A 144,179-nucleotide genomic window follows, 5' to 3' on the forward strand; every position below is an offset into this window, starting at 1 on the left:
ATATTGAGTCGTGGTTGATAACTGTCTCTATTTGTTCAGTTAACCCTGGCAATGATAATATAAGAAATGATAGGTAACCATGTCCAGATAGTAGAACAAATATCAGTCATGGTTGATGACTGTCTCTATTTGTTCAGTTAACCATGGCAATGATAATATGAGAAATGATAGGTAACCATGTTCAGATAGTAGAACAAATATCTGTCATGGCTGTTAGCTGTCTCAGAATGTTCAGTTAACCTGAGCATGAGATTATGTAAGAAATCACCTGAATACACACAAGAAATCAGTCTCATCCATGTTCAGTTAACCAGAGCATGAGATGATGTAAGAGATTAATTAGCTACACAGACATCTGAAATCAGTCCCTACATGGTCAGTTAACCTGAGCATGAGATGATGTAAGAAATCATAGCTACACACACAATAAAAATCAGTCACTGCATGTTCAATCTCACCATGGCTCTGTTAGAATAACAAATGAGAGCTACACACACAACTGAAATTAGTCTCAGCATGTTCAGTTAACCATGGCATTGTAGGAATGACAAATGATAGCTACACATAGCTGAAATCAGTCTCAACATGTTCAGTTAACCATGGCAGAAATGATATAACTTCTGATATCTACACGCACAGCCGAGGGAGTATCCCATGGGCCTATTGGACTAGGAATGTATCAAGGAAAGAGGCATGCAATGAGCACCTTCATTGTGAAAGTAGAAGAAGGAGAACATAAGGCTTGTTCGGTTGTCAACACCTATACGATGGCCTACCATTTTTTGTTTTACAGGATCAATGTCAAACATGTGGGCCACAAGTATCCAAAACAAGCCAGAACAGGACATCAGCTTCTATTTTATAAATGAACTACTAGCTAACTCACGGTCTCCAGTCATTCAACAGAGCCACATGACTTACCTGTTCTGGCGTTGCCGTAGCTGATGGCGGGGGTAAGATGTCAGTCGCAGACGGTAGAGGATATTTCTGCATGACAGAGTAAGAGATTAATTACCGTAAATGTTAAAGAAAAAATATAGTGGAATAAAGGGGTTTTCAACCGAATCGTAATACATATAATACCTGAGTGGGGTATTGGAGAAGATGTCAGTAGAAGAAGGCAGACGGATCAGGCCCCAAAGATTGCAATGAACATCATAATCGAGTAACGAAGACGACAAATGGAAAAGATGACATTCCAACAACACGCAACACAAGTGGGATTATGGAAATGGTAAAATGTTAGATGCGAGTATAAATGCAGTAACATGCAAGCTACCGAACAGACAGACATCAAGCTCAGCGTGCGATCTGGATGAAGATGAACAGGAGCAATACATTTGGATTAAAATGCATTTTTTCCTATTTCAATACCTGAGATAGTATGAAAACAGAGGATGCGTAAGCCGCCGATGACCGCCAAGATGAGAGCCTTACCACCAAATAGTCATCAAGCAATGAACAATCATTCAGAGGTTTGGACAGTAAACACAGGGAAGAAAGAACAAATGATAGACGAAAGATATCTGGTAGAAGGGTGCGTCGTTTACCTGGCCTGAGGTCGAATGCTCTGTTACTGGATGAGTGCGTTGGTGAGTTCGGAAGAAAATGGCTTGCTTTTGATTTTTTAAAACCTGAAAGCAGGGTGTGTCACACGATCGGTGTTCATGTGGACCACCGAATTGACGATGTCAGTACCATCAAACGGGAACTACAGTCTGCAGGGAGTAGTAAAATCCCGTCTCTGCAAAAGGCATCTTTACCGCCAATTCGGACGCTGTCAGAACTGCATCCGAATCCAGAATTTTCAAACGCGCGGCCTGGTGTAATGATGAATTTTTACCTCCAAATACCCGTAATTGGAAAAACCTAACAGGCCCTTAGAGTATTCAGGGGACCTCTATGAGATAGGATCACCCTGCATGTATGCACGGATCAAATGACTTAATGCATGACTTGGATGATGTGACTCATGAATTCCCACATTATGCATAGCATACTTGTATAAACACCTTAATGACATCAGGGTTATGACCACCAATGATTCATCCTATTTGGTAGATATGAACATCGAAAATTGATTGTGGTTACAGGGCATATAGGATGTCTGTGAGAGGAAGTCTTTAAACTCATTGGTATCATTTAATGCTCCAATGTCTGCACTGAGTGAATGCATGAGTGCCCGAGTATCGAATATTAATAGGTCATGTCTCCCATTGTGTCAAGGTCTGTTAAAAGAGAGTTTAGCCTCACCTGTGTAGCATGGTGTAGGCAAATTAGTACGCATTGGCATATTATTGTCAAGGCAGGTAGTGAGGTATTTTCCCTCACATGGTCTTGCACAGCGAACCTTTCTTACTAGACCTCGGTAATGTTCCAAATGAGAACATTTTGAAATGTGGATTACAGATGAGAATTAACATGTTTGCATCGCATTGCTACATATGACATTCAACTTTATAGGCTTTGCATAGCATATTTATATAGCTTTAATATAGCTGATTACATGCATGGACTAGGCATCATGGTCGTCCTTTCCTTTTCCGCTTACTCTAATATTGAACTAGTCGTATGCATTGGCATTGCACGTGGACAAACTTATGCATTTCACGGTAATTCCCGATTATGATTCCATGTTGAGAATTGTGAATCAACACGGAATCGCCGGGAATGACTGTGAAATGCATGGAAATGACCGTGAAGTGAAGCGAATTGACCATGAAATGTGTGGAAATGACCGTGAAGTGAAGGGAATTGACCGTGAAATGCATGGAAATGACCGTGAATCAACACGGAATCACCGGGAATGACCGTGAAATGCATGGAAATGACCATGAAGTGAAGGGAATTGACCGTGAAGTGAAGGGAATTGACCGTGAATCAACACGGAATCGCCGGGAATGACCGTGAAATGCATGGAAATGACCGTGAAGTGAAGCGAATTGACCGTGAAATGCATGGAAATGACCGTGAAGTGAAGGGAATTGACCGTGAAATGCGTGGAAATGATCGTGAATCAACACAGAATCGCCGGGAATGACCGTGAAATGCATGGAAATGACCGTGAAGTGAAGCGAATTGACCGTGAAATGAATGGAATTGATCGTGAAGTGAAGCGAATTGACCGTGAAAGTGAAGGGAGTGAAATGCATGGAATTGATAGTGAAATGAAATGAATGAAATTGATCGCGAACTGATTGAAATTGACCGCGAAGTGAATGAAATGAATTTTCGACCATCAACCTGATGGAATCTTGGAAAATAAGTAGGTTGGTTAGCTAAAGTAGCATCTCCTACCCCAAAATCCTATATGGTACGTCAAGTAACTCATTCTGGTTTAAGAGATATGTTTATTAAATGAATAAAGAAAGAAATGAATAAAAAGAGAGAATTTTTTTTTTTATATGCTTATATATACATATTTATATAAATATGTATTAGAGAAAAATGTAGGAGAGAAAAAGTTCTACTTGTAAAAAAGAGAAAAAAAGAAGTACACAGGTGGAACAACGAGTTGGGGTCGACCGGGTCAGTGGGACAGTGACTCGGGGTCGACCGGGTCCAAACCCAGTCGACCCCATCTCATTGTCCACCCTTTTGCAATTGGCGTATTATGGCTATGGTTATAGCTACGGCTATGGTACGGTTATAATCCGTAGCTAAAGGAAGCTTAAAGCAGGGGCAATTTGGACCTGAGAAATGGGCCGTATAGCTAGGGCTTATTCTTGGGAGCTCAAAGTAAGTGGGCTTATTTTTTGGGAATGGGCCATAAATGGGTCGTACGGTAGGAAATTTCTCCTAACTTAAAAGGGAAGCAAATTGCGTAGTGAGTAACTCACCACCTTTAACATACTGGCTAAACGCTGTGAGGTCCACCTTGATTTATTTATTTTATCCTCTCTGTCTATCCATTTTCCTAGATAATTTTAGTGCTTTAGCTCAAAAACGAATCATATAAAATGTTTAAATGGACCACACCACAGGAAACAATTGATTTGAATGTCTACCGTTGAAAATTTCTCAGGGGCCGTAGAAGTTTTGGATCAAGCTTATATTTGTGTTTATTGTTCATCCGTGTCTTTATGATCTCATGAACAGGTTGGATGACAAATAAACATCACTGGGGGGCCTAAAAAGGTTTCAACGGTGGAAATCATTATACCCACTGGTAAGACCGAGGTCGAATCCACAGGATCTAATCTCGTGTGTATGTTATCTGAAAATAACCAGATCTAGAACTAGGCTAAGATGAAATCTAAACCAATTGTGATTTGAGGAATAATGGTGAAATATTTATCTAAACTTAAAGAATTCAGAAAAAGGAAACTAGGGATTCAGAGGATCCACTTGTAGAGATCAGGGAGATCTTATGCCTGCTTCATGGATATTATACCGAACTTACTTAATATAGTTTTCAAGAGATGAAAGGTATAAGAATTAGGTATGATTCCATCACAAATCCATGCCTAAGAGACAAGGTAAACAACAGAACTTAGACCAATCCATAACCAACTAAAAGATGTATGAGTGTTAGGAAGGATTCCATCATCCAACCATGTCAATGAGACGATGGCGAACAACAGGGTTTCCGAACATCAAAATAAAAGGAAAGGAATTATTCAAGCCATCACAGATCTACTGTAATTTAAATCACAACAAACCATTAATGACTAAAAGAATTTCTTAAATCAAAACAGAGTCAATCAGTTTAGTCAAATCAAACCTGTAGAAGCTCCCATCACACCACAAGTTTCACCTCTTAGTCCTAGCTAAGAGATTTAGCCTAACATAATTAGACTAAATCTCAACATAATTCATAGGAAAAAGAAGAAAAATAAAGAAAAAATATATAAAAATTTCAAACACTTCTCTCTCCGCCTCTCTTTCTCTATCTGACGTCCCCTGTTCAAGCACACCCTCTTCTCCACGTTTGGAACTCTTTTTATAGCTTTTGGAGTGGTGGAAATCGGATTTGGGAAGCTATCGCACGCGCAGCGAAAGCCTTTTCGCAGCCAAGTTCGGGGCTTCATAACTCTCGCGTTCCTTACATTATTTCTGTAAAATCAACGTCTCTTGGAAGTATTTTGGCTGGCCTACACGATGGACGGTTCAGATCTGCCATATGATCAAAGATGGTGGGCCACAACTGCCTGGAAAATCAGATTTCGCGGACGTGCGTAGCCTTTCGCACGTCCGGCACTGACGTGATCGGTGGGCCCCACAGAGGTGTTTTCGAGGAAATCCACCCCGTCCATTAGATTGCCCTCGAAATTTCGGTAAGAAACGGATGGTTTTTCATGTCCATTGACTCAGAATCAGAGAAGAAATCATTCAAACATCAATTTGAACGTTGCAGGGCAGTCCACTTATGGCCTCTGTATCGCGCACGTGTGCTTGCATGGGTCCAAAAGTTCAGCATAGGTTTGAAGAATTCATGGCCCTCTACAAGATGGACGGTTCAGATTGGTCGAACAGGCCATGGGTGAGGCCCACTAGCGTTCGCAAAACGGGTCAGCAGCGCTGACCCGCTTTAGTTAATTCGGTGCGGCTCGCGTACGTGTACACGTGTAGTGTACACACCTCACATACAAGCCCCATTGTGATGTGTTTTAAAAATCTGATCCATCTATTCATTTTCTCATCTTATTTAAACCGTTGAGACCAAAGTTGAGACAGTTCCAGATATCAGGTGGGCCCAGAATCAACAGTTTATGGGCTGATCTGTCAGTTGGGGTACTTCCATAGTGATCCGAGGGCTGAAATTTGATATGTACGGTTAATTTATGGCCCTCAGGCCATGTATGAAGTTTTGAGCCAATCAGATGGCGAGAAGTATGTGATCTTGCATTTTTCACCAATTTCGGGCCTCTTTAACGTGAATGGCTTGATTTCCTCGGATCCACGGTGTGTAATTCCATCGATCTTGGTCCCCTGAGTCCGTCCCTTGCCTTGGGTGTCATCGAGCGTTAAATCCATGGTTTAAGCACCCTTTTTCGATTCATGCTTGTAGAAGTTTTGGATCAAGCTTATATTTGTGTTTATTGTTCATCCGTGTCTTTATGATCTCATGAACAGGTTGGATGACAAATAAACATCACTGGGGGGCCTAAAAAGGTTTCAACGGTGGAAATCATTATACCCACTGTTTCCTGTGGTATGATCCACTTTGGATATGCTTCAATTTTTGGATCAACCATTTAAATTAGATGGAAAAATGGATGGACGGTGTGGATAGTCCGTATACATTCAAGGTGGGCCCAACTGAGTTTACTTAGTACGATACGAGCGTACGGAGTATCTCAGTACGCAATCCGATTTCAACTTTTAAAGACCGAGAGAGAGGGAGAGTTCGAAAGATTCTCTTCTCCGTCAAAGACACCGCGAGTCCGCTACCATAACCATCGAAAATTCCAACCAAAATTCCCAAAAATCTCTTCGAAAATATTTTTATTTGGCAAATCCCAACCCAAATCCCATAATCCACGGCAGAAATCCAATTTCCTTCCAGAATAATTATCTTCGAACAAAAAAAAGAGTCTTAGGGTTATTCTTACAAGATCCGGGGATGTCGATTGCGGCCCACCTAATCCAGTCGAAAGCCACCTCAAGCAGATCACAAAGGTAAGATAAATTGTTTCTATATATTTTTCTCTCTCTTTATATTTCTATTTTGCGATTTCTGGATGAGAAGAGATGTTTTTTCTTTTCTTTTCTTTTGTTTATTTTGCGATATCGATATGGTTAAATTTTTTTTTTTTTAAACGTCGAGCATGCAATATGACATGCTCTAATCAAGGCATTCGAAAATGGTAACGGTGGCTGTAACAACTACCCGTGTTCTATTTACTCGACTGACTCTTTAACTCCTGTATTTTTATTCTAAATGAGTGGAATTTATCCCTCTTATGCATATCCCTAATCATTACATACCATCCCCCTCAAGAAATTTGGGAAAATAAAAATAAAAATAAGAATTCGGATAAATAGTGTTGGCCCATTGGGTACACTTGAACACGGCACGAAAACGTCCTAAACTTCATGCAATCCATGAGACTCATTCCACCTATTCATTATACACCATTACACTACAGATATTTGAAGAGAAATTTTTTAAAAATTGGATGAAGAGCGTCAGCCTGATTTGAGTACACTGAACAAATCGAAGTTCATGCATTTCATGGGATTCATCTCACTAACGCATATATCTAATCATTTATACCATTTCCCTAAAGAACTTTGAGGAAAAAAATCTGTTACTATTTATTCAAAAATGGCCCGTTACAAGCGTAAAGGTCCGTTACAGCCATTATGGGCTTTTTTTAAACGTTCATGATGGCCCCGTATTGTGTAATGGTGCCCGCCATTACTGTTATGTAACGCCTTTTATGTAACTGTTATTGAATCCCATGGATACAGTATATTAGAGTAATTCATCTCCTAAACAGGGAAAATATGCAACTTGATAACTTGAATTCTGTGCATTATCGGATAGAATATCATTGTTTGAAGGAAACAATGGGAAAATGTGGAATTTTCAAGTGAAACTTCAGGATATGTTAAAAGACATTTTGACATGCTTAGGACTCAAAATATTACCAAGAAAAAAACTATACATAATAGGTTTCTATTTTACAGGGACCTAAATCAAGTGTTTTTGGACAAAAGCACTGCAGTTATATACAAAATGAGTTCCATCCATCCATCCATCCATCCATACATACATCCTTACGTCCATACATATGTACCTAGATATATCGATCCGTCCATCCATAAATTCATAAATGCATTGATACATCCATCCATCAATACATGCATGCATGCATGTATACATGCATCCATCTATATACATACATACATAAATGTGAGAAACAATTTACGAAACAACTTAATCATCCTTTTCAAAATAGATAGATTTTTCTTTATATATATTTAGTTGTTTTTTAAATAATTTAAAATTTTTTATGAAAGAAAGTTTGTTGCCAATCTATAAATTGACCAACACTCATGAATGTATAAACTTGCACATCAATCAACACTCGTCAACATCTATTTTCCAAATTGACAGATTATATATATATATATATATATATATATATATATTCAATTTTTAAATAATTAAAAGTATTTTTTCGGAAAAAAAGGAAGACTCGTGGCCAAATGATATATCGACCACTAATGAATATGTCAAATTTTACTTTGAGCAAAATTGGAGAAAACTAGGATTTCCCAATTTCCTCAATTTTCCACCACTAAAGTTATGATCTTTTCGCTTCAATCCTTTTTAATGTGCGGGAATCATGGATAGACATGGATTCTAGTGCAACCCATGCTAAAATGTCTAAAAAGTTGACATTTTCTCATCTTTTTCTCACCTTAGACTCGCGGTTTATGTTCGCTTTCCAATTGTGATTTCTTCCTCAAATTTGAGATTCTAATTCAAAAACCTCAAGAGGAGTGGTCTAAGTTACCCTAGGAAGAGATCTCCCAAAAAATTTAAGGAAAAAAAATCACGAAAAGGCTTCTTTTTTTTTTTTTGGATTTTTGAAAGTAATTTTCCCAGCTTTTTTATACCCCTCAAAATAAAAAAAAGTTTTGATGTTAACGATATTATTGATATTATCATCGATACTACACATTTATACTAACTTGGTTGGTGCAATATCCCAAATATTACGAAATATTAGCGATATTGTTGATAATATCTTCGATGTGCTGTAAATCTTATTTTACACTTCTTATCTATATCGTTGACCCAACGATTTCGATAATATCACTGACATTACAATAATAGATTTCCATCCCTCAAGTCTTCTCTCATCTCTTTTCTCCCATGGTCTCTGGTGGGCTGAAAGTGTTTCCACTTCGAAGAGATGCGGCTTGTAACGTTACAACAATAATAGCTTTTGTAATAGAGATGTGTGTGGGGTGTGAGTGATCCAGGGTTTGGTCCCTGGTTGTTTTACGTTTGTAAACCTTACCACCTTGGAAATATCCAAGGTTTTCAAAAAAGGAAAAAAGAAAAAAAACAAAGAAAAAGGAAAAAAAAGAAAAAGAAAAAGAAAGAGAAAAAAAGCTTTTGTGGAGAAAGAAGAAAAAAATGTCCGTCCGGTATGCATTGGAACGAACTGCATGGTGTGTCATGGGTTATGTCATTATTTCCGTCACACAATTCATGTTTCTTAGGCATTACACCTGTGAATACTTTGTGTTTATGTCGACTCTCTTGACATTTTTGGTGACTTTTCTTCTACTATTTTTTTTTTTTGGCAGCATCTGGACTTTTGCTTATCGTAGAGTTTAAGTTGCTCTAGAATACCTGCTTGCTTGACGATGTCCCTGCAACTGGAGAAATCCTTGAAGCTTCCCACTCTTGTTGTTCATCTGCTAAATGATGCCCATACTTTTCATCTGTAGCGGACGGAGATGAATATCTCTGCTCTTCTAACTTCTGCGGGCATCAATATAGGCATGTGCGCATTGCTCTTGTGTTTTTATTCCATCTTAAGAAAACAGCCTGGCCTTGTCAATGTGTACTTTGGGGGGAGGCTTCTTGCTCAAGAGAACATTATGCTTCCAGATGCATTTCGCTTCGAGATGTTACTGCCTTCTCCCAGCTGGATATTGAAGGCCTGGAAATCAACAGAGGATGACATCTTGGCTGCTGCTGGGTTAGATGCTGTGGTCTTCCTCAGACTGCTTGTTTTCAGGTGATCAAATGCTTACTTCCAGTAGCCTCTAGCCAAAAAATTGTGACATCAAAGCGCCATCTTAAATTTTTTACTTGAACTAGCAACATACTGCATCCTAATGAAAAAAATAATATTTCTAATTCAATATTTTGTTTGCAAGTTTGCTGAAGATATTTTGTTATGACATGTATGACTGATGAGTCTTTTTGCTTTTGTTTCTGTATGAAATCTCAACACAAGCTACCATCTTGTGAATAATCCAGTTTCACAATGAATCTTGTCCTATTAATTTGGCTCAAATGGTAGAGCTTCTTATCAGTGATAAAACACACTGTATAGGGTACCACTGCAACCCCATCCATGGACTAGTTTGATTGCTGAATCTAGTATGACTAAAATTACCCCGGATATATTTTTTTTCCTGAGTGAGAACTTTGGGAAGAAACATAAAGAAAAGACCATGAAATGAGAAAGAATTTGTAAATAATCATCATCTTAACATTGGGGTTGGATGTTTCTCATATTTTCTTAGCAAAAGTTTGACGATTGCCTACCTCCTCACATTGACCTCTCTCCATCACCCAGTTTTGGGATTGGCATGTAATGTCCAGATGGAGTTTATGCTGGGTATACTTTATTTCGTTATAAATTAAACTGCCTCACGCAAAAGTTTCAATTTTCCAACTGAAAAACGAAAATCATTTGCATGTATCATTCCTTGTTGAATAAATGAACTTGAATAAAGTAGGATCCTAGGAGCTTCACTAATGCAGATTTCGAAATACATGCTCATGCAAATCTTTCCAAAGAGAGCACACACCATAATAGAAGAGGATTGGAAGTCTGTTTGAACTTTGTTAAGACACCTCACATGAAGAAAGACAAACCAAAGGTTCCATGGACAAACCAATATGATAATGTACAAGTTGAACACAAACAGAAGGGAAAGGGCCAAATTCTATCATTCGCAGCTAGGATTCAATAATCATAGTCAGAAAAATCCAATGGTGATTGGTGATGGACGAAAGAATAACATACGAGAAATTGTATTATGTACCTTGGAACCTTATTAACATCAGCATGGAATTTCTCTGATACATCCTAGAAATCATTCCTGACAATGAGTGGTTGGCAGCCCTCAACATGGACTCAATTCAAAATATGGTAGAAAAATCCAGGCATAGCACTTGGACAAGAAAATAGTCTCACAGTGGGCTAGTTGACTAACGTATTAGATGCTCTTAATTAAGGTATTCGGTATTGGTAGCAGCTGGTGTAAGGTGTGGCTGTATGACCGTTACAATACAGGCCATAATGGCTGTTATGGCCCTGCAATGATCGAATACTTTCTAGAGTTAAAAAATGTATAGGCCCGTATTGGCCTGTTACGGACCATTTTTTTTTTCCTTCAGATTGGGCATTGTAGCCCTGTATTGTGCAACCGGTCTCACCGTTAGTTTTAACATAACCATTTTTGAATACCTTGCTCTCAATTGGTTCCTAGATTTGGAAATCCACGGGTTTAGTGAGTTGGAAAGTTGGGTCACACTTGGATAACTAGTCTAGTTAGAGAGGGAAACTTGCTTCACAAGTAAGAAAAATAGCTATGAAGTATTTGTGCCTACGTGTGAATGAGTGTTGTGTAACTTTTTACTAATAACATGTGAAAAGAAGGGGTTTCTTGAAGAGAAAATAAAATCAATTCTTCCATAGGAGATGTACATTATTTATATTTTTGGTGTATGATAATACCACTCACGTACGGAGTGTAAGAGATGGCAGGAAGGTTTATCTAACAAAACCTCAAGGTGTGGCATATCTGTGAATCATGTCCAGCTTAACTATAGGCTTTTGTAGATGATTTCTTTCTTAGAACTTTGGGGAACATGAATGTTATCTTTGAATTCCGCATATGGAATATGCTTCTCTTTTCAATAAATTTCCCTATTTCAGTGACATTTTACCTAACATGGTGTCCATCTGTGCTTCTTTCTTCTATTTCCTTTCAAGCTACAAGGTATGTGCTTTAGCTGTAGGGCATCTTGAACAAATTTTCTTGAAATCATCATGTATAATCAGCAACATTTTTCCTTTTAATTCTACAAGTTATTTAAGTGACCATGGGATAGTAAAAACCATCTGCAGTATTCGGATCTTCTCCATTGCGGCAGTCATCTGCATGTTTCTCGTGCTCCCATTGAATTATTATGGACAGGAGATGGTTCACAGGCATATTCCATCAGAATCGTTGGACGTATTTACCATTGGAAACGTCAAGGAAGGATCAAAATGGTACGACTGTTTTTTATTGATTCATTTCTAAAAGTAGACTGTCTGTCCTTATCGTACGATGATATTTTTCAAGAAAAAGTTAATGATGACATTTCCATATTGATGATCATACAATACCATATTTTATTAACATGGAACTTGGATTTATGCTTCAGAAATGGAGTTTGGATTTTTAGAATGCTTTTAATTGTCAGGACGGACAATTCATTTCTTGGCATCTATATGGTTGCTTCTCACAAGATGTCCTCGTGTAGTTTTGGAATGGTGTTAGGAATGAATTATTGTCATGGTTGAGGTGTGCATGGATTCTACATTCATTAGCTCATGCTTTTATACTTAAATGATGCCCGACCATAGTTTGGACCCATGGTTTAGAAAGTTTGGATTGACATGCTTGCAAGTGGGCACGGGGCATGGTCTCAAAGTCACATTGAACGAACAATCATAACCATCATCAGTTTCCATCAAATGGATGGCTGACTCCCGCCCAATTCTGGTTTCATTTTTGGGCAACACCCCAACAACAATTGGCATGTTGTTTTTTTATTTTTTTATTTTTTTATTTTTCTACAATTTTACATTTACTACTTTGAAGTATCTACTTCTCTCCTCTCCTTTTTCTTTGGTAGTCTTTGTTAAAAGGCCAGTTGAATGGTAAAGCAGGCTTGGTAGCACCAAATCGATGACACTATTGGCTGTGGGTGAGAATTCCAGATCGGGTGAGCGACTAAAGCTCGGGAGAGCTAAATCCTCTCGACGGAGCCAAAACCCCTAATAGAAGGATTCGTAAAGAGTTACAAAAGGCATCATTTCTCAATATATTGCAGTGAGGTAAGAAATTCCTCTCGAGGTAGCCATAGAACATGGGATAGTTGACGTTCTTGAGATTTGTGAGGTGACACCCGTCAGTTGAAGAATAACTGTTGTTCTTGGGACAATCACATGAGAAGATCTCGAGGAGGTTCCTCTAAACAAAGCTGATTAGTTTCGTGGGATATTTCGAAAGCAAGTCCCAAGTTAGGGTTTTTGAGAGAGGTTCTTCTTGTCATCATTGACACTCTCGTAGTCCATATAGGGTTCGAACAACGTCGGAAAAGGCGAGGTATTTAAGTAAAGGCAAGGGTACTGCAGCGTATGATTTTCATCATGGAGCAGACAATTGCAGAGAGGAGGGGTTATGGATTCTGACAGGTAGAGGTTGGAGAAAGGAGCATAAGATTTTTTTTGCTCAATCTGGTGAATCCCTTAGGGAGGTATTGATTATCTTCATTTCCAACTTCCCTGAGGAATGGATGGAATTGAATTTCTCCAATGTTTTTGCCAAGTTCGGGTTGGTAAAAGAGGTCGTCATTCCTAGAGTGGAAGGCTCGGGGACTATTAAAGGCTTTGCTATCGTTAGATGGCCTCTGAGAATGAAATGAACAAAGCTATAAAAGGGCTGAATGGTAAGCATTAGTGGAAAGCCGCTCATAGTTTAGGTTGCCCACTATGGCTCGGCTTGGGTTAATCAAGAAACTAGCATACTTGATGGGGACATCACACGCGCACGCGCAAACGTATCCACGGAAAAGGAGGGCCCCACTGTCGATCTGGCTCGATGACGACGTCCAGGGAGGGCCTCCTAGTTAGAAGACGGAGTTTTGATTCAAAGAGTGGGCTCGATAGTCAAGAAAAGCCCATCATGGGATCTCATGATTATGGCCCACTAGTCGGATTAAATTCATACTTTAGGTTTTGCTTATTTGCATTATTTAGAACATCATGAACGCTTTAGATTTCTTTGATTGGTTTTTATTTTAGTTTACTTCGTCGCCAAGTAATAGGTTGCGCACATGGCCCGAGTTTTGGGGTATAGGATTTTCCTATAAATAGGCACCCCATGTAGTTCTTTTGGATTCATTGAAGTTAAATAAAAATTCTTGCGTTTTCTTGCTCCTTTCCGAGTTATGAAAACCTTATTGGGTGCGAAGCCCTCTCTTCTTCGAAGGGCTAACTACTGTGGTGCGAAGCCACATCTATCCCGATTCGCCCCCACTTTCTTCCATCCATATTTCTCCTCCTACAATCATCTACACTTCAAATCCATCTATTGTAGCCGTTTTTCTCTCTACAACAGATTTCCAGAATCTAGCCCTGCAGGAGGGCTGAAACTTTGGCGGAGCACCACGCACAAACCGTGCATCGGATCGAGCTGATATTTAGGGATTTTGAAGTCCACCCCTGGCCGACTAGGGCCAAGCTGGCCCTTTTCTTAATAGTGGGCCTCACACACGTGCGGCCAGGATCACACGAACGCGCGTTTGGGCCATTGTTGCTGTCCACACGTGCGGTACTTCTCTAGTTCGTATCTCCTTTCTTTCACTCAAAGTCCCTAAACTTAACCCTAAATTATTCAAATCCCCAATTTTATGCCATTTCTTCATCCTTAGGGTTTCCCGAATTGAAATTTCTGAATCCCTTGGATTGGGGGAATTATTTCTGTGCATGTGTGGATGAATTTACCCTCCTTTGATTCTTGTTTGGTCCATAATTTTACTGATCTAGTCCTAGCCTGTGTAGGCCTGGACTTGTGTAAATTCCCCTTTACTTGAATGTTTGAACTTTTGTGTGGGACGTGGAATTATTATGTGATCGTTCTGCATTAGTTTGATCTAAGCCTGAATTCTTGCATATTATATGCAAATTTCATGTCCTGCATCAAATTTGGTATCAGAGCCTAGGGTTCTTATATGGGAATTCATCACATATTTAGGGTTTAGTTTGTTTAAGTCCATCATACATCCAGTTCATCATATATAGCTGCTTAAGAGTTCGTATTTACTGATGTTAGTTGCTGAAATTTCTGTTAGCAGGAAGTTAGCAATTCACATTGCTGTAACTTTCTGTTATTCCCTTATTTTGACAACTATGTTGCTGGATTTTAGTAGCACTACGTAGTTTCCCTTATATAGTCTCATAGTATCATTTAGTCCTATTTAGTTGCATATAGTCATCATAGAAAGTCCTTAGGTGGAGTTAGCAAGTGTATGCCAATATGTATGGGTCATGGTTTTGGCTTGCACCTTACACTAAACATGGAGCAACTGCTAGAGTCATTAAACAAACTGTCCCAGCAGATCGAGTCTTTGGGTAAGCGCTGGGAACAACATATAGACCAACGCTTTGATCAATTTGATATGCGCATTATTCAACTAAAGGCCTCCGCCAGGACAAACCCCACCATTGGGGTGGATTTCCAATCTCAGGCAGGTGGCTAGGAAGATAGACCAATGAATGGAGTTGGCCAAGGAATCAGTTATGGGCGTGCACCTGTGCTCCCACCCCATGAAGGACATCAAGACCACTATTTTGAGGGGTATAACAAAATAGTATAGAATTACCCACTGAGGCTATTCCGGTAGTGGATGAGTTTCGTGATGTCTTTCCTAATGATCTACTGTATGAGTCTTCCCCTAGGACGGATATAGGGCACGCTATTGATTTATTCCTTAGGATGACTCTACCAAACCTGTCTGAGGTGGTCAATAGGAGTCTGGAAAATTTGCTCAGGTGTTTAGTGCAGGAGCACACCAAGATGTGGGACACTGCACTACCTATCGCCGAGTCTGCAAAGTTGTTTGCGCATCACATTCATTCATGGTATCAAGAAATCAGGCAGAAGATCACTACTAGTAATGAACATTACAAATTTTCTGTAGACCAGCATAAACGTTTCAAAGAATTTAATATTGAGGACTCTGTGATGGTCCACATTAGGCCCCCTAGCAGTATCCTCCGGGGGTAGTTCGTAAGTTACACGCGCATAGCGCTGAACCCTTCGAAATTATAAAACGAAACGGTCTCAATGTGTATGAGGTAGATCTTCCACCTTCCATGGGAATTAGTTCCACATTCGATGTGGAGGATCTAGTTACTTTTCAGAGGATCACTGATACTGTCTGGCCCTTCGCCCACCCATCATGATTCCCCAAATTTATCTCTTGATCCATGGCCCCCTCCCGACCCATCTTCCCAGCCTCTACCTCCCATACCTACTCTCCACGACCCATTTTCCTAGCCTCTACATCCCATACCTACTCATCTTGACCCATTTTTCCAGCCTCTACCTCCCATACTTACTCGTCCCGACTCATTTTCCCAGCTTCTACCTCCCATACCTACCCTTCACAATCCATATTTACGTCGGACGACGGATTTCAGAAGTACCTGGTTAAACGGAAGTCACGCCCAGCTTCAGATAGCACGTGACTCACTGAGGAGGAGCTTCAGAGACTTGATCTTGACATTCTGGAGCGGTTCAGGAGTTTTATTTCACCAGTGGCGAAATCTTCGCAGCCGAGGAGAATTGATGGGGAAATTACATGCGCACACACATGCATGCCCCCCCTACGTACATATGCGCGGAGGAGGGCCCCACCGTCAATCTGGCTCGATGACGATGTCCAGGGAGGGCCTCTTAGTTAGAAAATGGAGTTTTGATTCAAAGAGTGGGCTCGATAATCAAGAAAAGCCCATCATGGGATCTCATGATCATGGCCCATTAGTCGGATTAAATTCATACTTTAGGTTTTGCTTATTTACATTATTTAGAATATCATGAACACTTTAAATTTTGTTGATTGGTTTTTATTTTAGTTTACTTCATCGCCAAGTAATAGGTTGCGCACATGGCATGAGTTTTGGGGTATAGGATTTTCCTATAAATAGGCACCCCATGTAGTTCTTTTGGATTAATTAAAGTTAAATAAAAATTCCCGTGTGTTTTTCTAATCTCTGAGTTTCTGAGTTGTGGAAAAATTCAAGTGCGAAGCCCTCGCTATTCGAAGGGCTAACTACCGTGGTGCGAAGCCACGTTTATCCCAATCTGCCTCCTCCATCTTATTTCATTCATTCTACGATCATTTTCGCTTCAAATCCGCTTGTTTTGCAGCTGTTTATGTTGAAACTTCGACGGAGCACCGCTTCCCGATCGCACATCGAATTGTGACGAGATTTGGAGGGTTTGAAGTCCCCCCTGGCCGACCAAGGTCAAGGAATTAGTTTGAGGATTCAGGCCCCCACCACACGTGCGGCCAGCCTCAAGTGCACATGCGCCAGACCCTGGCCCACTCTCAGCACGCGAGAGCTGTCTCAGGTTCAGGTTTTCTTCCTATTCTCCTCTTTTTATACCTAATTTCATAAACCCTAACCCTAAATTGCATTATCCCTAATTGATTTGCCCCTTTTCTTACCTTAGGGTTCCTTGAATCAAAATTGGGGAATTCCTTAGATTAGAGATTGATTGTTATGCATGTGTGGTTGATTTCTATTTCCCTTTGAGCATTGTTTGGTCCATAATTTTACTGATCCAGTCCTAGCCTGTGTAGGCCTGTTTGGGTTAGGGTTATGAACAATAAGTATGAGAGGGACGAAAGAAGGAAGATTTAGAACCCGGAGATAGCCCGCACGCGCAAACAGCGGGCCAGGCCTAACACACGTGCGAGGGGTGCCGATTCCGGAAACCGACTTCTAGAGGTTGGTCGGCCAGGGGAGGACTCTAAAACCTCCGATTTTCAGATCGATCCGATGAACTGTTCGTGCGTGGTGCTCCGTCGAAGTTTCAGCCTTCTTGCAGGGCCAGATTCCGAAATTCTGCTGTAGAAGGAAAATCTGTTGCAATAGAATACGAATTTGAAGCGTAGATGGTCGTAGGAGAAGAGAAGTGGTGGTAATGGAAGATGGAGGCGAGTTGGGATAGATGTGGCTTCGCCCCACGGTAGTTAGCCCTTCAAGAAGGGAGGGCATGCATCAATACTAGCTTCAAATGGGCAGAGAAAAGCATAGACGGGTAAAGGGATCTTGGTTCGCCAGGCTACAACAATTCGTCAGGTAGGGGTTAAGGCTTAACCCCAATCGTTTCAAGGAGGCAGTTTCAGGGGTGGTGGATCCTATTATCTTTGCTTCGTCTGGTCTTGAAAATTGTCCAGGCCTTGTGCTGGAGACCCCATTTGGTTTTCTAAGTCAGAGTCTCTTGTAGGACCAATGCTTGTGGTTCATCCTCAAGTCATTAATAAGGCTTGGTCTACTTTGCATTGGTGTTTGGTGGGTACTCTTAAACTTGAGGCTTTTGTGAAAGATCTTTCTTTGTGGTTGCTTGAGAATTGCAGCCTTCGACCAGAGGATTATGCTATCAGCCAGATGTCAGAGCTGGATTTCTAGCTCTTTGTTCGAGAGAATGAGGATACGGATTGTCTCGTCTTTGCAGGTTGGCTCAATCATTCTGGTCTAGTGGCCTCACTTCCAAGTGGGCAAACTGATCTATTTTAGGCCGTTTAGATTCATGGGTTCATCTTCGTAACTTGCCGCTGGAGTTATGGTTTAAAGAAGCCCTAATCAACATCAGTTCATGCTTAGGGTGAGGTGGTTAACATTGATCCATCCATGCTCAGTTGGGAAGATTTTCGTTTGGTTGCATTCGTATGAAGAATCACAACGTGCTCCTGGAATCAGTGTTGATTAAGGCCGAGGATGCCCAAAATCCAGTGAGAATAGAGTGCGTATGTCAGTTTGAGGTTGTTGTGTTAGGGGAGAGGCAATGTAACCTTGATCAGGGTGGGGTGGAGGTTGACGGAGAAGGAGCTCCTGTTCGATACTCCCACGAATTAATGTTCTCTCTGCAGGGTGTGTGTACGGCTGGGATTGGAGGACAAGGCCAGGTGGCATCATCTTAGACCTTTCATATGTCTCAATCTTATCTGTCCATCGAGGCATCTCTTGCTTTTGTTCCATTGCTCCAGACGGGGAGAGGTTTCGCCTTATTTCTAGTTGGGATCGAGGGGCATGGCTAGTTGGCTTCATCTCATCCCTTCCCTATGCCTCAATCTCATCTGTCTGTCGCGACAAAACTCTCTTTTTTCCTTTGCTTATGTCGGGGAGGGATCGCTTGGAGTCGACACCTGTACCACTCTTTCAATGGTTAGATCGTATCCACCATGTTGCAGGACAAAAAGGTTTCTCTTCCCTCTTTTAATGGAGGGCTACGTGGCTTGCTTTTGATCGCTGTCTGGTGACGTGGGACACCTGGTGTTTGCTTCACACAGGGTGATGCCACTCACCTGTTTTCGCCCTTCTTTTGACTGCCCATTAAGCCCCATTCTCACCACATGGCAGGAGGAGATTGTTTCTCCACTAATCGAGTCCGCTCGCATTTGCATTGCCTTGTCCCTTGCTCTATCCGCGTGGCTAGTAAAGACGATTTTTCCGATGCCCAATGCTGACGGTATTAATGCGGCCTCGGTAGCTGCACCTTTGTCAATCGTACTGGGGTATAAATGTAGAGTTGACATTTGTCTCATTGTCTCCTCTCCCTTTTGTAGTTTGCGCGACACCGATCTCTCCTTTGCCAGAGGGGTCGGACCTCTGAAGAATCATACCGATATGGTTATTATGGTAATAATGGATGCATGCCGAACATCTATGGTTTCGGGATATGAGAGCGATGGCGATTCAGTAATCTTGAAAATTTTAAAGTATGGTTCAGGGCCCTATGGCCAGGATTTGGGATATGATGTGTTTAATGGCGAGTCTGCCTCTTCTGCTTCTTTGATCCTCTACTCCGCCCCCCCCGTTGGGACACTATAGAGCTACCTCTCTCTCCGACCCCCCTCCCAGCAAAAAAAAAAAAAAAAAAAATCATTCCCCAGCCTCCCTGGTCTGCTCCCCCTTTCCTGACCAACAGTCGGATCTTGGCATTTCAAATCACGTTGAATCACTTCCTATGATCCCTTACGATCCCACCTCCACGATGTTGAAGCCTGGATTCTCGAGGAATGCAATGGTTGCTCCCCTTCTGTAGTGTGATGTTAGCTTTTGCAATAATTAGGTAGTTACGGACTAGATTCGACCTTCGTCTACCCCCCCACCCCCCGCATTGATGGAGAAGTCGCTAGGAGCAAGAGGTGGATTCTTGATGCTGTCTGTTAAGACTTTTGGGTATGGTCTTCGGGGATCGTAAAGAACTCAGTGGCCTTATTTGATCTTGTGGAGGCAAGGGGTCTCTATCTTTCTTCGATGGCGTATCCTCCCCTGTTCAAGCAAATTCAACAACTTATGCAAGGTACAGAAGGCCGGACTAAAGAAAGCGCCACGAGCTTGGTTTGAAAAATGGAGTCAGCCTCCTTGTTGACGAAAAGGTGATAGGGAGTTGATGAAGCTTGGTGCTTCTCATGACACGATTGCTAAAGCCGTTCGAAGGAGTGATTGTAAAGGTTGTGCCTAAGTGAAGCATTTGTGTGTTAAATCCAAGGCAAATATTTTGATTATTCAACAATCTAAGCTCCAGAAGGTGGATCAACAACATCAATCTGTTGTTGAATCCATCTCGGGCTATTAAAGGGTGGATTGGGAAACCCTCGGTGCGATTGGGTTTGCACTCTGATGGGGGTATTTTCATTCTTTCGGATCCTCGTTTATGGGCTAAAGAGGATTGCTCGAGGGTCGATTCTCTGTCTCTGTGTCCTTCAGAGGTGTTTCTTCTGTCTTCAAATGGGTTCTCTTTAGAGTTTTCGTTTTGAATAGATTGTCACTTTGACCTCTTATGCGTGAAGAGCTTTTTGAGGATGCTTTCAGAGATGGTTGCTCCCTTCCTTTTTTTTTTTTTGGGGGGGGGGGGGGGGGAATAGTTGAACGGTGATCTGTGTCTGACCATTGCTTTATTATGCTTGAGGTGGATGAGGTTGATTAGGGCCTGAAGCCCTTTCGGTTCGAGTTGGCTTGGCTCGAAGTGGATGGATTTTGGGATCTAATTTTGGAATGATGGTCTTCCTTCTCGGTTTTAGGTCATGTGGGCTTCAGGCTTTTTCAGAAATTCAAGATGCTCAAAGAAAAGCTCACGATCTAAAAGATGGTTTTCGGTTAGTGGGAGCTCAAGATGGATTCCATCTTGCAAACCATTCAACTACTGGAAATCAAAGAGGCGAGGGGTCTGTTGTCTGCAGAGGAGAAGCTCGAGAAAGATTAGTTCTCTGCCAATTATTGCTCCTAGCTCAGGGAGGAGGAGATCAAGTGGCATCAACATTCTAGAGTCACTTGGCTAAAAGAAGGCAATAAGAATGCTAAGTTCTTTCATGGCATTGCGAGTGCTAGAGCGAGTCAATTGTATCTCCTCCCTCCTGGTCGACGGAAAGCGACTCACACAAGAATGCCATCTGCGGCGTCCATATTGTTAGCTTCTATTCAACTCTTCTTTCTAAATAGCAAGGTATTTAAAATCGGTTACGTAACGGCCGTTACGCGTTACGGGGTCGAAACGGCCGTGACGGCTGTTACAGAAAAAACATGCCGTAAAGGCCCTGTAACAATTTTTTCAAAAAATAAAAAAAGGGGTCGTAATGGCTGATACGGGGGCCCGTATCATAATTGTAACGGTGGTAGCCGTTACAACCATTGTGACCGTTTTGGAACACCTTGCTTAGGAGTAAGGAGCCTTGAGAGAGTTTGAGCCTAGATAATATGGATTTTGCATGTTTTTCCTCTGATGAGGCTGCCTTTCTCGAGGCTCCTTTCTCTAAAGAGGAGGTTAAGGCAACGGTGTGCAACCTTCAACATGACAAAGCTCCGTTAGCCTTTTTTTAGTTTTGTCGGGACCTTATTACGTTGGACTTTTTAGCTTTCATCCACGAATTTTTTGAGTTTGGGTGACTAAGCCCAGAGTTAGGGTGTTCTTTTATCGTGTTGATTCCTAACTTGTCCTGTTAAATGAGCTAGGTTTGTTTGTTCTAGAGGCGAAGATGTGTCCTAGCTGATCCAATCAGTTGTCCAGTTCCATGTAGCCACAAGTGAGAGCCTCTACCCCCCCAACAAAAATAAAATAAAAATCATATACAAATAACTTCATGCATTGTTTTGAATATCTATTATGTTAAGGTTGTATTGGCCTATATGTTGGCATTGATGTTGGGCCGTTACGGTCAACACGGTGGAATAGACCATTTTGGGGCTAGTATTGGAAGAAAGGGTAAATTGTCATTTTGTCCCCACGTTATTTCATCCTCTCTTTGTTGTATGCATAGGTAATGGGCCCTAATCCACCAGATTGTGCTTGATTTGTGTTTGATTAGGACCATTTTGGTTGACTTTCAACTAGTGTTTATAGTATTGGTATTGTTACATGTATCGTTGGCTGGGGATATGGAATTTTGTATTGATATCACTGATATTATCGCTGATACCCGGAAATCTATCACCGACTGAGGGAAACATTAGGGAAGCACGAGGAAATGATGGAATTTCTCAATGAAACTCCAGAAGATGCTAAAATACCGATATTCATATTTAATAATCAAATAATTGAAAAAAATGCATACATAATAAGTTTCTCTTTAATGGGGTCTAAAAGCATTTATGTCGACTCAAGGAAGCATTAGAGAAACATGGGGAAAATGATGGAAATTTTCAATGATACTTCATGAGATGCTAAGCTATACATATTTGCATATTTAAGAATCAATTAATAGCAATAGATGAATATTTGCATATTTAGGAATCAAATAGTAAGTTTCTTTTTAATGGTGCCTAAAAGCATGTATCATTGACTCAAGGAAACATTGGGGAGACATGGGGAAAATGGTGGATCCATCCATTCATGCACATACATACATACAAACACACATGCATGATCCATCCATCCATCCATCCATCCATGCGTCCACACACACACACACATCTCCATTTGTCTGTCCGTCCATCCATCCAACCATCCATCCATCCATATATACATATACACACATACAAACATGCATTTCAGCATACAGCAATGTGCTCATAAAAAAATCGAAATGGAAATTTTTTTAATAAACAGATTTTTGGTGATACCGAAACATTAGCGACACATTGGTGATATTATCAAAATATCACTAATACACTGGCGATACAAGTGACCCTTGGAATTTACACAAACAAAAAATGTTGGCTATACATTGGCAATACAAGTGACACATGGAATTTACACAATTGAAAATATTGGTGATACTTAGCAATATATGGTCGATGTGGAATTTCCAATACTACAATGTTATCGATATCACTACCAGTGTTATGGTACCGCCGAGCTGGAGATACGGATAATATCGAGGATACTCCAAACAATGCTTTCAATAGGCCAAAGCTGACAGACAATGTTGTTGTGAAATAATGTTTTGACACACCTTGAATGCATGCTAAACACACACACACACACACACACACACAAGAAGATTATGACGTTTTACATTTTTTATTTTCCATTACTTTCATGACCATTTGTGCTAAAAAATTCAGCTGACATGGGCTTGCATCGTTTGACACGGGTCTGATATGCCCTGTATTTTATCGTTTTTGGGCCTGGCCAGTTTTCCCACCGATGTCGTCATTCAAAACCTTGCCTTCTTGCATAACTTTCGAAATCTAGTCCTTCATAGGCTACGATTGTGGTCCACTCCTTGATGAATGGTTAGCCAAAGGTTGACTTAGAATTGTGCTGCATCAATCGCTGAAAATTTCCACCTTTTTTTCCAATGTCACAACCAGTCTTCAGAGTATTGGTATTGTTATGTATCAATGATCGGGGATATGGTATCATGTATCAATATTGCTAATATTATTGCTAATACTCTAAAAAATATCTCTGTTTAAGGGAAACATTCGGAAAAAAGTGGAAATTTTCGGCGAAACTTCATGAGATGTTAAAATACACATTTATAATGTAGTAATCAAAATATTGTAAAAAACAATTATACATAAATACGTTTACATTTTAGAGGGGCCTAACCATACGTTGTTAAAAAATGTATAAAATAAATATATAAATTTGTAGCCAATTAATAGATCATTAATAAATAAATTTCCACATTAATTAACACTTAAGCACACATTTTCCAATATAAAAATGGAAAAAATTAGGATTTCACCAATTTGCCTCATTTTTTCTCTTAATATTATTTTTTTCACTACAAAGTTGTGTCGAATCATACATACATAGATTTCTATTGCAATCTATGTCAACATATGAAAAAATGAACTGCCCATGGATTTTTCAGCTTCCAACCTATCTTTATTTCGAGTCGAACTTTCTCCCCAAATTCAAACTTTGAATCAATAAAAAACCAAGAGTGATCTAAATCACCTAAGGCCCCACGGCCGCCCCCCCCCCCCCCCTAAAAAAAAAAAAAGCACCGGAGATTTTTTTGGGCTTTTGGAAAATTTTCTATCAATTTTCACCTATTTAAGGATGTTTCACTAGTATTGGGGATATTATTGATGGTATTGCTAATAGTAGGGAACTTTTATGAGGGTGTTTTTTTTTTTTTTTTTATAATCTCAAAATATCGCCGTTATGGATAATATCACTAAATATCGATGATATTCGCAAAATTTTAAATTGCCGGCAGTTTCGGTATCACTGACCTAGCCATTCCGATATCGCTGATATATGGAACACTTGTTGCAACTCATGAGTATTAAGGGAGGTAACTAAGATAGCTTAAGTTCTTCTCACAACTCATCTTCAAATGGCTTCAAGGGAGTTTACAGTGTGGCAGTAAACTTGCCAACCTTGACATTAACCATCACAACATTTTCATCCAAATTTGTCAGTGTTGGCTGGAATAGCTACATCTAACTGAAAATCATCATAGAAGGTCACTCATGCCAACTTCCTTTGGCTCTGTCGTAGGTTCAATCTCAATGACGTCTCGGTACTTGATAGGTTCCTCATTAAAGATTGGATGTCCAACGAAGTCTTGATACTTTATAGGTTCCTTATTGAAGATCAGAGCCTTGTCGAATCCAAGTCTCTTGCATGTGCATTAGGCACAATCATGAATGAGGAAATTGATAGGGACATCACGCGCACATGCGCACTCACGCCGCCCCCCCTATGCACGTACGCCAGAAGGAGGGCCCCACCATCGATTTGGATCGATGACGATGTCCAGGGAGGGCCTCCTACCTAGAAGGCGAAGTTTTGATCCAAAAGAGTGGGCCCGTTAGTCAAGAAAAGCCTATCAGGGGATCTCATGATCGTGGCCCACTAGTCAGATTGATTTCATATTTTAGGTTTTGCTTATTAATGTTATTTAGAACATCATGGACGCTTTAGATTTCTTTGATTAGTTTTTATTTTGGTTGACTTCATCGCCAAGTAATAGGTTGCGCACGTGGCGCGAGTTTTGGGGTATAAGGTTTTCTTATAAATAGGCACCCCTTGTAACTTTTTTTTTTAATTGATTGAAGATTAATAAAAATTCTGCGTTTTCCTACTCTCTGAGTTATGAAGCTTAATTGGGTGCGAAGCCCTTCCTTCTTCGAAGGGTTAACTACCGTGGTGCGAAGCGACATCTATCTCGATTCACCCCCATCTATCGCCATCTCTACTACCCATCCTCTACCATCCCTTCTTCTCATCTCATCCCATCATCTACACTTCGAATCAATCATCTATTGTAGCAATTCTCCTCCCCACAACACAATTTCAGAATCTGGCCCTACAGGAGGGTTGAAACTTCGGCGGAGCACCACGCACAAACCGTACATCGGATCGAGCTGAGATTTGGGGGTTTTGGAGTCCATCCCTAGCCGACCAGGGCCAAGGTGACCTTTTTATGAATAGTGGGCCCCATACACGTGCGGCCGAGATCACAAGCATGTGCGTCTGGGCCATTGTTGTTGTCCACGCGTGCGGTACTTCTCTGGTTTGTTTCTCTCATCTCTTTCACTCCGCTTTCACCCAAAATCCCTAAACATAACCCTAAATTACTCAAATCTCCAATTTTATGCCCCTTTTCTTACTCTAGGGTTCCTTGATTTGAAATTGGTGAATCCCTTGAATTAGGGACTGATTACTATGCATGTGTGGATGGTTATTTCTTATCTTTGATTATCGTTTGGTTCATAATTTTTATTGATCCAGCCTATCATGTGTAGGCCTGGACCCGCATAGATTCCCCTTAATTGAATGTTTGGACTTTCATTTGGGATATGGAATTTGTGTAATTGTTTCTAAACTAACGTGATCTTAAGCCTGAAATCTTGCATATCATATTTAATTTTCATGTCCTGCATCAGAAATGTTCAAAATTGGTATGGTATTCGATGACGGTTGAGGGGTTGGAATTTTCCTCAGTTTTGTGCATCAACCAAACGGACTGCCGGTGGTTGTGGACTATTGTAGTTGTGACCAATGAGACCAATTTTGCGAGTGTTGAGTTGCGTGATGCACAATTTGATGTCCTAGCATTTTGAACTCTACGCATTGGGTCAATCATTTGACTTGCCGTTGGAGGTGTTCAATCTCTTTGTTTTTCACTTCATCGCAACGTCGTCCATGGCTTCGATCTCGCGAAGCCATGAGGGAAATATGAACTGATTTTGGGGAATTGGTGGGATAGATTGGATGTTTGGTATCTATAAAAAAAGAAGAAAGAAAAGAAAAGAAGATTGGATGTGTGGAGGGGGGGATGCGGCTGATGTGATTTGTGGTTGATGGGCGGTAATGGCAGTCATGTGGGCGTAGCTTGGGTTTGGATGGTATAGTGGGTTTGAGGAGGAAAGAAAATGGAAATGGAGATGGAGATGATTTGGGTGCAGTAACCTGGATCATTCAATTTGTTGAACCTACAGCATTTGAAGCTGCAATTGACCCTCCCAAAGAGCTTTGGTGACAATCAAGCGGTCCATTGAGCACTTGCATTTCTTGGTTGCAATCGATCCTTTGTAGAGCCTAGATGTTGATCTAGCAAATTTCATTGAGCAGTTGCCATGCATAGCTTAAGTTACTCTACCTCGGCAGAAACTGTGCTGATCTTGCAACTCGTGAATGGAACAATCAGAAATGCAATAGACTCCCTCTGATGGACCTCATATTTTATGAGGCATCATGTCGAACAATGATGATCAAAATTTCTTTAACATTATGTAATGCAAGCCTGGTAGCATCATGAATTGGGCGAAGGGTTGCTTCAAGTATATAGGTACAGTGCTGTGGAGTATGCATCCTCATGCCCTCATGTGAGGCATTTGGAATCCATGATATTGGTTGTGGTCAGGGAGCATCAAGCACTCTTATCTTATGTTGGCTATCCCATGCTAAAGAAGTTGAGGGTGTTATCAATTCAGAATTGATTAGGAAGTGGATGTTAGTAAGTAGTGACTGCGATAAACCCCAGGTGAAGATTTGAGGATTGGTGATGCCACTTTCTGGTTGGATGAAACTGAACATAAGTGGGAGTTCTATTGGGTTATTTGATACATGGAATTGGAGTTCCAACGAATGCCTAGTTCTATGGAGGAGCTTCCTTTCATGGAAGAAGAGTTTCCAAAACCCTAGTAATGCTCTTTGATTGGCAATTCTGGAGTTACATGGAACTCAAGCTGTAGTTTTGGATGACAAGTTCTTGTAACTCATCTTAAGTATAGAGAAATGCAAGTGCAAATTTGACGCAGGGGAGGATGTGAGGTCGAGCACCGTCTTCCTCTAGGGGATAACTGTTCCGAATCCATGGAACTTCTCTGGACTCCTCACAGAGACTCCTCGAATCCATGAGGAAAGAACAAGAAAAATAGAAAATAAATTCTATAAAATTCGAAATTGATTGATGAATGAAATAAACGAGTCCACAACCCTTTAAATAGGGATACCAAGCAATGAGAGAGAAATCAGAATCAAACTATAACTAAAACTCCTAGAATTTGCAACTTATTATAAATAGTAAAATTACTATTTATAGATGATCGTGATGTCTACTAGTGCGCAAGGTTTTCGGCCAAAAATAATAAGTGTCCTATTTGGCTTCACCAAGCTGTTCTCCTAATTATTCCGAGCACTTTTCACGTTGGGCGCAACTCCTAAAGCCAAACGGATGAAGAGTTATAATCAAAGTAAAACTTACTATTTATAGTAAAAACGGAATTAAAATAGGGAAACAACCATCGATCTGGTGGTATTTCGCAAATCCGGCTTGTGTGTTCTACCCCAAAATCATATATTTTACGTCCGATAACTCATTCCGGACTGCGAGATACGCCCGATTTAAGGTCTGACGGTCCGGATCACTTCTGTCGTCAACCGGGCCTTTTCTGATCCATCTTGGCCATGAAACTGTCCGCGACCCTCTCTACATCAAAATCAGGGGAAGAGAGATTGAAGAGGTGATCATGGCGCACATGTGCGAGATTCGGGCCATGTGCTGATGGGACCATTAGCCCTGCCTAAGTTCCATGCAACTCCTTAGGCCACTTATTTCGATAAACAATAAAAATGATCAAAATACCGCTGAATGTGGTCACAAGTCACAACCATATAGGCTTTTTGTAAATTGGCTATGACTTAAAAAGTATTGAATTTGCTTGAGCTTGGGCTTGTCTGAAAGCCAACTCCAATTTTCAAACGGGACCAATTCTGTGCCATTCTAACAACGTTAATGAGCAAAAAGTGTGTCCACCAAAAAAAGTGACAAAAATATCATTAATTGTTGAAGGCGACTCTTGAAAGACAAGACTGTTGGAGGTGACTCATGTCCTTGTCTTGGATGCCTGTGATGAGCTAGTGTTGTGGAAGTGTGTGTGTGTGTTGTAATGGAAATTAAGGCCGTTGTTGCTTGTATTCGGGTCTCCTTTTGTCGTGTACCTAGGGAGGCCAACTCAGCAAATTCTCTAGCAAAGGGGAATCCAAACTGTTGTTTTGTTTTAAGACCTCTTATCTACTGGCCTTAAGACGATGAGGTAGTTTTGGATAGCCATGAAACTGGTACTGTCTGATAATACATCATGATCAAGTGGTCTTTATCTGTTTTATTTGTCCGTTTATTTTTGGTAGTTGCTCGTTGATAGCATATGGTTATTATTTTCTTTGGGCGCCTCCATTAACATATGAAAGGAACTTGTTTCTGACCCATGTTTCTACCCTCATTCCTAAATTTCTTTAGCATCATGTCTTAGATTTCAGCCCACTTAACCACGTGGGTCTTTGCACTAATTGTTTTGTAACTCTTGCGAAAAAGGTAAGCCTGTTAATTTGGAAAGTAGTGGGTCCAAATTTTATGGGTTCTGGATGACCACCTACCTCTTGATGGTATCCTCTGATATTTATGGTTGTGCTATTTTGAAGACTAGCTTATGGAATGCATGATAAGGTTCAGAAGACTGCATGATGCATTTTATGCTTGAGCCTAAGCAACAAGAACAATTATGCTATAAAGTAAAAAGGCCCTTTGGTTTGATATGAAATGTAACATAGATGAGCTATTTGGGATGTTATTATTGGATTTTGAACATTGTTAAAGCAGTACGTGGATATGAAACAGACTCACCTATGAATTGATAGGGTTGAAGGTTGCTTTCATGTCCTCACGTCAAACCTGGGCCACAAACATTTTAGAGAAGTATCTTAATCATGTAATAGATTTCTAATAGCATCAAACTAGAACGCTTTGTTGACAAATGAAACCATATTTTGTTTGATGGGGTGTTGAATCGTATTCTGTAAGAAATGTCTCTATTTCTCTATGTACAATTTTATTCTTAAAATGTGTTTAATTCAGGTTTGTATGTTTAACATTTTCTTTGCAGGCTTTGGGCCCACTGCTTAGCATTATACATCATAACATTTTCGGCTTGCATTCTTCTTTACTTTGTAAGAATGCCCATCCTTAATGAAGATTATTGGAAATGACACATGGTGCACATTGTCTTTGGTGCTGCTGCGGAGCATCATAATGCTTTATTCTATCTTTTAAAACCAACTTCACTTTTCTCTTTGTTGTTGAGTTTTATTAAAATAAAGAAGCTAAGGGAGAGGAGCTCTTCAACTCTCACTTTTTTCTGCAGTTTCTTCAACTCCCCCCCACCCCTGGCAAGGGCCCACCCACGGGCAGCAGCAGGCTTCACAGTGGCCGTGGCTTGGGCCCCACAGAACCCTACTGCCAGCCCACCAGCCCGATCAGCAAGATCCATAGGAGCAGAAAAGACAATGTACCCAATGTTTATTTCCAACAATAGAAATATATGTCCTTGTTTGGTTTCATTATTCACTTGATGATCTTCATAAAACTTGTCTGTGAGAGGTTCTCTTGTTATCCTTGCTTTTTATGGTTTTAGGAATACCAAAAAATTGCTGAGCTGAGGCTAGCACATTTTACCGGATCTCCTGCCAATCCAAGTCATTTTACAGTTCTTGTTCGTTCCATCCCAAGATCTACAGAAGAGTCATTCAGTGATGCTGTGAAGAATTTCTTCATGAATTATCATGCATCAAGTTACTTAGCACACCAAATGATTTATCGGACTGGAAAAGTTCAGAGGCTGATGGTGCGCATTTATCATGGTTTCTTTTCTCATGTAATATCATAGAAAGACATTTTATGATCATCATAGGAACTATCCCTCTGCATTTGTAGTTCTTTATGTGCACTATTATTTCCAACTCCAGGAGCTTAGGAGGCTTAAACTGTTAGAAGACTGAGGTACTATCAGATCTATAAAATAAGAATGGAACAAGTTGCGTGCTTGCTCTTAATCACATTGCATGTAGATTTTATAGCATGTCATGCCCACCCGTAAATTTCTTGTTTTCTTTACCTTGTTTTTTGTACGACATACGGTCTTTATGATCCATTTGACTATTCATTGTATGTATGTAGGATTTAACGTGGTGCAAGTAATGGTTCATCTTTTATAAGAAAACTGTTGAGCTACCAATGATGCTTTGATACTTGGCTTTTACCAATTTAGGGCACTGTTTTACAAATAGACTGGTTTCATAGTAATATCAAAATGGTACATCTATACAAGTACAAATTGAATTTCCTTCAAATCAAGATCAAGGGACTGACGGAATAACAATTAGATTTACTTTCTATAATACTTATAAAGGGATTTTATGAAATGATATCCCCCTTTTTTGTCAATATTATCTTTGCATGCACTAATTTTTATAAACCTAATCGAGTAGGCCATAAACTAAGTGAGTGGGATTGAGTTGCACGTAAACCAAAGATTGAAAAGAAGGAACTGAGGAAGCATAAAACTCAACGTTAAGCATAAAGTCCGCTTCAGAGGAAGCACTTATGACGCAGGGATGAACGTGATGGGGTCGATCACTGTCTTCCTCAGGGGGATAACTACTCCAAATCCACGGAGCTTCCCTGGACTCCTCATAGGGATGCCTTGAATCCACGAGGAAAGATAGAAACTAGAAGTAATTCTAGAAATCAAATTTTCATTAATGGATAATTGTTTGCTATGTATGTCCCCTATTACATCATTAATATAGAAAAAAAAACTCAAAATTCGTAATTACCAAAAATAGCAAAATTCTAACTCTAATAAAAATCCTAATTCTACTAAAACTCTTCTAAATCCTAATTTCTAAAATTAAAAATTCTAAATAAACTTTTACTAGAAGAGTCCTAGCATAATTACAAGTTATTTCTAAGAAGGAAGAAAATCCAAAACTCTAAAAATATTAAAAAATTCGGAATTACTAAAAATAGTAATTTTTTTTTCTTCTAAAAATTCGTTTTTGAGCTGAAAGCGCGCGTTTTCTAACGAAACGGACAGATGTGACCCACTTTGTGGGTAGGTTCACCTCAAATGGCCCGTTTTAGTAAAGATCGATAGGTTGTGCGTCCCATGACGATACCCGGATAAAAAGTTACGGTCAATTTACGGTCCACCTTCTTTTGGCCCAACCATGCTAGGAACGTATTTGTGACACGTTCTACATCAACTTATCTTCTTTAATGATGCACATTACAAAGTAAGCATTATGAAAAATAAAATTAAAAAGGAAGAACTTGAGAAAGAGATTGCATACCCAAAATTATTGCCACTGTTTTTCATGGTTGGTAATGTAAAAAAATTGATATTTGATATGTAGAAATGTTTGATATACATTATTTAACATTCATCTTGAGTTTCATGGATGTTGGTCCTGGAATGGGTGGAGCTTAGTTGCAGGATCCTTCTAAATAGGTGTTGCTCCTGCTTTGTTTCTTGCTTCGGACTCTCGCTTCCACTCCCACTTCCTACCTATATGTGCTTGTTTACATTTTGAAACAGACACTTCCTTGCGCACACACCCAAAAATTTGCCACTAGCTTTGATTCACGCTCTGTGCAACTATAGGGTGGAATTATTATATTGGACAACAACAGCCCAACAGAGTTTCCATGTTTGCCCGCTGACAGCATGGGGACCCTAACATTTGCTTCATGTACAAGGAGGTAGAAAAATAGATCCATCACTTTTTTCTTCACTACATTGCACCTCACAACATCTAGAGCTATGATACCCAAATGCTTCAAAATGGTAACATATTCATATTTTATCACTTGTCTGATTCCTCAATTTTATGTGTAAAATCTATATGCACACTGTTAAATGGCTACATTGTGCTAATCATGAGGGCCCATGAGAAGCTGCAATGAGGAGGAGGAGGAGGTTCGGGTCTATTTAAACCCAACCCTCTACTCTTATTTATAATAGCGAAAGGTGAATGGGGCCTTTGGGCCTTTTTACATGGACTTGGGCCTAATGGGCCTTATTCAACTATTAACCTTTTAACACTCCCCCTCAAGCTGGAGCATCCTAATGAGGCTAAGCTTGGAACAAGGGCTAACATAATCAAACTTAAGAAGGAAACAAATTCTTCTTTAACATAATCAAACCCAATAAAGAATGGATTTCTTCTCTGTTGGCAAGTTAATTTGAGTGAGTTGGGGAGAGATGGGAAGACAAGGAGAGGAGAAGAGAAGGAGAAGTGAGTGAGGAGAGTTTTGGTAATAGGGGTTTATTGTGTGTTGGGGCTTGAAGCCCCAGGACTCCTTTTATTATATTGCTTGAAATACAAATACGTACTCCACAGGAGTACTCAACACTGTACATACATACGCCCAAAAGGAACATAAAAGAAACACAACCACTTTGTACTCTCTATACTCCCCCTCAAGTTGGGGCATAGAATATAGATATTGATCATGTTCGACTTGCCAATGATATGAAGAAGAGCATCCTGACTGAGAGATTTGGTAAGAACATCGGCCAACTGTTCCCCAGAACAAACAAAATGAGTCGCAATTTCCTGTTTGTAACTCTTTCCTGAATGGAATGACAATCAACCACAATGTGCTTCGTATGCTCATGGAACACTGAAGTGATGGTAATGTGAATGACAACATGATTATCACAATGCAAAGGAATGAGACTCAAAGGATTATTACCAAGTTCTTGTAAGAGGGTTCAAAGCCAAAAAACTTCACGTCACATGAGTCATCACCTGATACTCAAGTCTCAATAGAAGATTGTGCCCCGACGGACTATTTCTTACTCTTTCACGTGACAAGCTTGCCAGCTACAAATGTATAGTACTCGAATGTAAACCGTCGATCTTGTAAACTTTTAATACAATCAACATTATAGTAACTAGACAAACGAAAGTGGTCATGTTGTTGAAAAAGTAAACCTTTGCCTGATGAAAATTTGAGATACCGAAGGATATGATACACTGCTGTTAGATGTGCGGTATGTGAGGCATGTATGAATTGACTCACAACACCCACAACATACGAAAAATCCAACTGAGTAATAGTTAGATAAGTCAACCAATCAACCGCCGATACATCCCAGGATCAGAGAGGAGCTCACCATCATTAGGACTAATTTTGTGAGTATTATCCATAGGCGTAGTAGCAGGCTTACATCATAGTATCCCGGTCTCTGAGAGAAGATCAAGGGCATATATTTCCTTTGAGAGAGCACAACTTTGCACTTAGATCGAGCAAATTCCAATGCCCAGAAAATACCAAAGAGTCCCAATATCTTTGATCTCAAATTGAGCCGTGAGAAAAGATTTAATGGTCACCATTCCCTCAGTATCATCACCGGACAACACAACATCATCCACATAGACAATCAACACCATAATCCCTGTGGGCCACGGCAGACGAATAGAGAGTGATCGGCTTGGTTACGAACAAAGTCAAAATCTAGAAGAGCATGATTGAATTTATCAAACCAGGCATGTCGGGGTTGTTTGAGATTGTAAATGGATATCTTTAGGCAACATACAAGAGGTGAGTCGTGAGGCATAGAAAAACCTAGAGGCTGATCCATATAGACCTCCTCGGCAAGATCACCATGAAAGAACACATTCTTCACATCTAGTTGAAATAGGGGCTAAGACAAGCTTACCGCCAAGTAGATAATCACTTGAACAAAGTTAAGATTGGTGTGGATGTTGGAGGGCAGATTTCTTGAGGGTACAGGAGATCTACTCTCTTCTTTCCACCGGTTGCCTCGCTTGAGGGCTTTCGTTAAGAGGGGGGTAAAGGGTGTAATATTTGACCAGAGTCGCCACTAACCAATTATTATGATTCTACAGTCGGTTAGAGCCCGTAAAAACGCTTAAGATTGAGAATTCGAAGATTCTTAACCCTAAGATGACTTGTGAGTTTACGTTCCAGAGATTCCAAGGGACCACGGTTACAGAGAGGGAAGGTGTTAAGCACCCACTTTGCCTGTACGGATGAACGGTATTTACTTCACAAGATTTGACTAATTATGAAGGATAAGGTTAGTTCTCACGTGCAGAAAGTGTAATGCAATGCAATGGCAATAGTGATTAACCGATCCAAATTTCTGATGGGTAGGATCCGATTATATCGTCAAGCCGCAGAGCATGCATTCAAAACGATCAAGTGCAAGGTATATGTATGTATGGATGCTTATGACAAAACGACGGCTAACCGGCTAAGGTTTCTGGTGGACCTACTGCAATTATATTGTTAGGTCTCAGAGCATACGCTCGCCAGTTAGATACGAGAAAACGATGGAATGCAATGTATATGCTAAAATGACGGCTAACTGGCTAAGGTTTCTAATGGGCAAGATCTAATTATATCGGCAAGCTTCAGAGTATACGGCCCACTAGTTAGATGCGTGAAAACGATGAAAATGCACTATGATGCGGATGTATATGAGGAGCAGGGGGGTTAAGAAGGGAATGAATGTTGCATGATGCTAATGCATTACTTCGATGGAACTGATAGAAGCTTGAACGGTTGGATGAACGGTAATGTTGCAAGGCTAGATTGAGTGGCTCAGATTTGAACTTAGGTGGCTTAGGAGGCTTGGACTTTGGCTAAGCTAGGGTAGACCAGGGCCGAGCTCTCTCTCTCTCTCTCACACACACTCACTCTCCTTGGTGGAAGGATGGCTTCCTGATGGGTGCTATCTAAAATGAGAAGGGATCCAAATGGGGGTGGATCCTTAAGGATGGAAAGGGATGCTTGAAATGAGAAGGGAACGGGGCTATTTATAGTTTCCCAGCCCGGTTTTCTGGTAATTCTTGGTGATCCTAGGGGCAAAAAGTGGTTGAAGGGCTGCTGGGATTGGAGGTTGTCACATGGCATCGTCTTATGGGTTGGATGAGGTGGTAGAAGGGTAATTTTGGGTAAGGAAATGGGCATCGGAGTAATGCACCTCAACCACACACTTAATGTTCGAGAAAGGAGAGTTCCACGTGCTTGAGGGACACTGCCCCAAAGAGGGGGAGTGCCACGTGGTTGGCGGCTACCTGGCTGCCGCCAGTCCCCACTTGGATTCCCTGCTTTGGCAGGCAACATCCTCCAAGCGTGTGGAGGCTCTCTGCTGTGAGGGTTGTTACTTTGAGGTTTCGAACATTTCTCCGATTGGGCTTGCTTTTGAGCCTAATTAGGTGAGTTGACTGGGTTGTGGGGTTGGGTAGGCTGACTGATTCAGTTGACTCGCTGTGTTGACTCAAGGTTTTAAGGTTTTAGGTTCCTTGGGTTCAGGGTTAGGTTGACTGGGTTGACTAGGTTAAATGGGATGAGTTTAGGGTTTAGGATTTGGGTTCCTAGGATTTAGGTTTATAGGGTTTAGGATTGGGGTTCGGTTGTTCATCCATCTGTTCAAAATCAATCAGCTTATCACCCTGGGGTGGGTGTCTACAATTGGCCACAAGAGCTAATATCTTAAAGTAGTCTACGCCATATGTTTGAGTATAACCCTTTGCAGCTAACCATGCCTTGTAACGATGAACAAAACCATTTGGAAGATAATGGTATAAACCCATCAGCATCCAACTATCTGTTTGCCTTCATGTAAGGGAACTAACTCCGAGGTATTGTCATTTCTTCTTTTCGAGCGCCTGCATTTCTTCCATCATAGCTCTAGTCTAGTAAGGGCTATTCATAGCTTCTTCAAATTACGTGGGGTTATAGAGGAGGATTCAGAAGCTACAAAAGTCTAGTAGGACGGTGAAAGATGGTGATATGAAATAAAATTACTAATGGGATGCTTTATGCATGAGTGGGGAGGCTTGTGCAAGGATATAGGTAGATGATCAGGAGATATAGAGTTTATACCTGAACCACCAACAAAAGCCGATGAAATGATGGGTGGTTGATCATTAGAGGATTTAGTCCATCAATGATTAACAAGAATAGGCTTTAAGATAGGCGGAGTGAGAACATCGTCAAGACAAGATACTGGAAGGAATATAGAGTTAGACTGCACAGGCTCCTCCTGATTTGTAAGAGGATTATGTAGAGATCTCATTTCATCAGAAAAGTACGATGCGTCTCCCAAGAAGGTCACCTCAGTGGATACATCTCTTACTAGTTAGAGGGTCATAACATTTATACCCCTTTTGTGATCGAGAGTAATCTAAGAATCCGCACTTTGTGGCCCCATGATTCAACTTGTCATTACTACCATCGAAATTTGAACAAAATATGTACATAAAAAAAAACTCTTAGGGGATAGAGGAAAAATGTTTATCATGCGGATGCAAAATTTCAAATGAAGACTTGTGTGACAATATTCGAGATGGAATGCGATTAATTAGAACTATAACAGTAAACAAGGCATCATCCCAAAATCGTTTGAGAAGATTCATACCAAGTAAGAGGACATGGGTAACTTCAAGAAGGTGATAGTTCTTTCGCTCATCCATACCATTTTGTTGAGGGGTTCATGGACATGAAGTACGGGGTAAAATACCACGGCCTTGCAAAAAGGACAGAAAGACATGCGACATATATTTGCCCTTATCATCAGAATGTAGAATTTTGATAGGACATTGAAATTGGATAACCACCTCATTATAAAATATTAGAAAATAAACTCATATCATTCGAGTGCAATCATCAATAAAAGCAATAATACACACACACACACACACACACACACAAAGATAATAGAGGCAGGTCCCCAAACATCAGAGTGGACTAGCTTGAATGGTCTGAGTTTCCTTTTAGATGAACTAGGAGGAAACATAGTTCAATAATGCTTGGAGAACTCAAAAGTGTCATAACATAAATGTTTATATACAAAAATTGAAGGAAATAAAAGTTTTAACCTAAATAAATTTATGTGCTCGAAGTGGCATTGCTATCTAAACACCGACTCCCTATTTAAGGACAAGGCACTAGATGCTATTGCAGGTGCATCATGCAAGAAATAAATGCCTTAATGTTCATGGCCCCTACCAATCATTTGCTTCGTGTGGAGGTCCTAAAACACATAATGAGAAGGAAAGAAGGTTATTGAACAATTAAATGATTTCGTAAGAGAATTGATAGATAATAGATTAAGGGGAAAGTTGGGAACATGCGAAAAATGCATGGAGGGAGAAAGCTTGATGGAATCAATTCTAGATATAAGAATTTGGTTTCCATCAATAATAGTGACAAAATGAGTCTCACTAGAAGAAAGATAAGAGCTAAATAGATGAGATTTACCAGTCATATGAGAGGTGGCTTTAGAGTCAATGATCTAGGGAGAAGGAGAAGAGGACACATGGAGAGCAGTACCTGATTAGGCTATAGAGGCTCTAGAAGAGTTAGGAACATCACGAACATGAAGTCGCATCAATGCATCACAGGCCTCATGAAACAAAAGAACAGAATTACCTGAGGAAGACTTCTCTATTGCAGCTGGCTGTGAAGTTGTCTTGGAACTAATGGAGACACTACTAGCTACATACACACTGCCCCAAGATGGACAACCAACAAGATCCCAGCATCTATCAATAGAGTGATTTGTACCCCCAAAATGTGTATAGAGGCGAGGTCCACGTCCACGTTCTCGTCCATCACGGCCATTACAGATAGTTATGTACTTCTCTGTCTATTTGTGTGTGCATGTTCACAGTGTTTGGTGCTCCTATGGAGTACTTTATTGTAATCCTAGTATTATAATAAAAAGGTTGTGTGGGGTTGGAAGCCCCTACACAACAACGTATTCTCCAATCCTCTTCTCTCTCTCTCTCTCTCTCTCTCTCTCTCAATCTCGTCTTTTCCATTCCTTTCATCTGCTTCCTCAAACATTTGCTACTCTACTTGGTATCGTAGCCTAACAGGGACACTCACGTTGATTGGAGTTGCAGGGGCTTGCTGACATCAATAACTATACGTCTGACGTCAACAAGTTTACATATTGTACGACCGGTTTTGCATCGGGAAGAACATGATGTGATGCAGCTTGAGTTTAGAGGAATTATGGTGATTTTTGCAAGATTTTTCGGGCTGATTTAAGGCGTGTTTAGGCCGTTTTTCAAGTCCGGTGGAATAACCCCAAATCTTTGTGTTTTTGCGAGTTCTTTCAAACGGTAAGGATTTTTTGGGGTTTCTTCTTAAGGTGGATCGGTTTACCATATGAAGGCATCCATGGCAGTTTTTCTGATCAAGGGGAGTTTTTTTTTGGTGTTTTTTGGGCACTATAGTGGTGTGGCTCCACCGTTTTTGCCCCCTCGGGGACCCTGAACATACTCCAAAAGTTCTGGTGTATATTTGAGATGAGTGTGTTATGTCTGTGCAAGTTTTTTTGTGAAGTTTTCTGTTGGATTTTGAGTTTTCTCTTCTTCTTAGGCCCATAACCCATTGTTTGGATCTTCTGTTGTGTGGAAATCTGTCACGTATAGTCTAGTGACTGCCCTTATCATCTGAGGTCCTCCATAAGTGTCTCATTGCTTCTGTTCAGTGTTTGTGGACCATATGGATGGTAGAATCTCTTCCGGATCTGGTGCGGGGTCTTTGGAATCTGCACCCCTAGTGGACTACAATAGTCAAGTTAGATGGTAATAATTATTTGTAATGGGTTCAATCCGTGAAATTATTTTTGGGAGGAAGGGATAGACTTAACTACATATTAGATGTTGCCTCAGACCCTACAGATGGGTATTACAAATCCTGAACCAAGGAGAACTACCAAGTCATGGCTTGATTACTTAATGGTATGGATCCATCTGTCAGTAACTCTATTATGTTTCTATCTCCTACAAAAAAGATATGGGATACCCTCCATGACATGTATTCAGAAGCAAAGGAGAGTTTTTAAATTGATTTCAGATAGAGCTGTACACAAGTCAAAGGCATAACTCAGCTCGGCTTGGCTAGTAGCTAACCTCAGCTGGGCTCGGACCTCGAGCCTGATTGGCTAGATCGGCTCGGTTTGGTTAGCAACTCGGGCTAGTTTGAGCCGATGTGACATATTCTCAAACACAGTGCATCTTCAATTTCTCACAGAATGCAAAGAATAACAACACGTTCATGTATTTCATCAAACACTTGGCGAGCAGCATCAAAATCAAGATATGAGTGCGGTCTTATAATGTAAAGTTTTTTTTTTTTTTTTTTGTAGTAATTTGTTTCGTATCCATTCCTTTCTCACTACCAGCCGATCCCGCGAAGAATGTATGCACTCAAAACAACACTTTGTTGAGTCATTTCATCAAACACTCGGCGAGCAGCATCAATATCAAAATAACTGATCACTGAGCCGATTTGATCCGAGTCGATTCGAGTTGAGTTTTGATCCGAGTCGAGCTCGAGCTTGAGCAAGCTTGAACTTGGCTCGCTCTAAAAACCAGCTCGACTAAATTCGAATCCAATTTCGAGCTGAGATGAGTTGAGCTTTTCAGTGTCGAGTCGAGTGAGCTGACCGAGCTAACTCGACTCATGTACAACTCTAATTTCCATTATCGGTAGGTTCCAGCAGGATTCGCGATCTCTAAAGGAGTACTTTTTTGCCCTTCGAGGTATGTGGGATGATTTGGATCTCTATCATCCTCTTCCGTCCGAAAGGAAGAAAGATTATGATCTTGTTTGTAAACTACGAGAAGAAACCTGAAGCATGCAGTTTCTTTCCAACCTTAACTCTAAATATAAAGGTGTTTGTGAGTAGATCGTTGTGATGGATTCTCTTCCTCTGACTGCGATTTATGATTTGATCCAGCGTGTTGCTACCTCAACCACATCAACCTTTGTATCATCTGATAACTTTGCATATGCAGTTAGTGACCGGTCTTTCAATCTTCTATTTAGAGCACCTGAGCGTGGACATGATTTTGGTTTTAACAATTAAGGCCGGGGCCGTGCTATCGATCGTGGTGGCAATTGTTGCCGACGTGGATGTGGATGCGGATGTGGAAGTGATGCATCTCGTAGTTGTACACATTGCGATGGCACAAACCATTCTGTTGATCGGTGTTGGAAACTTATGGGTCGTCCATCCTTGGTGAATGCATCTTCAACTAGTAGTGCACCTTCTGATGCTGATCCAACTTTGCATCCTTCACTTGCAGAACCTCAAGGGAAGTCTCCTTCAGGTGATACTGTCCTTGTCTCTCTCATGAGATCTATGATGCCTTTATGCGACTTCATTTTCGTGACACTCCTGATGTTTCTGGAGCTGCTGTAGCCCAGTCGGGTACAACTCTCCATGTGTCCTCCTCCTTCGCCTTAGGTCATTGACTCTGGAGCCAACTCTCACATGACTGGTAAGCCTCACCTATTCAATTCATATCTTCCTTCTAATCAATTACATTTTGTCACTGTTGCATATGGGAACCAAACCCCTGTATCTTAAACTTACATCTACAAGCTTTCTTCGTCCTTGCATTTGTCATTGGTTTTACATGTTCCTAGTTTTTCCCTCAATCCATTATTTGTTAGTTCTGTTACCTTGAATTATTCAGTAACATTCTTTCCCCCTCATTGTGTATTTTAGGACCACCAGACGAAGCGGATGATTAGTGGCGGACATGAACGTGACAATGTTTACTTCCTAGATGATGCTTCTGTGATAGGGACTAGTTCATTGTCTTTAGATAGGGAGTCGGTGTTTAGGTGGCATTGCCGCTTAGGGCACCCATCCATGTCTAGATTAAAGCTCTTATTTCCTTCAATTTCTGTATCTAAACCTTTATGTTTTGAAACTTGTGAGTTCTCCAAACATCACCAGATTGTCTTTCTTCCTAGTTCATTTGACAGGAAACCAAGACCATTTGAGCTAGTCCACTTCGATGTTTGGGGTCTTGCCCCTATTGTCTCTATTTTCGGATACCTTTATTGATTATTGCAGTCGAATGACATGGGTGTATCTTCTAAAGTCTAAACATGAAGTGTTTGATATGTTTAAAATATTTTACAACGAGATTATTACCCAATTTCAATGTCTTATTAAAATTCTACATTCTGACAATGGGGGTAGGTACCTATCGCATGCCTTTCTTTCTTGTAGGACCATGGTATTTTGTCTTGCACTTTGTGTCCACGGACCCATCAACAAAATGGTGTGGTTGAGCGAAAGAACCATCACATTCTTGAAGTCACCCGTGCCTTCTTATGGTATGAGTCTTCCTAAATGTTTTTGGGATGAGGCTTTGCTTACTGATGTATTTTTAATTAATCGCATTCCATCTTGAATATTGTCTCGTAAGTCTTCATTTGAAATTTTGCATTCGCACGATAGACCCTTCCTTTTATACTCTAAAGTTTTTGAATGTACATGTTTTGTTCAAATTCTCGATGGTACCAATGACAAGTTGAGTCCACGGGCCACAAAGTGCGTCTTCTTAGGTTACTCTAGATCACAAAATGGGTACAAATGTTATGACCCTTGCACCGATAAGCGATATGTGTCCGCAAAAGTGTCATTCTTCGAAGACATTCTGTACTTTTCTGATGAAGGGAAATATTTGCATAGTCCTCTTCCGTGTTACGGGGAGCATGTGCAATCTACCTCTGTACCTCTTCTTGTTTCTTGTCTTGATGATGCTCTCACTGCATTTGTCTCAAAGCTCATTCTTGTATATCGTCGACAGACTAAATCCTCCATTGCTCAGCGCCTCTTATCTCATCTGCTTCTGCTGGTGGCTCAGGTATAAACTCTTTTTCTCCTGATGATCTTCGTATTGCCTTGTGTAAGCCTCCCTGCTCATGCACTAAGCATCCATTAGCAATTTCGTTTCCTATCACCATCTTTCACCTTCATTCCAGTCCTTTGCAGCTTCCATATCCTCCATGGTTACCCCACATAATTTGAAGGAAGCTATGAGTAGTCTTGACTGGACCAAGGCTATGATGGACAAAATGCAGGTGTTGGAAAAGAACAATACTTGGGAGCTAGTTTCCTTACCTGAAGGCAAACAAACAATTGGTTTTCGGTGGGTTTATACCATCAATTAGCTCCTTCCCAATGGTTCTATTGATTGGTATAAGGCACAGTTAGTTGCAAAGGGTTATACTCAAACATATAGCATAGACTACTTTGAGACATTCTTTCCTATGGCCAAGCAACTTTGTTTGTGTGGCTATCTCATTGGTGGTCAATTTATCTTGGCCCCTATTTCAATTCGATGTGAAGAATGCCTTCTTGGATGGTGACCCCGCTTAAGCGGTTTGTATGGATTAACCCCCAGGCTTCTCTATGGCTTCTAACAAATGCCTTGTATGTTGCTTGAAGAAGTCCATTTACGGCCTTAAGTAGTCTCCACGTGCGTGGTTTGATAAATTTAATCGTGCACTCCTGGATTTTGGATTTATTCACAGTTAAGCCAATTACTCCCTATTCATCTGTCGTCGACCTACTGGGATCATGTTGCTAGTTGTCTATGTAGATGACATCATGTTGTTAGGCGATGATACGGAGGGAATGGTACAAATTATATCTTTTCTCAAGACTTGATTTGAGATCAAAGATCTGTGGACTTTTCGATATTTTTTGGGCATTGAAGTTGCTCGGTCTAAGTCTAGAATTGTGCTCTTTCAAAGAAAATATGCCCTTGATCTTCTATCTAAGATTGAGATGCTGGATGTAAGCCTACTACCACTCCTATGCATCCGACTTACAAAATTACTCCTTATGATGGTGAGCTCCTCTCTGATCCTGGGATGTATCGCCGGTTGGTCGGTAGACTCATCTATCTCACTATTACTTGGCAGAATTTGTCGTATGGAGTGGGAGTTTTAAGTCAATTCATGCATTGTCCTCGAACCACACATCTAACCGCAATATATCGTATCCTTCAATATCTCGAGTCCTCTCTAGGCAAAGGTTTACTTTTTCAACAGCATGACCATCTTCATCTATCTGGTTACTTTGATGCTGACCGTGTTGGCAATTTACATGATCGACAGTTTACGTCCGGGTACTGCACATTCGTAGGTGGAAACCCTATCACTTGGAAGAGCAAGAAACAATCCATCGTGGCGTGATATTTTGCTAAGGCCGAGTATTGGCAATGGCCAATGCGACATGTGAAGTTATTTGGCTTCAAACCCTCTTACAGGAACTCGATTATCCCCATTTGACTCCCATTCCTTTGCATTACGACAATCAGGCTGCCATTTACATTGCTAGCAATCCGGTGTTCCATGAGCACATGAAAGACATTGATATTGATTTTCATTTCATTTGGGAAAGAGTTGCTAAGAAGGAAATTACTACTTTTGTTCGCTCCGGGGACCAATTAGCCGATGTTCTTACCAAATCTCTTAGAAGGGATGCTCTTATTCGTATCACTGACATGTTGGGCATGATCAATATCTATGCTCCAATTTGAGGAAGAGTATAGAGAGTTATGTACTTTTTTGTCTTTTTGTGTATGCATGTTCACAATGTTTGGTGCTCTTGTGGAGTACTTTATTATAATTCTAGTATTATAATAAAAAGGTTATGCGGGGTTGAAAGCCCTTACACAACATTGTATTCTCCAAACCTCTTATTCTATGCATGTTCTTAGTTCATTGTACAATGGGAAGGGAGAGGATGATAGAGATCCAATTCATCCCATATCCCCGAAGTGTTGAAAAATACTCATTCAGGGATCTTGAATCTTGTTGAAATTTCCCAATGTCTGAGGTTAGGTGGAAAATTCTCGATACATTCTGGGCTTCTAAATACATATCATGAAGGGTGTCCCGTATCCTTTTGGTAGAGATTAGAAACATGATGGGATTAATCACAGTAGAATCCATACTGTTAAGCAACCAAGCTATGACCTGGTAATTCTCCATGGTCCAAATCTTGAAATTTTCATCTGCAAGATCTGAAGCTTCATCCAATATGTAGGGGAGTTTGTGTCTCTTCCCCCTAAAAACAATTTCACTGATTGAGCTCACCGCAAATAATTGTTACCATTCAACTTGACCGTTGTGATCAACAAGTGACGAGATTCCAAAGATTCCACACCAGATCCAGAAGGGATTGTCCTCCACAAGGGTCCACAAACACAAACCCCAAGCAAGCAACAACATACTAGGAGGGGCACACACAACATGAAAACACTAGATTTACACAAATCTGGGTTCCGAATGATGGACTAGAGGTCCAAAACAATTTCAGAAGGAAAATCTACTAAGACTCATCACACAGACAAAAAAGCAAGCACACCACTTCTACAAGGACTGGATTCTCGCTAGATATACACCGCTTCTTCTGGTGTATAGCCAGGGTCCCATGGACCCAAAAACAGTGTTGTCGGTCCATTGGAAAAAAAAACCATAAAGAAAAACTCCCCTTTGATTAGAAGCAACTCTTTGGATAGTCAACCATGGTGAATCTGGTCCAACCCCATGGAGAAAGCTAAGAAACCGCTCCACATATTTGAAAGATCTCAGGAAAACATGGATTTGGGGATATTCCACTAAATGTGAAAAATGCTCTAAAAATGCCTCAAATCCTTCCAAAAATTTTCACAAAAATTACTATTAATCTTCTAAAATCAAGCTCTTTCAAACCATTTCTTTCCCGATTGAAATTTGTTAGTACGTGTACAATTGCTGACATAAGACGTGCGGTTGCCGATGTTAGCAAGAGATCGTGGTAGCAATCAACATGAGCTGTCCCACTCTGATTCTAGGTTGATTTGAGTGAGTTGGGGAGAGATGGGAAGATAAGGAGAGGAGAAAAGAGAAGGAGAAGTGAGAGAGGAGAAAGTTTTGGTAAAAGAGCTTTTCTTGTGTGTTGGGGCTTCAAGCTTGAACACAGCTTTATTATATTGTTAGTAATACAAATACATACTCTACAGGAGCGCTTAACCCTATGTCCATACATACACCCAAAAGGAACATAAAAGAAACACAACCACTTTGCATTCTCTATAAATAAAAGATTTTGTAAAAGCAGAAAATAAAAGAAGTAGCGCGACTGTGGAGATGAGTAGCACTGGCGATGGCGAGAGGTGAACAAGCGGATGAGAAGTGGTGGCAATGAGACGATTAATAACTTTTGGCGAACAAGCATTTTTGCAACTTCAGTGATGTGAGCCATCGTAACAACCATCTAGCACAAATGAGTCTGGAAGTTCAACCAAGGTTGGGCCAACTGTCCAATACAATCATAAGTTCAAACAACTATCCGAAACAAATAAGAATGGGTCAACTGCCTAATATAGACAACGAGTTTGGATCAACTATCTAGTTCAACTAAGGCCAAGCCAACTGTCCAATACAATCATAAGTCTAGACAACTATCTGACATAAATAAGAATGGACAAATGGTTCAATGTAAGCGAGTCTTAGTGATGAGGACATCACGTCACGCACACCCTTATGTAGGTATCAGAGGAGGCGGCAGGCCGCACCGATTTTCTTGTGGCTAGGCGAGTACCCGTGATCGTGCTGAAGACCCCATGTGCATGTGCGAGCGTTTGGAAGACCCCACACTGGGAAGATGCACATGGGCTGCTTTACGGAGTGATCCAAACCGTTGGATCGGAGGGACGCGATGATCAGGCCATTGGATCGCATGGATCACATGATTGGGCCATTGATCGTTGATCATCCACATCAGTTTTAAACTTTATCACATTTTAGGATTTAGTTTTTGATTATTTTATATTTAGACATATTATGAGTATTTTAGTTGATTTTATTTAGACTAGGGCTATTTTCGTTAAAGTTCACAAGACAAATTTTTGTAAATTTTGAAACTTCTTGGATCTATAAAAGAGGAGGGCGTGTGACCTCTCCCTCATTGAATTTCGTGATAAAAAAAGAAGAGAAAAGCTCTTATTTTCTTCTCCCATCTTCATGCGATTTGAAGATACTTCCATGCAATTTAGAAGGAAGATTGGTGCGAGGCTAATCTTCATCAACGGAGGTGCGAGGTCTCCATCTATCCCCACACCATCTTCTCTTTTCTTCCCCATCCAGGTATTTTCTTCGGATTCTTAATTATCGCATCCCAAATCTTCGTTTTCTCCCAAACCCAACTTTCCCATACCCATCCACAATCGAAACCCTAACCCTAAACTTAAAATTCCTAATTTTCCTACGTTCCCAAATTACCCAACCCTAATTTTCACCTTAGGTTGTATTAGGTTTCCTATTTTGAAATAGACTATATCCTATGCTAATTGGATGTCCCTATATCCATTAGATCCTAGTTTCTTTTTTATTTAATGATCTTGTGTTACGATGTTGGTAGCTTAGGTCAGGATTATGCATGATTTTCTTTTAATTTTCATGATATTTGTGATGAATATAGCGACGCTTGTGTTTTTTTGTTAAATATCTTAATTCGGTTATTTGATCTCACATGTTACTTAGTTCATACATCGATCCTGCAACACTTGGCCAATTACTCAGAGTAAACAAGCCCAATACAATTATAAGTCTAAGCCAAGGCTGGGATAATCACCTAGTCCAAACAAGCCCAGACCAACTATCTGGTGTATAAATGGGTCCAGGCCAACTACCTATTATATAAACAAGTTGAGCCAACTGCTTTGAATAAATACTGGTCACATCACATATCTTGGCAAGGAGAGCTTGAAATGAACAAGTTGCCAAGTCATAGAAGGAGAAGGTGGAGAAGAGGCGAGAACATGTTATAGAGCAAGAGATAATTTAGCCAAATAGCTTCAGCAGACAGTGGAAAAATCAACAAGGGCTTCAACCACACATCAAAGAGGCTTCAAATCCAGCAACGCGTGAACTGGAACTCCAAAAACTTGAGCTGATCAACAAAGGGGCTTCAAATCCAGCAACACAATTTAAAATCCTAAAAATTCCAGTCACAAGCCACCCCCTCTCACGAATCACAACAAGTCAGTAAGGAAAAGTCCTCACGACTCTCAAATAGAAAAAAGAGTGAAAAAGAAGAATGAAGGGTGAGGGAAAGGGGTTAATAAGAAGTTGTTGTGTCAGGTAGGGAAGAGGGAAAGATGGAAAGAGGGAAAGATCAAAGAAAAGAGGAAAGAAAGAAAAGGAGATTAGGAAGGGAAGGAAGAGAAATACCACTTGTCGAGATAGATTAGAAGAATAAAACTCATAGAGTTAAGAGGAAGAAGAAGAAAAGGAAGGAAAGAAGAAGAAAAAAAGAAAGAAAGGAAAGAGGAGAACCATCGAGGATTAGGAAGGGAAACACAACAAATAAACAAAAAAAATCTGCTTTAATAGAAAGAAATCAGCAAACCTTAGCTAAGGTAACACAAAAATCTGCCTTAACAGAAAAAATTCCAGCAAAGCCTAGCAAAGGCAACATATAAATCTGCTTTGTAAACCGTAGCCAAGGCAACACAAAAATATGCTTCAATAGGAAAAATTCAGCAAACCCTAGCCAAGGCAGCACAAAAATCTGCTTCAACAAAAATAAAAAATAAAAAAATCCGATAACCCTAGCCAAGGCAACACAAAAATCAGTAAGTCCTTCAGAAAAATCTTCAAAAAAAGAATTCAAGAAGAATAGGAAAAAATGAAGGGAAAAGAAGAAAAATGAAGGGAAAGAAGAAAAAACCTTAGAAGAAGAAGAAGAAATCCTAGGAGCACTTGGGCTTTGATACCATGTTAAACAGCTGCATTGTTCTAATCTTGAGGACGTATGAGAAGCTACAATGAGGAGGAGAAGAAGAAAGATGGAAGAGAGAAACAATGAAGAGAAGAGAGAGAGAGAGAGAGAGAGAGAGAGAGAGAGAGAGAGAGAGAGAGAGAGAGAGAGAGAGAGAGAATATGAGATACTTAGGGTCTATTGAAACCCCAACCCTCTACTCTTATTTATAATAGTAAAGGCGTGAATGGGGCTATGGGCTTGGGCACAATGGGCCTTATTCAACTATCAACCTTTCAATACTCCCCCTCAAGCTAGAATATCCTAATGAGGCCCAACTTGGAGCAAGGGCTAACATAAATCAAACCTAAGAAAGAAAGAAATTCTTCTCTAACATAATTAAACCTAAGAAAAAAAGAAAAATAACACACACCATATCCATGCCAAATCTAGGTATTAGGGGACTCCACTTGCAAATTGTCTATACTTCTAGTGGGGATTCTACCTAACCGCAGCTTAACCAAACAGCTAAAAAATAAAAATAATTCCCAGACAGTCCAAAAATTGGTATTGTAAATGGCCTTCAATGCTTCACAATTAAGTGCAAATGCCTATTACCCATATTCCATGTACCCCTGCTCTACTTGGGCAAGCTGGGTGTGATACTCCATTCCATTTATCATTATTTAACAGTTTTTTGCTTGGGCTTCCTCCTGCTCTATATGGTGATACTTCAAGGGAGATCCATAAAATGATTGTTTTCTCATTTCATGTTTTCTTCAGTTCTAATCGAGTTCATTCTTGTAAGCGCATGAGCGGGGGCACACTATGCTAAAGTTATTTTATGTCAGTGTTATGTCTTTTTTTGACATGTGAACACATTATTTACATTGTTTACATCTCCCTTTCTTTATGTTTTCAATTGAATCTCTATGATTTGCGGCTTTCTTGTTCCTTACCTGGAGAATACATTGATAATTTTTCTTGTTGTGATCTGGTCACTTGTATAGTTTTTTTTTTTTTGGTTTTGTTTGTTTGCAGAATAATGCAGAGAAGATTTATAAGAAGATTGTATATGCAACACCCAGTTGTCTTTACCAGGAATGTAGACCAATGAGAGTACGATGTGGTCTTTGTGGGGGAACCTCATCTTCTTTTAATTTATATTCAAATGAACTTCAGCTTGCTGAGAGGCATCCTGGTCTTGACCGTTTGGATTCATTAAAAGAAAAGGTGGTAATCTTCATAGCTGGGTACATATTGTTATCTTCGTTTTTAATTTTATACTCAACCATCATATTGGTGCGACTTCGGTGCACATATGGTGCACCGAGAATCGGTGCCGATACACACACACACACACACACACACACACACACTATGAGGTCGACCTCATGGGAACTTCCCATGAAGTCGAGCTGTGTGGGCCCCACCATGATGTGCGTCAAAAATCTACTCCATCAGTCAGATGCACCATTCCATGGTGGGCTGCCTTAAAAATCAAGTCAATCCATGGCTTGGGTGGGGCCACACCACATACAACAGTTGAGAGGGGTTACTCTCCCATTAAAACATTCATAATCATTTCTTTGGCCCACCGAGATGTGGTTCACAAATCCGGCCCATCCATTGTGTGTGTCCCACTTGGATGAGGGGTTAGACCAAGTTTCAGCCGCATCAAAAACTCAGGTGGACCCCACCAAGTGATTTTATATGTTTTAGGCATGTCTTCACATGGGTTTAGATGGTATAGCCCACCTGAGTTCCGTATATGGCAAAATTTTGAGATATCCTATAACCTAAAGGGGACCCATCAAATGCACAGTGTTGATGTTCAACACACATCACGGTGGGGCCCACACAACTCGACACTCATGGGAAGTTCTCATGAGGTCGACCTCAAAGTTCCATTTCCAAACACACACACACACACAGACACATGCACTCACACACACATAGACACACACACAACACAAAGTATTTATACCTGTAAAGCCGCTCTAATTTTTATTGTAAAATATTTTGTCATTTGGTATTTTGATTTGAATAATGTTCGAAAGATCAGGAATTTGTGGAACTAGTGAATCTTTTCATTAAGATCTTATTACACTGCTGTTTCTCCATTATGAATCTACTAATATGTTGGAGTATAGATGAGTCAAACAATCAATTGGTGTTTGTAGACCAGTGATTAAAATAACTTGACATTTCATGCAGGAATGTGCTGCTGCTTTTGTTTTCTTCAAAACCCGGTATGCTGCTGTTGTTGCCTCACAAGTTCTCCAGTCATCAAATCCCATGTTATGGGTCACTGACTTGGCTCCAGAACCGCATGACGTTTATTGGTCGAATCTCTGGCTCCCATATGGACAACTCTGGCTCCGTCGCATTACAAATCTTTTGGCTTCGATTGTTTTCATGTTTTTGTTTCTTCTTCCTGTCACATTTGTTCAAGGTCTCTCTCAGCTAGATAAGTTACAGCGGATGTTCCCATTTTTGAAAAGTATTTTGAATAAGTAAGTTTTCATCTTCTCGTTTATGATCAATAAACATGTATGATAATCCGCATTGCATACATTATCTTATATCTGCTCTCTCTCTTTCTTTCTTTCTTTTTTTCTTTTTGGTAATATGATGTCACTTTTAGATAATGGAACGTTTGAACTAGTTATCTACTATTGTTTTTTGTATGCACTGAAGTCCTCTCACATCATATGAAGAAGTGAAACTTCAATGACACAGTGGTGGTCAGCTGCCCACCCAGGGAAATGGGTTACAATGAGGTTCTTTGTCACAAATGATTGCCATAAGAGCAGTGATACCTCTTAATCTCCCACATCAAACAGATACCGCATTCAGTTATTCACGAGGTGTTTTCTTAGTGAAATGCTCTGTAAGACACCCCCCTCCTACCCAAAAAGAAGGAAACAAAAAGCCCCACACATGCGAACAGTCAAATCCTGTCTTGGCTGTTTGTGTGTATACACATATTTCAAGTTCATAACACAAGGCTGCAAATGAGCACGGGATAGTTCTGGCCTTTATCATGCTCCCTCCTCTTAAAGGCTTAAAAAAAAAAAAAAACTTAATTGAACCACAAAAATTGATATCTCTTGCCTTTATGTTAGGGGTCAATTCTTTTGAGATACTGGATCATGGCCTCACTCTCTTCAATCTTCATTACAAGAAGAACCAACTGCTGGCAACTTGTGGAAGTAAAATCAATGAGATGGTCATGGAGGCCTATTACTGATTTCTACAACATGCTATACTACTGCTATAGTAATCTATACTAAGTGTTTTCGGTAGCGCTCGTAGTGTAGCGTAGCTCCCTGGTAGCGTAAGCTATAGGGCATGTAGCGTACACTGCGTGTAGCGCGTAGCATAGGTAGCATACATTGCATTCCTGAAATCCTCTTTTTTTTTCCTTAAAAGTGTTTCTTCTATGTTAGTTCAACACCTTTTTTAAAATGGGGGTGACTCATCCCCATCACACATGACACTACATTAGATCATTTTGCACCATCCAAATTGTGGTCCATGTAATGGATAGAGCACTTAGATCAATCCAGACCATCCAAATTGTGGTCTGTATCATGAATTTGTGAGAGGTCACACTTAGAGACGTCTAAAGGCAAAGAGACAGATTTTACATGGAAATATGTGGTTGACGATCCAAATTCACAATCAAGAACTCATAAGAATTATGCATCTTGTAAAATTTATCATATTTTATTATTTTAAGTAAAAAAAATATTAATTTTAAATAAAAAATATTAAGTATTGTGTAGCGTACGCAATTGATTTGAGAGATTTGGGATGAGGAAGGAAGAGGAGGTGAAGGAAAGGGAAGTATTGGGAGAGAGAAAAGCTTCGTCTTGTGTGTTAAGGAAATAACACCTACGTAACACACCTTTATCATATCACTAGAAAAAAAACATATATGCTCCTAAAGAGCACACAACACCATGCACTCACACCCAAATAAATACACTAAGTACATTGCATTTCCTATACTCCCCCTCAAGTCGGAGCATAGATGTTGATCATTCTAACTTATCAGTAATTCGGAAAAGATCATCTTGACTGAGAGACTTGGTATGGACATCAACCAATTGTTCCCCGGAGTGAACAAAGGGAGTGGCAATTTCCTTGTTAGCAAACTTCTCCCAAATGAAGCGACAATCAATCTCAATGTGCTTCGTGCGCTCATGAAGCACTGGATTGCTGACATTATGAATGGTAACCTGATTATTGCAGTTCAAAGGAATGTGATTCAGAGGATTATAACGAAGTTCTTGTAAGAGGGTTCGAAGCCATACCGGTTCACATGTCACATGAGCCATCGTCCTATATTCGGATCCTGCCAATCATTGTGCAACAATGACTATTTCTTACTCTTCCATGTGACAAGATTGCCACCTACAAACGTATAGTACTCAAAGGCAGTGTTTTAAATATCGACGTTATTGGCCGATATATCCCACAATATATCTTGTATCCCACCTGTGCAATACGAGATGCACAGGTAGTGCTGAAATATCTCACATGCTCGATCCGGTGAGCATTTTCAATTTTTGATCCCCTTTTTTTGTTGAAATTATGCTAAATCAGTGTCAAATGGTTATAAATCCATTGGTTCTTCATGTTTTGCATGAAAAATCATAGAGTTGGAGCTTCGATTTCAATATCCATTGGTTCTTCATGTTCTCCATTTTTTTTTTTTTTTTGAATTTTTCCTTCAACCAGTTGTCAATTAAGATTAATTTCGAATTATTTACGAGTATTTGATAAAATGATCATGACAAACACTTTAATTTCGAAATTTGAGTGTAGGTGACCCGATTTGGGAAAATTTCAAAATTTCCCCAATTTCTCCCAAATTTCTTGCAATGTTGCACTCCAAACATGAAATCAAGCATGTAGGAGGGTTGATTTATTGGCTTGTGAAGTCCTTGTCAAATTTTAGAAAATAAAAATTAATAATAATAATAATAATATATATATATATATATATATTTATCGAAATTTCCCTTCAACCAGTTGTCAATTGAAACAAATTTCAAAGTGTTTAGGAGTGTTTAATGAAATGATCATCACATACACTCTAAATGTTATGCATTCAATTTGATTATAATTGCATTAGTTTAGTCAAACAACACATAGCTTAGGATCCAATACAAATGAAACCTATTATGCTCACTTCTTTTTTGAGATGTTATGATTTAAAAGTGTGTTTTACGGTCTTTTTTAACAGTCCCTGAAGTTTCATTGAAAAATTCAACCATTTTCCCAATGGTTCTCCATGTTTCCCAAAAAGTGTGATAAGTTACCCCATACAGATGATATATATACCCCATGAGATAACTGACACGTATATGTATCCCAAGGATGCGAAATGTAATGCGACACTAATATTTTGAACATTGCTTGAAGGTAAACCGTTGATCGTGTAAACTTCTAGCATAGTCAGCATCAGAGTAGCCAAAAAGGTGAAGATGACAATGCTGCTGAAATAGCAAACCTTTACTAGGTGTGGACTTGAGATATCAAGTATTTGACACACTGCCGTCAGATGCATGGTACGAGGGGTATGCATGAATTGATTAACAACACTCACAACATAAGAAAGATCCAGTTGGGTAATAATGAGATAAGTAAGCTAACCAACTGACGATACATCCCTAGATTAGAGAGGAGAGTACCAACATCAGGACTGAGTTTCAGAGTAGTATCCATAGGCGTAGTGGCAGACTTGCATCCTAGCGTCCTTATCTTTGAGAGCAGATCAAGGGCATATTTCCTCTGAGAGAGCACCACTTCCAACTTTGATCAAGCAACTTCAATCCTAAGGAAGTATCAAAGAGTCCTAAGATCCTCGATCTCAAATCAAGTTTGGAGGAAAGATTTAATAGCATCCATTCCCTCAATATCATCTCAAGACAACACAATATTATCCACAAACAATTATAACCATAACCCCTGTTGGTTGACAACAAATAAATAGAGAATGATAAACTTGGCTATGAATAAATCCATAGTCCAGAAGAGCACGAATGAACTTATCGAACTAGGCACATGGGGACTGCTTGAGACCATAAATCAATTTTTTTAAGCGACACCCAAGGGGCGAATCGTGAGAACCGTGAGGCATAGAGAATCTGGGGGATTGATCCATATAGTCCTCGAAAAGATCACCATGTAAGGACACATTTTTCACATCTAGTTGAAATAGAGGCAAAGACAAATTGATTGCCAAATAGATTACCACAGGAATAGAGTTAAGTTTGGCCACTGGTGAGAATGTCTTGATGTAGTCCACGGCTCCACACCATATGTTTGAGTAAAATCCTTTGCGATCAACTTTGCCTTATAATGGTCAATAAAACCATTTGGACGATACTTGGTAGTGTAAACCTATTGACATCCAATAGTCTGTTTTCCCTCGGGTAAGGAAACCAATTCCTAGGTATTATTCTTCTCCAACGCCTGTATTTCTTCCATCATAGCCTTAGTCCAATCAAGGCTGCTTATAACTTCCTTTACATTGTGCGGGGTAGCAGATGAGGATATGGAAGCTGCAAAAGACTGGATGGAAGGCGAAAGATGTTGATATGAAACAAAATTACTAATGGGATGCCTTATGCATGAGCAGGAAGATTTACATAAGACAATAGGAAGATCGTCATGAGGTTGAGAGTGAGAGCTTATACCCGAACCTCTAGCAAAATCATATGAAATGGTAGGAGGGTGATCAGTAGAAGATTTTTAGTTCGTTGATGATACATAAGAATAGACTTTGAAACAGATGGAGGAGCATCATCAAGACATAAGACTAGAAGAGGTACAAAGTTAGAATTAGACTGTATCAGCTCCCCCTGATTAGCAAAGAGGATGGTGCAGAGATTTTCCTTCAGCAAAGAAGTATGGAACCTCTTCAAAAAAGGTGACATCTGTTGACACATACCTCTTACAGGTTAGAGGATTATAGCACTTATACCACTTTTGAAACTGAGAGTAACCTAAGAAAACACACTTTATGGCCCATTGACTCAACTTGTCATTACTCCCATCAAGAATTTGAACGAAGTATATACACCCAAAAACATTAGGAGATAATTGAAATGGTTTGTTATGTGGGTATAAGATTTCAAATGAGGACTTGTGTGATAGTATTCTAGATGAAATACGATTTATCAGGAAAACGACAGTAAGACATCATCCTAGAATTGTTTTAGAAGATTCATACCAAGTAAAAGAGCACAAGTAACTTCAAAAAGGTGATGATTCTTCCGCTCAGTCACACCATTTTGTTGAGGGGTTCGTGAACACGATGTACGAGACAAGATACCATGCTCTTGTAAAAAAGACTAAAAAAAAACAAAACATTCGATATGTATTCGCCTCCATTGTCAGAATGTAAAACTTCGATAGGGCATTGAAATTGGTTGACTACTTCATTGTAAAAAAAGCTTGAACATATAAAACATTTCATGATTGAATTTAAGAAGATGAACCCAAGTCATCCGTGTGTTCATCAATAAATGTAACAAAATATTTATATCCAAGAAGGGATGTAACAAGAGTAGGACCCCATCATCAGAGTGGACTAACTCGAAGGTGTGGGTTTCCTCTCAGATAAGCTGGGAGGGAACATGGCCTGATGATGTTTGGAGAACTCACAAGTTTCACAACTTAAGGTTTAGATACAAATATGGAAGAAAATAAAAGTTGGCAAGGATGGATGCCCTAAGCGGCAATGCCATTGGAACATTGACTTCCTATCTAAGGACATAACACTAGACAGTGTTTTAAATATTGACGATATCGGCCGATATATCCCACGATATTTCTTGTATCCCACCTGTGCGATATGAAATGCATAAGTAGTGGGATATATTCCACATGTTCGATCCGGTGAGCATTTTTTATTTCGATCCTTTTTTCTGTAAATCATGTTAACTGAGTGTTGAATTGTTACAAATCCATGTTTTTTTTTTTTTTTTTCATGTTTTGTATGAAAAATCATGGATTGGGAGCTTCGATTTTGGATTTGGAGGAGAAGGACCGAGTCGCGGAAAATTGAAAAAAAAAGTTAAAAATTTCCCAATTTCTCGCAAATCGGTTGCAATCTTTGTGTCCAAACATAAAATCAAACATGTATGTAACCTGATTTAGTGATTCTTCTTTTGCTTTTGAATGTATTGCTTGTGTTTCCACACGTCTTCTTACATTTATAAATTATATGAATAAACTTCGAATATACTCGCATCAATTCAGTTAGACAATGCATAGACTAGGACCCTATATAAAGAAAACCTATTACGTGCACTTATTTTTTGTAATGTTTTGATTTGTAAGTGTGTATTAATGTCTTTTTTTAACAATCACTGAAATTTCATTGAAAAATTCGACCGATTTCCATTGTTTTGCCATGTTTCCAACAACAACGATACATTACGCGATACAACCGATATATCCCATGTGATAACCGATATGTATCTGTATCCCAAGGGTGCGATATGTAACGTGATACCGATATTTCGAACACTGACACTAGATGCTATTACAAGTGCATCATTGAAAAAATAAATTCCTCCACATTCACCGCCCCCACCAATCATCTGACAAACTGGCCCCCACCAATTATCAGCTTTGTCTGGAGGTCTTAAAACACATAGTGAGAAAGAAAGAAAGTTACTGAACAATTCATGGATTTTGTAAGAGAATTAACAGATGATAGATTGAGTGGGAAGTTGGGTACATGAAGAATTGAGGACAAGGATATGGTAGGAGAAAGCTTGATGGAACTAGATCCAGACTCGAGTTTGATTTCTATCAGCAACAATGACAAAGTGTGACTGGATATAAGGAGAATATGAGTTAAACAAATGAGGTTTACTAGTGTGTGAGGTAGCTCTAGAATCAATTACCCAGGAAATAGAGGGAGAGGATGCAAGGAAGGTCATACCGTACTGAGCTATAGAGGCTCTGGAAGTATTAGGGACCTCACATACATGCAGTCGCATCAAGGCATCGTAGGCCTCACGAGACGAGAACGGAATCACCTAAGGTAGACTTCTCTACAGTCGACTCTGTAGTTTTCTTGGAACTAGTGGAGGCACCGCTAGCCATTGACACACCCACTCAAGATGGGTGACCAATGAGATCCTAGCAACGATCAACAATGTGGTTGGAAACCCCACAATGAGTACGAACACGAGGTCCGTCACTTCCATGTCATCGTTCACCATGGCCATGACTACCACATCCTCCACCCGCCTCGAGTACTTGGTGCAGAATTCCGTTCACATCCTGGAGTACTCTTATGCTGGGTCTCTAGAGCCATGGCTAAATGAAGACCGATCTCCAACAGTATATGTAGATTGATATGGCAAAACAAAGGGAGAGGTTAATGATGTGGTGACCCTTTGACACATGGTGTAAAAAGTGGTAAGAGAAGGAAGAGGATCCATGACAATAATTTGTCTCCGAACACCATGATACTTGGGGTTGAGGCCAGAAAGGAATTGCATAATTTTGTTTTCTTCACGCTGCTTCTAGACATACTCGGAGTGCATTGTACAGTTGGAAGGAAGAGTCTGATAGAGGTCCAACCCATCCCACATTCCTCGGAGACCCGAAAAGTACTCTTTCAAGGATTTCAAATCTTGTTGAAACCTCCCAATGTTTGAGATCAATGTGAACACTTGATATGTTTCGAGCTTCTGAATACATATCATGAAGAGTGTCCGACATCCTTTTTGCAGAAGTTAGAAACATGGTAGAGTTACTCACAGTTGGTTCAATACTGTTAAGTAGCCAAGTCATGACTCGGTAGTTTTCCTTAGTCCAAGTCTTGAAATTCCCATCCGTAGAATCTGGAGCTTCATCCAATATATACGAGAGTCTATCTCTTCCCCCTAAATACAATTTCACAGATTGGGCCTACTGCAAATGGCTGTTGCCATTCTACTTAACGGTTGTGATTAACAAGGGATGAACTTCCGAAGATCCCACACCAGATTAGAAGGAAATCTTGTCCTCCATAAGGGTCCACGCACATGAAACCCAAGAGCAAACAACTCGAATGAAGGACCACATGGCAACAATAGCCACAAATTTATGGAAACGAAGTTCCAAATGATGGCCCGAGGGTCTAGAAACAATTGAAGAGAAGCACACACAACAAGAATCATAAAAAGCTTGATCGAGGCATAAAAGATGCCTTACACAGGAAGATCCAACACCAAGGCATACATGATGGGCTTTAGTGTACCGTTAGACCCCATAGGACCCAAAGAGTCACTGTTGGTCCTCTGTTTGGCTCAACAACATCCCCAAATCACTTAATTCTTCCAAAAGCAACTCCATGCGGAGTCGAATACAATGAATCCAATCCATCATACGAGGAGAATCCCAAGAAACAACTACCAATTTGGGAAAAATCAAAGAAAATAAAAGATTTAGGGTTTTTCTTCTAGAAGAGAAAAGTGGTCCACTCATACCTCAGACGAGCTCCATAAATCTCATAAAACTCACCATAAATCTTCTAAATTCGAGATTTATTAAACTATGTTCTTCCCAATAAAAAAGAAGCCGCATCGTTCGTACAGTTGCTGATGTCAACAAATTCCTGTATCACCAGTCAACACAAAGAACCTGCTTTGATACCAAGTTGATTTGAGACATTTGGGATGAGGAAGGAAGAGGAGGTAAAGGAAAGAGAAGAAGTATTGGGAGAGAGTTTTGAGAGAAAAGCTTTGTCTTGTGTGTTAGGGCAACAGGCCCTAACACTACTGTATAATATCACTAGAAACAAACATACGTGCTCCTAAAGAGCACACAACACTATGCACTCACACACTCAAATAAACAACACAGTGCACTCAAACACCCAAATAAATACACTAAGTACATTGCATTTCTTATATACGCTACACCCTATAGAGGGCCAAACGCTATGCTATATGCTACACGCTATACGATGTTTAAAACATTGTCTATACTATATATAACAAATGTGGAGTCCAATTTTACCCTGGAATTAGTTTGCCTAGGGAGGAAATTGAATATTCAAAGGATGTAGCAACCTTTAAAATAAAGGTAGGAGTATTTTAGGAATGAAAAATATAGCTAGATATTTACGTTTGGCCAATTTTACCCCTATAGTTAGGTGCAAGTTTTCCTTTCGAATCCTTTCAAATCCTTCCTGGAAGTAGCCCACATCACTTCTCCTCTTTGCACCTAGCTTGCATGGAAGGCTTCTATTAGAGAGCCATGTGAATGAAGTTTTATGGGGCCACCTTGATGGTTGTGTGACATCTGCTCTGTGCATCTGTGAGCTGACACATGTTAAGACATCAGCCCAAAAAAAAGAGATGAAAATCTAAAGCAGTGTTAGGCCATAGAATTGGAAGAAGTCAGGATGGGTCATCCATCATTTGAACCCTGTCCCTTCTATCTCCGCGAGTAGCCTCACCCTTTCCCTCCGTCTCCCTCCTCTCCCCTAGCATCCATCTCTCACCTTTCCTCTTTCTATGCAACGTTGAACGTGCTTCACTCCCTAGTGTGCTTTAATGCCACTGTAGTACGTGCTACAGTAGGCATTATGATGTATATGCTAAAATATACATTGCAATAATGCAATATAGGCCATAGTACTTGTCTTATCAAGGCTATGTTTAAGTTATTTTAATTGGAAATAAATGGCTGAGACTAGATGAACGACTAAGATGTAATACAGTTTTAGGGTTATGTTTAGGAGCTTTAGATACTCTTTATGTGTATGTGTATGGTTTTTTTTTTTTTTTTTTTTTTTTAAATTTTAATTTTAAGGTAGATTTTGAGGACAATTTTCTTTTTTTTTGTTCTTCTTTCTAGGGAGTTGATTGATTCATTGTTGGTTTTCCTTCTATGCTCTCTATTCTACTGGTTTTTTTTTTTGGCTTGGGATTCTCATTGAATTAGAGGTTGGTTTCGATAATCACCTCCCTAGTTTGCACCACCTCATATGGCATCAAAAATCTTGGAAGGAATCCAAACTAATATGTGCTTGGTCGACATAAAAAGATGATGGGGACATCTCGCGCACATGCACGGCCCCCCCTACGCACGTATGTAAGGAGGAGAGCCCCACCATCGATTTATATCGATGACGACGTCCAAGGGGGACCCCCTAGCTAGGGGACTGTTTTGGTTCCTTGGAGTGGACCCAATCGTCATATGAATCCCACCATGGGATCTCATGATCGTGACCCACTATTCGAGATGATCTAGTACTTTGGGTTTTGCTTATTATTGTTATTAGGAATATCATGGACGGTTTAGATTGCTTTGAATAGTTGTTATTTTTTATTACTTCGTCTCCAAGTAATAGGGTGCGCACATGGTGCGAGTTTTGGGGTATAGGATTTTATTATAAATAGGCACCCCTTGCTGTCTTTTTTCTCCTTGAAGATTGAATAAAATTTCTGCGTTTTACTGCTCCTCTCTGAGTTGTGAAGCCTAATTGGGTGCAAAACCCTCCCTTTTTCGAAGGGCTAACTACCGTGGTGCGAAGCCACATCTATCCCAAATCACCCCCATCTCCTACCATCCATATTTCTCATTTCCTACAGTCATCCCCTCATCAAATCCACCCACGTTTGCAGCTAATCTTTTCCCCACAGCAAATTTCCAGAATCTGGCCCTGCAGGAGGGCTGAAACTTCGGCGGAGCACCGTGCACAAACCAGACATCAGATCGGCGTGAAACTTGGCGTGAAGGTGGACCTCCCCTGGCCGACTAGCACCTAGCTGGCTGATTTCAGATTCGTGGGCCCCACACACGTGCGGGCAGGACCCCATGCACATGCATCAGGCCCGGGCCGCTGTCCACACGTGTGGATCATCTTGGGGTCATTTCTCTCTTCTATTTCACTCCTCTCTCGCCTTATTTCCCTAACCCTAACCCTAGATAATCCTAAATCCCAAGTCCTATTCCACTTTTGCAAACCCTAGGTTTTTCCGATTTGAAACATGTGAATCCCTTGGATTGGGAAGTAATCCTTTGCATGTGTAGATAAATTTACTCTCATTTGAGCATTTTTTAGTCTATAATTTTTAATTGATCCAGCCCTAACATGTGTAGGCTTGGACCTGCATAGATTCCCTTTGTTGAATGCTTGACTTTCATGTGGGATGTGGAATTTTTTGTGATTGTTTTAAAATTAGTGTGATCTAAAGCCTGAAATTTTGCATATCATATTTAATTTTCATGTCCTGCATCAAATTTGGTATCAGAGCTTAGGGGTCTTATAGGGGAATGCATTGCATGTTTAGGGTTTAGTCTACCTGCGTTTATTTTGCATTAAATTTTATCATATAGGGTTGTTTAGGACCTCTCATTCACAATATAGACTGCTGAATTTTCTATTGTCAGAAATTTCCCAATTTTCATTGCTGAATTTTCTTTTAACAAACTGTTTGGACAATTATGTTGCTGGAATTTTAGGAGCGTTGCATAGTTTCCCTCATATAGAGTCCTATAGGATCATTTAGTCCCATTGAGACGCATATAGTTGTGTAGAGGGTCTTTAAATTGAGTTAGTAGTTGTATGCTTACTCGTACGGGTCATGGTTTTGGCTTGCATCCTACACAAAACATGGAGCAATTGCAAGAGTCAATGAACAAAATGACCCAGCAGTTTGATTCTTTGAGTAAGCACTTGGAACAACGTATTGACCAACGCTTTGAACAGCTTAATGTGCGCGTTACCCAACTAGAGACCTCCGCCAGGGCAAACCTCACCATTGGGGAAGATGCTCAATCTCAGGTAGGTGGTCAGGAGGATAGACCAAGGAATAGAGGTGGCCAAGGAATCGGTTATGGGCGCGCACTCGTGCACCCACCCCATGAGGGACATCAAGACCACTATAACCCCGTTGCGCAACTTCTCAAAGGAGTTAGAGTAGATGCCCCCGCATTTGATGGCCATTTGGACCCTAAAGCTTTTCTAGATTGGTTGGCAGACATGGACTACTATTTTGATTAGTAAGACATGTACGGCCTTGTGGCTAGAGAGTGCACCAGAGGCTAGTATAGAGTTACTCATTGAGGCTATTCCGGTAGTGGATGAGTTTCCCCCTATGAGGGATATACAACATACCAGGACGTGGGATACCGTACTACTTATAGCCGAGTTTGCGTTTAATAGTTCTATCGATAGGTCCACAGGTCTAAGTCATTTTGAAGTCGTTACTGGTTATAAACCTAGGAAACCTATTGATCTTGTCCCTATGTCAGTCCCATAGGCCATCAGAGTCTGCAGAGTCTTTTGCGCATCACATTCACTCATTGCATCAAGAAATCAGGGGAAAGATTACTACTAGTAATGAACATTACAAAATTTCTGCAGACCAACATAAACGATTTAAGGAATTCAATGTAGGGGACTCTGTGATGGCCCGCATCAGGCCAGAGCGGTACCCTCAGGGAGTCGTTTATAAATTACACGCGCGTAGCGCTTGACCATTCAAAATTATAAAACGAAACGGTCTCAATGCGTATGTGGTAGATCTTTCACCTTCCATGGGAATTAGTTCCACATTCAGCGAGGCCCTTATATAGTGTCGGAAGTGGTGCGAAATGACCTTGTGTACTTTATCCATTTTATTAACCCTAAGGAGATTGTTTCCACTTATAGGGTCTTTCTGAGAGCCCACTAGCTCATCCACATTAGGAGAAAAGTGCCCTGCTATAGGATCTATAGTTTGTTAGAATGGGCGACAATCAAACTCTTCAATCAGCAGCGGGGGAGCCCCACTTACGATGGACGGTTGTCGGTGATTAATCGGGACGCGACTATATGGATGAGCAGGAAAATATCCTTAACTTGTACCTCGAGTTTGATTGTGATCTAACGGTTGGAAACGCACAACTTTACGAAAGATCGGAAAGTTTATTTCACTTAAATTTTAGGCATTAGCCTGGTTCATTTGCGTATTTCAAGCACTCGGCCTTTGGCCTAATTGCGCAGTGCAAGGTCTTATCTTGATTCTCCACCCATGATGGACGTCAAGCCCAGTGAAACGGACATTATTGTACAGTTTCAGAACTAGTGGCCCACTAACGAGTGGTCTAAAGCTTGTTCGGAAAATCGGGGCATTTTTGGAATAAATTAAGTACCAAGATTTCTTATACGTAATTATTAGGGTTTAGATTAACTACATTCATAGTGTGACCTATTTATAATTAGTAAAAACGGTTATTCGGTCTTAATAACCCTAAACGGTTGGTTTTTTAGGCTAAAGGAGTAACTGGATTGATTTGGTTTGTTAATTAAGATCTGACCCATACTTGTCTCGGCTTTGGGTAGATCTTTATTTAGTTACGGTTGTCTTGATTAGTCAGTGATAGGTCAGCTAGATGTGGGCCCCATGTGAAAAATTATGTGGTTAAACTCGGTATTTAAGTGATCGGCTGGATTCATTGGCTTCCTATGGTTGATTAATTAAATTGGTGTGGTTCTTTATTAGTACCACATGCATATAGGCTAACATCAAGTGTTAATGGTTAGTAAGTGACAATTTAAGTTAATTATAATAAAAAATTTCAAGGGTTTTTTGAAATCCAAAATAACGAAAATCCAGGATGTTACATGTGGTCCACCTGAGATTTGGATTTTCTTAATTTTTGGCACAACTCCATAAAATGATCTGAAAAAGAAAAAGGATGGACGGTGTTGATATATAACATGCTTGTTACGCCCTAAACTCGGAAACTGGGCTCACAAAATTCCTAATCGCCGAATCCGGTGCCAACAGCCTCCGTAGTACCCCATTCTCGGCTCCCAGCATTCATACGCTAGGTTTAAATCCTAGGATCCTATAAGGAGGATTTTCCAACATACATTTATCTCGTAAGAAGCATAACCACAAGTTTACCCAAATCACAAAGGCAACATCATCATCACATATCCACTAATATAATCATTTGAATATAATGCTGAAAGGGAAATACATATATCAAAAATCAAAGCTCCAGAGGTCCGCTGCATGCTTCAAGCTTGCCGCTACTGCAACCTAACGCTACCTGCATGCATCTATCATGCACAAGCTTATAGAAAGCTTAGTGGGTGGTGAAAGTGTGTGCACAAGGTAAGTGCCAAGTAAGTAATATTAAAGTAATCAGAGTAAACAGAAATATTGACAAGTCCATGGGTCAATCAATATTAGAATACGCAACATAGAATAGCTATGCAAATGAGGAGTCATAAAGAGCCAAATATCAGATGCCAAGGATGGGATGCAATATACAATTCCTAATGAGTTCACGAATAGCGTCAGCCGTACCTAGACCATATAAATGCAGAAACACAGTAATCCAAAATGTCATATGCCACGGATGTAATGCAATATGCGGTGTGAATGGAATGACCATGCTGGATTGTGAAGTCGGGGTAATAGTACGGAGTATCATAAGCTGCGGGGTTCATCACAAAAGGACTTCTATCCAAACCAGTCCCATACCTAATTTGGATAGTCCAACTCAATGTGGTAAACTCCTGATCTCAGGTTAATCGTACGCCCCAACCGAAATCCTGGCCATTGCGAAGGTACACGTAATAAATAGTTGCGCACCACCAGCTCGAGTGGATAGTGAATGAATGAATGAATGAGTATGCAACTCCTGCTCAATAAGTCCACATATTAGTACGATTCATCTTTGTGATCATCACCGGGGTCTATGCAAATCGCCGCTTGCTGACGCATGACCATGCAAGTGGAAGAGACCTCACTATCCGCATGACCAGTAGTCAGCCAATATCTACCCGGCACGTCGATAGCAGACCCATTCACGAGTTGGTTAAACTCAGCCTAACTATGCCTCCTACCCTTGGGCGGGTAAGGTCACACCCCCTCCCAATCGACCACGACACAGTGGGAGACACGACTTCCTGATATTCGACCTCATGCACTCATATATATCCACTCGGTCTTGACGTTGGGGCATCTCCTGGCCACAGAGGTTTAAGAATTTTCACCCAGGGACATCTATGGCGCCTGTATGCTAGAACCAAATATTTTTGGTGTCCCATTCGGCTATCCACGATATGCCTATGGAGGCTACTGCCCTAATGTCACTAGGGCGTACAATAATCACAACATACAATACAAGATGCATGAGTCATACAATCCAATCATGCATCAATTCTGCGCATACTGTGCGCTCATGTGAGATAACTTTCGCCTATCAGGGAGTCTCATAACAACCTACCTAATGACATATGCAATGGTCAACCACATCTCATAACAAACATGCAGATAATGCGTATGGGCATGCATCATGATGCTATGCTGTCGCATACTCATAATCGATATCAATAACCGGCATCGACAATTGACCTCGACAATATGGACATTTAACCAACATTGCCCCCAAGGAATGGCCCACATAGAGCTTAACATATAGTGGACCCATAGCCTCACACAAGGGCCAAATATATAACACCATGGGCTCACTTAAGAGCTTAATACACATCACGATGAGCCTTTCACATGGGCTTAACATACATCACAATGGGCTCCATCACTTGGCCCTCAAATGCATCACAATGGGCCTCATCACATAGGCCTCATATACATCACATTGGGCCTCAAAACACGGGCCGAATGTACATCACAAAGGGGCCGCTTATATACATCACCATACACATCGTAATGGGATGCATACATGGGCCGAAAACACATCAAAATGGTTATCGATAATCAAATCAGCCTCGATGCTCGGCCTCAACAATCGGAATCGGCCTTAATAAACGGAATCGGCCTCGACAATTGGAATCGACCTATATAGTGAATATACCCAACCTGGTAACACATATTCTTCCACCTATGGCAAGGGGAATAATGATGATGTATTAATGTCAAGGGTGAGCTTCACACTCATCCTAAGAAGGTGGATGGTGTGATTGATACATACATAACACGAAGTCCTAGCAATCGATTCAAAGGTAGGGCACATCACACGGGGTGAGTCAAGCGGGTATACAACAAGTGAGTTTTCCTTCCATGTGGGGCCTAATATGAATACAAGGCGGGCCTCGGTAGGTCCATTCATCTAGGACTATGTGTCCCTAAAAACGGGTCGAGTAGTTCACCCATCATCTAAAGGGGCCTCGGTTTGGGTCACTTAACTAGGGCAAACTCATGCATCTAGGTGGATCACATTTACTATGGAAGGCCTGATACGAACCACAAGGAGGGATCCAAAGCTTGGGGTAGTTCTATAAGGTATGGTAGAAAGCATCATTATCAATGGGGCCCATTGTTTTGGGGTAGCCCGACAATACATATAATGCGTAAGTATTATGAAGTTATACTAGGCATATTCCGCGATGATGATGTACTCTCTTCATAAAGATGGGCCTAGATGTCCTCCTTATATTAAGAATGAGCCTAAGAACAAGGAATGAACTTCCTCACCCGCTCCATCACGTAGTAAACTAGACTTCCTAAGGGGCCCAAATAGCACAAGATGGGCTTAATGACTTGGACAAATCTACAAGACACGATGTCAAGGTGGGCAGCCTAAAGCCTAGAAAATGGACGAATAGTACACACAATATGGCGGGCCACACAAGGCAGTCTCGCAGTCCGGACATGGATGGATTGTACGCATATAACACATCCATCAAGGTAGTCTTCAAGGTTTGGACAATCCTACAAGGCATGGTAGGAGTACCATTAATACTGGGAGCCCAACAATTTGGGTTAACCCATTAAAGTGAGATGGGTCATACAAATAATAGTGGGGGGCCCAACGATTTGGGCTAGCCCACTAAAGGAGATCAGAATGGACCTACCAACGGGCCCTATGGAGGATTATAATGTGGGCATTTAACCATCATTGCTCTTACAATATGGGCATTTAATCACCATTGCTCCCAAGGTGCGGCCCATTTGGGATTAGAATCTACTCACAATGGGGCCTACGACCCTTATACTATCAGGGAAAATGGATGGGCACATATGTGTATAACATATACATCAAGGAGGGCCTCACAAGGCAGCCCCCAACATGGTGGGCATTGAGCTTGTAACACATACATCATGGTGGGCCTGCATAAGGTAGCCCATGTCCTTAAGAATGGATGAACAACATGTATATAACACATTATGGTGGGCCTCTCAAGTCGGCCCTATGGTGGACGCTCAATCACCACTATTTATAGTATGGTCCACTTATTATTTGGGCCTGCCTCTCAATGGGGTCCACAGCCCTGCATTAACTGGAAATGGCTGGGCAGCGTGAATATACAACACATACACCATCTTGGGCTTCACAATACAGTCCATGGTGGGACGCCCCAAGCGAATAATGTAATCCGTTCACCGTCTTGGCCACCTCGAATGAGGTCGAATAGACTCTGACTAGGACTGGTTTGGATGATAAGGGACTCCAAAGAGGGCCCTAGAGTGTTTCAATAGATGGGCATTAATACCCTTAGAACGGCCCACTCGAGACTCATATTTGCCTCAAAATTTGGCACATGGTCTAAAATTATAAGGAGAAGATGGTGAACGATGAGGATTAAACAAATTCATCATGGTGGGGTCCATGTGTGGTGGCAGCCCAGTAAGGCTTCCACTCTCACCGTCACTGGACAATAACGTCTAGGGACTTACTTTCTTTTTCTTCTTCTTCTCTTTCTTCCTTTATTTTTATTGTATTCTACTATGTAGGGCCCACTAGTGGATAATCCATTCCATCTATTATATCAACCAGCTCTCTATGGACCAAAGGAGTTTAATGATGGATAGGTCCACCACTTATACACACAACAATAGGTATTAGAAAGTTTCAACAGTGAGACTTTGTTTCCCTCGGTGCGGTCCACTAAGAACTAAGATTTGTCTCATTTTTCGACTCATAGCCTGAAATTACATGGGGAAGGTGGTGGATGACATGAATTAAACAAATACATCAAGCTGAGGTCCATGGTTGGGATGCCCCCACCCCACGTCCACATGGTTGACGTGAGGGGGTGCTCCCACTACCACCATCGGTTGTGGATGGTCCACCTGATGGTTGAATTGAGCAGATTTTTGGGCTACACGACTAAAATGTGCCAGAAAATGGACGTATGGTGTGGAGACGTGGGTAACCCAACCCCTTAGCATTTGTGGTATGGCCCACATAGAATTCGAATTAGCTTCATTTTTCGGCTCAACGCCTAAAATGAGATGGAAAATTGGATGGACGGCATGGATTTAATTTATACATCAAGGTGGGGCCTACATGAGCAGCCCACCCCAAGTTTGGAATCAAGCTGATAACTATTTTTGGTTGCTGGACGGTACACCTCACCATCAGTTCACACTTCACTATCTAGCCACATCCAGAGTCCAGTGTGGGTAACACATATATATAAGGTGGGCCCCACTTACAGACGTGCTACAGGTGGGCCACCAAATGGCTGGATGGTGTAGATAAGATACACATCAAGGTGGGGTCCATCTGGGTGCGCCACATGGCCACATTATCACACCAAAAATATGAAAGAGAGAGAGAGAGAGAAAGAGAGAAAGACCGAGTGATGGAGGGACCTTGGCACTATGAGCCCTCCCTTCCATACATCACAACATATATCAAGTGGGTTTCATTACATGTGGGCCCACCGATCAAAATCAATGGTGGAGATCCTTTCTCCACCAAAGTGCAAGGTCTAGATGACCTTATTCATGCGAGGAAAATAAACATCATGATGGGGTCCATGAAAAATGGCCCCATCATGGAATGATCATGAGGATCAAGGTGGGCCATCACCTAAGGTCCAAAGTGAGATCTATACCATCAATCGGTAGGCCTCACTTGGCCCATCATCAAAGCATTAAATCTAGGCCTATGAAGCACCTACCTTTGATCTCTTCTTCCTTCTTCCGCCTATAGGTTCTGGAGCTCCAAGGAAATAATTCCAACAGTTGAGATGGTCTTTGGATGGTAGAGATGGGAGGTAAGAAGGTGGGCCACACACAAAGCTCTCTCTCATGGAAGCTCTTGCTTGGACAGTTGGACTCTCATGGGGTTTGCTTAAAAGTGAAGGAATGAGAAATAAAGGAGACAGGGAGAGATAAGAGAGAGAGAGAGAGAGTAACTTAGGTACGCAATGGTGACTTGTAAGAGAGGTATGGGTGGCTAGCAATAAGTGCTTGTAAGAAAGGCTAGGGTTATGGTGGCTATAGCTAGGGTAGGGTGGCTATAGCTAGGGTAGAGTGGCTATAGCTAGGTTGATGTCATCACCGTCATGATTACCTAGGGATTGGTGCCACATGGGATAGGTGGGTCCCGCAATATGCGGTCCACGGCCATTATCATGCACGGTCTGCATCTTATGATCTAAGCGTCGGATCAGTGCGCGAGTCGCGGTGTTAGAACTGCGGCGACGGCGCGGTCATTAAGGTACAAGTTTCAGGTTAAGCCGACTTCAGTATGTAGGACTCGGCTTAGGATTACGCGCAAACATCGGATACAGGTCGAGGGTTACCGGAATTCGACCAGAAGGACCGTGGGAACCTACGGAACGGTATGGCTAAGATATGGGTCTCACAGTGCTCATCAAAGTGGGCCCCATGGTTAGGGTAACACCACTAACGTGTGACCCGGCTAACACCACTAAGTGTACATCACGGAAGTATAACATGATGAGATGCATATGTATGTGAGATCTACATCCATCTTGATTAATGAGGAGATGAAGATGAGATCCCATCAAGATCCGTACGATCTGCATGATAACCAATTTCATCTTGAAAGCCTATGTTACGTAGCAGGAATAGATCATTAGGCCTGTTGTGGTAGGCCCATGTGTGGATCTTAAGTGTGGAGGTGGGCCATTTCTAGTGGATCGTTCGTCTTGAATAGGTAGAAATGTTGGGCATACCTACTCTCCATGTTAGCTGTGCCCACTAAGGAAATGCCCCGTGATTAAAGGGAATCGGGCACTTGATCTTTTGTACTCAAATTAAGGGGGTATTTATATTGTAAATTATATGTTAAATAAGGTACTTATGCCAGAGGTAGCTTATATTAGTTTCTCAACATACTTATAAGTATATTTAGTTTCAACATTACAAGTATTTATCCATCGAGTCTGTTTAGCCAAGTTAATTATTTGAAGCTCGAGTTGATTTCAAGCCAAGTTCGACCAAGGGGCATTTTACCTCGAACTCGACTCGACTCGAAGCTTGAACTCGAGCTCGACTCAACTCGATTAATAAATATATTAAATATTATATTATATTATATTATATTATATATATATATATATATAAGTTTTTAGTTTAAACTTAAAAATAAAAAAATAAAAAACAAACCCTAGAATCTCTACCCGACCGCATGCACCCCCTCTCCCTTTCTTCTCTTTCTCTACCCACTGCTAGCCGCACACATGCCCAGACCACCACCACCAGTTTTCATTTCAGCTCCACAATAGTATGATTTCAATCTCTTGAGATCTACTTCTTAGGCGAGAAACCCAAGAAATTCGAGATGGGTTCTTCTCAGATTTGTTAGAGCTTTAAGGAAATCCAATGATCTGATTGGCTAGAGCTCTTTACTTGGATTTCTGATCTGTGTTCTGCTCTGTTTCTTTTCTAGTACTTGGATTTCTGCTGGTGGAAGAAGATCAAGAACAAATTGGTTCTTACAGGTTTCCTCATCCGATTCGAAGCTTTGTTTGGTTTTTTCATCGGGTTTTGCTTTGATTCTCTTAAGATTTTTGAATTTTTCATCAATGGAGGAGGATCAAGAACAGAATCCATTACTCTCTCACCCAACAAGCTCGAGCTCGACTCGAGGTAAACTCGACTTGACTCGAACCACTAGCTTGACTCGAACTCGACTCGACAACTTTGGCAAACAAGCCAAGCTTCAATGTTGAGCTTGAGCTCAAGCTCGAACTCGAGTACATCACGGACAAGCCAAGCCAAGCTTGGCCCACCTCGACTTGACTCGGCTCGATGCCCACCTCTAGCGCCGACAGCCTCCGTAGTACTCCATTCTCAGCTGTATATTTAGTTTCAACATTACAAGTATTTATCCATCGAGTCTGTTTAGTCCCCCTCATGTCCACCGTCCATCATGTGGGGCCAACCTTTGATGTAGACTGTTCATTTGTGGGGGGCCTACCTTTAATGTGGGCCATCCATCTTGTGAGGCCCACCTCGGATGTGCACCATCTATTATTAGGGCTCATCATTGATGTTGGTCATCCATCATGTGGGGTACACCATTAATGTTATTGTCTATCATGTGGAGCCCACCTTCAATATTTACTGCCTATCATGTGGAGCTCACTCTTGATGTGAACCGCTCATCATGTGGACCCCACCTCTGATATGGGCCATCCATCATGCAGGCATGCCTTGGATATGGGTCACTCATCACCAGGACCGACCTTTGATGTGGACCGTTCATCATATTGGGCCCACCTTAATGTGGAACATCCATCATGTCGGGTCCACCATTATTAATTGCTCATCATACAGAGCCCACCTTTGATGTGGGTTGACCATCAAGTAGGCCCTACCTTTAATGTGAGCTAAGGATCATGCCAGGCTTGCATTAAATGTGGGTCACTCACAATTAGGAGCCAACCTTTGATGTTAATCGTCCATCATGTGATGCCACCTCAATGTGGGTCATCCATCATGTGGGGCCAGCTTTAATGTCTATTGCCCATCATGTGGAGCTCACCTATGATGTTGATCGTCCATCGTGTGGGCTCTACCTTTGAAGTGGGTCGACCATCGTACATGCACATTTTGGATGTAAGTTATTTATGATTGGGGGCACCTTTGATGTGGACCATCCATTACATGGGTCCACACTGACATGGGTGATCCATTATGTGGGGCCCTCCTTTGATATGGACCGTATATTGTGTGAGGCCCACCTTCAATGTGGACAATCTATCATTTGGGGCCTCCTTTAATATAGACAGAGAGAGGAAGTATAATAACTTGAATTAGTATAAGCAATTACACACACTCACACAAACCCAAATCTATGACATGTAAAACATAGCCGACACTTAGACACACCATATTAGGGTACTCACTTGTCCATATGTTGAGTGTGTTTGGATTTTGAAGAAAATTTTCTTATAGGGGTAAAATGTAATGACCAGGAATTTTGGTGTGCATGCATGCATGTGCATACATGCACACATGCGTTCATTTAAGCATGCATTCATGTATAATCCTTTTATTTATTTACAAATTCATGTATATACACGTCCATAAAGTGTGTAAACTGTGACCATTGATATGTGTGATCAATTTATTTATTGTGTATCATTGATTGATAATTGTATGATTTTTGTGTTTATATATCTGTGTGTGTGAGTGTGTGTATGTGTGTGTGTGAGTGTGTGTGTGTGTACGTATACGTGCACTCTCTTTACTTATACACCTAAGATCAATCGTTCATTCATTAACTAGCTCAAATCTAACCGTATAACATACACTAAACCCAACCGTTCATACACCGTGTAGGGTAGTAATCACCCCACTCATCCATCCATTTTAAAGATTGTAATTTAATCATCTAAGTCGTTTATCCGACAATCCACCTATCTAATTAGTTAAAAATCCATCTTGCACCTATCTAAGTATGAAAGTAACGGTACATTAACATGTATATTAGATTAGACTCTTAATCATTTGATTATTTTACATATATTTTATTATCTAATCGTATATCGTACGTGTATTTGCAATTGGGCCATCCAAAAATCAAACAAAAATTGCTGTGAAAATTCTCACATTTCTCTCGATAAATTTACTGAAGTACTTATTGTTATGGGAAGATCCGAGCCCCTTATAATTCCGAGGACCAAAGTCATCCTAACACGAAACAAATGCAACCGGAGTTCATGGCTAGGTCACAGCGGCGATCCTATTCTGAGGTTAGTGATCGGATCAGACCGATCTAAGACCAGAGCAAGCAGTGTAACACTCCGGCCGAAAACTCCTGGAAACGAACAACACGATCACTTGCGTCAGGTGCAGGAAAAGCCAAGTCCTTCATCAATCCAGGCCAGTGCTCGGCTCGGCTCGTCCTCATCCTCATCTTCATCCGAAGAAGGTTGGCTGAGCCGAGCTCACCTTCATCCAAAGCAGGTTCCAACCCTAATGACTCGACTACGAATTCCTACTACATGTAGTCAGTTGCGGACTTGGATAGGATGAGGCCTGAGCCTGGAAGGTAATACTCTGATTACCGAGTCGGGAAACCAGTTCGAATGCGAACGTGGCCGAAGATCACTCTTGGAGATACGTCCTATTAAGACATGATGTGTTACACAATCCAAAGATTGTGGAGTATCTCCACAATCATAATATCCACTTGATTGAGTAGATCATGCCGAGATTGACGGACACGATCCGCCCAACCCATGGGTATAAATACCAGAGGACCCCATTACCATAGGTACGCAACATCTTACACTCTCCCTCTACGACCACTTAGACCCGGATTCCTATGACCTGACTTAGGCATCGGAGGGTCCCCAGGCTTAGCCAGGGTCTCCTTTGCTCACTGTTTGTGCAGGACCATGGTTCCTTGGAGGTCTGACGTACCGAGTGGAGGGTGGTCCAGATTTTGTCCTCAACACTTATTACATTGGAATATGATTTAACAAGTTTTAGAGGTCCACAAGCCATATAAGTATTTTGGTGGCAAACTTATAATTTTTTAAAAGATGAGAAAGTCATACATATATCCATACATACAACTGTAAATTTGATGCCCATATATCTCAACCGGATAACCCATTCATAAAATAAATTGTACATCGACCTCTCTGCTCGTTGAGGTATAGCATGGTCCACTTAAATCTTATTTTCGATACATCCTAACCATCCATCCATACATGGTTTAACTCTTTAATGCAGCACATAAATGTGTGTAGTGTTGGGAAAAAATCTACAAGTTCTTAAAATGACTTATGGAATGGACCAACTCTACTGGACCAGCGCAGACACGTTGACACCCGAGCCTGATAAGGCCTTTACGTTTAGAAACAAAGCAACCTCCAAGGAGGATGATACAAGTGTAAGGACACACAAAGAGCTTACCTACGAGCTCACTCAAATGGCTATATGCCGACCTAACTTATAGGTCGACCATAAATCGGTGATAGGTCGACCATAGTTCGGCCATAGATCAGCAATAGGTCGACCATAGTTCGACCATAGATCGGACATAGCTCGATCATAGATCGACTATAAAACAACTATTGAATGGTTATTACAAGGCTGAGGTTCGATCATAAGTCGATGGTGTTCCTAACTAACTGTCAAATATGGTGAATGCCAATTTGTCGATTAGGTTGGTATCACTCATTCCCGATTCAACACCCGCCTTGGGATCCGACCTATGACTGAGCTAAGATTCACAAAACCCCCTAACATCTTAAAAGATCTCTCCGGTGATCTTCGAAGGATAATATCGGGGGTCGAGCAGGTGCCCAAGTCCCGAGTTCCAACACATCACTTATGCAACATATATAATGATGATTTGATGTTATCCATGTTAGTACATAAAACATGAATAAGATTAAGCTAAATCAACAGATCATACTCCAGGGACAGTTAAATTTACACAAGCGGAAGACTGCAATCAGAGTCCCTAAAGTATAAACGCATTGCTAGGTCAAATAGTTACAAGTATTGTTTCAAAATACAAAATATCAAAAGTGATGGTCCACTACAAATATAAGCCCTACAAATATAAGCCCTAAAGTCCCGTTGATCAGAACGGTGTATAGAAATCCACCTGAATACTGCATATATGAGAATGCCTCCTCATCATCCTCAAAGTCGGGTTCCGCCTCACAGGCTGCGCCATCATCTGAACCTACACAGGGTCTAGTTGGTGCGTACAACATCGTCGAAATGTGAGAGTGAGTGATCAACTCGGTGGAATAATAAAGAAAAAGTTAACATGTTATCAAACTAATCAAGCGGTAATGATAAAGCGGACAATCAGACATCCCTAAGTACTCTTGTTAATGCAAGAATGATATGAAATAATGATGTATGCCCTCGCCTGCGCTCTCTCAGCGACTTCATCTTACGATCGTGCATGAAACACTTCCTCAATGCTTGACCTATTACGCTAAATGCACACGTAATGCGGTGCACGAGCGTGATTACCAGGTTCTTATTAGTCCTTTTCATACAGCAGGATTGGAAAGCTAAGGTACCTCCCTTATATCAATTTCTAAATAATGATCCATTCTAGGGTTGTCAGTCATAGCAATTCTCATACGATGTTGCGGTTCTAGGTCACTGCAAAGGGCTCGTCACCTTATCAGTGCAGGCCTAGTTTATACTCTAATTGCTATGGAAAGACTCGTCGCCTCTACTTAGTCTTAGAGTATGCTCGATGTCACTACGAATGGCTCGTCACCTAGACGTAGGCCGGCAGCTCGAATACAGTGTCTCATATTACCGAATTCGGCTCACGAGTCTGGGTTGCTCACTAGTCACTACGGGGAGGCTCGTCACCCCACCGTAGGCCGACAGCTCGACCACGGTGTCCCATACCACCATGCCCGGCTCATAAGTCTTAGCGGATCGAGATACTAAGGTTAAAAGAATTTTCACTGGTGAGTTTGGTACCTTAGATTCAAGCAGTAGCGTCCATACATGGTGAACATACATTGGGTCAATCGGGTTACTTGACGAGCTTGACTAGTATGGGCGCACGTAGACTTAATCAACATGGAGTGCATAAGCATTCCGTGTGGCCTAGCATCGTCAAACGTCGACTCGGATTCGAGTCCGTGGCTAGTTCCGTAAATCATTACCGATTGCCTGGACTACTACGTAGCCCCAAACACACTCCAGATCATAGCATTCAAATGTAATAGCCAAGACAGCATGTAACAACACAATTAAATATAGATCCCTTATCAGCATCTCAACAAATACATAAAATACATGTTAACATACATGAGCATCTAATTCACAAATCACACAGTAGTAAAATAGACTACATGAAGGAAACTGTAACCCTAGATAAGGGGATTGAGAATCCAATCTCAACACCTTCATTAAGCACATTACATTAAGCATTTTCTCACTCAGGCATTTTATCAAACACTTAGACTACACATATTACGTACATATAATAAATTAGTTAAAACGCACCTCGTAGCAAATCCTTCCACATAGGAGTTGCCACACGTACAACCATTATATATCCTCATACATAAATCATGGTAAGCACAAATCATGAATCCATATTCATTCAGTCATTTCAACAAACACTTAGAATGATTTAAAATCAACATAGTTTACATCATGTGTAATATACGGGAAACATCATGTTTAAGCATATGAGATAGCAATCAAGTCAGTCGAAGATATCCTCTGAGATGTTGGGAGTAGACCTCGGACAGGTCTCTCTTGGATGAGAGTGGGAGGCCGAGGTGGCCTTGGCTGACCTAGGTCATGTGCCGACCTAAGTCATATTGACTTGGTATCGACCTGGGTCATGCCGACCTTCCTTCCTAGTTAAGTAGAAGAACAGGAGCTCCTGACGAACTCTAGAGATCTTGGAGTCGATGGAGGTGGTGCTCTTGCGAGCATGTTACTCTGCCATGGACTGCAAGTAGGAAGCGGGCCTTTGTGGTAGCTGAGCTTCGTGTTGTCTTTCGCTTGACCAAGCTTATACTATTTTGACCTGACCTTTCACCACAGGTCAGTCCATTTTCCACCATAGCATTTATAATTGATGATTATCTCTATTGTGAAGTTAAGCATTACTTCTCATTATTTTCTTTCTACCCTAAATTTAAGAAATTAAAATACCATTAATTAATAATGTAAGAATTTAGAGTAAATTAATATTTTCTAAACTCTTAGGTTCAATATACTTAAAAAATTAAATAATTTAGATTATAAAATACATCGTGAAGAAATCTTGTAATTCAAGTTAATAACAATCTCCAAAATTACATCGATAAGTCTATATGATTAAAATTACGCCGTATTGAAATCCTAAAATTTATAGGGTATCTTCTATAATTTTTCTAAAAATTAAACAAACATCCCTGAATGTAAATTAACTATTTTAAATCTAAAATTTTTTTATTATTAATTTTTTTTGAGATTTTTTATGTTGTCTCTTAAGAGATTTGTGTCATAATTCACTTTTTCTATGCACCACTGAACGTTTGGATAAATCTTCTAGAAAATGGTGTGATAAATTTAAAAATTTAAAATTTTAATTATTTAATTACAATAATTACTTATTTAATAGTTATCGAACCTTACAACAACTTCTATATATAATTTGAAAATAACGAAGAATATGTGATGTAACGCTATGTAGTTTGTGACTAACCTGGGGTAAGTTACATATTTAATAATTTTGATTTAAATGGATCATGGTTACTCATATCGTGTGCATATTTATTTTTAATTAAGAATGAAGTTTGGAATGCGGGTGCGTTGCCATGGGGATGTTCCTAAAAAGCATAAGTAGGTTGGGCGTTTGTGTCCCTCTAGTGAAAGAACTTAAAGCCAACAACTAAAGTGATTGTGTCCTTTGGGTAAAAGACTCTAAAGCTAATAAGTAGGGTAATTGTGTCCCTTAGGTGAAAGACTCTAAAGTCAGAAAGTAGGGCTATCGTGCCACTTGGGTGAAAGATTATAAAATCCACTGGATCCTTCTGAGTCTCCTTTGTATATGTCATATGAGTACAATTGTATTCGTTGACATACGTCATAAGTACAACTTGAGTAGTAGTATGACCAAAAAACATATAAATGTATCTCTCACCATAAGGTATTAATGCGTGGACGTTAATGTAACGTGGCTATCCACTTGAGTACGGTGTTGTAAAAGATGGTGGTTATTTAATTTTGTTATTTATGAAATTCATGGAAAGTTTGGCATTCGAAGCATCTTTACAATTCTAGTATTGTATTCATTTCATCTTTTGAAATTTGGTACTTTAATTCGTATTTTGAATTTTAAATAAGGTATTTTAATTATTTGTACATTTTGTATAATTATGGAAATTTCATATTTAGATTGGATATGATCCCACGAGCTGTTATGCTAACACCCATATTAACAATGTTTTGGCGTATCAGACTTTAGTCAAGGGCAAAGCGAAGAGAAAATGTAGTCGTCGATTTAGTTATCTTTTTATTTATACCTAATAAAAAATGTATAGGAAAATTCCAAAGTGAGTAGAGAATGTTATACTTAAACATTGTATTGAATGAATGTTTTATTTATTATGGTGTAACTTTTTTAAAAAATTGTTTTTGCGAATTCAGAGTTTAGTCTGGCCAATTCGAGTGCCAAATTTCGAGGCGTGACAGGGAAAGAAGTAGAGAAGTAAAAAGTTAAAATGCTAAAAAAAAAAACTTAACGGCCATAGATAGTTGTGAATGCTGATAGGAAATTTCCCCCTTCCCCCCTAGGCTGCCCACTAGGTGTCCAGGTTAGACCGTCTAATGGTTGCATGAGTAGAACAATATGTGTGTGTGTGTGTGTGTGTGTGTGTGTGTGTGGTGATAAATATAGAATTAGAATTTACTTAAATTTCTAATGTGATAGGATTTGGATACTCAGCAAGCCATAGAGCATATGCGTTTCATAAACCTATAAAATACTATATACTAAGTTGATATAGGCAATAACATATGAAAGCCTAAATCCAAAGTCTATTCAGATCCAGTGAAACCCATAGCTAAGATCAACCTCGCAGAGGGTTGAGAAGAGACACTAATAATTATACTTATACCATTTGTAATACCTTATAGAACATGCTCGTATTCTTATATGTTGATCCCTAGGGTTGTGATTGATTGGTACACTTAGTTTGATTCTATACAACCTTTCACAAGGTTGACAAAATGACTTCTCAGACCTGTAAGAGTTGCCACTAGCCAAATAAAGGCTCTATAATCCACGGTTAGTTAGAATATGTGGAATCACCTTAAGATCGAAAAACTTGAAGAATTCCTGACTCGAGTGACTCTAGGATAGGCCTGCGCCATAGATTATGGGTAAGAGTCTCTGTTACAAAAAAGGAAAAGATTAGACACAATTTTGCCACTCGTGTGAATCACTGTCTTTACTTTGCTAGGCTGCATGCTTTCAAAGGGGATTCAAAGAACTTTCAGTAAAATACTAAGATTTAGATGTCCAAACTACAAAAGATAAATGAAAAAGGAAATGGAAACAATAAAAAAGAGTTTTTTGATAGAAGTATGAAAAAGAAAAAGAACACAGTTTTTTGTTACTCATTTAAGTCATGTTTTTTGTTACAAAAGATCCTCAAGAGAGGCAACTATAAAACATACTTTACGTAATATAAGAACAATGCCTACTATCTCAAGTGTTCAAAGCAGTGGGGTTGGAATATACAGACTGAAAAATGATAGATAAAAAATACAACATTGACTTTGAATTTGAAATAGACTAGAAGAGATCGAGAAAATAAATAGTCAAAGTCTCTATTTCTGTCTCGGTCTTAAAATTACAGACAAATCGTTATGTCTTAGAACTCTCTTCATGCTCTCCCAACTTTAACTCTCTAGGGTGCTCTCTCTCTCTCTCTCTCTCTCTCTCTCTCTCTCTCTCTCTCTCTCTCGCTAGATGCTTTCTTTTATCGGCATTTGGAGAGGGTTGGATAGTTCGATTTGGTTGCCCCTATTATGGGATAGAAATGCTGACTCATCATGTGGGTTTAGGTTTGGGAGAACCGAAGCACGTAGAAGAGATACGACCAAGTGAGCCAATGTGAAATTGTTGACTCATCAAATAAGACCTAAAAAATCAAGCCTAGGATGGAGCCAGCATGTTAGGGCTATTTCTACACAAACACGGTTGAACTGAGGCCATTTCAGCATAAAAATGACCAAGCCATAAAGCCAAGTGGTCATGTTTTGATAGTGGGTGTCTACAAATGCCTTTCTTTGATAAAAAGTTTAGATACAACTGAATGCCAAAGCGAGTAGACACCCTACTTGGAGTAGATGAAGAGGCGATTGGTTCCTCTACTTGCGAAAGTATTGTGATCGAGAAGCTTTCTTGGTTAGTAGCTTAATTCAAACAATTCACGAGGGTTGAAAAAATGTTGTAATATTTGATTGCAACTCTTTTAACACCATTGATCGGCGTACATATCGAAGAAATCTATTTGGTTGGATGTTTGAATGATTAGAGCCCCTGTGCGCGCGTCCTTTTAAGGATAACACATGTTGGATTTGGAAGTAGTAGTTTTTTTTTTTTTTTTTTTTTTTAAATATTGAATGATCCCCTAAGATCGCTTGCATGCATATTATTTGTAATGGCCAATTGCCTGCATGTTTTATGGCTTTATAAATCTCCCACATTATAATAGAATAGTTATGTATGCATCCCGGACTAGAGTTGTCTGGATTATGCTTTATCCAATCAAATTATGAAATTTGTCATTGTGGTCTGCAAGAGTTCTTTTTGCAAGTTGGGTGTGATTACTCTAATCCATGTAAAAAACAAAGTATTTTAGATTTATCATTTTCCTGGGATGACCGACTTGAAGTTGTCAGTTCAGGTCAACCATCTTATGTTTGTGGGACTTAACATATATGCGGAATAGGCCCACGGATCTATCTGTGCATAGGACATGGGGATCAAGGGTTCAGATGGCTTACCTAACTGAGACGCCATGTATACGAGAATACCAATGCCACAGTCTTCCTTTCCTTCATACCCTTATTCAGAACAATAGATGGGAATTCGGCTTCTGTTGTAGTGTAGGATCGGGGATCCAGCAGTCTCTTATATAGAGTCTGTGGAGAGAGTTTGAAACCCATCACAACTCTCTCTCTCACGCTCCACATATCTGTGTCCTAGTTCAACTCAAGTAGCCTTGCGTAAGGCTATAGCATTCTAACCCTAATGCGCATTGCTGCGTGATAGGCTGCGCAGCGGATCACCTGAAGTGGGACCCACTGGTATACTTTAATCACATAGTCCAACTGAAGGACAATCCAAACCATTGATCAGTAAGGCCCACCCCATAGTGTTCTTACATTCTCCCACTTGAGCCTCATTGAGCAATGTCAACGATTGTCATATAGAATAATGCTGAAAAATAAAATTTGATTTTAAGAAAACATGCAAATGGTTAACTAATGAAATACTTGGATAATATGTGTAATGTTATTCAATCTGGTCCATCAAGATTATCAGTATTGAAACAGGGTAGTCGTCTAATTTAGACGAAGTGAGGCTAAGCGCAATCACAAGTATTTTTAATCTTAATGACATAGATCAGGAACTAGAAAATGTGGCATAAGGATTACACACTCTAGTGTGATGATATGTGCCTATCCTTAAGAGGTCCTGAAGCTTTTACATATCTCCAACGAGACATGACTATAGTTCTACTTACTCAAAATTTGCGCATATATATAGAGAAGCAGAAATAAATCTTTCTATCAAAAATCATCCAAAAAATAAAATTCATAAAATGAGATCTCTAAATGTCTGTGAAAATCAAAATATGCTCAACTCCCACTAACTGAAAACATCTTTAATGACTCCCATGGATGTCACATGCTCCTGAAATGGCATGATAGGGAGCCATTTACTGAGTGGATCTTCAATCATCTGCTTAGTGCCGATGAATTCCATGGACACTTGATGATTCTGAACTCTTTCCTTTACAACAAGATATTTGATGTCGATATGCCTCGACCTTGACAAATGCTTGTTGTTACTAGAGAAGGAAATAACAGCCAAATTATCACAAAATATTCTCAATGGTTTCGGGATATGCTTCAGTACCCGCAAACCTGAGAAGAAACCCAGTAACTATAGTGCCTGATTAGGTGCCTCATGGCAGACAATAAATTTAGCTTTCATAGTGGATGAGTCTATGGTAGACTGTTTCACGCTTTTCCATGACACAGCTCCTCCCACCATCATGAAGATGTATCCTAAAGTAGACTTCTTAGTATTAACGCAGCCTGCGAAGTTTACATCTGAATATCCGATCAACTCCAACCGATCAGATCTTCTGTATGTGAGTCTGAAGTCTTTTGTTCTTTGTAGATACCATAATACTTTCTTTGCGGCTATCCAATGTTGCATTCCTAGATTAGATAGGCATCTTCCCAACATTCCAGTGACAAAGGCAATGTCCAGTCGTGTACAAACTTGAGCATACATGAAGCACCCCATTACTGATGCATACGGAAATTCTTTCATTCGATTCTTTTTCAAATCATTCTTTGAACATTGAAATAGGCCAAATTTGTCGCCCTTCACAATGGGCGACTGTTCAGAAGCACAATTTTGTATGCCATACCTTTCGAGTACCCTAGTAATATAGGCCCTCTGTGACAAGCTGAGCAGTCCAAGTGATTTGTCACAGCGAATCTCAATGCCGATGACGTAAGAAGCTTCACCAAGATCTTTCATTTCAAATATTTGAGATAAGAATTTCTTGGTGTCGCTCAACATCCTGGTATCACTGCTAGCCAACAGAATGTCATCAATATATAAAATCATCATAACGAACTTACTCCTACTGATTTTAATGTAGATACATTCATCTGCAGTGTTTTCTACAAAGCCATATGAGGAAATTACTTCATGAAACTTTAGTACCACTGTCGCGATGCCTGTTTCAACCCATAGATGGATTTCTTTAGTTTGCAAACCAAATGTTCTAAGCCATTAGCTACAAAACCTTCAGGCTGCAACATGTATACATTCTCATTCAGATCCCCATTGAGAAATGCAGTCTTTACATCCATTTGATGTAACTCTAAATTCATGTGAGCTATAAGAGCCGTTATGATCCTGAATGAGTCTTTCTTAGATACTGGTGATAAAGTCTTCTTAAAGTTAATCTCACGTTGGTTAAAACCCTTGGCAACAAGTCTGGCTTTATATCTTTCGACATTATCCTTGGAGTCCCTTTTAGTTTTAAATATCCATTTACAACTAATCGGCCTTATTTCAGTGAGTAACTCTACAAGATCTCATACTTTATTGTACCTCATGTATTTCAACTCATCTTTCATGGCATCAAACCAACGAGAAGGATCAGCACTTTGTTTGACTTATGTAAAGGATTCAGGATCCTTTTCCACCCATATGTCAAAGTCGTGCTCCTGTAAGTATACGATGTAATCGTCTCGATTTACAGGTATTCTCTCTCTTTTAAATCTTCTAAATGGTTCAACTTATTGGGTTTGATCTTGATTTTCCTCATTAGTGATTTGTATATAAGGTTCTATGTAATGTTTTACAGTGACTGCAGAATTGACTACATCATTAATATCCACATGATCTAAATTGACTATAACTGGAGTCTCAATCTTTTGTTCCTCAAATACAAAATTTCTTACGTTCATGCTCCTACTATTTTCAGTGTCCTCAATGAAACTGGCATTCCCAGTCTTAACAATCCTGACAGAGTGGGAAGGACAGTAGAATCGATATCCTTTTGAGCTTTCCGGGTATCCAATGAAGAAACAACTCGCGGTTCTAGGATCAAGCTTCTTTTCATGCGGGTTATAAATTTTGGCCTCAGCAGGACAACCCCAAACATGTAGATATCGGAGACTTGGTTTTCTCTCATTCCACAACTCAAAAGGAGTTTTGCTTACTACTTTGCTGGGAACCTTGTTTAGTATATGAACTGCGGTTTTGATCGCAACACCCCACAGAGATTCTGGCAATGTTGAGTTGCTGACCATGCTTCGCACCATATCCATAAGGGTGTGATTGCGTCTCTTAGCCACACCATTCTGCTCTAGAGTACCAGGAATAGTGTACTGAGCGACAATGCCACAATCCTGCAGGTATCTAGCGAATGACCCTTGAGTGCGTACTGATTCGTCATATTTGCCATATTATTCACCACCATGGTCAGATCTGACAACTTTGATCCCTTTATCGAGTTAATTTTCAACTTTAGCTTTATAGATCTTAAAAGCATCCAGGGCATCTGATTTCTCATTGATAAGGTAGAGGAACCCGAAACGAGAATAGGCATTTATGAAGCTGTAGGGAATGGTCCACAAATGTCCATATGTATCACTTCTAAGAGAGCTATACTCCTAGTTGCACCTTTCTTTCTGATTTTGGTCTGTTTTCCTTTTATACAATTAATGCACACTTTATAGTCAGAGAAGTCTAGAGAATGTAAAATTCCTTCTCGCACAAGCCTGTTTTATCTCTCACGAGATATATAGTATAGCCACCTATGCCACAACATTGAGAAATTCTCATAGTCTAGCCCCACTTTATATCTATGCAAGGTATTAATATTATAGACATGAGATACAATCAAGTCTAACTGGTATAAGTTGTTTACTATAGAGCCGGTTCCAACTTTAATCGAATTAAAGTAAATACTAAAGCTTTTATTCCCAAAGTGGAATGGATATTCTAACTTATCCAAATAAGAAATTGAAACTAAATTGCGTCTTATAGACGGCACACAAAATATATCTACTAAACCCAAAAAATAACTAGACTTCAACTTAAGCCTGTAGACTCCTATTGCCTCCACATCAACCTTAACACCATTGCCTACGTATACTGAGCGCTTTGCATCAGTTGATGGCCCGTCCTGTAGTAATTCCTGCATAGAAGTGTATATGTGAATAGTAGTTCCTGAATCTATCCACCATAAATCCGCTGACACATCGATTATATTAGATTCAAAATAGACAAGAACGGAATGATTACCTTTCTTTATGAGCCAATTCTTAAACCCTTCGCAGTCTTTCTTTAGATGACCCGTCTTTTTACAAAAGAAGCACGGTTTGCCTTTAACCCGTTTGTGTTTAGATCCATTTCTAAATTGATTCTCATGGTTTTCAGATAGATGACCAGAGGATCCATTATTAGAACCTTATTTCATTTTCCTTTTACCTTTATTCCATTGCCCATGCCCTTGACCTGAAGTCACCATATTAACATTTTGAACTTTGACCATCTACCCGATCCTGTCTTCTTCTTGGACGCACTGAGTGATAAGTTCATCCAATGTCCACATGTCCTTCAGAGTGTTATAGTTTACCAGGAACGTGCCGAATTGGGGAGGTAGGTTGTTCATGATCAAATGAACCAGTTGATCATCAATGAGTACAAGCCCTAGAGAATGGATCTTAGAAATAACCTCGATCTGCTCCACAGTATATTCACGGATATTGCCTTTTTCGTCATAGGATGAGCGAGTCAATTTATTCAAAAGAATGCCCACTTCAGACTTATTAGATTTCTTGAATCGTTTTCCCATTTCAGTCAGAAAAGTTTTGGCCTTATCTGTTTCAGGCATGACACCCTTCATCGATTCAGAAATCGAATACTCAATGACTTTCATGCATATATCATTTGATCTAAATCATGTCTCCCATCGATTATATTCTGCTTCAGTGGCATTATCAGATGGTTTTGGCGGTTTTGGTGTTATCAGGGCAAGATCTAATTGAAGGCAACCCAGTATAACTTCAATGACGTTCTTCCATTGAGTATAATTAGACCCATTTATGGCATGGACTTGACGCGTATTAGTTGAAATTGAGACTGAAATAGAAGAGATATACATATGTACTCACATCAGTTTATTATTTCATAAAACAATTCATAAATGAAAATAAAATATCAGGCAAAGTTAATTAATTCAATTGCTAAGAGAGGCATCAACTGAATCATCCAAGATGAAGTGGGCCCAACCATCACATCCTTGTGAGAATCTGTTACATCATTATTATTCTTCATGTGGGAGGTAATAATAACATGCTAGTGATCCTCCTGAACATGAAGCTAAGTAATGTCAATTATGTAAAACTGAGACACTTAGCACCTGTGAGTGAGGTGAGTCTTTCAGCTTTACATCATTAGCACCATTTACTTCACCCGTTCATGTGACTGCCAAACGGTAATCGTATGTGTTTTCGTTACCATACGCATGACAATGTGAACGCAATTGTATACAATCCTCCTTATCCCGATGTTACAAGTCTGTACTTGTAGAATTTTTATAAATTGAGGTCATTATGATGGCTAATACAACCAAATCCAACACTACAAATATGGACTTAGGATCGCAATTATAATCATGCCTCAATGAATTATACTTAAATTGGTTTGATATGGCCCACGAGATGGTCAATATTGATCATTGGAAGATAGAGAAACTTTTGATATAAACGGACGGATATGTTTTGCTCTCTATAATCCAATGGTCTCTATAAGACCTTTAAGGATGGGTAGTGGACTTATAGTTGGGCCGAGTCAAGACTCTATATTATCTTGTCATTATCAATGAGTGTAATAAGTCTAGTCTATAGTACTCACATGATGGATGAATAGTATGGAACGATCCACAAAATTTGATACTTAGATCCTGACATTTACGTCCATTAGACAGACATGTTAGATCTGATACTATATGATAGTTCTTTATCCTAATATTTGTCCATCAAGTGAATGTTTCTAGATTATATAGTCATTTTAATCCAAACTAACGACTCAGATCTGGTTAACGGATCCATATAGGTCCCTAAAATATCAGTGGGCCCAGATGAGATCTGAATTTTAATGTAAAACATGTGGTCCAATTAAATGGGCCCAATCAACATCCATCTCAAAATCTTCTGATGAGGCCCATTAGTGACAAAAGAAACCTGATCAAATGTCTCTGAGTACATGTAATGAGCCTAAAACGTCAGGCCCAATACAAAATTAGGTGGATCCTTAGCTCGAAATGGGCCTTGGAACGAGCGTCAGGCCCAGCTGAAAAAGAAAACCCGAATTAATGAAATCGGGTCCGAGAGACCCGACCTCATAGAAGGTCTATCACTAGGGGTGCACACGGGTCGGTTCAGTCCGGTTTTGGGGTGAAACTGGAACCGAACCGTTCCTAACGGTTCTGCAAATATTGGAACCGGAACTGGACCGTTAACACCCTAGAATCGAACCAGAACCGGACCGTGAAGAACGGTTCGGTCCCGGATCGGATCCACGGTTCTGGGCTTTTATAAATCCAACCCAGTTAGTTGATTTGAAAAAAAAACAAAAAAGAAATTTCCCATTAGCTGACTTCACGACCAGCGCATGAAAATCCCATACTTGAGCTGATCAAGGGTGGGGATTCAATCCAACCATTCATTTCACCTGAGCTGATCAAGGGTGGTGATTCATGATAGTACTGGTGGTGATGCTGTGGTGGGATTTGAGATGATTTGCTCCTGTGAATATCACATAGTAAATGTTTTTTTTCCTTTCCTTAAGAACTCATTTGCAAACTCCCACCTATCTGCAACAATCTTTCTAAACCCTGCATACATAAACATGAAAAATCAAACAAAAGCAAAGACCATGATCTTAGATGGTTGGTGACTCATCCACCGGACATGTTAGCATATAGTGCATGTCGATCGGGAATGAGCAAACCATGGGCCATGATTTTATCGCATTGATCGGATGATTCTGACCATCTAGCTAATGGATGGTTAAAAAAGGTTGCTGGTCAAAGATCAATGGATGATATAAAATGGGTAATGATTTTTGGTCAATGATCCATCCACAATGGTGCCCCATCATTTGGACGGTCTGGATTTGACATACATGTTTGTAATGGGTTTGTTGGAGGAGTCACCACCATTTAAGAAATGGTTTGAAATGCACATGTGTTTATGCTACCGCCATGAAAGAAAGCACTTGCTGTCAGAACAATGAAAACAACATCTCAGGCACCATCTTCTTGGAAAGATTATTGAGAAAAGGCTTTATTAAGATATGTGCGGGAACATTTCCAAAAACCATTTCCCAATCTTTTTTTTTTCTTTTCTTTTTCAGAGAACTTAAACTAAAACCCATTTGAATAATCTCAGTGCTTTTACACTGATTTGCAAGAAAGGAGATGCATAAAATAGAAAATAAGATTAATGTAAGAGGCTATTTGCACAAACTGATTAGAGAAAATCCAAGTCAGAGAGAGAGAGAGAGAGAGCTCAGATGCGCCACAGCCGCACGGCCTTCGGGCTAGGGGGTGCCGGTGCCTGGGACCGAGAGAGAGAGAGAGAGAGAGAGAGAGAGAGAGAGAGAGAGAGAGAGAGAGAGATGGCAGAGGGAGTGCGGTGAGAGAAAGGGCAGGGAGCAGGGAGTGCGGCGCGAGAGAGGGTAGGGCGTGGACTTAGGCAACTTTAGGTTTGTTTTTTTTGTTTTAAAAACATCAGATCCACGGTTCCTGTCATGGATCGATTCTACGGTTTGGATCAACAGTTCGGATCAACGGTTCGGTTCGATTCTACATGACCCTAAACCGGAACCGATCTGTATTCAAAGGTTTTTAAAATTTGGGAACTGGAACCGGACCGTTAGCACCCTGGAACTGGACCAAACCGCGGTTCCAATGGTTAAATGTGCACCCCTATCTATCACGACCAAAAACCTTTTGAAATTCAATCATTTTTGACCGTCTGATAACTGCCGCTGGAGAAAGCTCTTGTGAGAGCTCCTCCGCCAGCACCTGCCACAAGTCTCTCTCCATGCGACGATGATGGTTGTCGCAGAGAGAGAGAGATGGAGGCTCTAGTGGTGATGGAGATGAAGTATATGGCCACTCCTATTAAGAAGGAAGATCGCCGCTGCGACCTCCTACACGATTACAGTACCCTAGACATCCATGGAAGCTTGACTGGTGATATTGTTAAGGATGGCCGAAATCCAAGGCTGCAGCGGAGGAGAAGCACGGTTGGCGACCAGTTAAGGATACTGTCGAAGATGGACATTGTATCTATGGCTATAATCACCGATGATGAAGGTAAGGGTACGAAATGCCCAATCCCAATTTGAGAATCACAATCCCTAATCGCTGAATTTGGGGATTTGAATCCGAAATCCCTAATTGGATGTGGGTTTCGATTGGAAAACCCTAATTACTGAATCTGGATTTGGGGATTCTAATTCAAAATTCCTAATATAACTGGATCAGGAGTTTGAATTCAAAATCCCTAATTTGTAACTGCGTCTAACTCAGGGAGTCGAAAATCCCTGATATTTGATTTGGGATTTCGAAAACCCTAATAACTGGATTAAAATCCCTAATTGGATGTCTGTATTTAGGGGTTCGAATCCAAAATCCCTAATTACAACTAGATTTGGGGTTATATATAACTGAAATCCCCAATCTGGATTTAGGATTCGAAAACCCTAATTGCTGATATGGGGATTCAAATCTGAAAACCCTAATTATCTTCGATTTCTGAATTCAGGGATTCGAAAATCCCTAATTTTATTTCGAAATTCGAAATCCTAATTTGCCTGATTTGGGAATTCAAAAATCTGATTATGAATTTGAATATCTAATGGATGAATCTGAATCTGATCATCCATGCCTCTACACAGTGGCTCTGATACCAACTGTGGGACTTAACATATATGCGGAATAGGCCCATGGATCTATCTGTGCATAGGACATGGGGATCAAGGGTTCGGACGACTTACCTAACTAAGACGCCATGTATACCAGATAAGAATACCAGAAGACCAATGCTGCAGTCTTCCTTTCCTTCACACCCTTATTCAGAACAATAGATGGGAATTCAGCTTTGTCGTAGTGTAGGATCGGGGACCCAGCAGTCTCTTATATAGAGTCAGTGGAGAGAGAGTTTGAAACCCATCACAACTCTCTCTCCCACGCTCCACATCTCTGTGTCCTAGTTCAACTCAAGTAGCCTTGCGTAAGGCTATAGCATTCTGCCCCTAATACGCACTATCTGTGCAGCGGATCACCTAAAGGGGGGCCCACTGGTGTACTTTAATCACATAGTCCAACTGAAGGACAATCCAGACCGTTAATCAGTATGTACATCGTCCATCATGTGAGCCTCACCTTCGATGTGGATAGTCCATCATGTGGGGCCTTCCTTGATATAAGCCGTGAGAGAGAGCTTCCTTGGACAAAGACTGTGAGAGAGAAATAAAAAAAACACAATTGTTGAGATAAGTAGCTTTTAAGACATAAATTACTTTTACAATAATGCTTACCAATTTAACATAAGTGAAAAAGTTAAAATATTATTTGATGGTATTTAAAAAAGTCCTTAATTACTTAAGTTAAAAAGTAACTTATTTGATAGCATCCAGACTGGCCCTAAAATTAAAAGTCTTTCCACATTTCTAAAGGTTAAAAATAAAACTTTTGCCCCACTTGATCTTACATGGGATCATCAGTCATGCGAGACCTCCGCTGCACATATGCCCACATCATGACACTACAAGAAATGCGGTAAATTGGGAATCCTCGACCCTGTTTTTACGGGTAGCCCATGATATGGGAAACCTTGGCCGGCGAAATAAACGCTCACGGCCTCTCTTTCTCTCTCTCGTAATAAAAAGTTATTTCCCTCCTTTTGTTTTACTTCTTACATCAAAAGCCCTCCTTTTCCAAACACTAGCCCTCTTCTTCTCCAAACCCCTGATCATTGCTATCTCCAAACCCTAACCCTCCTCTTCTCCATACTTTCGCAGTCGCCTGCCACACCACTATCACAAGCAGAGTACCATGTCTGTTTTGCTTTCTAATCCAAACCCTAACCCATCAACCGATATGGATTCTTGATGTAAATCTCGCTATTCCGAGCTCTCTGGTTCGATTTCAGCTGAATCGAGCTCCATTGGTTGAGCAAAAGCTCTGTCCTTCGATTACGAGAAGACTTACAGGGAATTTTGGGAGAAATCTACAAATTTTCAGCTCCTTTTGCATTGGTTTTGGCCGAAATGGAGAATCCAGAGGTTTGAAATTGGGATTTGTGAGAGAAACTTGGAGATTCAAGGAGTTTCTGTGTAGCAGAGCTCTGCGGCTTTAATGGTTGACCTGCAGCATCCTTATGCAGTTCTTTGAAGGAAATGCTTGCAGATTTCAGATCTCTCGTTGCTTCTTTTAAAGGTATGTTCCTCTGTTCTTCCCTTGTCTTGTTACGGCCGTGTATTTTGTAGGAATGCTAGTGAAGGTATCTAGATTTGAGGCATTTTTCTGTGTTATTTTGAGCTTTCAGCATCTGAATTCGAACTTCGGCTGTAGTAGCTACCGCTTGAATTGTTCCCAAAACCCGTAGTTTTTGTGCATTTTCTGAGTTTTTGATGTTGTGATTAGAACTTCAGGTATCGAAGATTTCGCTTGAAATGCTTCAAAAACCAACAGACTATTCTTTTTTCTCCATTGTCGGTGTCGGAATCATCATATTTTATGCATTTTTGCTTGAAATGCTCTGGAAACCATCAGATTCTATACATTTTCTTTCAATGTTGGTATTTAAACTTCAGATGTGGTACGTTTCACTTGAAATGCTCTGAAAACCTGTAGATTTTATATTTTCTATGAGTTTTCAATGTCGGTAGTTGAACTTCAGGTGTTTGAGATTTGACTCGACATGATCTGAGAACCAATAGATTTCATTCGGTTTCCAAGCTTTCGACATTGGAATTACCCTAGAAACAAGCAGATTCAATGCATTTTCTGAGTTTTCAATGTCAGAAGTAGAACTGCGGATGTGGAAGAGGCCGCTTGAAATGCTCTGAGAACCAGCAGATTTGATGAGTTTTCTCAGCCCTCCAATGTCGTAATTAGAACTTGGGATGTCTTAGATTTCACTTGAATTGCTCCAAAAATCCACCAGATTTGTTGCATTTTCCGAGCTCTCGAGATGTCGGTCTCTGTCTTGAAATGCTCTCGAAACTAGTAGATTTGATGTGTTTTCTGAACTTTTAATGCTAGAATTAGAATGTTAGATATAGAAGATTATTTAGAGATGCATTAATAAACAAGCAGATTTGACGTCTTTATATATATATATATATATATATATATATATATATATATATATGTATGTATTTCAAATTTTGTTTACTTGAGGGACATGACCCTTAATATTTGCAAATGGTTGCTAATATGATTTGTTTATTGTCTTTTTACAGTAACGACATTGCAAAGTGTGAAGAAGGCCTTGGGACTTCCTCTTCGTTTTGGGTGGAATGAGGATCCATGTGTTCCCCAACAACATCCGTGGAGCGGAGTGGACTGCCAATTTAACAAAAACAGTGGCACCTGGGTCATTGATGGGCTGTAATCTTCCTACTCTTTCTATGAATTTAGTAGCTCAGAAAAAAAACACTATATATATATATACATATATGTCATTATAGTTATAGTTTTGCTATGGTAAAAGCATAACTAAATAATTTCATTGCCTTCTATATTCTCTTATCGTTTTGTGTATATTCTTATAATGTTATGCCCTACTTTTTTTTATCTGGCACATGATATTATGTGTTGACAAAATTTGTTACCTCTTTGCTAAATTGGAATTTCCAAGTGAAATATTGATGATTTACAAGATATAGATTGATCAAGTGGCCTAGTTTGATTTGTGACAATTATATTTGATTTCTTAGTGAGTATTATTTACTTGATATCAATATCTCTTAGGCCTATATGAGCTCTGTTGGGTTCTATTTTTTGGTTTGGCGTGGGTGGGAGCTTGCAAAGGAAATGAAAGGCATATGGTGGGTATTTAGGAAGAAAGAATTTTATTTATTTATTTATTGGGCTTCATGCTCTCTTTTTTTGTATAGTTTTTTGCTTACAGGATAGTCATATTAAGTTACTCTCATGTCTTTTGAATGGATACATACACACACACATACATACATGTATGTATGTATGAATGTATGTATAAAGGCCTTTTGAGGCTCAATTTTACATTTATGAGTGACAATCGGCCAGCGTAAAGATATATGTGTGGCTAATTCACTATTTTGGTCTTGATCGTGTTTCTTATATTTTTGTTCTTGGAATGTGTTACAGTTGAACGAGGAGGATGTTTATTTATCTTATCTCCCTCTGGCACATATCTTTGATCGGGTGATTGAGGAGTTGTTTATTTCTCATGGTGCCTCAATAGGATTTTGGCGTGGGGTGAGTTATTTCGTCTACATGATATCCTTTTTCCAAATAAGAGTCCAATTGAATTATAATTTCCATTAAGCAAGTGTCAAGAGAAATGAATTCCTTGGTCATCTTAGCTAAGGATTCACTAGGCCTTTGCTTTTTATTGGGATCCATATCCATTGCCTTAATGGATATTTTGTATTCATATCTTTTTTCAATAAATTGATTCGTTGCAATAAAATAAATAAATAAATCTATATTTCATGTTCAGGATGTAAAATTATTAATTGAAGACATTGGGAAGCTAAAACCAACTATTTTCTGTGTTGTTCCACGTGTGCTGGATTGGATCTATACAGGTAAATGTTCAACAAGTCATTGTCACCAAGAGATGCTATGCCTAGCATTTTAACACATGTCAGTGTCTGCATCCTTTGGTACAAATATGTAATATATGCATGTGAATAAATATATACATGCATGTACACTGTACATGCATTGTTTCAATACATGTCTTTTTGTTGCATATGGAAGTACCGAAGCATTATATTCTGTCAATTTTCATCTTTCAATACATGAACACAAAAATACATGTGTTGTGTGTGCGCATGGGCCATCACTATATTCAATTTTAGCCTTCCTCCCAGCTATTTGGGTTCAGATTTAAAATGTTAAATTGGCAAGGGTTTTATTATCAGCTGCTCACTGGACATTAACCTCCTTTAACCTCCTGGGCTCTGGAACCAGCCATGGTAGAGATTCACCTTGACAACACGCTGATGGCAGCACGGTCTCACCCAATACTAACCCCAAGCCCGACTAGAACTCGCACAACCCAAGGGTAAGCAAGCATTCAGAACACTGAGATTGTTTGATTTGTATTTTCAAAGCACAAATCAATAGGAACTCTAATCTCAGATTAGAAGTGCTGATCTGTTCACGGCTCCAAGAGCTGGGTTGATTCTGTTACCTTTGAAGTGTTCCATCATTGAGGAAGATTTGTAAGCTACTGTCTCTCTTGCATGCTTCAATTTTGTTAATCTCTATGGTCTATACTCTATCTTGCACTAGTTGTTCACCATAAAAAGAGAATGGAACTTTTGATCATACTTCTTCCTATGGATGTGTTCTGAAGCCATTGTTGTTCTTTTTCCAGGTCTGACAGAGAAGATTTCTTCAGGAGGTTTCTTGAAGCATACGTTGTTTAACATTGCATACGCATAGTAAGTTCTGCAACTTGTATTCCTAATAGAAAGAACATGTGGAAGCTTTTCTACGGGTGGTGGCATGTGCTCATTTCCAATATATTAACTGTAAGTTGCAGCTATCTTTGTGTTATCTACTAAAAAATTTCAGCAAAATTTTATTTTGTCATCCATAGATTTTCTCCTCCTCCAAGTCAATCCATTGGTCATAGGGAAATCAACTGGGACGAGTAAAATTTCTAATTTCTCCAATTTTAAGTTATTCTTTTTATTGGCCAACAAGGAGTTGAGATGGTTTCCTATGGGATTGCCACCAATTGTGTTGTAGTGCTGATTTTGTGTTTCTGTTTGTGGCCATGTTTGGATTGGGCTTCTAAGGGCTGCTTGTAGGCTGGTTATTTGTAACCAATTATGGAAAAATGCCAGCACATTGTCAGTTTCAAGAGGGGCCTTAAAAATTCACTTCCTCTGGTTTTAGTATTTTCTCTGCCTTCAGTATGAGCAACATGAGAAATCTTAGTACGCTAGTGTAGATAATAGCTTTATTCTGGTTGGGAAATGCTGATTGCAAGCTTGGAATCATTAGCAATTCATAGTACTGTCTTTTCTGGTTTTACAGGTGAAGCTTAGGGAGATGAAGCCAGGTGTCTTGTCACAGGAACTAAAAGAAGCTCTTGGTATGCCAGATGGTGCCCCTCCTCCCTGGCTTATCAACATGCAGGTGGGATGAGCAAGATGTTCTATTTGATGACTTTCTACCTTCCGGTTTTAATTGGACTAACATATTTTGTCTTTTATCAGAGATATGGTCCTCCACCTTCTTATCCGCATCTCAAAATTGCTGGCTTGAATGCTCCGATCCCTCCTGGAGCTAGCTTTGGTTATCATCCTGGAGGCTGGGGTAAACCTCCTGTTGATGAAGTGAGTTGTTAATTTTGCTTTCATGAGTACTTAACATGCCATAGTTTTCTATCAGATGTGATATGTTTCTTTCTGTATCTGTTTATCCCCTGAAATTCCATTTTGTGCTAAACAGTATGGGCGTCCTTTATACGGAGATGTTTTTGGTGTCCAACAACATGGACAACTCAACTATGGGGTATTTTCACATCTCTTTTCTACTTCTCCCAAAAATTCAATAGAAGAAGACTTCGATTCATTATTCAGGTCCAACTTTTTAATGCTTATTCAGCTTTAGTCCTACTATTTCTGAGCAGAACATTAGAGCGTCATCAGCTTGCGATCAATATTTTCTATAAATTTGCTTTCCCAAACTTATGTGTTAGTTTGTGTTGCTTCCAAAATCAGGAAGAGCCTGTTGATAGGAGCAAGCATTGGGGTGATTTGGAGGAAGAAGAGGAGGAAGAAGAGGAAGAGGAAGAACAGATGGAGGAAGAGGAATTGGAGGCAGGCATTCAATCTGTGGACAGTCTTTTGAGGTGTGTACCCATCCCATGTGCAACTGTTCTATTTATATAACACTCTTAGTACTGAAATCCTTCATTCTTTATTCAGCACTCCAACTGGTGTAGAGCCCCTGATGTCATCGACCTCCGGAAGCAACAGAGGAAGGAGCCTGAGAAACCTCTGTATCAGGGATGATTTAGACAACATAACCTTAGATAGGATGAGTTAAACCATCTCAAGAAATAAAAGACGTCATAAACTAAAATTTTTGGCAACCAGAGGATGATTTAGAACTTGCCTAGTAGGTGAAAATTCTTTGCTTTGGATGGTTGAAAAGGCTAGTTCAAGCACCACCTATATGAAGCATGAACCAGCAAGTTATTACAGTTTCAATTATCTTCATGCTGTAAGAATTAGTTTCCTTTATCTTTAAATTTTGCCATACATAGATTATTGTTATCACACATATGCATTTGATCTTAACCAAGAACTGCCACACAATGGATTTTCATGCTTCTTACATCCAGTAGAGTGCAATCAATTCACATTGATGGTTCTATTTGTATTATTGTGAGAAATCTGACATTCTCCTTTAATACAAGATGTTTACACTTTGTTCCATCTCCCAGGACCCCGCGACAAAGTAGATTGGACAACTAAATAAAAACTCTGATATAATGTGTTGTTACAAGCAGGTTACCTTTATGTAGACTTTTGACAACTAAATAAAAACTCTGATATTCCATGTAAGCAAGGGTTGTGGTTATGATTTTTTTGTCATGTAGATTTAACTTGCTTGGGGAAGCATCTGATATGATCGGTGTAGAGAAGCTGATCATCAAGTCCCTGATTTTCATCCCCTTTGCTGACTTATCTACTATCAATTCAGAAAATTTATTGTTTCAGAAAATTCATGTTCTCTCTCTTTCAGATGTTGTCGATGGTTTTCGAGTCGAAAACTTAAAGATTTTTTAGTTTTCTGGCTCTTAGATTCTCTGAGAACCTCTTTTTTTGTTTAATTTTCCCAGATTCTACCGCAGAAAATCAGAAAATTTTCTTGTAGGATTTCCAAGGTCTAGGGCTCAACAGGAGGCATTTCCAAGGTCTTGTTGTCTGGGCTGCTACCGTTGATGCCCCAGAGGTCTTTCTTAATTTTCCCTTTTATGTGTATTTTTCTCCATTTCTTTTGGATCTTTGATTCGTTGTTGAGGTTGTATTTCTGATTTTAGGTTGTTGAAAGTAATGCACCTCAAAATCTTTGTAGGTTTCCATTTTGAAGTGAAATGTATGATTGCATTGTATTGAGGAAAAAATAGGGGATAGAAATGTAAAACCCCTCATTTCTTTTGCTTGAATTCAACCTCCTCAAATAGACCACGACTCAGATCTATTTGAGGAGCTGAGCAAGTAGAGAGAGATTGAGAGCCTTAATATCTGCGACAATTTGGCTAACCACATGGTAATATACTAAGAATTGCAGTTCTGTAGTATCTGTTCAATTGTATATTTCAGTTTAGAGAGGAAGAACATGCTGTTAATGCTTTACTGCAATCTGAGTGGAAGGTTCTATACTTGTTAGTCTTTTACCTTTTGTCCTTGAATGTTGTATTATTGTCAAATCTGATTTTCCTTGGGTTAGTACCTTTACTTCCCAGTTTGGTCCTCTGGATTAAATGGCATGAAATTGCATTTTATGGAATTAACACTGTTATCGCATAATAATTGCATGTCTGCAAATATTATGGTATTTACCATCCAATCTTTATGTAGATCATATTCTTCCTATGAAAAAAATATTGAATTAAGTAAAACTGGTATTTGGTAGATCATAGAATTGTAATTAATTTACCAGATTCACAATTGATATTGGTCACTTGTACACTTGAATGTCACGTGTGAAGGGTGCATATGGATGGACGGGCGTGGATAAAACACATGCATCAATGTGGGGCTAATAGATGTAATGGAATTCAAGTTACAATATTTGTTGCCTTGATAGTTTTTGACTTTTTAAGGACGGGATCAAAGGATTGATTGTTTTCCATGCATCAATTTGTTGAATACTACTTTTTGACTTTTTTTTTTCCTTGTACAGGATTTTAATCAATTGTGCCTAAATTTAGGCGTACAAGCACTTCAGCCTTTTGATGCCACTCGTGCTAGGAGTAACCATTTAGAGAATTTGTTTTTTTTTTTTTTTAAAATAAAAAATTATTTATTTAAATTCAAGACCATTTTCAATTTATTGTAATGAATATTATATATATTCTTTTATTGTGTAGTAATATAAATTTTGTTTAATATTCAATTTTATTTGTATTGCATCATTTTTATGTTTCAAATATTAAAAAAATATAGGTTTCGATTGAATTATATATAATAATAAAAATTACTGGCATGCTAGGGTATCTTAAATCGTACATAGGCGTTTACCAGCGCTTGTCTAGATATCTTATGGCGCTTTTCTGAGAGAAAAAGTGTCTTAGAAACCACTTTAGCGGCGTTTATTCGTGTTACAAACAAGTAACCCCGGCGCTTTAGGGGAGTTTGCGGCGCTTTTGAGCGCCGGTAGAGTGGCAGTTGTCATAGTGTGATTATAACCATTCCCACTACAGATCCCAGAATGGTTAGTCAATGGTGTGAAAGCTACATTGATTAGTAAATCTTGTGGGCTCTGCTACGAACGGTTTACGTTCTAGTGTCCATTAATTTAGTTATATTTGTAAAAGTGTCATCATTCTTATTTTATAATGATTGTTTAAACTAGTAATTCGGTACGTAATTAATTGGTCAAGAAAATATAATAAGAGAAAGGTAAATGAATTTGTAATCATTATAAATTTATAATATATAGTACAATAGAAATCTTTTTTCCAAACTAAGAATTAAGTGTATGTTTCAGTTGATTTGACAAATGAAGAATTAAGTGTATATTTTCAGTTGATTTGACATTTCAATAATAAAAAGTAACATCATTTCACTTTCACCAAGCTTATCCAAATTTCCAAGTCAAATTAATCGTTGATCAAGATATTGTAATTTGTAATTATTACAATTTTATAATTGATTAGGTCAATTAAAACTATCCAAACAGGCTCTTAGGTACACTTATGCTCTTTAACGAGGTTAGAGGGAATTCTTGATCAAGTGACCTTGCATACTGTTATCATGGGCCTTTTCTCCTTGTCATTTGGTAAACATTTTCTTAGAAATTTGTGGGGATTTTAGTTTTTATAAGATGTTTGGTAGTAAGGATTGTGAAGGATATGGATTTCAATTCCTTCATATCCTTCATAAGAACCCTTTTATGCTCCCTCTAGTCAAAGCTATATGTAAAATCCTCTTCAGTCCACAGGTTTCATAATCCACCGGAATTATAATGGATTTTAAATCCACCCACCAACCACCCTTTACTCTTTTCCATTGGTAAAATCTTTGATACTCTGGCAGAATGTGATGGATGATACACAGCCACTTGGAATTTACTTAGAAATTACATACATGGCATATAGGCAATTCAAATTAAAACTGCCCCAATTAAAGTTCCTAGTTTATAGATGTATGATTAACCAAAAACTATGATTTTCCACTAAATGGAACGGCTCAGATGATCTAGAAAGTGTCATGGACTGCGAGTAGGCTATTAAACTCGTCCAGTTACTGCCAATTTCCAGTGTGTTGCGTCAACAAGTTGAAATTCCATCTCATCATACACGCAGGTGGTCCAATAATCGATCTGGAACATCAACTGGTCTAATCACATAATCCTAACCATCCATAATGTCAAGGAAAGACACTACCAGGTGAAAGCGGACTGCGTACTGAGCAGCTCAGTGCGCTTTTATAGTATTGAGTAAACTCTGCTGGGCTCACTATGGATGTATGTGGCTTATCCATGTCGTCCATATAATTTTTCAGCTCATTTTAGGGGTTGAGATCAAAATTAAAGAATAAACAAAGCCTAAGTGGACCACACCACAGGAAATATTGGTGATAATGACGTCTACCATTGAAACCTTCCTAAGGCCACATTGATATTTGTTTGTCATCCAACCTAAAGATATGGATGAAAGGAAAGCAAAAATACCAGCTTCATCCAAAACTTCTGTGGACCTCGAGAAGTTTTCAACGGTCTTCTTTTAATGGTATACGTTCAATTCATGCTGTTCCTTGCAGTTTAGTCCACCTGAGATTTGGATATTCTTAAAATTTGAGACCATGTTCTAAAATGATATGGAAAGACGAATGGACCGAGTGGATATGACACATACCTCATGGTGGGCTCCATAGAGTTTAGCATACTGAATGACTCGGCATGCAATCTGATTTCCTACCAGGTGGGCCACATTGCCCACCAAAATTCAATGGCCTAGATGATTCGAATCACCCGGTAATCACAATCTTTAAATCATAGAGGTTAGACTAGGCTGGCAATGGATTCGAGGGGTGGGGTAAGCTGAGCGTGACCCATTTACAAAACAATGCAAGAAAACCTAACCTGCAACCCATTACCTTATGACCTGATCCAGCCCACTTAAAAAATTCATCAAGCCCCACCTGACCCAACCCATTTAAATTGTAACCGGGTGGCTCTACAGACTCAACCTGTCTGTGACCTCCACACTCGGCCTTAAAAATGGAATATGGGTTCAAATGAATGGAAAACCTTGGCCAATTAGTGAATACATACAAATAGAGCTGGGCATCGAGTCCAGTCGGACCAAGTTAAGGTTGACCCGACTCAATCTGGTTTTGAAATAGGCCTAGCCCGAACTTGAACTGACTCAATACTGAGTCCAGCATGCTTGACCCAATCCGAGTCCGGGTCTAGCATGGACTAATCCGGACCAAGTCCAACCCGGTCACAAGTACCGAGTCAGGTCGAGTCCGGTGCAGCGGGTATTCATGGGCTAAAATCATACTCAAAGCCTAGATTCACTTGCCAGAATTGCAACCTCTCCATCAGCTACACAGCATCTCAGATATTAAACGTCACATCTAAGTTACACACACACACACACACACACACACACACACACACACACCAGTCGAGTTTCGTATCGAGTCCAGTCAGTACCGAGTTGGATTTCAGGTTGAGTCGAGTTATTGGGTGACTCGAACTCGACATGGTTTGAGTTTGGATTGGACGAAGTCAACTCGATTTGGATCAACTCACCCAAGTCGAGAGTCGAGTATTCATGGGCTAAAATTATTCTCAAAGCTTAGATTCACTTGCCAAAATTGCAACCTCTCCATCAGCTACACAGCATCTCAGATGTGAAACATCATATTACACACACACACACACACACACACACACACACACACACACGAGTCGAGTTTCGGATCGAGTCGAGTCAGTACCGAGTTGGCTTTCAGGTCGAGTAGAGTTATTGGGTGACTCAAACTCGACTTGGTTTGAGTTTGGATTGGACAAAGTCGACTCAATTTGGATCGACTCACCCACTCGATTCGGATCGAGTCGGATCTGAACGAGTTGGACGAGTCGAGTCGTCCCGTTCTTAGCTCTACATACAAACATGCGTAGATCATTTGTATGTATTTGTACTTGTAATCTATTAATTTATTTCAGGTTTTGGGCCAGGCCAGGTGGGGTCATCTGGCCTGACTTGCCCATAAGATACATGGGCAGGTTAGGTTGGGTAGGGTTCAACCCGAACCCAATCTTCCAACCCGCGCCCGACCCACTACCTATCTAGCTTGACCGAAAACCACCTCAAAAATGGGTTGGGCCAATTAAGCTGCTGATGGACCTGATCCATTGCCACCCCTAGATAAGGACCACCAAGTGGACAACATAAATGGATAAAATGGGCTAGACACAAAAAAAAAATAAAATAAAAAATCATAGTTACTAAAGAAAGTCACTTAAAGGAAACAAAGAGTAACATCTAAGACACAATGTTATGAGGATATAGTGACAATCACACCCTCCATGCTTTATTTATTTCACAAAACCCCCTCAGATACTCATGCATTTCCTCCAATACTCATCCCCTCCATAATTTTCTTTGTAGCAGGCCACGACGAGATGTCGTCCCACCACGCCTTCACGTGCTGGCGTGAGCTAATCAGTGAAGCTTTGGGAGTCTTCATGAAGTAGTGAATGTGTGGGATGTGGTGAAGATAAGCTAAGCTGTAGAAATCCCCAGCTAAGTACTTGCTTTTGGACAGCCTCTCTTCATAGACATCGAGCACCATGGCCAGCTTCTCGACATTCGCCTCGACCACCTGATCATTGGTGGTTCCGCCGAGGAAGGGACTGATGAGGATCTGATACACGACGGCCGAGACCGGCGGATTGAAGCTGTGGGACTTCACTTCCATCCAGACCATGATCAATGCTGATTCTTTGAGATTGTCTAACCTCAAAAGATCAGGGCCTGTGCCCTTGTACTTGGTAACAATGTAACCGTTGATCGCGCGTGATTCTACATTGGTCGGTCGGAATCAATGGTTAGGAAGATAATAGATGTGATAATCAAGAAAATGAAAATGATCATTTAGCAGTGTGGGGAGACTTGTTTTCCTAGAGGGGGGATGATACATGCATTCAGCACATGTTCCATGTTTTTGAGCTTCTGTGGGGCCCAATGTGATGTATGTGTGGAATCCAGACCGTGGATCAGGTGCTTCACCTCATGTTCACTACACAGAACAAAAATCAGGATGATCCAAAGCTTAAGTGGGCCATGTCACATGAAAAAAATTTCAAGCCAGGATACAAGACTTTAAATTCATATGGTGTGGCCCACTTGAGTCACGGAATGGGCTTGGTTTTAGGATATTCCTTTGTTTTTGTGGGAAGCATCTGATGAATGGATTGGATGACATATACACAGCATGTTGGGCACTGTATACAATCTGGAAGTTCCTATGGTAGGTGTCTCCTCCATTAGTCTCTGTTGTTCCCTGTGGTGTGGCCCACTTGAGTTTTGAATTATGTTGATTGTTGGAATCGGGGGTGGCCCATCTAATGGACGATTTGGATTTGGATGGCCCACTAATGATCATTCCCATTGAGTTTGAGTAAAGGGTCATTTGGCATGAAAGAGTATTGAGTCATGTCAGAGTCAAGTAGGCTCAGTGAGTTTTAATATTTCTGAGTTGAGTTAACTCAACGGAGTTTTGAGTCGAGTCACGGAGTTTTAGAACTCTGCACGGCAGATCTGTGCAGGTAATGGGTACTCATGGTTTTTAAGTAGGGCTGTAAATGGGCCAGCTCGGGCTAGGCAGAACCAATATTTAGAATAGGCTGGCCCATCGGGCTTAGCCTGAACAGTTTCAAATTTGAACAGAAGCCAACCCTCTCTACACCCACTGACAGCCCAAGTTTTAAGACCCGAACGAGTAACATATGACTCGTCCAAGTCAACCCCCTATCTAGGGGTGTTAATGGGTCGGGCTCTAGCCCGAAAAATCAGAATTTTAAATAAACCTGGCCGACAGCCCGGCAGGAAATTGTTCAAAATTTGGGCCAAGATCAAACCAGGCCCGGCCCGTTTACAGCCCTACACTTGTCTGTTAGGCAACGAATGCATCTTGAATGCAGTAGACCTTGGTTTTCATTCAGGCTAGGCCGACCCTGGGACTGGTATCAGCCCAGATTTTGAACTGTTTCGAGCCGGACTGTCAGGCCAGTTCTATTCGAAATTCTGATATGAATGTGTACGAGAGAGATGCTCACCTGCGCACCTTTGCACACATGTTAAGGGAGTATAATTTGAATGGTCCATGTGATGCAGTATCCCATGAAACCCCATGGGACCAATTTTTACTGTGATCTAAAACTCTGGTGGGCCATAACAAAGAGAGATGCAAATCAAGGGAGGAAACCATTTTCTTTTTCCATGGCCCACCAAGTTTTAGATCAATGTATAAGTTAAGCTCTAGGGGTTTCATGGGGTTTTGCATCACCTAGATTGTTCAAATTTGGGACTCACTTCACATGTGATGAGTTCTCAGAAAGTTCACACGAGTTTCGTGCGAACTGGTGCGCAGCTGAGCTTTTGTGTGTGTGTGTGTGTGCATATATATATATATATATATGGGAAAAGATACTATGCGCTCGACCTCACGATAAGCTCTCATGAGGTCGAGCTGTGTGGGCCCCACCGTGATGCGTGTCGACCATCAACACCGTGCATTCGATGGGTGCCCTCTAAATTATGGGATATCCCAAAAATCATCCGTATACGGAACTCAGGTGGGCCATACCATCTAAAATCATGTGAAGACATCATTAAAAAATATAAAAGCACTTGGTGGGGCCCACCTAAGTTTTGAATGCTGCTGAAACTTGGTCTGAACCCTCATCCAAGTGGGACACACATAATGGATGGGTTGGATTTGCAAACCACATCTCGGTGGGCCAAAAAAATGATTATGAATGTTTTAATGGTGCACAGCCCCTCCCCACTTCTGTATGTGGTGTGGCCCACACAAGTCACGGATTGACTTGATTTTTGAGACCTAGGCCCACGATGGAATGGTGCATCTGACTGATGGGGTAGATGTTTGAAACGCATCACGGTGGGGCCCACACAGCTCGACCTCATGGGACAGACTCGTGAGGTCGAGCGCATAGTACCTTTTCCCTACACACACACACACACACACATAAAAGGTTCTATACGGTCGAGCTCATGGGAACTCCCCATGAGGTCGAGCTGTGTGGGCCCCACCATGATGCGTGTCAGACCATCAACATCGTGCATTTGATGGGTCCCCTTTAAATTGTGGGATATCCCAAAAATCAGCCATATACGGAACTCAGGTGGGTAATACCATCCAAAATCATGTGAAGACATGCCTAAAACATATAAAAGCACTTGGTGGGGCCCACTTGAAATTTGGATGCATTTGAAACTTGGTCTGACCCCTCATCCAATTGGGACACACATAATGGATGGGATGGATTTGTGAACCATATCTCGGTGGCCCAACAAATGATTATGAATGTTTTAATGGAGGGTAGCCCCTCTCAACTTTTATATGTGGTGTGGCCTACGAAAGTCACAGATTGACTTGATTTTTAAGCCTCAGGCCCACCATGCAATGGTGCATTTGACTGACGGTGTTGATAGTTGACATGCATCACAGTGGGGTCAACACAGCTCGACCTCATGAGAAGTTCCCATGAGCTTGACCACATAGAACCTTTTCCCACACACACACACACATATATAAGTTCACATGAAGCAAGGATGTGATATATATAAGTTCACATCAAGGAAGGATGGGATCATCCCATCAATTTGATTTTTGGCATGGTATTCCATGAAATGTATTCTAAATTTAATGGATATTTCAAATGGATCAAATAGAGCAACTAAAAAGCAATATAACTTTTGGTGCCTTGAGAGTACTAGAGCATTTTTCTTTTCTAAATGTTATTTATTTTCTCATTTACCACCCACCCATTTAGGAAACTTCGGAGTGACAAATAGGGACTTAACAATACTTTGGGATGGCCAGGTTGAGCTAGGGCCCAACCCTTTATTTCATGGCCAGGCTTGTGCGTTCGGCCTTGAGAGTGAACGAAGTCAATCACAAGAGAGTCCATAGATTGAAATGGCCCACCATGAACGGTGTTGCCTAAAAAGTCCATTGAGAGCATGATTCTCATCGAACGGTTGTAGATTCATTGATTATAAATGTGGACAACTGAGACGTTACATATCAACATTTATGCCTTGGACAACCTGATTGGTTCATTTAAAGATGGAACATTTGTCATTTACACCTGGTATGTCAAAGCCAAATCCAACAAGCAGGATGTCGCCACATGTTGGCACACTTATACTAAGTCAGGAAAATTCACTCACGAAATATGAAAGAAAAAACGTGAGCATCCTAAATACATCTCTACAGAAAACGCGTGTCATGCCAAAACCCTAGAGGCAGTTATCTTTCAAGAAACACTGGACAAGTAAGTATAAGCTACGCATACAAAAGTGCTTAGAGAGCATGCATGACTAAACACAAGGAAGAAGCTGTGATATTTAGCGACACATGCTAGATTTAATTGGTCATATGTAATTATAGACTCTTAAGTAGGAGTCTAGACGAACCGAGTTAGCTCGGTTAGCTTGCTCAACTTGACTCGAAAAAGTTCGATTTGGCTCGGTTCGAAATTGAGTTTGAGTCGAGTCGAGTTGGTTTTTTGAGCTTGAAAAAATTTCGAGCCGAGTTCAAACTTGCTCGAGCTCAATTGGACTTGGATCGAATCCCAACTCGAATCGAACCAATTCGGTAACTCAGTTATTTTGATATTGATGTTGCTCAACAAGTGTTTGATAAAATGACTCAATGAAGAGGAAGGTATAGATATAAAACAAATACCCTTGTATGTTGGTTTTTATGTTGACTGCCAAGTGTTTGTTGAAATACCTATGAACTGATTCTATTGCTTTACATTCTGTGAGAAATTGAAGGTGCATTTTATGTGTTTGAGAAAATGCCGCGGAGGCTCAATTTTGACTCAAACTCGGCTCGAACTGGCTTGAGCTGGCGAGTCAAGCTCGGATACTGAGCCGAGTCAAGCTTGGCACAGCTTGACTCGGTTTGACTCGTGTACACCCCTACTCCTAAGTGGTATGTTAAGATGATAAGGTTTCTTTAAAATAGGAATAGGACCACACATAACAACATAGTGCTGTCTTATGAAGGAAGTGAATTGGCTTCTTTTCTCACATGCACTTGATTTAAGTGGCCAGTGAAGTTTTATATTTTGGCTCTTATGTTTCAATCATATAATCATATTGCTCGATCTATAATAATAACATCAAAACTTAATATACCATACATTTTATCAACAATACTGATATTAAAGTATCAATGAATGAAATTTCAATAAAGAGAATGATGAAAATAAGCTATCATTGTTCTAACGGGACAAAAGTTTGTACCATATGATTTATTATATATAATATATGTTATTATATTATATATAACTAAGGAGTGAGTCTTTTTATTGTTTTCGCCGAATTTGATTGGTTCCGATGTATCCATCGGATAAGTAGATCTCTTTGGCGGAATTGCCAATGACTGTTGCCTTCTTGGAAGCCGATGAAGGTTTATTTCAATTGGGAAGAATTTCCGGTACGGTTCATACAAGGTGGGGCCGTTGTTTTACAATTGTACATAACTTACATGATAAAGCTACCCCAACAGTACACGGGGCAGGAAAGATGGTGGATCAAGACCATCCTATGGCCACTAGCCAATGGCTAGTGGTCAGTGATATGTGGACCACACCATGATGTATATGTTTTATCCACACCGTCCATCAAATTTTAAAAATTATTTTATAATACAAGTCGAAAATTAATTTAAATCCAAATCTCAAGTGGACAACATCTTAGGAAATAATGTTGAGTGAATGCAAAAATTTTGGATCAAGCTGATATTATTTATTTCTCGTTCGTTCAGCGCATTATAGCCTAATCAATAGATTGGATGTCAAATAAACATGATAGTGGGTCTAAGAGATTTTAGGAGATTTTTAATGTAAACATTTAATCATTTATTTTTGTTTCGTGATCCACCCGAGATTTAGATCTGTCTCCCTTTTTTTTTTTTTTTTTGATCAAGTCCTAAAGTGATAGGAAAAGAAATGAATGTACGGACAGACGGATAAAACACATATATCAAGGTGAGGCCTATAAAGCACCGACTCAGCGTCACTAGCCGAACCGCGTCCCCGTAGTACTAGTTTTTTGTACTGCCATGGATGGATGATAGATCAAATTCTCTCATCATTCCTCGTAAATGCCAATCGTTGACCATTCTTGCTTTCAACCGTTCATTTGAAGGTCACTAGTCCGATACCTAGGACCATCAATTTTCTAGAAAAGTCACTCATTGTGCTATATACGTTTTATCCACACTGTCTATCCTTTGTTCGAGATCATTTTTGGGATCAAACCCAAAAATTAGATCAATCCAAGGCTCAAATGGACCACACGGTAGGGATTGAACGACCGCCATTAAAAACCTCTTGGAAGCGAGAGAAGTTTTGCTCGAAGCTAATATTTGTATTCTCCCTTCATCCGGGTCTATGTGACCTTATGAACAGGTTGGATGCAAAAAAATATCACGGTAGGCCATAGGAAGGTTTCAACGGTAGGCGTTATTATAAATGATGCTTCCTATGGTGTGGTCCACTTGAGTCTTGGATCTACGTCATTTTTGGGCTATCACCCTAAAATGATATGGAAAAATGGATGGATGGCGTGGATAAAACTTACTTATCACGATGGGCCCTACAGAGATGCAATATGCTTCCCCAATGGACCATCTACCCTTCCACGTGTACGGTGTAAGTGTAGATCGACAATAAAACGATGTACACGCATCTACCACATCAATTTCTCACATAATAGAGAAACGGAAACTAACCAAAGAGCGTCAGATCACTATCCTCGAGTGCCGGAATCTTACCAAACGGCTGCCGAAATAAACAGAAAGAAAGAAAACAGGCTTAGAAAAGAGAAGAATTACCGGAAAACGGCGACGAAGAAAGAAGAAGTGGAGGGGTAAAATGGGAATTACGTTTTTGGTGGCGAGGCAATAAGGCTGTTTATGATCGCGGGCTTGCACGTTAACGAGCACGAGCTCGAACTCAGCGTCCATCTCATACAAGCAGGCCAGCACACGTGCGGCGCACGTGGACATGGGGTGTCCGTACAGCTTCAGCGCCATCTCTCTCTCTCTCTCTCTCTCTCTCTCTCTCTCTCTCTCAGCAATGGATTCCATTGGAATGTTTATTTGCCATCCAACCTGTTGATAAGGTAAAAAACACTTAGATGTAGAGATGACACAAATATCATCTTGATCCAAAGCTCTTGTAGCTCACAATAGGTTTTTAATTGCCTATCACAATTGTTTCCTGTACTATGTCCCCTTTGGTATATAGAACTGCTTCATTTTTTCTATCACGACCTAAAATGAGATTTCAATATAGATGAACGGTGTGGATGTAGTCACATGTATCACAGTGGCCCCACGTTCAGTGGTCCCGCCCACCTCGTGGGTCTCACCTATTCAACGCCCATGTCATGGCCTAAAAATGAAGCGGATCTAAATTTCATGTGAACCACACCACAAGAAATAGTGGTGATTGGATGTTAAAAACTTTCTATGGGTCACTATTTTTTTGGATCAAGCTGGTTTTGTGTTTCCCTCCATCCAGGTATATGTGACGTAATAGACACGTTAAATATCAAACAAACATTAAGTAGACCTTAGGAAGTTTTAAATGGTGGGCCTTCAACCATTTCTATTCCTTGTAGTGTGGTCCACTTGAGATTTGGATATGTTTTATTTTGGGCTGGCGCCGTAAAATGACCTAGCAAAACAAATAGATGGCAGTAGGGGTGTACACAAACTGAGCTAGCTCAGTTAGCTCACTCGGCTCAACTTGAAAAAGCTCGATTCGACTCGGATCAAAGTTGAGTTCGAGCCGAGTCGAGTTAATTTTTTGAGCTTGAAAATGAATTCGAGCCGAGTTCGAGCAGGCCCCAGCTCGACTTGACTTAGATCGAATCGAACTCGGATCGAACTAGTTTGGTGACTCGGTTACTTTGCCATTGATGTTGCTCACCAACCGTTTGATAAAATGACTCAACTAGGTGTGGCTGGTGGCAAGGAACATTTAGCCGGTGGCAAGCAAGGTATGTACATTAAACATATACCTTTTTTTTTTTTGGTTTTTATGTTACTTAGAAGGTGTTTGATAAAACACTTACAAAACCATTGCCTCTATTTGTAAAACAGTGGGTTTTTGAAATTGCAGTTCAGGTGTCAGTGGAAATGCCCCAATGACGTACTCGACTTGATCTTGGCTCGAACTCAGCCTGAGCTGGCCTGAATTGCTGACTGAACCGAGCCGAGTTGACCAGTCAAGCTTGAGGAGCGAGCCGATCAAAGTTCAAATTGAGGTTAGCCAGTGTTCGAGCCGAGTCGTGCTGCCGGCTTGGATGGACTCGTTGTACACCCCTAGATGGCATAGACATACATTGTATGCGGAAGCAGATGGGTTGGTGTACCTCACACCGCTATATGTATTTTCGTCAGCAAGTTCCGTGGGTCTGATCATGAGGTATGTGTTAAATCCAAACCGTCCATCCATTTGGAGATCTCGTCTTAAGGCTTGAAAACAAAAATAAGACAGATCTAACTATCAATTGGACCACAGTGAAAAAAGTAGTGGGGGATTGAATGTCTACCATTGAAACCCTTTTTGGGGTCACCCAAGTTTTGGATCAATATGAAATTTGTTTTTCATGTTCATTCAGGTATCAGTGACCTCATGAACAGATTGGATGTAAAATAAGTATTATGGTGGGCCCTACGAATTGTTTAACGGTGAAAATCATTATCTCCACTGCTATTTTTGGTGGGGTCCAGATGATCTTTGGATATGATTAAATTTTTGGATAATGGTCTAAAATAATCTCTAAAAATAGATGAACAATGTAGATATAATAAATATATCATTGTGGGGCTCATATAACTTTGATCTCCTTTGAACCTATTGTACAACTCGGAGCTCGAGGAGCGTCAGTGCTTGTCTTGGCATGAGACGTACCTACAACATGAGCTGGACGGGATTGCATCCTACCTCCGCCCGGACGGTAATCCTTTTGGGCAGGGCTCTGTGGGGCTCACTGTGATGTAGTTTTTTTTTTTTTATTCACGCCCTTAATCACTTTTCTCATATCATTTAATCACTTTTCTCATATCATTTTATGATATGATCCTAAAAATGAGGCAGGTCCACAACTCTAATGGACCACACCAAAGAAGCTGCAGTGATAATGATAGCTACCGTTGAAACCTTTCTAAGGGCCAATGTGATGTTTTTTTTACCTTCCAACCTACTTATAAGGTTATGTAAACGTGAATGAAGTGAAAACACAAATATCAGCTTGATCTGAAACTTCTTCAGCTCCCAAGAAGTTTTTAATGGTGGACGTTCAATCCTCACTCTGCGGTTCACTTAAGCCTTTCCCCTTACTCGTTTTTTGTATCATAAATTAAAATGATTTGGGAAAAATGACGAACGGCGTGCATAAAACACTTACATCACAGTGGCCCTAAATAATCCGTCCGGGAGGGGTAGGATGCGATCCTCTATGCAAGGAGCTACCACGCCATGCATGCCCAATCCAGACCATCCAAATCTTAGACCCTGTTATGGATGAAGCATTAACCTCAAATGATCAGGCCATCCTAACCATGCAATTAATGGTCATGGAATGGGCACTTAGAACAAACTGTGCGTGGTAAATCAATAGCATTCTTAGAGCATGGTACATTCACGTTAGCTCTCATCTGATCCACGGTCTGGATTATGAAGACGCGTGGCCCACTTGTCCATATTAACGGCTCAAATTCACTTGAGAAAACTTGGTACAGTACACTGTGGTTGACGCTTCACGGTACACAGGCTTGAATTTTTATGGCGTATGAGTGGTATGGACGGTAAGGTGGGACGCGCATACTGAGTAAAATATATGGGGCCCACCGTGATGTATGTGTCTTATCCACGCCGTCCTTCCGTTTTATCAACTCGTTTTATGGCAATTGAACCACACCACATGAAACAGTGGTGATTGAATACTCACCGTTAAAAACTTCCTGGGGCCCACCGGAATGTTTATTTGCCATCCAACCTAGGTCACAAAGAGCTGGATGTAGGGACCACACAAATATCAACTTAATCCAACGGATGGACGGCGTAGATGTAAAGCACAATAAACTACGGTGGGCCACACAGGGATCCACCGACGTCGGCAAGCCCCGTTACCAGTTACATGATCCTCGCCCAAGGACACAGCCTCACGGAAGTTTCCTGCAAAAGAAGCCGAGCGGATGAGGGGAAACCCGGATCCACCGAGGTGGGTGGGACCCTCACTTTGGGGCTCACTGTGATGTGTGTGATTACATCCACGCCGTCCATAGTTCTTGAAAGCTCATTTTAGGAATTGATTAAAAAAAAAAAAAAATGCAGTTCCAAATCCCAGACGGGCCATAGTATAGGAAACAACAGTGACTGACCATTAGAAACTTCTTGTAAGCCACAAAAGCTTTGGATCAAGATGATATCTGTGTGATCTCTTCATATTCGGTATTTGTGAACTTTTCAAAGGTTTGGATGTAAAATAAACATTCCAGTGGAATCCATGAAGTTTTTAATGGTGGGGAGTCAATCAAAACGGTTTCTTGTGCTGTGGTCTACCTAAAATTTGACTCAAGTTTACTTTTAAGATCCTGGCCTCTAATTAGCTTTCAAAATGGTTGGACGGTGTGGATTTAAGATACAGATATCACTTTGAGCCTCACACCCAGGGGTCTTACGATTCTTACCAAATTAAGGGTCTCACCCACCTCTTCTGAAGAAGGATAGGCAGATTAAGGGGGTTTGGTAGTCCACGAGCCATGGGACCTTGTCCCGGGCGCGGCTTCGGTGGATCCCCCGGTCTACCCAAGGTGGGTGGATCCTTGACTTTTGAACCCACGGTGATGTATGTGCTTTACATCCACGCCGTATATCCATTTTGACATCTCATTTTATTTTATGATTCTAGAAATGTAGCATATCCAAAAATCTCAAGTGGACCCGAAAACATGGGTGATTGGTCATTAAAAACTTCTTGTGGGCCACAAAAGTTTCCCACAAGAGGTTTTGGATCTAGCTAATGTTTGTATGGCTCCTTCATCCAGGTCTTGGTGACCTTGTCAACAAGTTCGATGGCAAATAAACACTGTGGTGGCAATCTAACCGTGCTCGAAATAGCCAAGGGCCTAGAGCAGATGAATAAAATAAACACTGTGGTGGCAATCTACTAAGTATTGCCACACCACTGTGGTGACAATCTAACCATGATCAAACCCTATAACACTGAGTGAAGAAGGTTTGATCCAAGCGGTGTGTGCTTGTGATCGGTTGTAACGTTCTACTTTATAGTGGATTGTTGCTCTGGACTTGGTCCCATGGTTTTTACCTTTTTTAGGGTTTTCCACGTAAAAATCTCTTGTGTTGTGTGGTTTGTGCTTTGATTTATTTCATTGCTTTATTACCCCATAATTCTGGTTTGTTTTGAGAGGCTAGATTCTAAGGTCTTGTGCACGACCCCCAACAAAGTGGTATTAGAGCTAAGTTCATTGAATGGAGTGGGATCGGTTCTGAATTATGGAAATGAAGATTAGTCTCAATGGTTCTAACTGGACCATATGGAAGGCTAAGATAGATGACTTGCTTTATTGTAAGGACTTGTATTCTTCAATTCAAGGCATATCAGCAAAATCAAAGGATATGTCAGATGATGATTGGAAGAAGTTGGACCGAAAGACGGTGGAGTTTATTAGACAATGGTTGGACGATTCTGTATTCCAACATATGTCTACGGAGACCTCAGCCGCTAGCCTATGATTGAAACTGCAAGGGTTGTATACGAGGAAAACAGCCGGTAATAAAATATTTCTGATAAGATGAATTGTGAGTCTCAAGTTCAAATATGGTGGTTTTGTGGCTGAGCACATGAATGAAGTCAGCAATATTTTGAACCAGCTCTTCGCCATGAAGATACTCATGGATGATGAATTACAGGCTTTACTATTGCTTAGTTCATTGCCTGATCGTTGGGAGACATTGGTGGTGTCTCTAAGTAACTCCGCGCCAGACGGAAAGGTGTCAATGGAACAGGTAACTAGCTGTCTCTTCAATGAGGAGACAAGGAGGAAGTCTCAGGGGTTTACTCAGCAAGAGGCCCTTGTGACACAAGAACGGGGGAGAGGAAAGAACAGAAACGGCGGGAAGGCCCGAGATAAATCAAGAGGCAAGTCGAGTACCATAAAAGATGTTGAATGCTGAAATTGTGGCAAGAAGGGCCACTACAAGCATGAATGTCATAAGAAGAATAACAAGAAAGGAAAAGGAAAGGAGAAGGATGATGAATCAGATTCCACTGTAGTTGCTTCAAATGGTGACATTGTATTTATTCTTTCAGCAGATCATGATGTTTGTCTCACGGCTATGAGTCAGGACACGGAATGGGTGATAAACTCGGGCGCCTCGTTTCAAGCGACTCTACGCAGAGATTTCTTCACAAGCTACAAGTCAGGTGACTATGAGATCGTGAAGATGAAAAATTCTGGCGTATCGAAGATCGTAGGGGTCGGTGATATTTGTGTGAAAACTAATATGAGCTGCACATTAGTTCTCAGGGATGTGAGGCATATCCCAGACCTTCGCTTTAGCTTGATGTCAACGGGAAGGTTGGATGATGATGACTATGAAAGCCAGTTTGCTGATGGGCACTGAAAGCTCATCAAGGGTTCGTTGATCGTAGCTAGAGGAAAGAAGTGTTGCACCCTATACAAGGCAAGTGTCAGTGTGTGCAAGGGTGGGTTGAACGCAGCGGAAGATTCAGTTATTGACATGTGACACAGGCATCTATACTACATAAGTGAAAAAGGACTTCAACTACTAGCTAGGAAGCGACTCCTTCCAGACGTGATTGGTATACCTCTCAAAACCTATATTGATTATTTATCAGGAAAACAGCATAGAGTTTCATTTGTTAAAACTGCTTCTCATATTAATAAAGTGCATGCATTAGATTTCATTTATTCTAATGTTTGTGTTCCTATGAGGACAAAAACCTTGGGTGAGGCATTGTATTTTTTTACTTTTATAGATGATGCATCTAGGAAGGTTTGGGTTTATGCTTTGAAATCCAAGGATGAGGTCTTTGGTGTGTTTAAATTGTTTCATGCTATGGTCGAGAGAGAGACATGTAGATCATTGAAGTGCATCCGTATTGACAATGGTAGTGAATACATTGACGACTTTCATGAGTATTGTAAGTCCCTGGGTATATGGCATGAACAAATGGTTCCCAAGACTCCCCAGCATAATGGTGTAGTTGAGCGAATGAATCGCACCATTGTTGAGAGAATCGGAAGCATGTTATCCCATGCGAAATTGCCCAAGACATTCTAGGGAGAAGCAATGCACACGGCAGTGTATTTGATAAATAGGTCTCCATTAGCCCTGTTGAATGGAGAAGTACCTGAGAATGTGTGGATTGGACATGATCCATCGTATAGTCATCTCAGGGTGTTTGGATGCAGGGCATTCGTTCATGTACCAAAGGACGAGAGGTCCAAGCTCGATATGAAGATCAGACAATGTATGTTCTTGGGGTATGATGATGAAAAGTTCGGTTATAGATTGTGGGATCTGACCGAGAAGAAGCTCGTTAGGAGCAGAAATATGGTATTCTATGAAGATCAGTGTATAGAAGACATTGGTAAGATAGAGAAGAACCAACCTAGTTCAGGTGAGCTAGAGGACATAGATCCGGTAATTCCTCCCATGGTGGCTGATAACGAGGGAGTACAGCAATGTGTAGAGGACGAGGGAGTTCCTACGGAAGATGGATCAGGGGAGCAGCCCCCACCTAATCCACCTGTTGAGCCACAGGTGATGAGGTCATCTAGAGACAGACAACCGTCTAAGAGGTACTCGCCGCATGAGTACATTATGCTCACTGATGGGAGAGAGCCAGAAGATTATTCTAAAGCCCTAACTGACGAGCATAAGGGAGAGTGGTTGAAAGCTATGCAAGAGGAGATGAAATCCTTGCATAAGAACCACACCTATGATATGGTGAAATTGCCTAAGGGTAAGAAAGCTTTGAGCAACAAGTGGGTGTTCAGAAAGAAGATTGAGTAGAAGAATTCATAGACGAGGTTCAAGGCTAGACTTGTAGTGAAAGGGTTCAGTCAGAGGAGATGTATAAACTTTTAGGAGATATTCTCACCAGTGGTGAAGATGACATCCATACAGGTGTTGCTTGGGTTGGTAGCTAGCATGGATATGGAGATAGAGGAGTTAGATGTTAAAACTGCCTTTCTCCATGGTGACCTGGAAGAAGATATCTACATGCACCAATCAGAGGGGTTCGAAGTCAAGGGTAAAGAGCATATGGTGTGTAGGTTGAGGAAGAACTTGTATGGGTGTAACGCCTTGAAATTCGGAGGTCGAGCATAACTCAGCTCCCGAGTTCCAAAACATCACTTATGCAACATATTTAATAATGGATGTATGTTGACTGTATTAGTGCATAAAACATGGAATAGATTAAGCCAAAACACAGATATAATTTAGAGATAAGTGAAGAAAGCAAGCGGAAGACTTATAGAAATATATGTGTACAAGTGTAAATCCCTGAAGTACATCCACCAACCAGGTCGTAAGAAAGTGTTACCTAACAAAATCACAAGTATCAAGTTACATCATTTAAATTCCCAAAAATAATCTCAGAGTCCCATGCATCAGAACAAGGCTCGCTAGAACCCGTCTGAAAACTTCATATAAGAGAAAGCAGCCTCATCATCATCCATCTCTTGCTCTGCCTCAGAAGTTGCATCCACATCTGCAACATCAGAACCTAAGACAGAGTCTGGTGGGTGTTTAACACCGCCCCAGAACGTGGGAGTGAGTGATCAACTCAGTGGAACAATAAGGCACTGGTTAACATGTTATCAGTTCAATCAAGCGGTAATGATAAAGCAGAACATTTAAATAAATCCTAAGTACTCTTGTTAATGTAAGGATGTATGCAAAATGATGCGTGCCCTCACGCGTACACCCTCAGCGTCTTCATCTTACGTTACGCATGACACCACCTCAAAGTACGCCATATCTACAAAGCACATGCAAATGCGGTGCATGGATATGATTACCAAGTTATTATTAGTCCTTTTCATACAGCAGGATTGGGAAGCTAAGATACCTTCCTCATATCACCATCCAAACAGTGATCCATTCTAGGGTCGTCAGTCCTAGACATCTCATACGATCATATGGTTTCAGGTCGTAGCAAAGGGCTCGTCACCAATCAATGCACGCCTTTCATACCTTTATTACCACAGTTCAGCTCGTCACCTCATTGCGGTATCCAGGTATGCTCGAGATCACTACAAATGGCTCGTCACCAATCAATGTAGGCCGATAGCATGAATATAGTGTCCCATGCCACCATAATCGGCTCACGAGTTTAGTTGCTCACTGGTCACTACGGGGAGGCTCGTCACCCCAGCGTAGGCCGACAACTCGACCACGGTGTTCCATACCACCATGTCCGGCTCATGAGTCTTAGCGAATCAAGGTACCATGTTTATTAAGATTTCACTAGTAAGTTCGGTACCCTAGATTCAAGCAGTAGCGTCCATACATGGTGAACATACATCGGACAATTGGGTTACTTGACGAACTCGACTAGCACGAGCGCACGTTGAGTTGAGCGACATAGAGTGCGCAAACACTCCGCGTGGCCAAACCACTGCCGACAACACTAATACGACTCGAGTTCGTTTAATACGTCCTACATGGCGAAAGCAACCTCAGCCACGATCATAAAGCAGATTACCGATTTCCTGGACTAATGCATAGTCCCAAACACATTACACTACAATAGATATGTGAATTGAATGTAGAACAGTAAAGGAAACAACAACTCAAATCATGGTACATAAGCACTTGAGGAATATCAACTTAACATAAATGTAAGCATAAGTAATGCTTGAATTTAAATAACATGGAATGTAACTTGCATAAAGGAAATCATGCGCATCAATAGGAGTGTTGAGAATCACTTCTCAACGCCCGCAATTAGTGTAATAAGTTACACTTTAGATCATTCAGGCATTTCTACAAACACTTAGAGTACATACTACAACATACATGACATATGTTGAAAAACAAGCATTTGGACAATTCCTTTTACCAAGGAGTTGTCATACATACATCTAGCATACATACACGACAAATAATCATGGCAAACACAAGTGCATATTTTATACGTATACGGTACTTTATACATACACATAGAATACACAAATCTCATATAACACATGCATATCAGGAACGCAACATAAATATAACATTTGGCATGTGAAATCTCATCCACAACAAGAATAAATCATTAACTGGCATTGAAAGCCTTGAAAACCATAACTTATACACTTAAAGTCCGCACCTTAAGCAAGAAAAGAAACACCGAACTGATTTAGACGAGTTGTCTTCGTCAACGGCGACAGAATAACCTAAGGCAAGAATAGAAATGAGATACAACAACACCAAGACTATTCTAAGCTCTAACACAGATTAGGGTTAGGTTAACTTACCCCAAGATGAACTCAGAATTGTCAGAATAACTATTCAAAGTGAAGGTTCAAGGATGTGGAAGAATAGGAAAGAATCCAAGATGATTCACCAACTTCTCTCTCACTTTCTCTCTCTTTTCCACTCTCTTTCCAAGCTAGGGTTAGAGAAAATTCGTATGGAAAAGAGGGCTAGGGTTTAAGGACTATAAATAGGCCTATTATTGATGAAAATAACCCCAGGGTCAAGGTACACTTAGGGTATAACCAAAACCAGCCTCTTACGATCCAACGAAGCACTTCTGGTGGGCCTATAACCACGAAAGGTCGGACTTAAGCTCATTGACCATGGATCTAGGTCAGGCTGAGTTTTCGTACCGACCGGCTCTTCAGATCAGCCGTGGCGGACCACACTCAATTCAACGGTCACAGAATCTCGATCAGGTCCACAAGCACAAGGATATGCCTGGGCCACCTTCCCTGATCAGAGGGTGAAATTGGGTCAGAATCCAACGGTCAGATAGCTTAAAATTATCGCGCAAGCGACACGACTCAGATTTCATAAAAGCTTATTAAATTTCCAACCGTTCTCACACTCTTCACTCCGAACTTAAACAAATCGACCTAGAACATCACATGGACTTAATTTTCGAGGTGATGGTCAAGCCCAACATGGTGACCGCAACAGCCTAAGATCATCGCCATCGGACTTTCGACGCTTGTCGATTTCGAGTGTCGTGACCGATCTGCCGACTCTGGTTTTCAATCGATCCCGATTGTCGTGACCAATTTGCCGATTCTGATTATCGATCGATTTTGATTGTTGTGACCGATTGCCTATTCTGATTGACGAGACCGATTTGCTGGTTCTGATTATTAATCGATTTCGATTGTCATGACCAATTGCAGATTGGCATGACCGATTTGCTTATTCCGATTATATAAGCCGTTTCCGATTGTCGAGGTCGAATATCGGGGCCTATGTGATGAGGCCCATTGTGATGCATTTGAGGGTCAGGCGATGAAGCCCATTATGATGTATGTTAGGCCCATGTGAAAGGCTTATCATGATGTGTATTAAACTCTTGAGCGAGGCCCATGGTGTTATATATTAGGTCCTTGTGTAAGGCCATGGGTCCACTATATGTTAGGCTCTATGTGGGCCATTCATTGGGGGCAATGTTGGTTAAATGTCCACATTGTAGAGGTCGATTGTCGATGCCGGTTATTGATATCGATTATGAGTATTTGACAGCATAGCATCATGATACTTACCCATACGCATCATCTGCATGTTTGTTATGAGATGTGGTTGACCATTACATATGTCATTGGACAGGTTGTTATGAGACTCCCTGATAGGCAGAGATTGTCTCACCTGACCGCATGGTATGCGTAGGAGTGATGCATGATTGGATTGTATGACTCATGCATCTTGCATTGTGATCACTGTACGCCCTAGCGACATCAGGGTCATAGCCTCCATAGGTATTTTGTGGATGGTCAGATGGAACACCGAAAATCTGTTCTACATGGGGTGCTATAGATATCCCTGGGTGAAAGTCTCTAAACCCTCTTGGTTCCAGAGGTTGCTCCAACGTCTAGACCGAGTGGATGCATGAGCGCATGAGGGCCGTATACCGTTAGGCCGCGTCTCCCACTGTGTAGTGGTCAGTTGGAAGGGGGTGCGGCCTTACCTGCCCGAGAGGAGGGGGCAAAGCTAGGCTGAGTTTGACCAGCTCGAGGAATGGGTCCGCTATCGACGAGCCGGGCCTGATATTGGCAGGCGGATAGTGAGGTCTCTTCCACTCGCCTTGTTGCGCGCGATGGGGCGGCAATCTGGTTTGTAGTGTAATAGACCCCGGTGATTTTCCTAGAGAGGAACCGTACTGATATGTGGACTTATTGAGTAGGCGTTGCATACTCATTCATTCATTCATTCACTATCCACTCGGGCTGGTGGTGCGCAACTATTTGTTACGTGTACATTCGCATGAATAGAATTTCGGTTGGGCGCGTGACTAACCTGAGATCAGGGGTTTACCACATTGAGTCTGACTATCCAAATTTAGGTATGAGACTGGTTTGGATAGAAGTCTCTTGTGATGGACCCCGTGACCTGCGATACTACGTCCTATCATCCCGACTTCACACTCTAGCATGGTCATTCCATTCGTACCACATATCGCATTACATCCGCCGCATATGGAATTTTGGGGTTACTATGCTTATGCATTTATATGACCTAGAAACAACTGACGGTATTCGTGGACTCATCAGGATTTGTATATTGCATTTATCAGCGGCATCTGACATTTGGCTTGTTGTCTCCGCATTGCATAGTTGATCTACATTACTTCATCAGTCTATGATATTGTTTTTATTATATTTCTGCGTCGCATAGCCTGGATAAGGCTGATGGTATTTATGGGCATATCTGTATGTTTTCGCATTTATCTGATTTCATATGATTTATGATCTTGCTAGTGTTTCTGATATTGTATGATTATGGGTTTATTAGTATTTTCGCGTACTCTGATTACTCTGATATTGCTTACCTGACACTCACCTTATGCACACACTTACACTACCCTCTAAGCTTTCTATAAGCTTATGCACGATAGATGCATGCAGGTGATGTTAGGTTGCAGCAGTGTTGTGCTTGGAGGTGCAGCGACCTTCTGGAGCTTGATTTTCGATTTATGTATTTCCTTTTAGCATTGTACTCAAATGTTTATATTAGTGGATATGTGATGATGATGTTGCCTTTGTGAATTGGGTAATCTTGTGGTTATGTTTATTACGAGTTAAATGTACGTTGGAAAATCCTCCTTGTAGGATCTCAGGATCGGAATCTGGCGTATGGACGCTAGGAGCCGAGAATGGGGTACTGCGGAGGCTGTCGGCACCAAATTCGGCGATCGGGATTCCTGTGAATTCGATTTCTGGATTTTGGAACGTGACAGATGTTGGTATCAGAGCATAACTTGGGAATACCTGAAGATAACATCACATATCTTCTGATAACTACCCTTCACCTTATGATTGTTGAGAACTTAGAATGGTTAGATCCCCGAGTTCAAATAACTTAGAGATTTTCTAATATAGCTCCCTACCATCAAGATTGTAAAACCGTATAGTAATTAAGCCTGATCGTTTCTGATCCAGGATCCGAAGTTCAGTAGAGTCACAATAATGTTGATGATACGTCTTGGGAGGGCGAGGTTGAGATTAGAGATCGTTGTCTTCATCCTTTGGTAGATTGATTATGTCTTGACTTATATACTTGATTATGTTTTCTCTTCCCTTATCTGTTCTGTAAATTTCGAGGACGAAATTTTTATTAGGTGGGGAGAGTTGTAAGACCCATATTCTAGACCGTACCGTTCTGTAGGTTTCCGCGGTACTCCCGGTCGAATTCTGAAAACCCTCGACCTGTTACCGGTATTTGCGTGCGGTCCTGAGTCGTGTTCCTTATATTTGAGTCGACTCAAATCGAGACTTATATCATTGCGACCACGCCATCGCCGCGGTTCCAACGCCGCGTCTCACGCGCCGAGACGATACCCGGACCAGGAGATGTGGGCTCGCGTTCGGCGATCGGGATTCCTGTGAATTCGATTTCCGAATTTTGGGACGTGACAAGAACAACTAGATTTAGCAATGGATCCCAGATTTCAGAGTAACATAGCGCTAACTAATCTACAAGTTTTGAGTCATGCAGATACAATTTAAAGTGATTGATGCGAATTTCACAAGCAATCGAGTATAGCGCTAATTACCCCAAAAACAACTACTTAAGGAAAAATTAGCACAAAATTTCCAAAGTCGTTACAATGGGCTAAAATAAGCTCCACAACAATGGTACAAGAAGTTTACCTCATTCATGTTAAAGCATGTGTATGATAAAACAGAGTCGGACCACTGTGTGTTCACGCATAAGTTCTCAGATGGTAATTTCTTAGTTTTGCTATTATACGTTAATGACATGCTCATCATGGGAAAAGACATCAAGAAGATTAACAGGCTAAAACAGGAGTTGGGCAGGTCGTTCACGATGAAAGACTTGGGCCCAGCTAAGCAGATCTTAGGAATGGAGATGACCTGTGATAGAAGCAGTAGGAAGCTTTGACTGTCACAAAGCGGTATATTGAGAAAGTTCTAGAGCGGTTTAATATGAATGTAGTGAAGCCAGTCAGTACTCCACTGGATGGTCACTTCAGATTGAGCGACAAGCAGTGTCCCAAGACGAAGACAGATGTGGATGAGATACAGAAGATACCCTATGCATCAACAGTAGGAAGTTTGATGTATACTATGGTGTGTACGCGCCCAGACATAGCATATGCGGTTGGTGTTGTCAGCCGGTACCTTGCTAATCCTGGTAAAGAGCATTGGGCAGCGGTGAAATGGATACTGCGATATCTAAGAGGCTCATACAGGTTGTGCCTATGCTATGGTGACGGAAAACCTGTGTTAAAGGGCTACACAGATGCAGATATGACAGGTGACATAGACTCCAGGAAGTCTACATGGGGGTTCATGTTCACTTTTGCAAGGGGAATAGTTTCTTGGTAGAGCAAGCTACAGAAGGTCGTAACATTGTCGATGACAGTGACCAAGTACATTGCAGTCACAGGGGCCTGTAAAGAGATGCTTTGGAAGAAGAGGTTCCTACAGGAACTTAGCCTGAAGCAGGAGCAACACGTGGTATATTGCGATAGTCAAAGTGCTATACACTTGAGCAAGAATCCAAGTTAACACTCCAAGTCGAAGCACATAGAGATTCGGTATCATTGGATCAGGGATACTTTAGAACAGAAGGTGTTATAGCTTGAGAAGGTCCACACGAACGACAATGGGTCAGACATGATGACTAAGGCTTTGCTCAAGGGCAAGTTTGAGGTTTGTAGAAATCGGGCTAACTTGAAGAAGGTGGATTCCTCCTAAGTTGAAAAGGGAAAGATTTGATGGGGTTTTCCTCCTCATCACTCGATCGGTCGAGAGCTTCACTCGACTGGTCGACCAGTCGAGGACTGGCTCGATTCAAACTCCAGCGAATTTGGTTTGATTTTTTCTGAGGTGCTCGACCGGTCGAGGACCCTGCTCGACCAGTCGAGGTTACACAGATTTGAGTCCAGATCTTGTGCAGACTGCAAAAATTTGAAGCGGTTTTGCAAGAGGTGCGAAAGGGAGTTGCCTAAACCATAAATAGGGGTGCCTAAGGCTTTTCTAGGTAATGCAAGGGGGTTTCCTAAAGCTTTGCAAGGGTTTACTAAAGGGTTTAGGGCTATCAAAGGTGTGTGTGTGTGTGTGTTTGAGAGAGAGAGAGAATGAGAGAGAGAGAGAGAGGAAGCTTGTAGAAGGGAGGTTATGCTTGTGGAGGTGATCTACTGTGCAATCAACATCTCAATGCTTCTACGTCCTCATGATCGGTGAGATCTCTCCATTTTTCTTATTCTCTTATTGTTTATCCACTCCTACGTGAGTGAAGAAGGTTTGATCCAAGCGGTGTGTGCTTGTGATCGGTTGTAACGTTCTACTTCATAGTGGATTGTTGCTTTGGACTTGGTCTCGTGGTTTTTACCTCTTTGAGAGTTTTCCACATAAAAAGTCTCGTGTTGTGTGGTTTGTGCTTTGATTTATTTCATTGCTTTATTACCCCATAATTCTGGTTTGTTTTGGGAGGCTAGATCCTAAGGTTTTATGCTAGGCCCCCAACAAATACTACATAATAAAATAATAAAAAAGAGTGATGTGGTGTTCTAGAAATGCTTGGAATGAAATGCAGTTTGAATCAAAATATGGAAGGAAAAAGGTTCTTCCACACATCCTTTTTCTGCAAGAGGGACAGTTGGATTTCTTCACTCTTAACCTTACTCTCGACTCTAATGACTTCTTTAACGGGCCTTTTGATATTTTAGATTTATTCCCAGCTCCAAATTCTCTTTGTAGTCATACTCTCATCTCTAATCTTCATCTCCTTTCTTATTCTTTCCTTCTATTCTCTCTCTCTCTCTCTCTCTCTCTCTCTCTCTCTCGGGCTCAAGCTCAACCCACCTTTTATTTTCAGGTGCGCTTCTCATGTATGTTTCGCTTGGTGTGCGCTAGGTTCATCTACATCATACCCACGCTAGGTAACCAGCGTGTAGTTAATCTTAAATCAGTAGAGATGGTGTGCGTATCAACTGTCAGTGCTCACTATGCACACTAAAGAAATGCCCCACGTTTGAAGGAAACTAGACACTCGATCTTTTGCCCTCAAGTTAAAATTGAGGGTCCTTCCAGATTTACAAAGGCAAAAAAATAAAAAGAAGCTGTCCCACTTGATCTTAGGTGGGATCATTAGTCATGTGGGACCTACACCGTGCATGAGGTCCACTTCATGCTAATACCCACTCACACTAATGAATGGTTAGTTGTGTAAAAGCTACACTGATAAGTAAATCCGGTTTCCAATTTAGGTACATTTAAGTTCTTTAACAAGGTGGAATGGAATTCTTGATTGGGTGACCATAAGGACTTCCATTAGGGACTTTTTCTCCGTCATTTGGCTAACCCATTCTCATAGCATGTTGATTTGTTTATTTTTGCAGTAATGTAAAAGAATTGTGTCATTATTATAATTTTAACACTATCAAACCAAACACAAAAATGGTCGATTAAATGTAGATATATTCGAAAGACAAGTAATTGTTCACACCCCAAGTATAGGGTTGTGATACAGTAATAAACTCAGTAAGACTAAGGTCGAATCCATAGGGACTGAAACCTGTACGTAATATGAAAATAACCAGAACTAGAACTGGAATAAGATGAAATCTAAATCAAGTGAATATGAGGGTATAATAGTGAAATAGGAAACTAAAAGTTGTAGAATTCAGAGGTAGGAAACTAGAGATTTAGAGGATCCACTTGTGGAGATTAGAGAAATCTACACTTGATTCACGAACTGAACTGGACTTCGAGTCCCATCTTCATCTAGCTGGAAGATATCTCACTAAAGAACAATCTGAACTTCCTTCGATCTAGTTTTCAAAGAGATGAAAGGTATGAGAATTAGTCTGGATTCCATCACAAAACCATGCCCATGAGACAAAGTAAACAACAGAATTAAACCAATCCACGACCAATCCGAAGATATATGAATGTTAGGATTGATTCCATCACCCAACCATGTCTAAGGGGCAATGGTGAATAACAGAGCTGCCTATTTTCACAATAAAAATAAGGGAAAAAAATACTCAAAGCTATTGCAGACTCATTATAATTTCAGTCACAACAAACTATTAAAAACTATAAATATTCCTATAATCAAACCAGAATAAATGTCAATTCAAAAGCATGAATCCAAGCCGCAGAACCACCCCATCACGCTACAAGCTTCACCTCTTAGCCTTAGCTAAGAGGTTTAGCCCGACATGATTAGGCTAATTCTCTTACACAAAAACATAAAAAAAAAAAAAACTAAAAAAAAAACTCTAACTCTCGCTCTCTCTCTTGTGCAAACGTCCCCGAGATAAGATTGATCCTCCACGTCTAGATCCCCTTTCTGTCGCTGGCGAGGTCTCCTTTATAGCGTGAAGATACGCTTCCATAATCCTCTTGCGAAAACCTTCCACAAAACGTTCTCGCGGATTCTATTTTTGGTGCGGCGAAACTGTGGAGAACACTTGCGTCAAAGCCGGATTTGGAGTGATTAGCCGTCTAATCCATCCAATCCGACTTCTTGAGTGTGGCTGAAATCCATATTGCAGGTTTTTGGATGGTTCAGATCAACACCTTGATCCATAGGTGGGTCATATAACAGGTTGGAACGTCCGATTTTTCCGGATTGTCTAACGCGTGCGAATTGGTGCAGAAATCTAGTTTTGCGTTAACAGTGGGGCCCATATTCAGTGTAGGCAGGGAAATCTTCTTGTGACTACTGTAGCAGGCACGTGCGCGTGCATGAGTGCAAAAAGTGAACATGGGTTTGAACATATCGAGCCCCTCTGCATGATGGATGGCTTGGATCATTCGTGTGGGCCATGATGGAGGCCCACCGAATTTCAAACGGCGCCCCTGTTTCACAGCGAAAATGGCAATTGCCGTTTTTTGAAAGAGAGGCGGGTCCAAGGCAGTTTGACCGTCTTGGAGATGCAGTGCACAGCTGGTGCACATATGCATTATGCACACTCCACACAGGGTGGGGTCCACTGTGATGTTAATACAAAATCCGCTCTGTCCATTCATTTCTTCGCATAATTTAAGATGTTGAGACCAAAATTGAAGCATTTCCAGATACCAAGCAGGCCCCAAATTAGGATTTTAGGGGCTGATCTATCCGTTGGGCCACTTACACAAGGATTCAATGGCTTAAATTTTACATGTACGATTAAATTATAGTCCTCAGGCCATATATGAAGTTTCGTACTGAATAGATAGTAGGAACCCTGTGATCTTGAATTCTGGACGACTTTCAAGCCACTTGAACTTCAGTTTCTCAATTTTCTCGGATCTCTGGCGTGTAAATCCTTTGATCTTGGTCCCCTGGGGTCCGTCCCTTACCTTGGTGACTTCAGAGTTTTAAATCCATGCTCTTAGCACCCTTTTTCAATCCCAGCTCCTAAGTACACCTTACATCACAAACACGATTAAAATAGGCTGTTAAACAGTATCATGTTCGTAAACTCGAGTAATAATTGGGGTCTAATATGCAATATTCGACCATCAACAGTAATATAATTTGTTATTATTATTATTTTTCCTTCATATAATTACTATGAAAATCTTGAATCCAAACAATAACATTATTCTAATGATGATTTGATATTAAAGTAATATATAAATGTAATTATTATGATTTTACCATTGATAAACCAAACATCGGAATTGACAATCAAATGTAATTGTTGTAAGAAGAAAAGTAATTTATAATAATTGCACATTTCATTTAGACTAGAGTGGAAATGGATCAGGTTCAGGTCAGGTAGGTGTAGGGCTGTACAAAAATCGAGCTAGCCTGATTAGCTCGCTCGACTTGGCCCGAAAAAGCTTGACCCGGCCCGACCCGGAACTGAGTTCGGGTCGGGACGGGCCATTTTCTTCGGCCCGAAACTGAGTTCGAGTCGAGTTTGGATAGGTTCCAGTTCAGCACGACTCGGCCCGAAACCCGACTCAGCCTATATATATATAATATATGTATATTTTTTCTAAATTCTTACCTAGTTACCCTAACCATTTACAGCAATCCAGGCTGTCCAAATCGTGGGTCCCTTTGTAAATGGACCAAAGTCCCAAAAATTTATAACAAAAGTCCTTTCCAAAAATCAAAGCCATTCAAGTTACCTACCAAAGCTTTCCCATGGAGTAGATAGAGCAGAGTTAAAAAATAAAGGCCGTCCAAATCGTGGGTCCGAAACTGGCCAGAACTAGGTCCGAACTTGCCCGATTGCTAACCGGGCCGGGTTTGGGCTGGACATGTTGGCCCGGTGATTGGGCCGAGCCGGGTTCGGGCTGCTTTGGCTGGTGAGCGGGCCGGACTAGGTTGAGCCCAGTTCGACTCAGTTCGGTCCGATGTACACCCCTAGGTAGGTGTTAGCCCGATCATGACTGTTTTAGAAAACAAACTAAGAATTCCCAACCCAAACCCTACCTGCAAGACTACAACCCATTACGTACCCAATGGTCTAACCCGACCCACTTAAAAAATTCATCAGGCCAAACATAACTCGACCCATTTAATTATAAATGGAATTGGTTCCACATACGCAACTTGACCATGACCACCACACTCGGCTTTCAAGATGGAACTCATGGCCTTAACCAATTAGTAGATACATATAAATGGTTTCAATCTATGACTCAATAGTAGATTGATTGCGTTTGAGGTGGTGAGTTTACCCATTAAATGTATTTAAAGAAAAAAAATATAATGAAACATATGATATATGTACCTGTGTTGTGTTTTTCATCTATTAGTTTGTTTTAGGTTTTGGGCAGGTTAGGTCAGGCCATCTAACCTAGCTTGGCCTAAGATATACGAGTGGGTTAGGTTGGGTTCCACCTTAGCCCAAAACATTTACTTAAACATGCCACATTTTCTAACCCGAGCCCGATGCATGACCCATCTAACTTGACCCAAAACCCCTTCGAAAGTGGGTGGGCGATTCCCACCCCTAGCTAAGGCCCACCAAGTAGAAAAAATGATCAAAACACTCTAAAGAAAATCACTCAAACGAAACAAAGACTAACATCTAAGACAGAATCTTGTGACGATAATGACAATAACACTCTCCATGCTTTATTTATTTCACAAAACCCCCTCAGATACACATGCATTTCCTCCAAAGCTCATCCCCTCCATGACTTTCTTTATAGCAGGTTGCGATGAGATATCATCCCACCACGCCTTCACGTGCAGGCGTGAGTTAGCGAGTGAAGCTTTAGAAGTCTTCATGCGGAAATGAGTGTATGGGATGTGGTGTAGATCAGCTAAGCTGTAGAAATCCCCCGCTAAGTACTAGCTCTTTGACAGCCTCTCTTCATAGACATCAAGAACCTTGGCCAACTTCTCTGTATTCGCCTCCACCACCTGATCATCAGTGGTCCCACCAAAGAACGGACCGATGATAATCTGATGCACGATGGCCCAGATCAGCTGATTGAAGTTTGGGACTCCACTTCCATCCAGACTCCGATCAATGCCGATTCTTTGAGATTGTCCAGCCTCAAAAGATTAAGGCCCGTGCCCTTGTTCTTGATCACTATGTAACGGTTGATCGCACGTGATTCTACACGTGCCATCGAAATCAATGGCTAGTAAGATAATAAGTAGAGCTGGGAACAAACCAACTCGAGATCTAGCGAATCCGACCCGATCCGATCCGAACCGAACTGAAGGCCTGGATCGGTGCGGTTCGAGTTGGATCATTTAGATCCGACCGTTCATCGAATCGAGTTCAGATCGTGGTCAATTCGGATCGAGCCGAACCGAATGGATCCGATCCAGACCGATTCGATCCGATCCAGAGTGATTTTTATGAATATTTATCACATATATTTATCTTATGAACAGGTTGGATGACAAATAAACATCACTGGGGCCTTATAAAATTTTCAACTGTGGAAATCAATACTTCTACTTTTTCCTGTGGTATGGTCCACTTGAGCTTTGGATATGCATCAATTTTGGGTTCAACCACTAAAATGATCTGGAAAAATGAATGGACGGTGTGGATAAACTACATGCATTCACGGTGGGCCCCAACAGAGTTTACTCAGTACGATAAGAGCCCACTGTTACACACAGTGCAATTTCATGCACAACACAGAGGTGGGCAACTTGGGCCCGATCCGGTGGATTCGACCCAATCAGACTCGACTCCATACCGTTCCAAACAGAACTGACGGTCTGATCAAGCTTGATCGATTCTTATCATCCGGATCTGATGTTATTTCTGCTCGGGTTCGGATAGTACTGTATCGGGATAGATCCGGTCCGAATACCCGGACCGAATGGGTCTGAACCGACCCGAACAGACCCGACCCGGAACGACGTCGGGTATACTATAAATACTATTTTTTCACACAAACCCTACCCTCATTTTTACCCTAGCTCATTTTGTCCCCTAATACTCTCCCGCTCGAATGAGAACGTGCGAGCTTCTTCGGTTCTTCCTCTCCTCTTCTTCTTCGACGCTCGTTGCTCAATCGGAACCACTCCAGGCCACCACTCTAGGCACCAGCTGCTACCTGCCTGACGTCCAGCCGTCCCGTTCGTCCTTATTTGCATTTAATCGGGTAAGGGTCGGGGTCTAGCAGTGATCGGGGTCCGCCCGTCCATGCTCGCTGCCCGTTGGTGGCCTCCTGTATTTCCGTTTGCATTTCATGTCTAGCTGTCGATCTTAAAATGTAAGTTGTTGGATTTTCAGGTTCATCGAGTCCAACCAGTTATCTGGAGATCTTCCTGCGGAGCTTGGGAATCTCACTAACTTAGAGAAATTGTAAGGCTTTTCTCCCTTATTTGAGAAATTCTACATGATCTCTATTACAAAATATCTCTAAAAAATGATTAACTAAGAATGCTTATTGTGGTTTACTTTGTTTCATTCAACCTCTCTGTGTTATTCAGTTTTGATTTGGGGACAGGTTTCATTTTTCAGTTATCCGAATAGCTGTATCATTCAGTTTCAGTTTTGGGGTGGGTATTAGTAGATTGTTTGGTATAAATATGGAAGTGGGTATAATAGATTAGGGAGTGACTTTTACTTTTATGTTTGATGCATTAGTAGATTGTTTGGTATAAATCTGGAAGTGGTGTAATTTGATTTAATAGGGTGGGGGCTTTTCAAATTTGAGGACTGTTAGAGTGTTAGTGCCTGGTTGAATGTGATGGCTAATATGCTGGCAGTTATAAATTACATATGTGGCATATAAGTAATCAGATTTAAACAATTCAAATTATTTATCTATATTACTCATGAACAAAAAAAATGTGCTTATTTCATTATTTGACTATTAATTAATGGATATTATAGAATTATTAAATTAAACTAACCATTGTATTTCTGTATCTTCATCCAGATTAAGAATCCTCCACAACACGTAGTAGGAAGAGCATGCAACACTCAAATTTAATGGGCCAACTGTCATACATGTGTGACATCTACTCCATCCATCAATCGACATACACAAAATTAGGGTCTGATTAGAATATCAGTCTAATCTAGAACTTTGAATTGCTTGCATGACATGTGGAAAATTCTAAGCCTAATATGAGAAAAATGGGCAGTTAAAAACACATTTTTGCTACGAAAGCAATATCTTGCAGGAAATTGTCTTCTTCTTTTCATGTATGTTTACCAAACATGTTTTTTTTTTTTTTTTTTTTCCGTACAAGCAATTCCCAGTAAACAATTCTAGAAAATTATTCATTGTGAATCAATTTTGCACTTACTAGAAGCACACACAAATAGGCCCTATAGTGGATTTTTTTCACCCAAATTATCCAAAAATCGTTTGGTGCTCAATTAGGCATAGTAGAATAAAACCCAGAAAGGATTGGATGGTCGGAGCAGATTGAACCAGAATCAGCCACAAAAACAACCTGGGATATTAAAAAGGGGACAATGACTAGTCAATTATTTTATGTGACTGTTAGTTTTATGTGAACATGCAACTGTCTATTCATAGTTTTATGTGAACATGCAACTGTCTATCAACTAAAGCTTTTACTACCACATAGATGAACTGAATCTGTACTTTGAAATAGCAGTATGTACATGAACATACAACTGTCTATTTATAGTTTTATATGAACATGAACATGCAACTGTCTATTCAATCATTACTTTATTTTTTTCTTAAATTATTATTATGACTTGTTAGATTATAATTGTGACTTGTGAGTTATGAATGTGATTTGTAAGTTAGATAATTAGTTACCCGTTTGAGGATTTCTATATGGCCATACATAGATATGGTGTGTTTTTGGTGGCATAGAAATCGCTCAAATTGTCCCATTTTTAGATAGTTTAAGGTTAGATTGATAGTATGCTTTCATATAATTTGTTTAAATGTTCATGCCTGATCCGCGGTCCATCTCCTCGTTTCTCTCAGGATATGTTTCTTCCATTTCGTATCCAATGCCAAATATTTTTACATTGCTTTAGATATTTGGCATCGGAATGTAACGTAAAATCAACTTATCTGGAGAGGCACGGGGAGATGCTGCTGGGCGTAGACGTTTAAATGGGAATATGAAAGTATTACAATCTATCCAACCTTGAATGAGTAACTAATTTAGGATTTAATTGTTACTTGTAAGTTAGATAATTAGTTACCCGTTTGAGGATTTGTATGTGGCCATACATAGATATGGTGTATTTTTAGTGGCATAGAAATCGCTCAAATTGTCTCATTTTTGGATAATTCAAGGTTAGATGGATAGTATGCTTTTATATAATCTGTTTGAATATTCATGCCTGATCCGCGGTCCATCTCCTCGTTTCTCTCTGGATATATTTCTTCCGTTTCGTATTCAATGCCAAATATCTTTACATTGCTTTAGATATTTGGCATCAGAATGTAACGTAAGATCAACTTATCTGGAGAAGCATGGGGAGATGCTGTCGGATTTTTGGTGTGGACGTTTAAATGAGAATATGAAAGTATTACAATTTATTCAACCTTGAATGGGTAACTAATTTAGGATTTAGTATAACTCCGTTAGCATTAGATTGCTAATGCTAATATGATTTAGTATGTTTCAACTATCAGATGGAAAGTGAGGGCCCTTCTAATACCCTGTCCCTGGCCCCTGGTAGTCGGTCAATTACATCAGCTATGATCCTTGAAGATGAAGGATTAGGTCTTGAACATGAAGAGGTGCCCGTCGATGTCGTTGATACTAGTACCACACAGTCACATGTTGCGGGAAAATAAAAAAAGAGGTCTGCAGTGTGGGAAGATTTTGAAGAAATAACCTTGAAGAATAGCCAAGTGAAGATACAATGCAAGCACTGCAAGAGTTATTACACTAAGAAAGCAGATGGTTCGACCACAATGTTGAAGAAACATATTTCAAGGTATTATAAAAAAGGGAGAAGTACCATTTCGGCAACAAAAACTTACATTTTCGCAATCTGCAGAGGGTCCGTCAATGTCCATCTACAAGTATGACAGAGAGTCAGTAAATGAGTAGATGACCAAGTTAATTATTACAAATGAAAGACCATTTCGGATGGTAGAGAGTCCTGCTTTTGTTAGACTAGCCAGATGCCTTAACCTTAAATACGAGAAGGTCTCTCGTACAACAATCAAGAGGGTGTATATGAAGATGTATGAAGGTGAGAAGGTCAAGATGAAAGGAGAGTTGAAAACGATTTTCCAAATTAGTTTGACATTAGATTTGTGGACAGCATCCAATCAACGAAAGGGGTATATGTCCATAACTGTTCACTACGTTGATGTTGAATGGAGGCTTTGCAAGAGAATAATAAACTTTCGTTATCTTGTGCCTCCTCATAGTGGTTTGATGATTTTAAACTGTATACACAGATGTCTTATGGAGTGGGGAATTGAGAAGAAGATCTCCACAATTACTCTAGACAATGCCTCTGCAAATGATAGCGTGATAATTAATTTGCGCAACCAGTTTAAGGCCACCGGTGACCTGTATTTTAGTGGAAAGATATTTCATGTTAGGTGTTATGCCCACATCCTAAACTTGATTGTACAAGATGGCGTTAAAACAATCAATCTAACGCTCGAGAACATAAGAGAGAGTGTGAAGTACACAAGGGGGTCACCTTCACGATTACATGCATGGAATGAGATCGTGAAGCGGTTGAATTTGTCAACTCAGAGAACGATGAAGTTGGATGTCATGACACGTTGGAATTCAACTTTTGAAATGTTGGATTCAATGATAGATTTGAGACCCGCATTCTCTCACTGTGCAGAGCGTGATAGTGCGTATGCTTGGCTGCCTTCTGAAGATGATTGGTCAAGAGCTGAATCAGTTCGTAAGTTCCTTTCTATTTTTTACAACTGCATGAAGAAATTTTTGGGTTGCAAATATCCAATAGTAAATATATTTCTACCTGAACTTTGGAAGGTAAAAGATGCCTTGCGCAAAAGCAGTAGTGGACAAGACTTTTTACAATTTATGACCATATGCATACAGGTAAAGTTTGATAAGTATTGGTCTGAGTGTAGTCGGGTAATGGGTATTGCGGTCGTTCTTGATCCCCGATAAAAGATGTATATGGTCGGCTTCATATGTAACAAGTTGTAAGGTTTGATGGGTGTTGCTAAGGCCGAAAAGATTTCTGATGCAATTAGTGAATTGTACAATTTGTATGTGTGTGCCTCAAAAGAACAATCTCCTCACTTGGGTTCTAGTTCTATTGTTGATGAATTGCAAGAAGACACGACAAATGATTTCATGTCTTACTATACACAACTGAAAGGGACTCAAGTATGGATGGCTAGATCAGAGCTTGAAGACTATCTCAAGGAGGATCTTTTAGTTCTAAACAAAGGCGATGATTTTGATATTTTGAAGTGGTGGAGGGTGAGATCTGATAAGTTACAGTATCTTGTGCTCTCGTTAATGGCACGTGACATATTATCAATTCCAATTTTAATTGTCGCTTCAGAATCTGCTTTTAGTACGGGGAGTCGGGTCGTAAGCAAGTATAGAAGCTCACTTACACTTAAATCAGTTGAAGTTCTCATTTGTACTCAGGATTGGCTGTGTCCAATGTGGGGGAAAGAGAACTCTATTGATGAGGAGTTCGATGAAGAGGAGAGTGACAAGATTGATGAGACAGTACCTGTAGCTACAATATGATTTTGATGCATTCTATTTCTGTTATATCATGTTATTTGTAATTTTGTTAAAACAGTTACATTGAAGTTTTATGGTTATATCTTATGGGTGGATAAATAGTTCACTTTTTTCATTAGTATTATTTAATTATATAATGTTGTTTAAATCTCTTATTATATTGTTAGGTAATTGTATTCATTTATAACTTTAAATTTTATTTTTTTATTCTAAGCTAACCAGATATACACACACTAGATATGTCATCGGATGATGATGCATCGGCGGATATTTAGGATTATGGAGTCCAAATCTACTCCTAGGATGGAAAGATAAAGTTGAAATGTAAGTTGTGTGAAAAACAGTTTGTCAACAAAATAAATCGACTCAAATTACATTTGGCTTGTCGGGGAGGAGATGCCGCACCTTGTAACAAAGCTCCTCAGGAAGTCCGAGATTTATTTAGAGCCATTCTCGATTCTAATACGAAGACTTCCTACACCTCTCAATCTCATCCTGCAACTACAACCAATACAACTGACCGAAGAATATATAGAAGTAGGCCTATTATAAATGAAGAAGGGTTTAGCAGAGGAACTGCAACTGCCTCTGGCTCTGCTTCCAAGCCTTTCACAATCACAATTAGTAGAGAAGAAGAACAAGAGAGAATTTTAAGGGAGCAAAAAGATTAGGATTTTAAAGAGGCCGTTAAAGAAAGCATGCAAATGACACATAGATCAAGAAGTACAAGACAACAACATCCACCTCTGAGACAACATGATGCTGAAGCAGGCACAAGTAAACCATCAAAGTTTCTTAAAAGTCTTGCAGCATTTTATAGGGGGTTGGGAATCCCGTATAAATCGGATCATAAAAAGTGTCTGAAAAAACTTCTTGCATCTGTGAATGAGGATAATGGGAAGGTATCCCCACCATCCGATTCAACAGAGGTGAACGACCATTTTTTAGACACATCCAACTCGGAGTCACCCAAGAGTTCTCCTGCAGTTGAATCAGTAAAAAGAGAACTGAATGATGAATCTGACGACGAAGGTGGAGGTGGAAGAGGGGGTTACAATTACGGACAAGGTTCATTTAGTTACATGTCACAAAAGCATTCATCATATAGAGGGTATTGAATGTATGGAAGTTTTACCTAGTCTATATGTCAGTATGTGTATGTTAGATTTTTTTACTTTTGATTTTGGACATGATGTTGGACATGGTTTATTTACTTTTGAAGTGAAGAATGTTCTTTCGTTTGCATGCTACTCTTCCTTTCTCTGCTTTTCTGGGCTAATCTTTTTCCTTTTCTTTCTTTCTTTCTTTATAATTTTTTAAATTTTAGCTTAAAGTGTGTTTGGTACCAAATTTCATGAAAATCTGCACCAAATTAGACTAATTAGTCATGAAATTTCATGGTATTTGCCGCAACCATAACTATTTTTTTTTTCCATACAACTTCTTAACATCTTGGTTGCACTAAATATCATGTTTAATGTGGCAAAAAATATCGTGATATTTTCATGGTATTTGCTGCAACCATAACTATTGATAATGAAATGTTTTCAGCATGACTTTACCATAGATTTTTCATGTGGAGGTTTTTGTTGAAGATTCAAAGCTTGATGAGTCAAATAATCACAGGTTTCTATTGATAGTAGATTTCTTATAATAGAAATTTTTTATAGAGCTTTGCTAAGCCCACTTGTGTGTATAAATGCATGCATAACCATATTTGCTAGCGTGGCAAATAGGTGTAATATCCAAGCCATTCGTCAGAAAGGTACCACTGTGTAGATTCCCTATCCCAAGAATTAGGTCGGTTCACTTTTTAGATGGTCCACAATTAACTGAATAAATGTGCAGTTGTGAAAAAAATGGCTGAAAGTTTTCTAACCTGTCCACTTATTTCTAATATCATGGCACACCTACTGATTAGACTGCCGTTTTGTAACGTCCTGTCCAACTAGAACAGTGTCATGGGGCGTCCACGTAGGATTTGCCATAGGACCGTTCGTTTAAGCCACTCGTAGTGAGGTACCATAAATAAATTAAACCAAGATTGGCCCAATTGAATAGACCAGATGGGTACTGATAGAACCTGGTGCCGGCCTCTAAGCCAGATGACCGTTTACACCTACCAACAGCTCGTGCGGGCTATACCGTGACACGGGAAGGTCAGAAAATTATAAAAATTTAGGGAAACATAGATCTCACTGGGCCTGGGGACTATCATGGACCACGGACCCGGTGGACACCTATACTGGCTAAATGCACCCCACCAATGCCATAACTGGAATCTGACACTTTTAAATAAAATCGAGATACTAGGCGTTTTAGCTGTCGGATCTCTTATACGTTTATGGTGAAGGTCTAATGTATTTTTCTACGCTCGTTTACAAACTCTGGGACCCGATAATGGAACAGTGACCGTTGATCACAAATCGGACCGTGTGACCGAACCCCATATCCGATCATTTCTAAATTTTACATGGCCCTTCATCGGGCCATGGAGCATCTATCCTATAAGTTTCATGGCCAGAGGGTTACCAGAACTGCTCCAATCACCGGGATGGACCCCACAGGGCCATTTAAAGATCGGCACAGTTTACTAAAACCCTATAACCGTTCATCCGTTTGTTTCCAAATTTTATATGACCCCTCATTGGGCCATAAGGCACTTACACACCAAATTTGGTGGCAAAGGGGGTGTTAGGGCCGCTCTAACACTAATAGTGAGTCCTAGAGGACTATTTTGAAAAATTGTGAAAACTTAGGGGCAAAGGACCCAAGTCTAGGAAATAAACCCTAGCTCTCTCATAACTCTCTCATTCACCACAACTACCAAGGAGCAAAAGAGAGAGAAAGAGAGTAAAGAGAGAAGAAAGAGAGAGTGAAGAAGGGCATGGTGGACCCTAGATCGAGGTGGGGCCCGAGGAAATCAAACCCTACAACTCCCTACCTCTTCTCCAGGGAGAAACCCTCCTCCTCGACTGTCCATTCATCCGTTGGTCGTCTAGGTAAGATCCTTCATCCCTTTTTCCATGAAACCCATGTATTGAGAAGGGATCGGCATGGATTTCTCACATGCAAGAGCTTGTTTTAGGGATTCCGGCCGACCTCAAAGCCCTCATTCCTAGGTCAATTTTCGAGTCTCCAACGACTCGAAGGTGCGGACTATTATCCTTAGCTGGCCTAGCACCAATTATAGTAGGAGTTTAATGATTTTGTTTGCTTGATATGTTGTATGGAAGAATCTAGAGGAACTTAGGAATGGTATGTTGTTGGGATTGTATGGAATGACATGTTTAGATCTCCTTGATAATGATCTTGCCTCTCACATGATTTAGTATATGGATTATTACATGCTCATGTTCGTATGATGTCTTCTCATATGTGTTGCTTCATGTGGTGTATGATTTATTACTCTTGTGTATTTGATTTCTTGAGGTGTAGGAAGTGATTAACTTCCTTCCTAATCCACACCACTCACATGCACCTTGTCATGTTGTTGTAGCATGCTTGTTAGGAATAATTGAACTGTATGTTGTGATGTATGTAAATATGATACTATTATGCTAGTTAGTAATCTTGATGGTTGGTATGCTATGAATTAACATTGGACCCTCGGGTTGGTCGGGAACATGAGAAGAGACGGTAGTCCCATTGGTAGGACTATGCTAGGGCTAAACCCGTGGGTTTGGACGGGTGTGTATGGGCGGCAGTAGTTTGACTACATGGGTCCCTTGTACCCGATGTCGTTCATCCCATGCTATTCTGACTCGTGCGGTTTAGCCTATTCACTGTCCAACCCTGTTTGTTAACCATGTTTGCTCACTTATGTACGGAATCTGGAACACCCTACCAGCATCGTAGCCTATCGATATCGGATGGAATATTGATCCACAGTCTCGTGAGCTGGGCATGGTGGAATGGGACACTATGTCCGAGTTGTCGGCCTACGCTGGGGTGACGCACCTCCCCGTAGTGACCGTGAGCGATCCCTTTCTCTCAGCACTCCTCGTGTACTTGAAGTCAGGGATGAAGAACTCGACGGGATTAAGGATTGCGGGGTCTTGGCCTCGCAACTCGTTCATGGTATTTGATACGTGGGGTGTATCAGATTTTCTAATTTGCTGGATGAAAGGACTTAACTAAGAACTTGGCTAACACTATCGCATTACATTGCATTAGCTAAGGTGGCGACTCGGCAGTCGAGGTCGCTCTGAGGGAATGTTGGTCATACGTGACCGTTAGATGGAGTCGCTCGAGGGAGAGTTGTGGCGAGGGCATGCATCATATCATCCGTCATGCATGCGCATTAATAAGATTATTTAGGTGTTTATGATCGACTGCTTTTCATTAAATTCATATTATAACTGATGCTTGTTACAACATAAGACTAATAACACCCACTGAGTTGATCACTCACTCCCACTCTGGAATAGTGTTTTAAAACACCAACCAGACTCGTCCGTAGATGCAGGTGATGCCGAGTATGAGGAGCTTGGCGATGTGAGCCTCGATGAGGAGGACGAGTTCTCCTACTTCCAGCTGATGAGCGGGACCTCATCGGATCAGTAGATGGGACGTTGGATCGCTGGACAGTGGGCTCAGCTCTATTCTTTTTGGACATGCTATTCTTTTGTGATTTTGTTGGGTTATGCCTTGTGCGACCCCTTTATTGTTTTGGACATGTACATACATGTATATATTTGATCTCTTTTCATTTCAGTAGACTTGTTGTGGTTGTGTCCATGTTCCAGGTACTTCCAAGATGCGCAATGAAGCTTGATAAATCATAAAACCATAAAATTTATGATAAGTGACACTCGGGAACTCGGGAGTCGAGTGTATGCATGACCCCTGATTTTCAGGGCGTTATATCAGAGCTTGGTTTAGAATTAATTGGTTCATGGGTCATGAACTCACTAACGTGTCCGCTAACTTGAGAGGATACGCAGTAGAACATGTAATAGGGAATTAGGACGCTAGGAGCCATCCCAGATCCTGAAACAACAATCGTAGAGGAAGGGTAGGACCTCCCAGGGAGTTAGGAATGGGTAGCGAGAGAGAGAATAGTAACCCTAGAGAAGGCCAAATCCCGTGTCTTCCTTCCCAATCATACCTAGAAATTCACCATCCTAATGCGTAGAAATCCCCCATTTCACCATCCAATGTAAGGCTCATTTAGCCAAAACCTGTGAAATAAAGTTGAGCCCTTGTTCAAGTCCAAATGAACTAATACCAGGCCGAATGTGGTAGTATTGACCCGTTCGGGGATTATTAGGTAGGTGTGAACGAGATTTTACCGAAAATAGAGAGAACGAAGGAAAATAGGATTTTGGACCCCTAACCAGGAAGACTCTCATGAAACGAATAGGTTCACTGCGTAGAGCAGCTCCTTCTACCCCAAAATCATATATAGCACGGCCTGGGGGGCCTTACGAGCTCTCAGGAAAACACCCGAAAGGCGGACCTCACCGGATACAGGGGGGCGGGCGTGACCCTGCCTGTCCATGCACACAACGCCCGGGCACCCCCGCTTGAGCACCCTGACCCCGCCCAGACCCCCTCGCCCACGTGTGACCCCGCCCGGACTTCTAGCAGATGTGCGTGACCCCACCTGGGTGCGCGTGACCCCGCCCGGATCTGGACCACATGGTTCCCTTTCCCCTTTCACATACACACATGTGGGGTCCCCTCTCTCTTGCTATTTAGGAAAGTTTGAGGTCCATTAGCCTCATTCCCACTTCACACTACCCTTCTAAAACTCCTAAGAAGAACTCCCCTCTTCCATTCCCAAACAAATTCTCAAACCCACCTTCTCCATCTTCCAACTCTCTAGTTCACATACTCCACACCATTTCCACCATTTATCCTCAAACCCCATTCACCAACTCAACATCAAATCCCTTTTTCAAATACCTTCCCTCCAACAAAACTTCCATCCCTCCTTCCCATAATCAACCTAAACCCTTTTCCAACATACATCCCCCAATCTTCTTCAACTTCCATTTCCAAAACCCATTTTCCAAGCTTTCCAAGGAAAACCCTCTCCCTCTCTAAACCCCCTCTTATATCCAACCCAACCTCAAAGCCCCTTCAGCAAACCCATTTCCACCCCACTTTCCCCCAAACAAATTCTAAACACATTTTCAAGTCATTCCCAAAACCATCCTTAGGATCTCCCCTCCCACACTCACCCATATTTCTCACACTCCCTTTGTCTTAGCTGAGGGAAATGACATTCATAGCAACCATCATCTCTTTCTTCTCCATTACGCCAATTCTTTCCCTCATGGGGAAGAAGAGACCGTCCCCCGCCGAGCCTGGACAGAGCCGAGAAAGGCGGAGCAAGCAAAGGGCCGATCCGAAGGAGAAGGCAGTCTTAGAGGTCCGGTCTAAGCGAAGAAATGATACTCAATGGGCTCTCGCGATTCAAGCGTCCCAACCACCCGTCGAAGATGTGGGAAATTTTTGCATACGCAAGGTCATCTTCGAAGCTTCCATGGAAGAGCACCTATTTGATGATATCGCCTAACTTGGTCGGCTTGTGGAGAGGGGATGGGGTCAAATATTCTATGGGGATTCCCAGGCAGATGAAGGACAAGCTAGGGCCTTCTACGTGCAGATCAGAAACCCTCAATTCAAGCCCTTAGGCTTTGATCTTGTGGTGGGAAGCAGGAGGTTCCCATTCGGGGTGGCGGACATTTCAGACGTACTCGGGATGCCGTTAGGGGAGGTGCAGATTGAGGAAGGAAACTTGGATACGAGTCGAGCCCGCAACGAGCGGACTCGCTTTTTATGTAGACAGGTTGCCCAATGGAGACATGAGGTCTGCATGAACTCGACCAACTTGACCCCAGAGTACCATGCGCTTCACCGCATCTGCACCCATAATGTCTATTCGAGGTTGAAGAACCGTACCGAGTGCTCTCGCTATATGGTGGAGTTCTTATATTAGGTAGGCCAGGGATCAGATGTATGCCTCCCCAGCATAGTACTCCACCAGATCGTGAGGGCCGTAAGGGTGACTTGGAAGGACGTATGCCTCCCCTTTAGACGCCTGGTCTGTCGGTTGGCCCAGTAATATGGTGTGGGCGGATCGGATGGAAATTATATACCGACACAGATACTGGGTGATGATATGTTGAACAAGATGAAGATAGGCTCCAAGCAGCGACAGGCCCACATCGATAGATACAGAGACCCTATCGAGGAAGAAGAGGATAGCGATGGAAGCGAAGAAGATGAGGATGAGGATGAAGCTGAAGAGGCGGAAGAAGGGGAAGTAATTGAAAAAGTTGGCAGAGAGCCACTTACCATACCAGATATACGCGAGCACTTGGATGTGCTCCAGGCCAAGGTAACGGGGATCAAGGAGAGCCAGGCGAAGATTGTGGAGAACTTGGCGAAGCAGGATAAGTGGAATAAGAAGATGTACTGAGCCATAAAGGCCCTGATTTGCTACAGCAAGGGGGAAGAAGCACGGCCATAATGGCCTATACAGTGGCTGAACTTTCCACAGCAGGCTCGGGTTCATGCCTTAGCGGCCGAAGGCCAGGATGCAGTCATCCCCACTTCTACGACCTTCGAGGTGACTGCTCACATTCAAGGTACTCCCATATTTCTCCTGGTGGACACCGGATCCACTGCTTCTCTCATATCACATGCAACTGTCAAGCACCTAGGACTACGTCCTACCCCCTTTGTAAGAGTAAAGATCATTGCCGCCGCTGGTACTTTCTCAGAGGCAACGAAGATATGTCATGATTGCCCCATTGACTTGGGATGCAAGGTGGCACTTGTGGATCTAATAGTGACTAAGATCTTCCGTTACGACGTCATCCTAGGCATGGACTGGTTGGCTATGATGAAGGCAAAAATTGACTGTGACACTCTGACGGTGAGAATATACGAGGACGACGACACTTCCCTCACATTTCCAGTCCAGGTTAGTCACGATCGTAGGATTTTATGTTATGCTTCATTGGAGGATAGTTATGAAGGGCCCTCGATAACATGCACACTCGTGTTCTAAGATTTTTGGGATGTGTTTAAGGCCATACCTGGGTTTCCGCCTCGACGTGAGATAGACTTCACGATCGATCTGACTCCGGGTGCCAAGCCCATCTCTTTGCCTACTTACCGCATGCCCCCATGTCAGATGGAAGAACTCAGGTCTCAAATTGACAAATTGCTAGAGTCAGGCTTCATCCAACCCAGCGTATCGCCATGGGGAGCCCCGGTCTTATTTGTGAGGAAGAAGGATGGCTCATTGCCTCTATGCATAGATTACAGGAGATTGAACCAAATGACGGTTCATAACAAATACCCGTTGCCCAGAATTGATGATTTATTCGACTAGTTGAGGGGTGCTTAATACTTCTCAAAAATTGATCTACAATTAGGGTACCATCAGCTGCGAGTCAGGGATAAGGATATACAGAAAATGGCTTTTAGAACCTGTTTTGGCCATTATGAGTTCCTATTTATGTCGTTCGGGCTCACCAATGCTCCAACGGTATTTATGGACCTCATGAATAGAGTCCTTAGGCCATTCTTATACAGGTTTGTCATCGTGTTCATCGACGACGTATTGATTTATTCAAAAAGCCCTGAAGAGCATGAAGAACATTTAAGGGCAGTCTTCGAGACCCTAGAGAAAAATCAACTGTTTCCGCAATTTAGGAAATGCGCCTTCTGGAAGGAGGATGTCAAATTTTTGGGACATGTAGTGTCCAAGGAAGGAATATCTGTGGATCTCGCCAAGGTGGTGGCCGTGCAGGGTTGGAAGCAACCGAAGTCGGTCAAGGAAGTGAGGAGATTTCTTAGTCTTGCCGGCTATTATCGAAGATTCATTAAAGACTTTTCGAAGATAGCCCGACCGCTATCCCAGCTTACATGGAAGGACCTGAAATTTACCACGAATGAGAAGGCGGAGGTGGCCTTCCAAGAGTTGAAAGATAAACTGACGTCGGCACCTGTGCTTGTACTGCCTGAGCAAGGGGTCAAGTACACTATCTATACGGACGCCTCTCGAGTAGCCTTGGGTTGCGTGCTCATGCAAAAGGACAGGGCAATTGCTTATGCGTCTCGGCAGTTAAAGAAAAATGAAGAGACTTACCCTACACATGACCTCGAGTTCGCGGTGGTAGTTTTCATATTGAAGATATGGAGACACTATCTCTATGGTGAGGAGTTTGAGCTCTTCTCTGATCATAAGAGCTTCAAATACATCTTCACCCAGAAGGACCTGAATATGAGATAGCGTCGCTGGATGGAGATGTTGAAGGACTTCAAGTTCAACGTCTCGTACCACCTTAGCAAGGCAAATTTGGGGGTGGACACCTTGAGTCGTAAAAAGACAATCGAATTTGTGGCCCCGCTAATGGTAAGAGAGTGGGATATAGTGAAATTTGTACAGGACTTCGACATGAAACTAACTGTGGAGGAGCCGTACGAGGTCATAGCCCACATTCAGGCCTAGTTGATGATTTACAGCAAAATCGTTGAAGCCCAGGGGGGCGATGAGTTGTTGAAGAAGATAAAAGAGAAAGCAAGGAATGATGTGGGGTCTGAGTGGAGGATCGGTACCGATGGGTGATTGCGGTATCGAGGCCGCCTTCGTGTTCCAAATCTCCAGGAGCTACGAGAAGAAGTTCTAAATGCCGCTCACAACTCCAAGTTGGCAATGCATCCTGGTAGTACAAAAATGTATAGGGATCTGAAGCGAACCTATTGGTGGGACAACATGAAGAAGAAAATAGCGAAGTATGTGTCCCGATGCCTCACCTGTCAACAAGTCAAGGCCGAGCACTGCCGACCACCTGGCCTTTTACAGCCCATGCCCATAGCAGAATGGAAATGAGACTTTATATCAATAGACTTTATTTCCGGTTTGCCCAAGACTAGGAAGGGGCATGACTCGATATGGGTGATTGTGGATAGGCTAATTAAATTAGCCCATTTCCTGCCGATCAAGACTTCTAGCTCCGCCA

At 40.7% G+C, this 144,179-nt stretch overlaps 3 protein-coding genes across 10 annotated transcripts; 2 read left to right on the forward strand and 1 right to left on the reverse strand.

The window, feature by feature from the left end:
- The first annotated feature begins 6,263 nt into the window (after positions 1-6,263).
- LOC131216891 (CSC1-like protein RXW8) lies at positions 6,264-52,785 on the forward strand. Of its 7 annotated transcripts, none has more exons than XM_058211490.1 (9): positions 6,290-6,621; positions 9,271-9,707; positions 11,835-11,981; positions 29,562-29,625; positions 29,820-29,963; positions 30,090-30,299; positions 49,107-49,318; positions 50,283-50,581; positions 51,194-52,785. In XM_058211490.1, exons 2-8 carry the CDS (start codon positions 9,424-9,426, stop codon positions 50,533-50,535), a joined length of 1,314 nt encoding a protein of 437 aa, XP_058067473.1. In that variant the 5' UTR covers positions 6,290-6,621; positions 9,271-9,423; the 3' UTR covers positions 50,536-50,581; positions 51,194-52,785. The 7 variants fall into 7 exon arrangements, with proteins under 7 accessions (XP_058067476.1, XP_058067473.1, XP_058067472.1 ...); XM_058211489.1 differs by having other exon boundaries at positions 6,296-6,621; positions 49,107-49,298; XM_058211493.1 differs by lacking the exon at positions 49,107-49,318 and having other exon boundaries at positions 6,264-6,621.
- Positions 10,164-95,744, forward strand: LOC131216893 (pre-mRNA-splicing factor sap145-like). 2 transcript variants are annotated; one of them, XM_058211497.1, is made up of 5 exons: positions 10,164-10,169; positions 94,868-94,971; positions 95,052-95,171; positions 95,287-95,349; positions 95,559-95,744. In XM_058211497.1, the coding sequence occupies exons 2-5, from the start codon at positions 94,885-94,887 to the stop codon at positions 95,727-95,729; spliced, it is 441 nt and encodes a 146-aa protein (XP_058067480.1). In that variant the 5' UTR covers positions 10,164-10,169; positions 94,868-94,884; the 3' UTR covers positions 95,730-95,744. The 2 variants fall into 2 exon arrangements, with proteins under 2 accessions (XP_058067480.1, XP_058067479.1); XM_058211496.1 differs by lacking the exon at positions 10,164-10,169 and adding an exon at positions 94,290-94,358 and having other exon boundaries at positions 94,870-94,971.
- A 5,779-nt stretch (positions 95,745-101,523) lies between these two features.
- Positions 101,524-108,412, reverse strand: LOC131257517 (glutathione S-transferase F13-like). The gene is made up of 3 exons (XM_058258327.1): positions 108,234-108,412; positions 108,081-108,129; positions 101,524-102,109 (listed from the first exon to the last, which is right to left on the reverse strand). Exons 1-3 carry the CDS (start codon positions 108,381-108,383, stop codon positions 101,649-101,651), a joined length of 660 nt encoding a protein of 219 aa, XP_058114310.1. The 5' UTR covers positions 108,384-108,412; the 3' UTR covers positions 101,524-101,648.
- Between the last annotated feature and the right edge of the window lie 35,767 nt (positions 108,413-144,179).

This window comes from Magnolia sinica, chromosome 10, assembly GCF_029962835.1.
Source record: "Magnolia sinica isolate HGM2019 chromosome 10, MsV1, whole genome shotgun sequence".
NCBI classification, from domain to species: domain Eukaryota; kingdom Viridiplantae; phylum Streptophyta; class Magnoliopsida; order Magnoliales; family Magnoliaceae; genus Magnolia; species Magnolia sinica.

Bases quoted from the DNA above. Each gene is read 5' to 3' on its own strand.
- LOC131216891 (XM_058211489.1), top strand. From the start codon at position 9,424: ATGAATATCTCTGCTCTTCTAACTTCTGCGGGCATCAATATAGGCATG. The intron at 9,708-11,834 runs GTGATCAAATGC...AACCATCTGCAG, and splicing joins CTCAGACTGCTTGTTTTCAG to TATTCGGATCTTCTCCATTG. The intron at 30,300-49,106 runs GTGCGCATTTAT...GTTTGTTTGCAG, and splicing joins GAAAAGTTCAGAGGCTGATG to AATAATGCAGAGAAGATTTA.
- LOC131216893 (XM_058211496.1), top strand. From the start codon at position 94,305: ATGTGGAAGCTTTTCTACGGGTGGTGGCATGTGCTCATTTCCAATATA. The intron at 94,972-95,051 runs GTGGGATGAGCA...GTCTTTTATCAG, and splicing joins CCTGGCTTATCAACATGCAG to AGATATGGTCCTCCACCTTC. The intron at 95,350-95,558 runs GTATTTTCACAT...TTCCAAAATCAG, and splicing joins ATGGACAACTCAACTATGGG to GAAGAGCCTGTTGATAGGAG.
- LOC131257517 (XM_058258327.1), bottom strand. From the start codon at position 108,383: ATGGCGCTGAAGCTGTACGGACACCCCATGTCCACGTGCGCCGCACGT. The intron at 108,130-108,233 runs GTAATTCCCATT...TTATTTCGGCAG, and splicing joins ATTGCCTCGCCACCAAAAAC to CCGTTTGGTAAGATTCCGGC. The intron at 102,110-108,080 runs GTTAGTTTCCGT...CGACCAATGTAG, and splicing joins TAGTGATCTGACGCTCTTTG to AATCACGCGCGATCAACGGT.